This window comes from Neolamprologus brichardi, chromosome 5 (assembly GCF_056152115.1).
Source record: "Neolamprologus brichardi isolate AB-2024 chromosome 5, ASM5615211v1, whole genome shotgun sequence".
Taxonomy (NCBI): domain Eukaryota; kingdom Metazoa; phylum Chordata; class Actinopteri; order Cichliformes; family Cichlidae; genus Neolamprologus; species Neolamprologus brichardi.
Window position 1 is genome coordinate 20,025,813 of NC_142108.1, and position 144,179 is coordinate 20,169,991.

A 144,179-nucleotide genomic window follows, 5' to 3' on the forward strand; every position below is an offset into this window, starting at 1 on the left:
TTGTGTCTTGCTTTTTTAATCACAAGCTCAGACTTTTCAGCTACACAACAGAATAGAATTTCCCCCCTTTTGGATTGCTGCATTTTTACTTTATAAAGCATAGAAATACTGAGTGATGACAAATCCTGTGGTCTTCATGTGTCATGGACGCAGTGCGGAGTGGCAGTGACATTCAGGTCCAAGACCATAGAATGATAATGTGACAGATAGCCGTGCTCCTGTCATACTGAGACCAACTAAGCCAGGTCAGTGGAGCATTCTGGCCACAGCGGGAGCTTCTTCGGTCCATTAATTCCCAACTCAACCACCCACTATCTCCCACACCCTCATACCAGTTCTGTCTCAGTGACTGATCAGCCCCCAGCTTCAGCACACATGGCTCCTCTCTATGTGGGACAGCAGTCTCAAAAAATCATTGTATCACTCTTTTGACTGCTATGTATGCTATGTGGTAGTATTATCACCATCAATATTATTATTTAATCAACAGTGCATAAATACTTTCATCACTGAGACCAGCGCACATTGCTGAAATTTTGACATTGTATCTACCACTGTGAGAAACTTGTAGGGGAAAAGACAAGCAACCAGTCACAGTTCAGGAAGTCCCCAAGTATTATCTCCACACCCTGCATGTGTAATTAGATTACAGTTCTTTAAAAAATAAATGCGCTCCTTTCCTGAGTTTGTTGGATATTTGTCACACTCGTGATACAGATCATTGAACAAAATTTAGTATTAGATAAAGATAACCCAATGAAATACAAAATACAGGTTTTACATGGTAATTTTATTTATTAAGGGAAAAAAAAACTTTCCAGACATACCTGGTTGCATTCAATTTGATTAACCACTCCCAGGCATGATTATTGCCCTGTTTGACAAAGTGAAATAGGCTAAAAGATAGATAGATGAATAGGCTAAAACAAAGTCATTGACATCTGTTAGTATAAAATGGGTTACAAAGCAATTTCTAAGGCTCTGGGACTCCAGTGAGAGCCAGCATCCACAAATGGAGAAAACTTGGAACAGAGGTGAACCTTCCCTACCAAAATTATTTCAAGAGCGCTTCAACAACACACTGACAAAAGAACCCAGAACATCATCTAAAGAACTGTAGGCCTCACTTATCCTCAAGGTCAGTGTTCATGAGAGACAATAAGAAAGAGACTGGGAAAAAATGGAGAGCTCTCAGCCAGCCACTGCTAACCATAAAGAACACTGTGGCGGGCGTGGTCTGCGGTGCTGTGCGGAGCGTGAGAGCTGCAGCCGCGTGTAATAAAATGGCTCAAAACTATGATCCCTGGACCCGCCGTGTCTCATTCACACCACAAACACCAAGGCTTGTCTTACATTTACAGGAAAAACATCTTGAAGATCCCCAAAACTGTTGGGAAAATATTCTGCAGACTGATGAGACAAACGCTGAACTTTTGAAAGGCCTTTGTCCCGTTACAGCTGGCATAAAACTAATGGCAGATTCATAAAACAAACATCATAGTAACATTCAAAGGTTTTATTGGTAGTATGATGGTCTGGGGCTTCTTTGCTGTAATTCATGAGTTCTACTCTCTACCTCTCCTGAAGGAGAATCTCTCTCCATAAATTTGTGCCCCGAAGTTGAAGCACACTTGGAATGTGCAGCAGAACAACAATACAAAACACACCAGCGAGTCCACCTCTGAATCTCTCTGCAAAAGCTAAAACAAAATGATGATTTTGAAGTGGGCAAGTCAAAGTCTAGTCTGAAATCTCACTGAGACCTTAAACAGGCTGTTTATGTCATGGTACCCATTTCCTCCTGCACTGGCCTGCCTTCTCTCACACACTCTTTCTCTCTCTCTGTCTGGCTCGTTCTTTCTCTGTGTCCATGTATTTCTTGTGTGCTTCAGGGCGTGCAGTATTTACCTTTGAGAGATGAGGGTTTCCTCCTCCGGGCTTCCCGTCTGAAGTTTATTGGTATTTTTTGCTGTAAAAAGAAGTTTTCTTCCCACGCAGTGAACAGCGAACGCTAATGTTTTTGTCATTTTTTACGGAATCAAAATCAAAGTAAGGTCAGTACTTCCACGCTTTAAACGCTGCACGCTCATACTCTCTCCCGCACTCCATATATTATCCACTGTTGATCTGCACACAGCTGTTGCCACCAACGTCGCATTCACTTACGTCATTGTCATGAGACACTCTCGCAAAAAAATCACGGTTTTAGTAATGAAGTAACGCAGCGTGCTTACGGGAAAGTGACAGTAATCTAATTACCTTTTTTGCAATAGTAATCCCTTACTTTACTCGTTACTTGAAAAAAGTAATCGGATTACAGTAACGCGTTATTTGTAACGTGTAACGCGTTACTGCCAATCTCTGCATCTCTGCCCATCTCTGCTGACTAGTTAAAGCGAAAGAAAACTCTCAGTTGTCGCCAGATTGTTCTGACTCCTGTCCTGTTCATGCTTTCCTTCAGTTTGTTCCCAGTGCTGTCCTCTGATTCTGTACAGAACTCTCTAGTATTTTGGGACCCCTCGAGTCATTTTGACAGTGTGTGTGTGCGCCCATGGACTTACCTGCAACTCCTCCGACCACTCTCTGAAACCATTGCTTGGTTTTTTCTGTGCTAAGGCAACCTGTAAATAAAACTTTGTTAACTTTTCTCAGTGTCTTGCAAATGAGCCCCATGACAGTTCATGCTCAAAAGCCCTCCATCCTTGTGGACGTAAAACAATTCTGCAGAGAAGAGGTGCCAAAAATTCCTCCACAGTGATGTGGAAGACTCATTGCCAGGTATTTCAATTCCTTAATTGCAGTTCCTGCAGCCAAAGGTGGCACAACTAATTATTAGATTTAAGGGGGGATTAATCATTATTAAAATTTGAATTTTTTTAAATAATAAAATTTCTTTGATTTTCTGAAATGTGAAAAATATGCAAAAAAGGGAAAAAAAAGAAATCAGGAAGGCGGTAAATTGTTTTTCACAGCAGTGTAGGTACAGCATCATCCTTAAGACAGAAAGATAAAGATTCTGCTTCATCTGACTGAGAGCTGTTCAATTCAAAAGATGTGTTTGTACAACACTAATCGAATAGAGTAAGGCATCCGACTTCAGGCTGAAAAATCTAAAGTGTACAGCTTTGGTTTTCGCTCTTTACAAAATATGCTGATCTGCACTGATGCGATTCTGTTACTTAAAGTTTTCCACATTTTTCTTGACCTCATTCTCACAATGGTCAGCTGTCAGTTAGATCATAATCATATACGTGGATACTGATGCCTGAAGTCATCACTAACCACCCACTAAATGCAAATTTCACTTAAAAAAATGAAGTCATTATGCACAATGTGTATCCGCTAATCCATATAGGATTTCTCTTTCCCACAGAGTGATTAGACTTTGTGCCTTGCTTCAGGGGACCAACCAGCACTTGAAAACCAATCCTACTCCTTCGTCAGATCTCATGGTGCATATTTGTAATGTTTTATTTAATTTCTCTCTTTCCTCCATCAATCACAGGCACATGAGTTGGATGTAAATTAATCAGCTTATGCTTCTGGCCACATTTAGATTTTTTAAATTTGAATTTAAAATGCATTTTTTTAAATAAAGATAAATAGGAGTTCATTCTATATTGCATTCTGAGTTTTTCTAGATTTACATCGCATATATACAGCTCCTCTTACTCTGAAATCTTTTGAAATTCATCATAGCTGATTGTATGCAGCATCAGGAATAAATCATTTATCATACAATCAGCTAAGCAGCTTACATTGCAATTAATTTAAATCCTTGTGGTTCCTATTCTTGTTCTTTTCCAATAACGTATTTAGTTAGCATGTTGCACAGCAGAACAAGTCCTTTGTCTTTCATGTCTTGAATAAGTATAGCACAGCACACTCAACAGCAAGCTTAGCTCATATCAATGTGGAGATTTCTTCATATGCTTGTAGAGTCAGGCTTTTCTTAAGAATCATACCATTGCAAAGGTGATAATTATTCAGAGTCTTTCAAATGTTGAAATCTAACCCCATTTCATGCTTTTGTCTTTGTCTTTTACGTTGGAAGTCCTTTTAACTTGAGCTCAGAAGTTTGTTTTCTGTTTTTTTTACCTCTTGAAGTTGAATGAGCAATGAAAAAATCTTGTTTTATCTTTCTTTGGGATTTCAGGATGCTGCAATAGAGTTTCTGCATTAAACCCTCTAGATATTTGGTGTTTTTTCTGTCTTTTAATCATAAAAGAACTTGCAACTTTATATTCTTGCCTTCATGCTTTTTACACATTTTAAATATGCAAAAAGCATCTAGAAGTGCAGACTAACAGCTTGTTGTTCTGTTTAATGCACAAATCTCATCTCCTTTATATAGAACATATGACGTGACAACCTCCATCCTGCTTCTGTCCAATGTGTGTGTGTCATGATCATCATGTCTGTTGTTAATGACAGGCTGGCTTCGGGTTAGCGCATATTGATTTCCACACAAAGACAAAAGGTCAACAGACTGGCACACATAGGTATAAAATTGATCCTATTAACCTGCAAGGAACAAACTGAAAACACTGAGGAGTTGAGTGCTTGAGCTGCGCATATGATCCCATCCAATTAAAGAACAGAGGACCTTTAGCTTGCTGGAGTTTCTAATTAACTGAGCTTCAACTTCCGGTCACAGCAAAATGTGTCGTTGCTGTTATCTCTCCCCCCAAGCAGGGAAATGTGTGACAAGCAAAATATACTACAGCTGATCTGTCAAGTAAAAATGAAAAAGGGGATAATGTTATTACTAGATTAATCACTAATAATAATATATTAATATAAGTTTGTCTCACCAAGCTGAAGAGTGTTTATATTTTTTTAAACACGTAAGACACAACAGTAAAATCAACAAAATCAGATGTCCTGACGTTAAGAAAATGTACTGGGCGCATGCAGACAATAGCTGTGAGAAAATGGAATCCACAGCTATGTAATATGTGGTAATATCAAAGACAGGATGTTAATCTTGTTTCTGTCAATGGCACTTTGTATGGATATCATTTAAAAAGGTATTTCTAAAGCACATGTTTTCTTTTATCTTATTGCATAAACCCTAATAGCATTTGCTTTCACATTGACATTTTTCTCAGAGCATACGATTTAGAAATAGATTTAATAACATGAATAAAAATAAAATTGTCATTCTGGACTGAAATCACAGTATAGCTTAAATGCCATCAAGCAGATTTTGGTTGAATCCCAGGATTTTTGGGCAGTCCTGCTTTTCTCATGTGGTGTTTGTTTATAGAAGTCCTCTCACCATCTGTCCTTCCCCTCCCTTTGTTTTATAACTGCTCTAGGTACAGGCTCTGACAGCGAAGCTTGCTCAGGGAGTGGGGTTCTCCTGTTAGAAAACAGAGAGACGTCACCGGCGGCATGCACGGTCCACTCCCCACATATCCAGGATCAAGGGAATAAACTACAGAGGGAGAGGCTCCAGGGGAACCTCATTTGGAGCAGACTGGTGGAGAGCAGGAAAACAGAGATGAGCGTCACAGTGGAGTCTCCAACCTGAGGAGCCTGGAGGTTCCCACTCAGGAGTGGGAGAGGAATTTAAATTCAGTTAGATGCATTAATCAAGAATGAGAGAATAAAGGATGATGTTTGCAAATTATAAGAGTACATCTATAACAATATTCATTAAATGATAGGACTGGTGATGGTCAACAACTGTCATGAAAACAGCAGAACCAACAATGCATTAGTCTGTTTAAGAATGTGCTCTGAAAGGCCATTCCTTTCATGAAGAGGATGATGAAGGTATAGCTGTGCGCTTTAATTTTGTAGTTTCTGAATAACAAAAGATAGAGCAAATAGTTTCAGAGCAGACAGTATTTTTGGTGTTGATATTTTTGATTAATGATAAAAGCACAAATTCTTCTTATAAGAGTGTTTAAATATAAAACCTCATTTCAAATCAATTTCAGTGGCAGAAAACAATCCAATCTAACTCTATGCAAAGCTAATGTTAAAAAAATCACTGAAGATAATGTATTTAACTCAAAGCATTTCACTTCAGTGTATTCCACTTTTAATATTTTATCTGTGCAGCAAAATCATAGTTTTAGCTTTCAAGAAGCATTTTCTTCTATTTCAGTTAATGAGTCTGGTTCATATATTGCTGTTCTGCTTGATCGTTTGTTAATGATCATTGTTAATGATCAAATTTGAGGACAAGATTTGCTTATTTAGCTGTGAAAATGAACTGAAAAGAAATTAATCCCATCAATAGTGTTTATCAATTACCATAACACTAAATGTTGCAAACAAAAAAGAATAAAATCAGTGTTTGGTGTAAACATAAACTCTCAGGAGAAAACCAGTGCAGACCAGTTCATCACCTCCATAAATCCCAGATGTGTAAAGAACATCTACCTTCATCCTCCTGTTGCTTACAAATACTTGAAGCACTTTCCAGCTCAGGAAAAAAAAAAAAAAAGAAAAGAAAAAAAAAGTGCTTTTGGTCAAAGCACCTGCTGTCACTTTTCTACACCCAGGCCTTGTGTTTTTGAACACACCTGGCTTTGTTCCCATACTGGAGAAATGGCTTGTTGGCTTCAGGCCTAATGCCCAAATCACTTCTGACCAGGATTCTCTGGACTATCAGCGAGTTTCTGTTGCATTTAGTTTTTGTTTGGCCACCGCTTTTTGGACTTCTACGGAAAAGCTGGACAGCACATGAAAACACCTGTCTTCTGCCAAATTTCAGCTTGTGAAAGACATTAATGATTCAGGGTGTCCACTTTGAATTCCTATCCTCATTCAGATTTTCAGTTGAAGCTAAAAGATCAGCCTGACCTTTTTAGAGTGGCTGCTTCTCAGACAGCGTTGTTACCCCAAACAGCTGCTTTTATGTCAGTTAATGAGCTTGGTTCATATATTTCTTTGGTGCATATATTTCTAAGTCTAGGGTTGGTAAAACTATTTAATGGGCTATAAAATCTGTACTTTTATCATTACTTTGTTCCTTTATTTTCCAGCACTGTTGTTGTGATTTGCACTGTATAAATAAAACTGAATTTAGCTTTGTTCAAGCTTTGTTGGTAAGGCACATATTTTGATTATAAAATGTACTTCACTTTCAAATGGTGGTGGCTAATGGTGCAAATGTGCAATTACCTTCTTCCTGTCGTCCTCTCACAACCTCTGAGATTGAGGACATGATTACAGTGAGTGTCCAGCCAAGACAAGTAGGCTGACAAATAAAATTAATTTTACTGTGACTGAATGCTCTTTGACTGAATCTAGCTTCCTGCATCCTCTTTCTCCTTTAACCGTTCCCACCTTTTTTTGTTTTAATTACAAGACACAGGTTACAGTGTTCTCAAAATACCCTGCAAAACTCAGTGTTTAGCTTTTTTGAGCAACTCTCTACCTACCAACCCCCCAACCCCCAACCCCCAACCCCCCCCCCCCCCCCCCCGCCCCCGCCCCCGCTGACAATCCTGGATGAGCCCCGATTTATCGAACGACCAGTCAAGGACACTTGTACTTGACCGATGTTATACAAGAAAATGACACAAACCTTATTTTTCCAGTTTAAAGCAGCAGCTTTTCCAGCTCTGATCTCGAACATGTGCAGGATTCACTAGATTATTATCACTTGCCAAATAAGAGTTCTCTCAGCACAGTTCCTCCATCCTAAGCAAAAGAACACCCTGCAATATCTGCAGATCTTCTACAGAGAAAATAACAGTTAGTATGACAAGAGGGGCACCTCAACTTCAACTTCATCTATATTCAGTTTTATCTAATATATTGGGATATTTATATATTAGAGCTATGTGTAGTTATTAGAGCTATTTTGTGTAATTTTGCAACATATTTTATTATTTAATATCGGTACTTTACCTTGTTAGTTACTGTTCTTGCTGTCTCTGGGATTAATAAAGTGTTCTGATTCTGATACTGTACATGTAAACCAAAATGTGCAGTCTTTTGTCTGCTTCTTACATTGTTTTTTTAATATATAAGGCTAAAGTTATACCACAGAATTTTGCCTTGAACTTGTCTTTTATTATTATTATTATTATTATTATTATTATTATTATTATTATTATTATTATTATTATTAGTAGTAGTAGTAGTAGTAGTAGTAGCAGTAGTAGTAGTAGTAGTAGTAGTAGTAGTAGTTATCTACACAGTAGAATTAGTTCATCACTGAGTTGACTACCTGAAACAGCCATGGTTACCTATACAACTCTTGTCTGAAGGGTTGAGTAGAGTTGTACAGATAAACCTATGCACAGGGGTTTAAGGCAGAGACGCTGCTGCACTCCATCATTTTGGCTGCAGAGTCCAGTGGCACTGTGACACATTTCAACTAGGGACTTAATTGGCTGCTGTGGATGTCCAGGTTGTCTTTTGTTCTCCCAGCTGGTGAGTGCACTGCACTGTGTACTGCTGTACTGCCTTCCTGGCTAGTGAATCTTCATGTTAATTTCTTCTGCCCAGTTAACCAGAGCTGTCTACTACATCACATAGTATGATGACCTGTTGACTATCATGCCGTTGCCACATGCAAACAACTTCTAGGAGCCACAGGTGAGAAATAGGTGTTGATCAATATAGAATGATCCACTCGCAGTACAGTATGACAAGTTCTCCATTAAAACTATTATTCCCAATACACTACTTAAAAAAAGGTTTAACTAAATATATTTAATACTTTGGATTCCTCAAAGTAGCTGTCAGGTGTGCCTTGTCAAAATATAATTGATGAAATTTCTCGATTTCATTATCCTAAATGATTCTGAATTTAACACCTGTTTACAGTTAATGTGACAACACCACCACGTCTTACTGGGTTCAGAGAGGGAGCCATTTCAAGTAGAAAGTTTACCAGGACCAAATCTTGGACTCCAGGTTTTCTTTAATTATCTGGATAATTATCTGGAGTTAATATAGTAATGGAAATTTTAAGTTGTTTATTAGAGTTATTTTGCTGATAAGCCTTCTTTAAGCTGCAGAATGCCCTGGCTTCTCAGGAACAAGGAGGTAGGAAAAAGCAGTCCACCGTGTCCCGTAGATCATTACTCATTCATTAGTTTGCCCTAATGCAAAATAGACTCAGAGGCTTAATTGGCACAATGCTGAGCTCTCACCTGACATGTGTTCTACAAATAAGATGATCTATAGAGTGTGTTTACATTTTTAATCTAAATGCTGATTACTCCAAAGATGGGGTTACATTCCCCAGGGGATAGAGCGTAATGAGATGGATGAGCTGAAAAAGTAAGTCCTGGGAGGTTTCCTCTCTGTCTAAACCTCTCTTCTCATTTTATATATGTACACACACACACACACACACACACACACACACACACACACACACACACACACATATATATATATATATATATATATATATATATATATATATATATATATATATATATATATATATGTATGTATGTATGTATGTATACCACCTAGTTGTTGTAAGGTTACATTTAAATGCATTTAAATGCATTTCTTACATCTTATTTATCATTTTTCAAATTTCCAAGTATTATTTCTTCTGGTGAGAGAAAAAAAATGGACTCACCAGAGGTATTACTAAGATCTGGGAACATGGTGACATCTCTAAAAATACTCACACGGGACAAGAAGCATATGAGGAAATGAGGTTACAGATTTTAAAAAACCCATCTGGGTTAGATAAGCATATTTGGATTACAAAACAAAGGGAAACTACAAATTATAACCTAAACTGTCAGAATTACAGTTTTATTATAGCTGGGCCTCATTCAAATCCAGTATTACAGTACTAAACTGATGTGTTTTTTTTTCACATGTTCTTGGCCTCCTGTTTCTGTGCATAGTTCTCCAGCTACACACTAGCACAGAAGAAAAAGCTCGACAGGATTATACAGGTCACAGCGGTTAGTCAGCTGTCCTCTCACCTCACTTAAAGAACTGCACAGCTCGCATCTCAGGAACATTAATAAAATCCTTCATGACCCATCACACCCTGGTCATGTACTGTTTGAACGTCAACTTTCGGGCAGACGGTTCAGATCCATAAAGATAAAAACTAGCTGACTAAGGAGCAACTTTTATCTCTCAGCCATCACCATGCAGAAAATTGTTAGGTTACTGACAATCAGAACCAACATAATCTTTATGTACAATGTTTACAACCACAGATTAATACTGGTGTTACATCAACACCGGCAAATAGGAACTGCGTTGAGTTTCTATCTATCTATCTATCTATCTATCTATCTATCTATCTATCTATCTATCTATATAAAAAAAACACCCAGCACGCCCCTGCGGGTGGTTTATCCTTCAAGCTCGGGTCCTCTACCAGAGGCCTGGGAGCTTGAGGGTCCTGTGCAGTATCTTAGCTGTTCCCAGGACTGCGCTCTTCTGGACAGAGATCTGCGATGTTATTCCCGGGATCTGCTGGAGCCACTCGCCTAGCTTGGGAGTCACCGCACCTAGTGCTCCGATTACCACGGGGACCACCGTAACCTTCACCCTCCACATCCTCTCGAGCTCTTCTCTGAGCCCTTGGTATTTCTCCAGCTTCTCGTGTCCCTTCTTCCTGATATTGCTGTCATTCGGAACCGCTACATCGATCACTACGGCCGTCTTCTTCTGTTATATATGATATAATATGATATGATATGATATGATATGATATATATATATATATATATATATATATATATATATATTTTTTTTTATTTTTTATTTTTTTTTTTTATTGAGTGACTCTCTTCTTTTGCACTGAGAGAATTGCACCTTCATTTCTTTGTTCAGTGTTTCATTACTACAAAGACAATAGAGATCCCGTAACGCTGATCTTTGTTTGCTATCATATAATCCTACAAAAGCACATGCTAATATTGAGTATGGCCAAAGTTTCAAATAATGGAGTCAGCATGTGTACAAGAAATCCTCGTGAGCCAGAACCTCAAGCTTCAGGCTGCTATAAATAGCTCAGTTTCTGACAGTTTTTTTCTACTCTTGGCTTGAGATGATGCCAGTGAGAGGGGATGTCCTTAGTAGGGTCATCTCAGGCACATAGCTCTTGCTGTGAGCACAGCATCCCCATCCACCTGCTGCTTAAACCTTATGGTTCAAGGGAGGGTGGTCTCAAATATAGAAAAGATAAGATTGCTTCCTCTAGACATTTGATGAACTGGATCTGCACCAAGTATGAGAGATATAAAGGCTGTGAACATGTAAAGCTGCTGTAGTGAAGTCCAAGATTGAGGAGCTGAAAATGGGCATTGTAGGTTCCCTTTAGGCAAAAATAAACACAGAGAATGGGAACTTAAACCTTGACTTTTATTTTACATGAGAGCCTTAGGTCATTGAAACTAAAGCAGTGATATCATGTATCATATAAAAGTCTATATTGTTAAACTAAACAGTGTTGACAATGAGGTCTGCATATTTTCAAAGTACTGTTGTTGCAAAAATGGTTTAACCAGCTTCCTCTTGCCTTCATTATATTGGGTTTGGAAACAGAAGTGAAAGACAGATACCATCTTAATGAGTGGAAGCACAAGCTTTCTGTTTTTGGGTGAACTGAATATTTAAAAGCTACTTCTGTGCAAACTAAGCCTGATTTCCTCTGCTGATAAAAATGTTGTGGAGGGAATGCAGCATAGAGGCCCAAGCTGTGGGTACATAAGAGTGACTGACTCAGCTGAGGTGAAAGTAATTTGATCAGAAGATATTTGTCCATTTCTTATCTGTGACACCTACACCTACGTCTGTCTGTGAGATAGTGTTTTCTTCAAGTAAGATTGCATTTCCATGTGTGTGGACATTAACAAAACACTAAAAGAACCGATGTGGATGTGGACCGATAGTTTTGTCATCGTTACAAAGAGACAAGTGGTCTGATTTTTGTGCAATGGCCAGTGGCTGGGAGCACTTCCCCTCTGTCCTCTGTAATTTTGCTTGGCATTAATTGGCATGTTCCTATATAAACTCTGTATTCCACCCACATGCCCTCAACTATTGTAATGTAAACTACAATTCTATTTCAGGGAGGAAAATTGGTCCCTTTGTGTTAGCTGAGGGAATTATGCAACAAGCTGCACCCGCTCGTCATTTTAATTGCCACTGTACACAGGAAAAGTTCGTCTTTTGCCAACCCCTAACTGCAAAGTAGCTTATTAATCCACAAATTAAAAAAAAATGCAAACAGTAAGATGTGTTTTATATGTGTGGGTAAGTGGCGAATTGCAGTGGAGCTGAATTCATTCAGAATTAATTTCATCTTCCTCCCTGAATATCACCGGATTTAACTGCAATCGGTTGTGCAGCAGGCTGAATTGTGAACACACAATCCAAGCTGGTGCAGCAGATTTTTCCCCCTTGCACTTCTCCCTAATTGTACAACAGGAATGTTGCTGATGTACTATTGTTTTGGTACACATGGAAAAGTGCATAGTTTGTAGCACAGATGTGTGTCTCTAAAAAAATGTTTTGCCATAGAACTGTATGTAAAGCTAGTCTTAATTAGCAGCAGACTTTGAAGTTCCCCACTGCTGGCTGCACAGACCTTAAAGTAGCCAAATTAATAGTGAGAATTAGCGCAGAGAGTCAAGAAAAAGTTTATGTGTAATCACACATGTAACAGCACAGCAAGGTTAGTTATCTGGAGAAAAATAAAATATGCCAACTTTTAAATGATATCTATTGTGTATGTGTATAGTGGAGGGGGGAGGGGGGGTGCTTTATCCAATGAAAAACCAACTGTGCATCCAACCTCTTGAGTTTGTGAAGTGCTGTGGCACTCAACTGGAGTGTGATTCAGTTTTAATGAGATGGAGGTGAACAAGGAGCTGGCCAGCCTTCATAGAGTGGTTAAAAAACAAAAACAAAAAAATAAAAACAACGTTGATGCTTATTTTCTTTTAAAAAAAAATCTTGCTAAATTTAGCAGAAGAGATCCGGTTTATATAATCTATGCGAATCATCTTTTTTTTCTTTTCTTTTCGGTTTATCATTAAAAATGACATTGACACTATACAAGCTCAGCTCCACATGAATAAGTCACTTGACCTGTTTGAGAAGTTGATGCACCTTTTTATCCTTTAGTCCTGCAGAAAGAACAGTGGAAAATATTATCGTTATACATTTATTTATTTATTTTTTTTTTTTTTACAAATAGGAGCGACTCAAAATAATGACACCTCTTTCGCTGCTGTGGCTCCCTTCACTGTCTTGCAAACAAACGCTGTATGAAGCATCGTCAGGTTTCTGAGACGAGCACGGTGTCGACTCTCGCGCTCATTATCTCTGTGGAAGAGCTGAGAGTGGCTGTGCGTCTCTGAGCCGATGGGCTACGGCAGGATTTTCTCAGCGCCGCTTGTTTTGAAGTTAATTTGACGAACTTTCCGAAGAGAAACGACGCTCAATATGAAATGTAACGTTAAAAAAATGCGCGGTTATGATTTAATTTAGACTCACTTGCCTCTTAGTCCTGCTCGCTGTCAGAGACAAAGAGAAGCCCTTCTGCTGCGCTTGTGGATGGATATATGAGCACTTGGGCGGTAGTCTACGGGCTTGTAGTCACTGTGGCTGGCAGGCACAAGTTGGGGGGCACCGAAAGGAGTTTGTAAGACTTACCAATGTGAAGAACACTTCAGAACCAAGGACAGATCCAAACCGGTGCCTGGCAAAGATGCCCAAAGTGAACAACATCTGGAATCTGCTCGTCACATTAAGCTCTTCACGTTTCTAACGTACTGAAGCTCGGCTTGCGCAAAGAAACCCTTCAAATCCATTCGGGAAGAAACACCTAGTGCTACTAACAGGTAAGAAATGGTCCCTTCATAATTTTGATGTTATACTGACGGTGGGTTTAACACAGAAAATACTTTGTGTCTTTCCTATCTGACGTGATTTTGCATTTTTATTTTTATTTTTTTTGTTACAAAGTCGTCGCCCCCCCACCCCCCAGCATGTATCCCACAGCCACAACATTACTCCCAATAGGTCCGTTATTATAATACCTTATCAGCAGTTCATGATTTTCCCAGCATTTATCCCCATTCCCCCTCTCACAAGGCACATCTGATGCACCAAAGTCTATTTGTCAACACAAACCAAAAATAGCAGGAGGAGACTTTCTTTCACTTTATTGTCAGCCATCCCAATACCTGCGTGTTACTGTGGAGGTGCTAGCATTTCCCTGTATGAATATGTGAAGTTGTAATCCTGCTTGACCCGAGTGTATTCACTGTCTCAAATAAAAATTACATAATTGAGTGAGGCAGAGATTCCTCTAAAACCAATCAGGGCTTTTGTTTTTGGACAGTGCCGTAAACAATGTGATGGACCCTAATGTGGAAAGTAATTCAGCTGGTAAACGTATAGAGTCATTGCAAAATATGAAGAAAGTGTTTTTGCTTTGGAATCATCCACGTATCTCACGCATCACATTGTTATGACAGGAGTCAGACAGGAGTGATACGGTAGGATTTACCTCAAAGGTAAGTTATTTATTATGGGAGACACCACCACGGTGTCTTGATGGATGTTATGTATTTTATAATCAGATGGTGTCAGCATGCTCACCAACATGCTCACCAAGAGGAAACAAAGAAAATCTGCTCTAGCACATGTAATTCTTACATCTGCCCTTTGTCTCCCAGTCTAAGTGTGACCTATGAATAAACATACTTATAAGGCATTATTTTATTATTTTATTTTATTTTATAAAAATTAAATAACTGCACTATTTTTTTTCTGAAAAATATGCATTTATTTCACATTCAAAAACAATCAGCTGGCTGCTGGCCACCACAGAGGGATCCTAATTCCTTCAGCTGACAAGTCCAGGTGGAGGGATAAACTGGGTCCCCAGTGGAGATTATATAATGATGGGAATCATAAGATGAGCTATTGAGGTTGCAGTTTTCTCTTCTTTTTGTAGTTCATTTTCATACGTAGAGATCTGATGCTTTGAAGTGGATGATTTGTGTATTGTCTTCTGACTGAAACCTTCAGATTTTGACAGTTTATTATCTGATGTTATATAACACTGTAACCTCTAAACTTTAAACCTAAATCTAGTTTTTAATCAGATAAGCACAGAAAAGTAGTGTTTTAAATGTCATAGGACAAGTACGCTGTTTAGGCTGTCATACTCACCCGGCTTAATGATTCATGTGCAGTGGATCGGGCTCTAAATTAAATGTCATGTCGAGTACTTTTCAATAAAACTGCATGCAGACTGTGTCTACTCTTCAAATTTTGAGTTGTGTCACCATTTTAAACAATTAAAAATATAAATTATTGTTTTATAACAATTATTTTTCAGTCTGTACCTGATGATAACAAAAAAGGAGGTGGGTGCATTCATTTCTTCAGCTCATTCGCCAGACATAAATAACACTGTACTTCTGCGTAGATAATATGATTATACCTGCCAATCACCATCACTGCTGAAAGGAACTGGGTGGTGAGTCATTTTTTACACATTAGTTATACCGGGATAAGGAGTAAGGACAATAAGGAATAGTGTTCTCAAAGCCTCTTTATGCTAATGTTGGAGAAATCCTCTGTGCTGGGCAGGAGCAGTAATGCATTAGCTGATGGTTCAAAGCTGAGTAAAGCACGCCGTCTTTTCTTTTTGAACTTGCCTTTCAGAGGGAATATTGTGCGCAGACAGCTGCGGAGTGTGTGACTCTCTTGGCTGCTCAGTGTGAGTGTGACAGCCGTTTCAGGATAGTTTTAATGATGTGATCGAGGCCTGATAAAAGCTACTTTAGCAGATGTTAATGTTTTAATTCTCATGTAAGCTGATAATACTGCTCCCATTTAAAGAATGTATGCAAATAATTGGAAGAAATTTGATTTTAATAGCTGTCCACTTCAGCCATGCCAGCATTTCTTTGCAGTTCTTAGAGGTTTTAGAAGAGCTTCTGCATCTCTAACCTCACTTTAGCTTAGTTTGTACTGACCAGCCTAATTGGCTGTTCCTTGTTGCACCATTAATTCATACCGGAAAGCCCACATCTGCTCAACAGACAGCACTGAAGACCAATTAGACTCTTAAAGTTGAGCTCTCCAAGTTGATTTCTCACCTTGCTTCTAATAATAGGGCAAATGTGTTGCAGCAGTCCCATACACCTGCACGTAGTGTTCAAGACACACAGCAGACATGAGACAGAGGCTGTAACTTTGTATATTACCACATGTAATTTAGTTTGATGGGTACAGATTCATCAATGCACCATAAGACTTCCCCACCCATAATCTGATGTAATATTTATCTGGTAAGAAATTTGGCATTCATTACACTTTTTGCTCCTCATTTTCACTCAAGATGCTTGTGCTGTCACAGGATATTCCTCACAATATCCTGTGTGATTCACAGTATCCTGTGTATACTGAAGTGTTCAAAAGCATGCACGCACGCATGAACTTATGCTTGTGTCGCTGGTGTTTTTGTAACCAGTCCCTGTGAAACCCACTGTGACGGTTTTCTGCCTCTGTGAGCACAGGAAACAGGACACACTCAGACTTAATGAAACGACTGTTGACAGAACTGCCAATAAAAGAAGTGTAAATGCACGAGCATCTTTTTTTATACAGTATTATAATGTAAGTAACAACACTGTGTGACAGAAGGGGAAAAGTCAGTAATACGCTTCCCACTGTGTCTTAAAGGAGAACGTAGCGGCAGCACATCGCCTAGTCCAAACTGCTGCCAAGCTCTGTGGGTTTACCAGCGTGACTCCTCTGATAGCTCAACTTCTATTTAAAAAAGGAAAAACATACCCACAGACAATTTTTGTTGATATTATGTGCCATTGTTACATCCCTCAGAGCTTTATGTGAGTAATACTGCTGAAATTTAAGCTCTGATAAGAAATTCTGATAATATTTGCAGAAAAAGAAAAGTAAACCACAAGCCTTTAAAAATACAATCCACAGTATGAATCTACTTTAATCTATGTGTTTGTTCTGAACTATGCGTTTGATAAATGTGATTAATAATTGTGTTTGGAATAAATACGATTGGCTCTCTAAGAGCGCTGTGATTGAACCTGCCCACCTAATCAGACAACCCCCGTTGAGATCCAAACCTCTTACTTCAACATGATAGGAATTTATATTAGCATACATGTCTCTCTGCCCACTCCCCTGCAGTCCAACCCTTATTTTTTACCCACCATGTTTCCATGGCAACCACATCCATTGAGGAGAATCACCGTGTATGTGATATCTCCGTTGCCTGGAAATTATGCTTCAGTCAAGAGGTGCCTTAAATATCAATAAATGTTTGATGTGGTCACTTGAAGGTGGTAACACTGAGTCAGTCTTTCAGATAAAATTTTATTTATTTCACACTGGAATTGCTGAGACTCTGACTAAAATATTAAGGTCTTCTGTTTCACTTCAGAAAGTAAATTCTAATAATAATGGCCGTGTTTCAGCCTTCAGATAGAATTCTTAACCATTTCTCTGTAGTAATTCTATAGACTCTAAGTCAAGAAAGTCAAGAAAAAGCCTTGTAGTTCAGGTAAGAATCAGTTAAAAAGATAAGAGAGAAAAAGCATGACTGTTCATATCTTTGAGTAAACCTGTGAGCAAAAAAGTGACCAATAGGCCTCTGACCCATATTTAGTTCAAGAATTTCATTGACATTGGGCAAGGACGTTACATTTTACTCCACAGGAATAGGATACAAATGTAATAGATAGATAGATAGATAGATAGATAGATAGATAGATAGATAGATAGATAGATAGATAGATAGATAGATAGATAGATAGATAGATAGATAGATAGATAGATAGATAACATATATTAATTTTTCCCCTTTTTTTAAGGAAATATTAAAGATGCTGCACTCACTGACAGAGGACTTGAAAGACATCTGCCTCCAAATTGTTTGAACCTCTTCTGCTCTCCACTTCAACCTGCTAAATCAAGCTACCTGGTCCTGCCATGCTGAGTGCAGTGCTCTGCCCCAAGTCGCAGGCCAATTCTGCACATTACTGGCCTCTCCATGTGTTCCTTCTCGAGCTGCTGATACCAGGAGTCCTGCTTAGTATTTCCAGACTGCCCCCTTCAGCCAAACGTGAGATCATCGTCGATGGGGACTTGGTGATTGGAGGCCTGTTCCCGGTGCACGAAAAAGGCGATGGAATGGAAGACTGTGGTAAGATCAATGAGGGGAGAGGGATCCAGAGACTGGAAGCCATGCTGCTGGCACTTGATGAGATTAACTCCAGCGATCGCATCCTTCCTGGTCTCCAGCTGGGGGCTCACATCCTGGACACCTGCTCGAAAGACACTTATGCTCTGGAGCAGTCGCTAGATTTTGTAAGAGCATCCCTCACTAAGGTGCACGACCCAGGTTTCATCTGCCCAGACGGCTCGAGACCAATTCAAAATGAGGTTCCACTGGCCATCTCAGGGGTTATTGGAGGATCTTACAGTGATGTTTCAATTCAGGTGAGTGTGCAAATGTATATTAACCTTTGTTTAGTGCATCAGTTGCACTTGCATGCCTTTACTGAAAACTGTGACACATGCAAAATTGCCATGCCACTCTACTAAGATAAATAGTATACCATATGGTATAGCTATGGTACATCATGTGGGTTTTCTATGTCTTGTACTGACCTCATCTGGGGTGAGGGGTTGAGGTGCTAAGTTATCAGCCTATGCTAGCAAGCATGGTTAGCAAGGTGCATCCATAAACTGCATGGGTCCATTGCAGAAACAGAAATACTTGCTTATTGGTCCCCATCTAATGCATACAATTATATTTTTAGAATTACAGTTAGCAAAATTGGACCACAGACTTCCTGGATGATCAGTCAAAATTAGCTACAGAGCAAGGCATAGCATGTGTCAGTTAACAGCATGAATCCAAAACGCACCCCAAACACAATAAGTGATCTATTTCAGCAATGAGCGGAAGTTTTGCCTCTGGTAATTATCTTCTTTGTCTATGGGGCTCTCACCAAAACAAAGTCCTTCTTTAAGTGTGTAAGTGTATATGTAGTCTTTTCAGTTGATTGCGTTTTGTCTGCGTCTGTAATCAAGTAATTTGTTATTGCAAGAGCAAATATTTTGCAACTTAACACTTGTACGCCTTTAAAAAAAAAACTTGTTAATTCACAATATTATTCCAGTTATTTATTTTGTGAGCATGCATTGTGTTACATGGGGGTGGATGCTCATTCACATGTTGAAGTTGCTAAAAGAAGCCTTGCATGTCCACTTTTCACAAGCTGTAGAATTGAGCCTTCAGTAGAAGAGGCTGGAGTAAGAATTTACTGAGATTATTTTGTCTGAAGCATCAACATTCACAGACACATCAATCACTTTGTCAGCAACTTCATTTCTGCCTTGCAAGGAAAACTGACCTTTCACACATGTATGAAAGGTTGCTAGAGGCAGTGCATCTGACCATAATTAATTAACTCTGATTGCCCTTACATGACATAATTACTGAAGCACTCAGTGTTAGCGAGACAAAGTGCTCAGGAATAATTTGGTTATACACACACACACACACACACACACACACACACACACACACACACACACACACACACACACACACAATATGTGGCGAAGCCTTGGGTAAACTATACACAAGTAAAGATCATGTCTATTAGCCTTAGGGGTGCGGCAACATGATCACATTTGAGTTCAGATAATAACTGAACCAATGTTTTCCAGTTGTTCACTTGTTAGATGATAAGCATCATTAATCCAGCTAATAGTCATTTATTATACACAAATATTTAATTAATACTGACTGAAATGATAAAATAACTCAAGTTCTGCATTTTGATTTTGGGGTTCGTCCTGTTTTGTGCCACCTAAGACTTTGTGTCATGCGGTCTGTTAAGTACAACAGTGGAATCTTTGCCACAGGAACCTTTTCAGTGTGTCACAAAGTATTTGTAGTACATGTTCACCTCTAATGAAAATGCTATTGTGGTTTTCCAGAAATATCACTGCTCTGCCCTCTAACTTGTTTTCAGCAGTTGAAACACTACACTGTGGGGCACTTCAGATTTGTTTGTTCAAACAGTACAGTTCCATCACATTTAATTAAAAGTTGGTGACACAGTGAAGATCACCAGTTTTAACAGCAACTTTCTACAGGCAATGTCTATCCACTTTTTTCCTCAGTCAAAGGACCTCAAAGCATAGCATTCTGGCTGCCGGGATTATCCTGGATATTTGTCTCAGAGAAAACCAGCAATAATAAAATACAATGAAAACACAAACAAACAGAGGCACTGGCTTTTGCCACAACACAAAACCTCTTAGGCATTAGGAGACTCGTTGTACAGGAGTAACAATATCCTTGTCATAATAAAACTGCAATAATCATTTTATGCTTTATAACAAATTGTTTCATTGTCTGCTAAATCTTTTAGGTTTCTCACTACTTATAGCTACCTTACATTGCAGGAACTTGGTGAAGGTGAAAGTTAACTTACTTGAACAGACTCCTTTCCTCCATTCTTCCTACATTCCTGTTTCCATAGGAACCACTAGTTTCACAAGGTGATGTAGTAATTTTGCAACACCGTGGTGTAATTTAAGTTCTGAATAAATATGGATTGCTTCACTACTGATAATTGTGAATGCCTATAACAAATGTTTTTTGATTTGATTGAAATGATTTTTTTACTATTCAGAAATCTACTATTCTTTTTATTGCTTCTGATAAGTTTCTGTTCCAAATTCAGCCAGTAAGCAATGAGTCCATGCTCAGCAGTTTTTTGTGGCTGATGAGAAGAACTTACCATGGAATAGGTACTTTTTCTCCTCTGCAAGGTACTGCAAAGGCAGTTTGCCTAGGCACAAAAGGTTATGGTGGCCTAAAAAACCCGTTAGTTCCTGTGGTGGAAACCAACATTATATTTCACTGGTTCACGGGTTTATGTATGTGACTAATAAAACAGTTTTGTACCTATTACAGGTCCTTCATTCAGTAACATCTCTATTCAGTTATATTGCTGATTCATGTTTTTTGTGTTTAATTTGACCACTGGATGCTGTGGCTTTGCTTTTCAAACAAAAAAGGCTTCTTTCAACTTTTCTAAAGCTAATGAAAACCCTTTCTTGTAACGTGTTTAAGTAGTCTTCAGGAATAGTTCTTCAGGTTTCTTGAAGGGCAGAGCTTTTCATTGGACATTAGTCACAACCTTGATCCCAAACTGCTTGTAATGTTGATATCCAGGCTCTGGGGAGGCCAGTCCATGACTGGTAGTTTTCTGTTGTTTATTTTTCTATCCAGGTATGTTTCTACTCTGTTGGCAGTGTGTTTTGGATCACTGCCATGGTAAAAAATGAAGAAATGTCAATTAGATGCTTTCCAGATGGTATTGTATGGTGGATCAAAATCTGGCAGGACTTTTATGTGTGTTACATCAATTGTGACAAGATCCCCAACACCACTGGCTGAAATGCAGCCCCAAACCACGACAGAGCCTCTGTTGGGCTTTTCAAAAGGTAATAGACACTCATTTTTCTACCTTTCTCCTGACCTCTTCCACACATACTGATGATAACACTGATGATTAGGGTGACTGATGATTAGTATAACTCCATAAGTGTTAACGGTTGATTATCAGTCCAGTTCTTCTCTAATTTGACAAACCCAGCTTTGGGTGTAATGCCTTCTAAACTGACTCGTTACTGTGCTAAATTCTGTAATTGCATTACAGTTCCTGTTGTTACTTGCACTACAAAGTCTCTTCAGTCATCGACACACTGCAAATAGAAAGAAGAAAAATCAAGCACATTTTTCATCCTGTGGGTTTGCTACAATCAGCTTATTTCAGTTTGTGTGCTGGGTGGAGGAAAGTGGTGGAGTGATCTACAGTTTTTAAGAAGTGGCAATATGGACAGTACTTTTATTTTGATTGCATGAAAGGTCAAGAGTTTCATGGTGAAATTCAGACTGCATCCAGGACAGAAACAATTGCACTGTTCTGCTAACAAAACATCCCTCTTGGCAAGCAAAGACAGCGTGCCAAAACAAAGTCAGCCAAGAACCCAGAATTACGTTAAACTTGAGTGATGCCTACCCCAGTGCAGCAGCCAGAACCTGAACCACAACAGATAACAAAGACTGTGATGAGTGATCACCTGTAGCTGCAGGTTTATAGTGTTAACTGGTTATGATATAATCTGTCAAGTCAATTTCTGCAGTAACGTATAACAAATATAGCAAGTAGTGTAACAGATTACTTTCCCCGGTGTGTTATGAGTTAATGTACTGTTTTACATTAATGAAAAGCAACAGCAGTTTTTGCTCCCTGTTTCCCTTCCTTAAGAATGGCTTCTTGAAAGCCATGCTTCAACTGAGACCATTTCTGACGAGGCTTCAGTGAACAGTACATGCTGGATTTTTTCCCCCTATTTGTCACGGACATGACTTTCAGACACTGTTTATTTGCTGTGCATAGTTTTTTGACCTGACAATTCTTCTTTTGTCAGTTCAAGTAAATTCAATTAAAATTTTTTATATAGTGCCAAATCACAACAATAGTCACCCCAGGGTGCTTAATGTTGTAAGATAAAGATCCTACAATAATAGAAACCCCAACAATCAGACAACCGCCTATAAGCAAGCAATTTGGTGACAGTGGGAAGGAAAAACTCCCTTTTAATACAAAGAAATCTTCAGCAGAACCAGGCTCAAGGAGGGGCAGTTATCTGCTGTGACTGTTCGAGGGTGATGGGAATGAGATAAGATAAAAGACATGCTCTACTTGTCCTCTACTTGTCAACTTTCCTCAAATTTATTAATGACAAACTTCACACCATGCTGAGATATGCCCGGTTTTTGGCTAATAGCTCTTTGGGAATCACTTTGTTGAAGCAGAAGTACAGTTTTATGCCGGTCAAACTGTGGTGTCCTTGGTATTTTTATTTTTTTTGTAGATTAAACTAACAAAATGGGAACAAATTATGTGTTTGCGAAAGGCTGCTAGTGCCAAAGTGACTAATGATACAATTTAAAATTGGTTCTTTGCAAGTTGCTTATTATATGTTGATACAACACTGGTCCATCCCTTGAGTTAGGTGCCTTTTTTATGTTTGAATAATTTATTGGTCTGTACTAAGCAACAGACAAAGAAAAACATTAGTCTGAACGTGAGTCAGCTATAAGAAAATGAAAATGAGTGAAAAAGCAACCAATGTCCAAAGTAAAACAAAGATCAAGACTTTTGTGTAGTACTCTAGGTCACTTACAAAGCTTTGTATGTTAACTTATAAATATCACGTGTCAACACTTCAATAGAAAAAGTCATCAGTAATGTTTGCCATAGTGTCAAGCCAATGTTTTAAATAACTGAGTCCTTTATCCTTTATAACTGCAGGCTGTATGGTTTTCACTTTGAAATCTAGTATTTCTTTAAATATAAAGTATGACAGCTGAACTGTCTCATTTTGCATATCACCATGCATTGAGGAGTATAGATAACACTCAGTTGTGCTACAGCCAGAATATGATCCAACCTTAGCAGAGTTCTTGCAGAGATGAATGCTTCGTCAGAGTGTGTTAAGGCTGAATGGAGAGTTAAGAAAGAAAGGGACTGAGGATATCCAGCACCATAATCTTCTAAAGCCTTCATTACACTCAGGGCTTCCTTTCATAGCGAGTAATGTTGCCTTGACAAAAGAACAGCTTGTTTTTTGTCTATTTCCTTGTGAATGAATCTTCAGCAGCCACACAGTCACAAAGGCTAAAAAAGAAACTCTGCTTTTTTGTTTTTGTATAAATTTGAATACATACCTCTACTGTCACGATGCTCAACAGTCTCTTTGTGAGTGCCTTCACTTCCTGGGCACTTTAATGAATCGAGCCATGAGAGTGGCTTGAAGCCCATGGTGGGATTTTTTTGAGAGGTCACTGTCTTCACAGTCCCCATTTATCCCAGAGAAGCACTTTGTGGAGATGAAGGGCATTATAAAACAGAGGAGGATGAGTGCCAGAGACCATCCTGGGGAACTTTGAGAGAAGCTGCTTTTCCCATCTGCGGGATATGTCTCCATTGGCTGGCAGGGATGTGCCCACCTGCGTGTGGAAAAGGCTGATGCTGCCTGTGATAGGGCCAAGGACAAGAGGTGGTAACGATGGTGGGAGATGAGCCAGTTTCTCTTTAGTCTCAAAGGATTTGTTCATAATTAGCCCAGCAACATTTAGAAGGCTTGCATCGCTGCCTTGCTCATCCCAGTGTATTTTGTTGTCTTTGTTATGTCTTCTCACAGTTGAAGTTTTTGAAAATAGTTTGCCGTGCCAAACAGGATGTTAGCCATATAGAAGCATCTATGATTCATAACCAGCAGCCCACACATTTTACACCTATGGATTTAGCTTAGCATCACAGAGAAATCATTTAAGAAAAACAATTAAATAATTTTAATGTGTTCCCATAATGTCTTATGCTTGGGTAGCTGAACAATTAAAAAATGACATTTTCTTAGAGGCATAGCCACAAGTTTATCTTCAACATTAACTTTATGTTGAAGATAAAAAATGCAACACGCAGAGCTCTGAAGCAGATCAATCCACTGCACAGACTATATGCACAGCCCAGCTGCTTGTATCTAATCTGTACCTACATTAACTCATGTATGGATTGGGAAAAAAATTGTTGTAAATCTTGGGTTACTTTTTTGACATTAAAATTTTTTTTTAATCAGAATTTATGGACAAGATGAACCATCCCTGGCATGTAATATGACAATATCAACTTATCTCCCTTCAGTCTCCAGACATCAAGACTGCAGACATCTAACGGTGTAATATTTTGAAATTATACTCAAAAAACACCAACTAAATCCTTCAAGACCGGTAGATAAACTCTATTTTATCATTGCTGAAGCATCTGGGAAGGTCCTCAATAATTTCAGGTTATAACATCTGTCCCGCCACATATCGATGTTTAATACGTTTGGTGTGCAGTGTTTTATTAACTCTGTCTTTATTCTGTTTTCCCCCGCTCACAGAGCAAGTCGGGTAAAACAAAAAACTAAAACCAACCTTGCTTTGGTGTTAACTTCAAAAGACCGGTTATTTTCGGTTATTTTAGAAGTGAAAATTTTAGCACATTCAGAGAACACATTGCAGCTCTCTAATTAGCACATCAGTATGTCATTCAAAGTGAAGGAAAACATTGTAATGACTGGAAAGCTGGTTCGAGTCAAGACCCACACAGTCAATAACAGTGCTAGCCTATTTGTGCCTCGATGCACTTCCCTTCATCTCGCCCGTCTTAGAGCTGTTGTTTTTTAGTATCACATAAATAAAAAATGAGTCTTTACGCAGAACCCGTGGCTGTTATTTAAAATTTAGCGCTGAAGATTGTGTGACAGGAGCACTGCACTTCAGTCTTAATAACAGTAAAAATTGCCAAACCTATCAAGCTGGTTCAGAAGTGCTAGGAGCTAGAAGTGATATATCAAAGCATTATTTTCTAAGGAGGCGATAAAGAGCAGATGTATTCCTGTTCTCAAGTGTGGCTCAAAAGGTTGCTCGTGTGGTGAGTATTGTTTTGCTGGTGGGAGGAAATAATAGGTGTATGTTTAATATGAAGATTTGCCTGTTCCTGAAATAGCTCATGCAAGCAATTCAACAAACAATCCTTTCTGCCTTTGCATCGCCAGCTATATGAGCTGTGATATCAGATTTTGATTACAGCCGGCTGGGATCCACAGACATAAATGCATGCATGACATGGTCTTATATAAAGTACACGTGAATAGGTCTAGCCCTTTGTTTTTGTGGGTTTGTGTGTTTGTATCTGTGGCTTAGTTCAGTTGTTTAAATATGGGTCTGTTTGTGGCCATATATACTTACATTTAGAATCTGAGGTGATAGTGACTTCCTGGAGTGTATTGCCAAATTCAAATCACTTTATCATAAATAAATAGAACATTATTTGAGGTTCTTGTGCAGTGCCCTGTGCCCTTGTTCACACGATCTGTTTGGTGAAATGTGGCACTGCATAAGTGTCTGAAAATTAGTTTACTTTTTGATAGTCCCTTTGGATCCTTTACACGCAAGTAGCTGGAGCTGGAGCTGTTTTGCAAAGAAGAATAGGCAAGAATTTCAGTCGCTAGATGTGCAAAGCTGGTAGAGACATACCCTAAAAGACTGGTAACTGTATATATATATATATATATATATATATATATATATATATATATATATATATATATATATATATATATATATATAGATATAGATATAGATATATATAGATATATGTATGTGTGTGTGTGTGTGTTATGTGTGTGTGTGTATAGCTCCAAGTGGAAAGAATAGCAAGCAGAAGGATGTTGATTCATCTGAATTGGAGTTTTCAGTTTTGAAGAAGGTTTGGAGAACTGCAGAGAGACTCTGCAGCTGAACATGAGGTTCACACTTGGTGTTGGGTTTGCCATAAGAGAAAAACAAACTAGACCGAAGTGAACGAACATTTTTAGTGTAAACTATGTGTCTGTTTGATGTTGCACAGTCAATTAAGTCACCACCGGTGTTCTGCTGTTTCAGCTGTCTCTTCACAGTAGAGCAGAACAACTTAGCCTTAGTGCTGCTCCCTCTCAGTGAGTGTTTTGATCAAAGTTTAAAATGCTGCATACATTAAAATGATGCTAAGCTGTTATTTTCATTAACAACCATTTTCTCATATCTTTCAGTGCACCGATAAATTATCATATTCAAATGATAGATTGAACATTCAAAGAGCTCCATACAAACTGCTTTCCGATTCATTTACAGTTATATCACTTTTAGGTTTATTTTTCTTTTACCTTTGATGTGTTTTTGCATAGCCTACAAAAAACAAGGACTTAGTGGAGCTCAGACTTAGTACATTTATTGTTATTGTTGTTCTTTTTGTTTTTTAAAATGACATGTATCATTAATGTAGCAACAAATCAATTCTTATTAAATTAAATGAACTCTATAGTTTGCCCAAGAATTTAATTACCATGTACTTTTTAGCAGCTTGATTAAAAATATCAGTAATTAACATGTTTAATGATTTACACTGCATATTTATTTTTGCACTCAACCCTTTTCTATCAATTTCAGTATTTGAATTTAACTAATACAATTTAAATGCATTGTACTTAATTCAGCAGCAAAACCATATATGCGCAAATTTAACCTGTGTCATCTGCTGTATCTACTACAGGACTCAGTTCGATCTTTGGGGATTTCCATCCTGAAACATATTATAAGACATATTAGAAAGTCTCTGTCCATGTTCCAGCTGTTTCAGTTTTTTAATGCTTCCTCCAAATGTGGTCTAAACTACATGATGCATATTACTGACTGATGTTGGCCATTGTCTAACTATATTCTTAGATTCCTTTACTTTGGCGACTAACTTTCTTCTTGAAATAGAAACACAGTCCCCCCCCCCCCCCCCCTTTTTTTTTTTTTTTTTTTTTTTACACACAACGCTACTCAGAACATGTGGTCATGGTTTATTTTTCATGCAATATATTTGATGGAATGGAAACTGCTCAGGGAGGGGGCTGTGGTAGACAAAATTTGCGGAATTAAATGTTGTTGTTTTTTTAATTAACATGAAAACCAGTCATTCTGTAATATTTTTACATTGGAAACTGATGGTGCTCTTTTGGATGTTAATGTTTGAAATATAAGTTACATGACCAACTGGGATAGATAGAAATACAATACAAATAACTGATACACTTAAAATATCTATGTAACTGAATTGCTAGGCCAAAAGAACATAAATAATGACCGTAAAAAAAATCTTATACAATCACTAGTCAACAATTTTTTGTATGATAATTTTTCATTATTATGTACAAATTTAAAAATTAGAGAAAGAAAGACTTAATTTGAAACATTAGATCTACATTAGAAATCGTAGCAGGATTGTTTTTCTACATCACACAGTTCAAAAGAAAACTGCACCCAGTTTTAGAGCCCATCTTACAAGGCCAGATCAAAACGTGGAATGGGATGATGTGACATGAAGAAACATCACTTTCTCCAGTACACAATTTCAGAACATTATGATATGTCGATATGTTAGTTTTATCATTCAGCCAAATGTCGGCCTTTGGATGTCTCCACATTCAGATTTATTCAAATTTTTAACAATGTAGCGCACCAGTAGAGAAAAGGTTTATATCTGTTCAACTGTTGCAACTTCTACTCACAGTACTTTCAATATCCTATTCTGAAAGAAAATGAAAATATTACTTGGGGGCTTTTTTTTTTTTTTTTTTTAGTGTTTATTAAAATAGTACAATGAAGAGGTGTCAGGCAAGCCAAGAGAGAGAGAGAGAGAGCTGGGAATATACATAGTAAAAGGCTTCAGGGAGGATTCAAGCTCAGGCTCTGCAATAGCCTTAGGGTATATGCTTTACCTGATCAATGCAGCAAGCGATAACAGCAGCTCACTTGTGGGATGTATGTCTATATGTGTATATGTAACTTTACCTTTAAGCATTATTAGGTTTCCTACTACTTTGAAGGACAATTTCAAGGTCAGATATAATAAAAGAATTAATATTTGACAATTGCATTTCACACTTGATAAAGTTCCAGTTCATTTGAGCATAATTTAATCAAAACTGGACGAAAAGTTTAATAATAATAATAATCATCTAAAAAAGGAGCACATATCCCCATTTGGGCCATGTTTGCCAAAATTTAAGGGTCGAAATGTATTTCAGTCATTTTAAGTTGCAATTAACCAAATATAATTACCAAAACTTACAAAATATATCATGATAACTGAATACAACCAACAATTTTAAGCATCATTTTTACCTTCAGTGACCCGAAAGTTGTAAAGTTTTACAACATTTAAATAATAATTCAAGGTAATGGCATCAGTCAACATAAACATGCCAATGAAATAAATGTTGATTACCAAACAGCTTTCTCTTGACATATAAAGACCTACAGCCTTTTAATAAAAATATTAGTTTATGTATAAATTGGTAGTCATGAAAGCACTTCCTGTGCAGTGTAATAGAGCGTTTTCTCTGTTTTTTTCCTGTTATAGAGATTCTGGCTGGACTAATGAGCCTCCTTAACAACAGACCCAAAACAACCCTTAACTATTTAATGTACTTCCATAATAACTATGATATATTAAAAATAACTTGTAATTCTAATGAGCTCTGTAAACTAATTATGCAAATAATATTGCAGTTATGTAATAATAAACCTGTCCTCAAAAAATAAATGGGCACAGCTCATGTTACTTCTACATCTGAAAAGAGTTTCAATTTAAAGATCGCTCATGATTGGTGGAAAATACCCACCCCTCCCCCAGTTGTAGTTGTGACTGCTGTGTAAATATGCTTTGTGAATGTACAATTTTAATTATGATCAGAACTATGTGTAATTTTGGAAATACTTTTGGGCATTTCCTCCCCTTTTTTTCTGCAGTTGATGCAAACAACCTATATTGGTTTGGTTCATCACTAGAGATCTGATTATGGTTGCTTCATATATGATAATATTTCACCTTTCTTCATTATGCACAAACTTAAAAATAAAAAAAGTTCTATATAGAGAAGACTTAATATGAGTTTGACTGAAGTTAAAAGCCTGAGTTATAAGTTTGTAAAATAAGGAACCAGGTCTTAACTAAATAAAATAAATGAGTGTCAGTGAAAGTGTACAGTCCTCCAAAGCTATGTGACTTAATCACAAAATAAAATACAAGTCTAGAGTTTTTGGTGTCTCTTCCCCTGAGCCGGTGCGGTGGGTGTTTCTATCCGACTGAGAGAACAAGAGGGAAATACCACATGAGGATGAACAGACGGTTACTGTCACACACTCCAGTGCCGTCCTGAAAGGTGCGCTGTCAAGCTTCTCCAAGAATCTATTGATGAAGGCCAACTGCCTGTCTAAAAAAACCCTGCAAGAAGAAACTACCTTATTATCATGCAAGTGTGACTGACTGGCTCATTGTGATTGCTGACATGTTAGCTTGCATAAATGGTGTATACATCCCAGGCAGCATAACCTTAATCAGTGGATTTAATCAGGCTTACCTATGTCTCAACAATAGACATATCTCAGTGTAAATAACTGCATGAGACCACACTAGATCACTGGAAAGAATACTACTGGGTACAGTTTCTATGCCAAAATACATCATATTTACTCCATTTCTCCCCTCAGGAGGTTGTGGTGTATTTTATGCTGCTTCTTAGCTTTTGGGTGTTTTAGCTTAAAAAGTTTAAGCAGATGGCAACTTGCAGATAGGGATTAGTGTGATTTTTTTAGGCTTAACAGCCTACTGTGGATTGCATTCACAATACCAAGTAGTCTCACGTCTGTGTTTTGACCTGATATATACAATCATGAGGCACTTTGTTAGTTACACCATGCTAGCACCATATCAATCCCCTTTAGCCAAAAAAACTGTTTTAATTCTTTGTGACATACAGTTACCAAGGTGCTGGAAATGTTACTCAGACACTTTGGTCCATATTTTCATGATAACATTACACAGTTACTGCAGATTTGTTGGCTGCACATCCATGATGTGAATCTTGAGTTCCACCATTTCCCAAAGCTGCTCTATTGGACTGAGATCTGGTGACTGTGGAGGTCGTGTGAGTACAGTGAATTCATTGCCATGTTTTTGAAACTAGTTTGATTTGAACTTTGTTGGAAGGCATGTTTTCCTGCTAGGAGCAGCCATCAGAAGATGGGAGCACTGTTGTCATAAAGTGGTTGTTATTGGTCATCAACAATACTACTGCTAAAGTATCCTCCACACCATAATACCATCACCACAATGGGGATTCCATACTTTAATGTTGTTTATCTCAACTTCGTGCTTCTGACTTGATTTTTTTCTGGCTCTTGGTTTAAATTTAAGCAGGTTGTCTTTAACATGCCTAAATGCAATGAATTGCTACCATGTGATTAGCTGATTTAATAGGTGCACTATTGAGCAGACAAAGAGGCGTACCTAATAAAAAAGCTGGTAAATTAAATTAATGGTGGTTAGCTCCTGAGTTCTATTCCACCATCAGGCCAGGGTCTTTCTGTGTGGAGTTTGCATGTTTTCCCCGTGTTTGCATAGGTTCTCTCTGGGTTCTCCGGCTTCCTCCCACAATCCAAAGATATGCCGTCAATGGGGTTAGGTAAATTGGAAACACTAAATTACCCATATGTGGGAATAAATGCGAGTGCGAATGGTTGTCTCTGTCTATGTTAGCCCTGCGACAGACTGGCGACCTCTCCAGGGTGTACCCTGCCTCTCGCCCTAAGACAGCTGGGATAAGACAGCTTATCTTGAAAAGGATAAGCGGATTGATGGATGGATGTTTTTATATATAGCACCAAATAATAATAACTTACATCTCAAGGTTAACAAAATATTACTGAGTAACATGATCTGGGAACATGCTACATGCAGAAAACTGTATACTTGGTGTGTATGCAGGATAATAAATATGATTTATATCATCACAGAAAGGACTAATAGCTCTGTTTAGGTTTTTGTGAGCTGGAATGAGAGACATGGGAGACAAAATGGTACTTTAATTGGGGCTTGGAGTTAGTGTAGTAGGTTCCAATTACATACACGGGGATGCCATTGTTTGGAAAGCCTCCAGGCAAATAGTGGTGCTTGAGGGAGGAGGCGGTCACATTGAAGCCCATGGGTATTCACTAATCACCACTGTGTCTCATAGGGAATTCCTGGAAAATGACAAGTTTTTACTGCCTTGCTGCCATAGCACTGTAATACTGTGTGGGAAAATAATTGCCATGAGTTTATGGTATGACTACAACACAGTCGTTTTCTGCAGGCTTGTGTTCAACAAGGATGCCACGCTGAGTTGTCAGTCAAAGATTATCATCTAGCCCTGGTGAACTCAGCAGCACCAGCAATCAGCTCCAGGAGGAAATTAATGTATTATCTGGGTTACATGGGTATCATAAGTCCCAGCAAAATCTTCCCCCAATAACTTGACAGAATGGCTCAAGTGGAGAAAACAGAAAAATCCCACTGATAAAACTCATATCTGTCTGCCATTGTTGCTGTTGTTATCTGCACTATTGTTGAATCGATTTGTGGCACTGGCTGCTGGTGATGTGGATCTCTGACACAATAAGCAGTCTGAGATAGAGAAACACTGAATTGTTGCTGTTTCCACAACCAGTCTCCACCGCTGGGCTGAATCAGACTATCAGACAGATGGCTGATCTGCATTTAATGGCTCCACTTAAACTACAAACAGAATATACAAGTCAAAAAGTAGAATAGCTTAAAAATATATAAATAAATGAATAAATACTTAATGCAGGACTTATAAGTAAATTAATTAATTTCTACACTTTATTATACATTTTACAGCAAAACAATGACCACTTTGCACTCTTCATTATTAATTATTTTGGAACCTATATTTTTGTAATTAAGAATTAAAAAACATCTACGTGTAATGCAAGACAGGTTAAAAAGTACAATTAAAAGAATAGGTTTATTTAATAAATTTAAACAAATGTGACTGTATGTTTAAAAAATCTTGTTCAACTTTGTAGTGTTGGGAGCACATCAGTGTACAGTTCAAGCCTTTTTCTGAAATTCCAGCAAATAATCACTTGGCTTATCTGACATACAAAATACAGTGGAGGCACTGTCATGGTTAGGGTCTGCAATGTCGCTAGTGGTGTTGGGGATCTTGTCAAAATTGATGGACATGAACACAGCAAAGTACCATCAGATTTTGATCCATCATGCAATGTGTCTTTGTGGTAGCATCTTCATTTTCAGCATGAAAATGATCCCAAACACTCTGCCAATGAATTCAATTAAATTCAATTTTATTTATACAGCGCCAAATCACAACAACAGTCGCCTCAACGTGCTTTATATTTTAAGGTAGACCCTAGAATAATACATACAGAGAAAACCCCTACAATCAAATGACCCCCTATGAGCAAGCACTTTGGCGACAGTGGGAAGGAAAAACTCCCTTTTAACAGGAAGAAACCTCTGGCAGAACCAGGCTCAGGGAGGGGCAGCCGTCTGCTGCGACCGGTTGGGGTCAATGCAGTAAAACCATACCTGGCTAAGCACAGAATGCAGCACTATCAGTCATGGATTGGCCTCCCCAGAGCCTGGACCTCAACATTCCTGAAGCAGTGTGGGATCATCACAACAGAGAACAAAACAAAAGGCAGCCAACATCCAAAGAAATGCTTTGGATGTCCTCCAAGAAGCCTGAAGAACTATACCTGTAGACTCATCAAAGATTAGAAAAGAAAGCCTGCCTAAGAGAGCTTAGGCTGTGTTAAAGAATAAAGATGCTCATACCAAATATTGACTTTCAAGCTTTTAGAATTGTACAAACTATTTTCCCCTTATTTGTATTTTTATTTATGTTTAAATATATTTCAATATATCACTGCACCTATTTCCTTTTTTCCCAGCAGTTCCTGTGTATGTATAATATATATATATGAGAGGATGTGATGAGGCTGTTTTGATAGCATTTTCATTTCTTTGCTTTCCTCAGGTGGCTAACCTCCTGCGACTGTTCCAGATCCCTCAGATCAGCTATGCCTCTACTAGTGCAAAGCTCAGTGATAAAACCCGCTATGACTACTTCGCCCGCACCGTGCCCCCTGACTTCTACCAAGCTAAAGCAATGGCTGAGATTCTGCGTTACTTTAACTGGACATACGTGTCAACAGTAGCATCAGAGGGTGACTATGGTGAAACAGGCATTGACGCCTTCCAGCAGGAGGCCCGCTCTCGCCAAATCTGCATTGCCACTTCAGCCAAAGTGAGTCGTTCCATGAACCGCCAGGGCTATGAGAATGTGATCCGCTCCTTGCAACAAAAGTCTAACGCAAAGGTTGTCATCCTGTTCACGCGCAGTGAGGACGCTCGCGAGCTCCTTGTGGCTGCTGCCAGAATGAATGTCACTTTCACTTGGGTGGCCAGTGATGGGTGGGGAGCACAGGAGGGTGTGGTGAGGGGCAGCGAGACTGCAGCAGATGGAGCTTTCACCATTGAACTAGCCTCCTATCCTGTCAGAGAGTTTGAAGACTACTTTACCAAACTGAACCCATCGACCAATATGAGGAACCCGTGGTTCAGGGAGTTCTGGGAGCACCGGTTTGACTGCAGCCTACAGGAGCCTGGCTGTGCTGACTACAGCTTACGAGATGGAACTTTCGAACAGGAATCCAAAATCATGTTTGTGGTGAACGCAGTCTATGCGATGGCCTATGCCCTGCACAACATGAGGCAAGCAGTGTGCTCCAACACATCTAAGGTCTGCGATGCTATGAAACCAGGTAATGGCAAAAGGTTCTACAAGGAGTTCATCTTGAAGACCAAATTTGAAGGTATGCACAACATAAGTAAACAACAAACATGAAAAAAAAAAAAGAATTTACCATGTTTTTTAAATGGTTGGAAGTGGTATATATTTCACCATGGACACAAAGGAAATAAGGGTTGCAAAGAGCCATGACACAGGATTAAGCAAACAACTTCTGCTGAGCAGAGAAAGGCTTTGTAATTATTCACTTAGCAAAAAATAATCCATGAATTGGCACTGAAGAAACAGCGGGCAGGGAACATATCTAGAACATACTTTTCCTAAAATAGTACTGAAGGACGAATGAATGAACAAATTCAGAGAACAGCTGTGGCTCAGGAGGTTGAATAGGTGTTGAATAGGTGCATTGATCCCAAGGTCAGTGGTTTGGATCCTTGGATCTTCTAATTTGCTGTCAAAGTGCCTTGCCCTCCTGAACTCTAACAACATATGCGTGAAACTGTTTTATGTTAAAAATGTGACTTGTAGTATAAAGGGCTTAGAGGTGTTGATAGGAAAAGCTGTATATAACGCAGTGCATTTGCATTTCCTGTTACATGAAATAGCAGAAAAAAAAAATAATTTATGAAGTAATTTAAATTATACAAAAACATAGCACTGTTCTTCAGAATTATTATTATTATTATTATTATTATTAGTAGTAGTAGTAGTAGTAGTAGTATATTCCTGACTTTGAATTTTTAAATCCTTTATATTTCCTTTAAGTCTTCATTGCTGTATTTTATGCTTCCCACCAGCACCATTCAAACCTGCAGACACAGAGAACATGGTGCGCTTTGATTCAGTTGGTGATGGCATAAGCCGCTACAACATCTTTCATTACCACAAAGAAGAGGGGAAGTTCGTCTACAAGAAAGTTGGTTACTGGGACCAGAACCTGACCTTGAATACCACCATGGTGCCCTGGCGTGGTGATGTGCCACCAACCTCCCAATGTAGTGACCCTTGCAGGAAGAATGAAGTGAAGAGCATGCAGCCTGGTGATGTGTGCTGCTGGATCTGTATTCCCTGTCAGTCCTACCAGTACCTGCAGGATGAGTTCACCTGTGCTGACTGTAGTTTCGGTCAGTGGCCTCTGGCTAACTTGACTGGCTGCTATGATCTGCCTGAAGAATACATCCGGTGGGAGGATGCCTGGGCTATTGGGCCTGTTACCATTTCTTGCCTTGGCATACTGTGTACCCTGTCAGTAGTAGGCGTATTCTTCAAGCACAATGAAACACCGGTGGTTAAAGCAAGTGGACGTGAGCTCTCCTACATCCTGTTGTTGGGAGTGCTGATGTGCTACAGCATGACCTTTATCTACATCACCAAGCCTTCCACAGCTGTTTGCACCCTACGCCGTCTAGGCCTGGGGACCTCCTTCGCAGTATGTTACTCAGCTCTCCTAACCAAGACGAACCGCATCGCTCGCATCTTCAGTGGGGTAAAGGATGGAGCGCAGCGGCCACGTTTCATCAGCCCGGCCTCCCAGGTAGCAATCTGTGGTGCTCTTATCTCCTGCCAGCTTCTAGTGGCTGTTATCTGGCTGCTTGTGGAGGTGCCAGGGGTTCGAAAGGAGGTGAGCCCAGAGAGGAGAAACATTGTTACGCTCAAGTGCAACAGTAGGGACACCAGCATGCTCATCTCTCTCACCTACAATTGCATTCTCATCATCCTCTGCACCGTCTACGCTTTCAAGACAAGAAAGTGTCCCGAAAACTTCAACGAGGCCAAGTTCATTGGGTTTACCATGTACACCACCTGCATCATCTGGCTTGCCTTTCAGCCTATCTTCTACGTCACAGCCAGTGACTACAGGGTAACTATCCAGGATTTTTTTTCTGATAAATAGCAAATTGAGTATTTATAATTCATTTTTCTATAAACCTCTAAAGCCAATTTATGTGGAGTAGTGCAAACAAAGTCTATAAATGACTGTCCCCTGTGTTTTTACCATCCCTGAAGAAGGTGTCACTTTCACATTCCATTTGATCACCTTCACCAAGACTCATGAAAGCTTTCTTTTCATGTGAGTTGAAGGATCTTTCAAGAAAACAACAAAGACTGGAGGCAGATCAGGTCTGAATATACCCATGGAAATAGTTAAAGACAGTCAGATTGATTCATTAAACCGTGGCATTACTAAATGCTCTTTGACCCATTTTTTCAGCTAAGAGATGGATTCTAGAGATTTACAATAGGTTTTGTTTTTAAAAAACTAGGCTAAATCCCAGTGGGAACCCATACAGGGAACACAATAAGCAACATTATGGTCTGTATTAATAATCATTTTGAGCGGCCTACTGTTGCCCATTTTGTGGCACTACCTCCCTAATAGGAAATTTGACAAATCTGCTACAGAATTGTCGCATGGGGATAATGTTTTTGCAGCATTTAGCCTTTAAAAAAACATTATGCTTGATGCACTACAGGCTAAATTTAGTCTCAAACTACACTGAATAAACATGCTCAATATGCATTGTGACTTTAGCCATATAGCAAGCCATAAATGAGAATATTTGTCTTATTAATAGCTGCATATATAAATGCATTTATTTATTTGTGCAATGTGACATAGGATAAATAAGACAAAACATTAAGCATAAAACTGACAGACCATGTAAGTTATGAGTGCTGATGCCTTAGGCAGTCCCAAGGCTACTGTCACAGCATTTTGGTCGAAGTGTGCAACAAGGCCTTTGTTGTGCAAACAGATAGGGGGGAGGTCTAGGGTCACACAAGGTTTGTATCATGAGAAACCTCTGGCTTTTCATGTCTGTTGTAAGCAGCCTTTTGGGTACTCGATCCATGAACCAAAAGCCAACTTTCCTGATCCTTAGTGGCCCTTAAGAGACCAGATACATTTTGTAGGAAATAAGGCTTCATACTAAAATTGCAACTGAGAGATTAACTGAAGGAATGAGGGGTTTCACACTGCACTGGAGATCTTGATGATTTGGTTCTGTGTGACAACAATAACAATGGCTGTGGGTTCAGCTGCCACATTTCAAATTAGAGTTGGATAACACGGTAATATCGTAATGAGGGTAGCCTAGTGAATCATGATGAGCCCAAGGTTTTACTGTTATGTAGACACATTTTCTTTCATGTTCAAAACCTTTAATTTTTTTCCGTCTCCTTTCTACAGTACAGTTTCTGTAGTATGAACTTTACTCACTGGGTAATAAAACAGTGAGTAAACAACCTATAAAGGCTAAATTAAAGCACATTAAATTGTGCTTCATAAAAGGGAAGGAAATTTAAGAAAGAGTAATAAGCTAAAACAACATTAAATGCAAATGTCTAACAATTACATACATCATACAAATACAGCTCATGTTGTGCTCTTGCAAACACTGGTGGTTTCTAATTACTTGTGTAATCTGTTTAAAGGGAATAGCTGCTAGAAAGTTATCTTTATGTCTGAAAAGGATTAGGAGCTGCAGAGAGAAGGCAAAGTTATGTTACCAGGAGTCCTGGTGGTGCGTTTCACTACTTATTTTTGAAGTTGAAATGCATGATGACTTCTCATATTTCTGCAGTGCTGTTATTGTGCAGTATGTTTGGGAGAGATTTCACTTCATGCTGTGGTTCTGCAAATAGAAGTTCCTGGACTGCAGGGGTAACCAGTGGGGTGGGAAGAGACGGAGCTCAGGAAGATGACCCCAGCAGTCAGCTCACATTAGCAGCTGAAATATGACTAACAAGGCTCCGACTTTCCAGGACGGCCAGCTGTGCTTATCTCTCTTTCGACTTCTTGCCCTCATATTCATGTGCATACAAATGGACAATTAGAATTGCTAACAAACGCAGCTGAAAACCACACACTGTTTAAAATGCAAAATATGGCTCATAATGTGAGAATAATAACTATAAGAAACCTGAAAGGGACAAATTTGATTTCTGTTTTTCATTTTGATTCCATCCAGGTAACGTTTTCTTTTGCTTGTTGTTTCTTAAACAAAAAGTTGATTATCAGTTGTTAACCTTCTGTTAAACATCTAATTTATTATATCACTATTTATTAGTAAAGCTTATATCCATGTGTAAGTGAATATTTGTTACAGGGCTGTGTTTGGTTTTTGATTGACTTTTAGAAAAGACGTTAATGTAAAGATTGATTAATGGATGTTTGAAAGGAACCACACATTAAGGTTAAGATTAAAGGTTTGTAAATAACCAGAAAAGGGAATAAATGAAAATACGAGTGATTTTATCAAAGGCTGTGTGAGAGAGAAGAACTGGGACCAGGTGGCCTTTGAATTAACTTCATTAGTCTTTTTGAAGACCAAATAAAAAAAAAAAATCCAAGACCAGACTGATGTAGCCATCATTACACACATGCTCTCTTTCATCCCAGGTACAGACCACCACCATGTGCATCTCTGTCAGTCTGAGTGGCTCCGTGGTTCTCGGGTGCCTCTTCGCCCCAAAGGTCCACATCATCCTTTTTCAGCCCCAGAAAAATGTGGCCACACTAAGAGTCACAACCAACCGCTTCAGTACCACAGTTTCTACGTCTGCCTCTGCCCCCAGCTCCAGCTTCTCAAAAGGTACAAATACAGAGTATACAGAATATGGTTCTTTACTTGTAAAAGAAACTATTAACACAACATAAAGACAAAGGACTACCAGATGGTCTTTAGCTCAACATGCTAACATACACACTTTATATGGTAAATATGAATATACAGCCAGGAGATTTAACATAACTTATCAGCTAACATGGCTTTCTCCAATATTAAACAATCAGTCTACGTAAAACTTACTAATGTTGGAGATTATTTAATTTGTAGATGAGCACAAATGGGCTGCAAGCTGAAAAACCTGTTGTTTCAGGATTTGCCCATTATTTTAATTGGACTTTTTATTTTTAATTTTATTTATTTATGATATTTTTGTCACACTTCACAAGAAATAAAAAGCCCAGTCAAACCAACTTGGCCCTGTGTGAAAGAGTAATGCTTTATCACATTGTTCTTGCTGCCAGGGGTGCCAACACCAGTTATTAGGTTTAGGGAGCAATTACTTTTTCACAGCACTGTAAGTGAAATATACAGTAGTGTTTAAATTTGTGAGGTGCTGGCAAGCAAATAAGAATATGCCTGTCTGTGTTCTTTCTAAGCTGAGATACCCTTTTCCATACCGATAGGGCATCTTACATAATTAAAAAATTAAGTAAGTATTACAAAAAAGTAAGTAATTAAAATGTGTAAGAATCACAAAAGTGCTTCACAATAAAATCAGAAATAAAACTGGGTAACAGTTGACAGTTTCACTGTGAAACTCAGATCAAAATGACGGCATTTTTAAAAAAAAAAATATTATTCTTATTTAGTGGAACATGGGTAAGAGTGAAGAAATTTCTATATAATACTGAAAGGTTTTTCCTGCTTGTTTCTGTAGTTTTGCATCAGCATAGCTCTACAATTAATAACCATGCCATTATGTTTTTCTTTTCATTTTGGGTAAGAGAAAGTCTTATCTGAAACCAATTAATAGACTGACTATGTTCACAGACAAAAAACACATTAAATATATATGAGACGTTTACATGGTTCTATAGTGAGCGTGCCATTTACTCTTTTATAGCTGGGAGACCTCACACTGCTTTTAGTCCAAAAGAAAAGCTGCGCATTAAAAGGCCTCTGACACTTTATGCTTTATCTCGTCTCTTAGACTACAGTGATTTCTGTTGTCAGAAAAAAAATGATGTAAGGAATAAAAAGTATTTAATTGCTACAATTAAAAGTAGGAATTCAACAATGTAAGGATACTGTCTGGAAAATAGCACTGTAAGCTGTGATGGATTTCTGGTTGCAGTATTTCACATTGTTCAATTATAGCTAGTGATGAAGCAACCGGACAGAAACTGTATTGTTTTGTAACATTTTATGTGCAAGTCTGTATAATCGTGATCAGCCAAATAAACTTTACAATAAAAATCATGCACAAAAAGGATACCTCAAAATTGTACTTAAAGACAGGCTGCCTAATGTATTTGGACCACTTGCTCCTTGCAGTTTTTATCTCTGGTTTGCAGGAAACTTTAACATCACTGCTTTTATTCCCTCAGGATCAGCCTCCAACTATGTGCCAGCAGTTTGCAACGGGCGAGAAGTGGTGGACTCCACAACATCCTCTTTGTGAAAAACATTCCTCTCTAAGCAGAAGCAACCATCCTGTCATCAATCATCCTTCCATCCAACAGAGCTGTGTATGACAGAGCCCCCATGGCATCTAACATGTTGCAGAGAGATAACTAGACTGACAGTGGCAATGGTAACTCTAACTGTGAAAGCGTAACGATGTTCTTACAGTGAGCAGTATGTATCAACTGTAAAGCCTTTTTTTTTGTATAGATTTAATATGCTGTGATCTCCTTGGTTTACAGATAGATGTGATTAAATGCACCGTGCCTTGTCCTAAAGAGTCTTGTTGTCAAATGGGTGGTTGTGAAGCAATAGTGTTATACAAAAACAAAAGGCTGTTCTTATTGTGTTCTTACAGTGCTGTGAATATATCCAGATGTTTAGACATTGACAAAATAATGCTTTGAGATAAAGTTAGCCCTTCTGTTAAGCAAAATGTGTGACTAACTATAGTGAACGTGATGAAAACTAGGCAACTAGACAACGTAAAGGACGTGTGTTAATGTAGACTGGTATAGCAGTGTGTGCTTACTTGTAATTTATGTAAATAAAATGTTCTTTTTTAATATTAAAAGGTCAAATTCCACTTTGTTTGGGTTCCCACATTCAGTTTTTCGCTGTCAAATTCAGAAGAGCTATGCACAAGAACCGCAATCGAGATCTGGATGCAGGATTAGCCGATTTCTGCCATTTCAGTAAATTTTCAGTTAACAAACTAGTGCAGGATAGCTGTTGTTTTAATAGTTGACTACCTGCAATTGTACATGGGGGGAAAAAAAAGTTCACACGAATCCTACATTTACACATTTTATGCGGACTGGCGTTTTAGCTGTGAAACTGTACCCACTGTCTGCCTGCAGCATAAATAGAAGTGACTTTATTAAAAATTTAAATGTCATTGTCTGCATGTTTAACTGTGAAAGAAGATGATACTGGTTTTTCCCCCCTATATGGCATACAAAATTAAGAGATGGGTAATAAAAACGATTCCTAATGAAAATGGCATCAACATGTCCACCAGGGTCTCAGAGGACACCTGCAGGATGACTGAAGATGGTGCAAATACCAATTCTTGGTAATTCTTGGTTATTATATAACAATAACTGTCACTGACATAATGTCACTAGTCAACAGCTTGCAGTCCCTGAGGCTGGTCTGACAAATCACTTGTATAATTAAAAGATTTTGTGCACTTTCCCTCCTGTAAATACCAAGTAAATGTCAAGTAAAGCAAAAGTAGAAATAAGCTGTAAACTTTTTTTTTTAATTATTACTAAAAGATGCCAATATACTTTCAATTACATTTTTATGAGATTCACATATGCTGGTCTTCTACCACCATATCTATGATTCACAACTTTTGACCTGACTCCTCCAATACCCTACACACAGAAGCAGTCATCACTTTGCCAGACACACTTACAGCCTAACTTTCATAGAACATGACGACACTTCAGAACTTTATGATCACAAAATAGAACCAGCAGTCTTTTTTCCTCTCTCCTACAATTCAGCCTCTTCACACTTTATTTTTTATGCAGGGATGCCTTACCAACAATGCTCTGACTTCTTCACTAAACCAAAAGCTGTTATTGCCTTTTAATAACAAGAGGAATCCACAGACAACAACTGTATAAACAGATACTTTAAAAAATAAAATCAGTAAGTAAAAAAAAAAAAAACAAAAAAAACCCCCTGAGATTTTATTTTTAGATCTTTAATTTACAAAAGGAAAAGCATTTAACAGTTTTCTATTCAGCGATTTTAGTTTCATCTGGATCAGAGGGTTTCCTTTTAAGAGGAATAACATAAATTCCATTCTTGGCTTCCTTTAGTCTCCACCATCGTCCCAATCTGTAAACAAAACAAAGATTTGTTTACAAATCATTATTTTAACACAAACAGTTCACTGAAGATTAATGATTAACACCATATGGATTGTTAATTAAAAAACAAATAAGGAGGACGGATGGAGTAATAAAACACTGGAGAAATGGTTTAAATCTGATATCTGGTAACAGGTCATAAACATTTTGTATTAAACGATCACCACAGTGAGCTTGAGGCTTTCAGAAGAAAAATTGAGGATGGGTCGCCCACTCTCAATATAAGACTGCAAAGAATTTCATCATCTATGGTACATTAAAAATCAGAGATCCAGAGAAATCTCTTTGTGCAAAGGTTGAAAACCAGTAATTAATGTCTGTGATCTGTGGGTCCTCAGGCAACACCGTGCTGGAAACAGACAATTCTGAAGTAGAAATCAATGCACAGGCTCAGGCACACGCCTGAAAACTGTCAGTTCATTAAAACTCTAGCATGCAAAGCAAAAACCTCGAGGGAATAAACAGTGATTGAGAAATGTAGAAGCTGTCTCTGAGCCCGAGCTCATCTAAGATGGATTCAGGTAAGGTTAAAAAAAAAAAGAAGAGAAAAAGAAAAAAAGCACCTCTCCAATGCTCCAATAAAACTTTTTTGGAAAACACGGATATTGCACCTTCGGAAATAAAAAAAGGGTGGGGGACCACCTGACGTGTTATCAGTACACAGTTTAAAAACACTGCTATTGAGCAGTATTAATGCACACAGTATGAGTAACCTGCACATCTTTGGAGGCACAATTAGTCTGACTGACATATCAGCTAGGCCATTTCCTGATCCTGAGGTTTTGGTATTTATAATGACTGATAAACATTTACAAAGTGAAGAAGAGACAAGATCTCTTCAGATAAGTCATAAATTTTGATGTTGCAGATGAAGGCAATCTGTAACTTCCCTATAAGCAACAGATTGATCAGCAACAGCTGATCCCGAGAGCAAACGAGTAATCGGTCAATACTTTGCAATATCAACCATTTACAAAAATCCAAATCAATATTGGTATTAGTCATAAAAATCCTGTATCTGTCAGACAAGGTTTTGGATTAATTAAACTGTACTGTAGAGAACAGTTTGCTCTGTGGTAGCTGGGATAATCCCCCCCCCCGCAACCCTGAAATGGATAAGTGGGAGAGAATGGTAAATGGTAAAATGGGCTGATTCTTATATTACATTTTTCTACTCTCCCCTGAGTACTCAAAGCACTCTATACAACATGTCACATCCACCCCATTCACACAAGCACCGCCTTCTATGCGTCCAAGTGCTTAGTGCCATTCACACACATTCATACACCAATGGATGAGCAACGGATGAGTGAAGACTAGGGGGATCCAGGGATCGAACCACTGACCTTCTGATCAGTAGATGACCTGAGCTACAGCCATGAGTGGGTGGATGGATTTACTATAGAGCAGCTCAAACCCTCCAATACACAAGAAAACATTTTGGATTTCAAATTACAGTAATCACTGTCGGTTCCCCTCAGCAATTTTCACAGTGGTCAAGTTTAACACTGTTTGTTTCATATGTCGCTACAATCAAAGAAAAAAAAACAAACAAAAAAAAAAACAGTTCAGATTTACATGTCATTCTGTAAAATCTGTAACTATGATCGACACACCAAAACAAAATATCCGATCCACAAAGGTTGATTTTGTTCATCTGGACATAGATTTTCAGTGGGAGAAACGTTTCGTCACTCATCCAAGTGACTCCTTCAGTCTCAGCTGACTGCAGGTTTCCCCAACATGAACAGAGTCAGCTTTTGTGGATTTACTTACCTGGATGATTGAGCATGCATCAAGACGAAATATCTGATCCACTTGCACATTTTATTTTACCTTGCATTCAGCTAAACTGATCAAAAATACTACATGACAAGTGTGACATTATCCAACATCATACTTCCTGGTTACCTTCAGTTAGTTACTGCATAACTATATGAATGAGGCCAAGTCAACCTAAAAATTCTAAAATGTTAAAGATGGATTAACACTGCCACCTAGTGGATGTTTTGTCCACTGAACATGAACTTGCGCTGACATTCATTAGTTTTCAGGAACTTTAGTTTCTATGGAAACATGAGTATAAATGTACCTGTGCTCCTGTCCAACTCCTGCCACCAAGAACTGACCAGAGCTTGAAAACTTCAAACTGTTGACGAAACCAGACTAGGCAGGAAAGGAAAGTAGAGAAAGATAATAAACATTTATGCAACTTTATTTATTTATTTTTTTAAATGATAGGAAAGTGTTAACTGCTTACCACTGGTACACTGAACAGAGGCTCAAGCCCACGATAATTCTGGCCACATTTCCACACTTTAACCTCTGAGTTGTGGGAACCTGCAAGGAAGATCCGTTGTTATATAAAGCCAGCTTACTTAAACACCAACCTAGGCTGATGTATTACTTTGATGTCTTTTTCATCAGGAATGAATTTATTACTTGCACTGAATACATCTGCATTCAAACAAATCACCCGTAAAAACTTTATTTACATTATCCTGCGAATAAAAACGGGCCCATGTGTTACTGAAAAGCACATGAAGAGGTTTCTCACAGCTATAGGCACCTGAGGCAATAGTATCAGAGTTCTGAAGTGCCGCCACTGAAGAGACCCAATGAGGCTGCTCAATCCCTGCATCACCATGGCAACCGTGGGCCCGTTTCACTGTGCTGAGAGGTTTCTTCTTGTTGACACTCCAAAGACACACAGAGCTGAGGTTGTCAGGAAATATGAATGAGTTAGTTCACACCATTACACACCGAATAAAATAAAAATGGAGAGAAAGAAACTGATTCAACATAAAAACAGCAGCAAATTCTTACCCATCATCTGCTCCTGTTACCATGTGTTCCTCATTTATGAGTTGGATACAGTCAATTGAACCCCTTAAGAAAAGACAACAAAATCAGAGTTGTCAGTCTCACTGTATGCTTAAAGAAAAATAGAGTATAAATAAATATGCATTTATGAATGTGTACATCTATTAAAAAAAATAAAAAAATAAATAAAAATAAAAATCGAGCTGTGCTGTTAAATTTTCAGAATGAAAATTACTCCATTACATCTAATATCAAAAGATTTTATATAAACCAACCAACAGACATGTTTAATGGTAGAGGGACAGAAAAAACCATGCAGCAGTCAAAAAGGTAGTAACAAACAATACTCTTAATTTGATTTCTTTCATATTTTTTCAAACTTTATATGAGAGTATAGTGCACGCAGCAGAAGAGCTAGATCATCCATGAGAAATTGCGTTGATTTTTGGCCATTTTTGGTTGCTCCCTTATTTTCCTAGGGGTTGCCACAGCAGATGGAATCTGCGTGTATGATTTGGCACAGCCAGCTACTTTCTGACACAACATTTATCCAAGCCTGGGACTGGCTCTCGGAGTAGCATGACTCTGGGTTTGTTTGCTCTCTGTCTTGAACTGAAGATCTTTTGCATGTAAGGTTAATGTGTTAACGACTACACCACCGAGCCACTTCTTTCTTCTAGTGGTTTAGCTGACATTTGCAGTGTCCAAAAATAATTTCCTAGTGGTTTCTAATTTTAGATTTATTAATTTATTTTTTCTGGCCAAAAAAGTAAAATGTGATTGCTTCACAAACAGTGCTTGTGAACAAAACTGCATGTAAACCATGTGTATTAGCACAATATTTCCATATTACGTCTTCTGTTTTGGTCAATATTTACCCTATTCCAAAAGACCATAGGTCAAAAATGCTCAAATTTAGAATTAAATACAACACTATAAAATATTAAATTGCCTATAAAGAACAAAATGAGAATGTGTAGACTTTAACATTTTTCATATATACTAGTTATCTTATTTTAAGTATTTATTGCATATGCTGAAGAATATGGTTTTTTTTCAATATTTGCCATGAATTTCTCATCATTTTTTCCCCCCACACCAACTACAAAGTCAAAAGTTTTAACTTGAGCTAGTTTGTCTTTGGGGAAACAATCTTCAGCATACTTGTCATAATAGGACAATTACCACTTCTGTGGAAACACTCTGGCTTCATTCTCAGGTTCTCTTATTTCAGATGGTAATTTTGCATACATTTTTAATGCAGAATATGAACATTTCTGTGCATTTATTAAATGCTTTTATCTGAATCTTAGAAAACAAGCAAACAGACAAAGCACCTGAATTTGTGCACACTGGTGAGAACAAGCAATGCACAGAAGTCAAGAGACTCACTCATGGCCATGGAACACCAGCTGAGACTCTTCGGCTATCTTCCACACCCGTACGGTACCGTCCCGCCCTCCTGCAGTCACACAGCGCTCACGGCTCAGGCTGTCCAGTCCTGTGATCGAGTCCTGATGGCCAAAGCTACAGGAATTTACAGTCACAGTTAATTTCACACACTAGAGCCAAATGAATGTGAGAAATTATTTTCTAAATGGTCACTCACAGAGTTTCTACATATGCATTCTCATCCACATTCCACACTTTGATTGAGCGGTCATGAGAGGCGCTGTACAGATCATGAGTCCCCTTCCTGAATGAAAGCCCCTGTGAAAGAAAAAGAAGATTGTGTTATAAGAGAACTGCAGGTATCACCTACACACAGCTGAGATGTTAAAATGTCAAAATTGTAGCCAACTAGTGAGGGGGGGAAAAACCCCATCAAGAACATACCGACACAGCACCTTTGTGTCCTGTAAATTTATACAAATGTTTACACGATTCTGCCTCCCAAATCATGATCAGGTTGTTCATGTCTCCAGTGGCCTAAAAATATGTAAACAAAGACGTTATGGTCACACTTTGGTAAGAAAGGTAGAATAAGCTGGATTCCCAAAATTGGTAAAAGCAGGAATTGCTGAGGAAGAACTACTCACCAAGTACTTGCCATCCGAAGATATGGTCATACACAAGATGTGGGCTGTATGTCCAACATGGCGATCCTCTGTACCCTTCCTTCCACCGGGTATTGTATGTATTTTTTTACCACTCTCAACATCCCCTAATGAGAACATTTCCAAACATATTATTATTAAAGTATTAGCCTTCACAAACGTGAAATAATTAGAATTTGTTTTCATGACAGGAGTTTAAAAACTAGGATTAACTATACACTAACATTTAATGATGGAGCAGTCTTTGGCAGCAGAAAAGATGTACTTGTCATCTGGAGTGATGACCAGGCATGTAATTGGAAGTTTGTGTCCTCTGAACATCCTGATCTCTGAAGGATCTGGTGGTATGAGCTAAAAACAAGCAAACAAAAAACACACAGAAATAAATAACATTAAACTTCTTATTAGACGCACAGTGGGATTAAAAGGATGAAAATTCTGATAATTACATCTTTGGCGATGAGCCGCTGGAGCTTTCCTCTCTGTTCAAGCTGATGGGGGAAGGAAAAAATAAAATAAACTCACATCCACAGAAATATCAATATTATAAACACAAGTCCAGCAAATCAAGTACAGTAAATCCAAATAAAAAAACAAAAAAAACAAAACAGTATCGATGAGATGAAGGCTTCAGAGGTCTGAGTGACATGATCAAGTACAACCAAAATATTTCTTGCATCTGATCATAAGATGTAAAGCTGAAAATTATTATAAATTACTGAACTGCAACCCAGAAGACCACATCAGCATTTTTACATCAGTCATTATTTAATTTAGAGAAAATTGTCTTATGAAACTGAAACTAAACTGTGGCCTAACTAAACTTTGAAATATCATGGGAACAAAAAAAACCCAAAAAAACAACCTTATTAAGATTTGACTTAGACATCTGAGTTGAATCTATGCCATAGGAATGTCATAACAGCAAACCCTCTGAAACTCTGAAGTGTAGTCTACCTGTATGTTGATCAACCTGTTCAGTACTGTCAATGCACACATCCAAGTGAAGTCATGTCAGTCTTCAGAGACTGAAGAAGTCACTTTGATGAGAAGAAGTCACTTTGATGAGTGACAAAATGTTTCTCACACTGAAAATACTACGTCCAGATGAACAGAATCAATTTTTTGGAATTGAGAACATAATAATTATCGCCAAAATATAAGGACCCACAGATATCATGACTTCAAAAAAAACAAACCAAAACAAAAACAAAATACTGAGTGCATTTCTGCTACATATTCAGGAGGACTTGTGTGACTGCCCAGCATAGAGTGATCCAATCACACAAAGGAGCAAGTGCAAATCGACCAGAAGTGAAAACTCAATTAATGACAGAATGAACGGCGTTCACGACAGCATGATCTAAGAAACATCTGGCCAACAGGCTCAACAGTTTGTAATGTTAGGTGTAGAGTTGGCAACTAGATATTTTCATTGTGAGGGGACAATCTGAGTAAATGTTAGTACACAGAGACATAGCTTAACACATGCAACTGGCAGTGTAATAACCAAGTCATGTAAGGTACCCTTGTACTACAACTACCATTTAAACGGGCTCACATAGGAAATGTCTTACCACTTCTTCTTGAAGTCTTCCCGCAATTAGATCTGTCTCAAAGGAGGCTTCTTCTGCTTTCTTTTCCTCTGAAGATAAGAAGAATTCATTTCATTTATTCTGGAATAATGAATTTTAATGTTGTGCCTGTGTAAATGACACAAGTTTACCTTCTTCCTTGAGCTGCTCCAGGTAAAGTTTAGCTAATCTCAGCTTCTTCTCCTGTGGAGTCTCCTCATACTCAATCTGCTCGGTGGACTGCCTTTTCTTTGGCGCTGTGGCACTGGAAAAATCAAATTATCACAAAGATCATTAAGACTCGTGCTTTTATTTAGAGGCCAAAGGCTTGTGATTAATGTATAACCCCCACTGAAAACGCACCTCTCCGTCTCTGAGTCGCTGGAAATCTCTTCATTATATTTCGAGCTCGATTTCTTTGCTTGTAATTTGCCTTTTCCGGTAGGATCCACATCACCCTGCGAGGGGGAAAAATATGTTGTATCTACCACAAAAGCGTAAATAAAAGCGTTATAACAACAGTGGAAATCAGTTAAGAAGCCACGAGTGAACCCTACGGTTTAGCTTACACGCTAACAGTTCAATTCACCTACCTTTCGCTTCGTGCCCGCCGTATTTTTCCCCTTCTTGGCAAACTTGGGGTTTTCTTTTGTTTTTATAAAGAATGATGAAGACATGACGAAACGCAACAAGCAGCGTTTCAAAACTGACAACAGTTATGCAGCGTTAACTCTTCAACTTTCTCAAGCCGCAAGTCAACATTGAACCCACATGGGTCGACTGCAACCAAACTAGGAAGCTCAAATGGGCCGCGAGCGCACACTGATTGGCTAATTGTCACGTTCACTCTAACATGTCCCACCCTTTATTAAAAGTCTGGATTTTAATTGGCCCATGTAGGAATTTCGATGAACAGGAAATTGTGCTGGGGCGAAATACTTCCCTCAGGGAATAAGTTTTCGCAGCTTTGTTCCGCACATAATTGTAAAAATATGCATTTGACAAGACGGTAATCCCATAAATGTGCGCGCCACACACAGTGGAAGGTAAACGTAAGATTAGTATTTCACACATATTTAATCGAAAATGTTATGCGCGGCGGTAAAAAAAAATCCCTAATTATATCAGGATCTATGTACTGTACTACTGCAGTAGTATTACTACTTCCTCTACTACGCAGTATTTCCATGTACTGCACTGCCTTTGTCTTCAGTGACTGTGTTTACAGTTTGTCGTTGAGCTCAACCTGAGGTGAGGTTCCTCTAAACTATCGCACAGTAAATATCACGTGTATTTGAACATGTTTTGAAATGCAGTTTGCATCACTCATTGGCTCCAGCAGCTGGAGGCTAGTAGGAGGTAGGAGGAGGGGGGATGAGACAGCGGGAGGGGGATGCAAGGTTGACTGCAAACCTTTTTTTGTCTCTCTGTTTTTGCATGGGGGAGTTTAAAACGAGCAGAGATTGTCGCTGAGTGAGTGAAAAAAAAAAGAAAAAAGTTTGGCTCCAACTTTGAGTTCGTCCTGTGCAGAAAAGCAGCAGCACTTGGTGTGTCAACGTGCTTTTTACTCTTCCCAGATTGTTCACCACCATGCCACCCAAGAGAGACGCAGGTGCGACTCCAGCACAGCCACCCATTAAGATGATAAAGATCGATAACGTTACAGATGCACAAGAGTTTGGCTGTCATTCAGGCGAGGATAAGTTCAGGCTCCATGAAGAGGCCGGCTACTCACCTTATCCCAACAATGACGTGAGAGTTCATTGTTTAATTGTCAGAATAAATAACTTGTGTATAATTTGGATTTTTTTTATGTGTTCTTTTTCGACTCTTGTGGCAGCTTGACACTATTGAATTTGATGAAGACAATGTTGCAAGCCCGGGAATCAGAACTGACACCATCAGCCTTCTCATGAAAATAGAGCAGCTGCAGGCACAACTGAAATACGAACGCAGATGCAGAATTTTGGCTGAGAGAGAGCTGAGGGAACTCAAAGGTGGGTGGGAAAAAATAACTAATCAATCAATCAATCAATCAGTTAATTTATATCCTTTAAAAATACTGTCAGACCACATTAATATTTATTGTAGCACACACATTACTCTAACAACTGGTTTAGATGCTGCAAGGACAAATCCGAATGAGTCATCCTGCATTTCTTTGTATTTTTCTTCCTGGGAGTTAGACCTTCTTGTAATTTTTTAAAAAGTGGAAGAGCAGGAAGCTCTTTCACCAAAGTTTTCTTTGGTCACTGGTTGCTTTTTCACTCATTCTCAGTTGAGGTCTTGTACTTGGCAATTCCAAGGAAATCCTTTGTCTTTGTTAATCCACTTAAGAGTGACCTATGAATCATTCAAGCATAAACAGTCACCCAAGTGAGGAGACGAATCAGTGTTTTGACTACACTTTCCAGACAACTTAGCAAAGAGTTCATTTTAAATTGTATCTTTGTTACTAGCAGCCTGTGGCGAAAAGCATGTAATTTGTTCTCATTTCTTTAGTTAAATGAACTGAATATGCTAAAGATAATTTATGTTGATGGGCATAAAATTGTATTTTTGCACCATCATGGTAATTCTCACAGAACTATTAGCTTAAAGGTTGGTACATCTCAACATGGTGGGAAGTGTGTCCTTATAGCACTTGTGGAGAATTTGTTCTGGATAAGCAGAGGACAAAATAAGTGTTAGTTAGAAAAATATCTACAGTATGTGAAAGTCATGTCCTTAATAATTAGATTTGAGTCAAACTTTTGGGAGCAGAAAAACAGCGAGGTACCATTTGGAAAATTTCTGATTGGCAACAGCTTCATTTTCTATACTGACAATGATTCCAAACACACAGTCATGGATTGGCCTTGACAGAGCAAATATTACTGAAACAGTGCGCGACAGGGAAAACGGAGAAAGGAACAAAAGGCAGCCAACATCCAAAGAAGAGCTTTGAGCTTCCTTCAAGAAGCCATGAGAACTTTTCCTGAAGATTACTTAAATGAGAAGAAAGCTGTTTTTGCCTTATACACTGTATTTCTATGTGTGTTTGCACATTTCAATAATTCATTGCAGCTGTTTTCCATTTTTCTAGCAAAATATAAAGAAATGAAGGGTACCTCAAGAGTTGTTGCTTAAGTACTGTACAGCAATTAACTGCTGCTACACACAGTCAAGTGCACAGTAGTTCAAGTCAAATTGACTAACATGACAGTTTTCTAGAGTGGTACATTCATTTAGCAAACCCAATTGTTACATTTTTTTTTCAACTTAAAACATTAACTTTTTAAACATTTGTCTATGTTTAAATTGAGCTACTTTAACTGCAATTAGTGCAAAACTTTTATAATTCTTTTAAGGGAATTTCTTAACAACAATGACAAGAACAGGACCTTATTAAAATTTAAATGTCAAATGTTGAGTATTCGTCTGTGTAACTGTCTAGTGCATTGATAACATGTGCGGAGGGAAAAATTGGATCCCGTCAGTCTTTTTAATTTTCTGTCTGAGTTTATGCTGTAAACATAAAATGAAATCATTTATCTGATGAATATCTTCACCATGTGTCGGATTTACTTCAGTGGTTTGTAACGTTTTTCAGAGATGAACACTCTCATGATGCAGATGAGGCACACGGCACATGAACTGCGGGTCACCCTGGATCATGTTCTCCACGGAGGCGAAGGAGCAGTTGCGCCACAAAACTCTGATGAGACTATCTCTTTCCTGACTGAGCCTGAGGCAGAAATGAGAGCGCTTCATAATATACCAGAGGTCAACGCTCCTGTGTGCTGTAGACTTTGTACTTTCTTTGTATAACTGAGTTGGCAGATTGATCAGTTCATTAACATTTTGTTATCTTAGAACAAGTTTTATGTCATTGGTGCTCATTTGAAATGTTCATTGTTTTTAAGCTCAGGCAGGCTAGCACTAATTTGTTATTTTATAAGTGGTTAATTTGGGATCAAACGCCAATGAAACGTAAAGTTTTTATAAAATATATTTCTTTTTCTTTGCAGGATGACCACAATTTCATCTATCTCTCAGAGAATCTTCGAGTGCCAAAAAATCTTTATGAGCGCATTGCAGAAATTGCAGACTACAAGAAGTACACTTCAGCCCTGCTCATGATACTTTTTGACAGAGAAACGCTGGCCACCCACTCTCTGCAGGGCCGTAGGAATACCTTTACGGGAGAGGATTGCCACAAGCCACAGCTCCCACCTGAGATTTTGAAAAGTTTAATCGGTAAATCAAGGAACATGAAGGATGCCTTAGAAACGTTAGCCTTTTTTTAAAAATGCTATATATGGTGATGGAAAAAAGCGTTGGCCCCCTTCCCGATTTCCTATTTTTTTGTATGTTTGTCACACTTTAACATTTCAGATCATCGAACAAATTTGAAAATCAGACAAATATAACACAATTAAACACAAAATGGAGTTTCTATATGAAGATTTTTATTATTAAGGGGAAAATAATCCAAAACTACATGGCCCTGTGTGAAAAAGTGATTGCCCCCTAAAACTACTAACTGGTTGATGCCGCCCTTAGCAGCAACAACTACAATCAAGCATTAGCGATAACTGGCAAAGAATCTTAATGAAAATAATAATAATACAAATATTAATATTAATAATGATAACAATAATACCTTTTATTTATAGGTGTCTTTAAATACCCTTATGGCCACCTTACATTAGTGCAGCAAAATAAAAACACAACAAACACCAGACTGAGACCAAGTTATAATGAAGGGTAGCAGTTCTGAAAAGATGGGTTTAAAAGTAGAAAGAGAGTTTTACAGCACTGTGGAGGAATTTTTGGCCCACTCATCTTTGCAGAATTGTTGTAATTTAATCACATTGGAGGGTAAATTTAACTGGGAAAGAAAAAGATAAAGTATATAAATTAAAGTTGAATATAAAAATAACTGTACAACAAAATACACAGTATAGAAATATATAAGAATGTATGAAGAAATATATATATATATATATATATATATATATACACAATAACAGCAGCTGTACAGGTATTAAATGAAAATGAAGAAATATAATGTCCAGTGTTGTGCAATCCACATTTGTAAGTGTCTTGTGCAGTGCAAATATGCTTAAAGTGATTTAGTGATGAAGTGATTCGATTAGATGACCACGCATCTAATCGAATTAGTGTAAACAAAGTCCAGAATGTCCAGTGTGTGTGTAAGAACCATATGTGTGGGTCAGTACTATGTGGTGGTGTGATTGAGAGACCGTATCGCTTGCGGGAAGATATTCAGGATTTTTTGTAGACAGCAGAATTCATGGTTCCATTTATCACAGCAAGTCTTCCAGGTCCTAAAGCAGCAAAACAGCCCCAGACCATCACACTGCCACCACTATATTTTACTGCCAGTATGATCCTTTTCTGAAATGAAAGATGAGATGAAGATGAAATGGGACACACGCTTCTAAAAATGTCAGCATTTGTTCTTGTCAGTCCACAGAGTATTTCCCCCAAATTCTTGAGGAACATCAAGATGTTTTCAGGCAAATATGAGACGAGTCTTTGTGTTTTTTTTGGTCAGCAGTGGTTTTCTCCTTGAACTCTCCCATGGATGGCATTTTTGCCCAGTCTCTTTATTATTGTTGAATCATGAACTCTGACCTTAACTGAGACATGTGAAGCTTGTGGTTCCGTAATGTTGTCCTGGATGAGTTATTGGTGTGCTCTTGAAGTAATCTTGGTAGGCCAGTCACTCCTGGGAAGCTTCACCACTGTTCCAAGTTTGGCTCTCACTCTGGTTCACTGGAGTCCCAAAGCCTTAGAAATGGCTTCGTAACCCTTTCCAGACTGATGAATATCTCTGACTTTGTTTCTCAAGTGATTTCTTGATTCAACAGGTCTGCCAGTGTTCAGGCCTGGGTGTCATTAGTAAAACACTTTCCAAAACAATGATTAACAAAACAATAATCATAGTAAATTTGTGATTTAACAAGAGGGGCCATTACTTTTTCACACAGGACCAGCTAGGTTTGGAGAACTGTTCTCCCTTAATGAATGAAATCATCATTTAAAAACTTGGGTTATCTTTGTCTAATATTAAAATTTGTTTGACGATCTGAAACATAGAGGTGTGACAAATATGCAAAACACTAGAAAATCAGGAAGAAGGCAAACACTTTTTCACACCACTGTACGTACTAATTTGATAACCAGAGGTTTCTGTTTCTTTCCTGCAGATCATGTGGCAGCCAAGTTCAGTGTTGACAGCAGCCAAATAAAAACCGCAATCCGCACAAAGTTGAACAATGAGGATAAATTATTGAAGAAGAGACTGGGGTTGGGTAAAACAGAAAACAGAGCTAATGCTGAGCAAAGCTTTTGCCAAGATGCCTCGCTTCTGCCCGACGACGGAGCAATGACAAGTGACTCTCAGTTATAGTCCTTCACCTCTGTCTTCATCCGTTGGTCACACGTATTTCATGACTGATAGAAATAGGTCACAGATTGCCTTTTTTTATCCACTATAGTTCATTCAGCATTAAAATCTAGTTCTTTATTTTTTAAGAATGATAAGTATTTATATTTTTACGTTGACAGCAGTTAATGTCTGTTAGATTGTTTTCACCTTGAGTGTCACATGGTGTCCACACCCAGACGTTCGATAGCGCTATAAACTGCCACATATGTAATCATTAATACTGTAAACAAGTGTTCTTATTTAGGGTTTCTCACTGTATTTAAGAGAGTGGTTATAAGTTAATAACCTTTTAAGCTAGAATCAGTCAGTCAGCTGACCTTTACACGTGTGAGTAGGACAGGGATCTCATTTTTGCCCTGTTGTTCATTCCAACTTGTGCATTGCAGGTAATTTTAAGGTATACTGTATGTGATAACTGTTTCAAAATGTTTGTCATGTGTTTTCTGTGCTTCACTCTAACAAACAATAAAGTTTTGCAGCTGATATTTTTTCAGTTATTTGAATCTTTCTTCCATCAGCACAGTAACCTACAGTATTGTTTCCTTCTCAGCCAACAGATGTCAGTACTGACCCCTGTTTCCCCTGTTGTAGTATTGATCTACTCCACTGAAAGGTGACTGTTACTTTAGTAAACAAAAAAAGAAAAGAAAGAAACTCAGTTAACTAAATTAAGGAAGTACTGTGTGTTAAATGGTAAATGAGCCATTACATTCAAGTAATACACCAGTGTCCTCGTTCTCTGGAGCTATGAAGAGAATAGAGGAGCAAGTGTAAGAACAAGAACAGGGTGTAACAGTCACAGCCACATACTGACTGACTGATGAAAGACAGTGTGTGTGGGACATGGTTAATGTCAGCGGGAGGCAGTTTGATGCAGTCATCTTCACTTGAAAGATGTGATTTGAACAACCAAAGGCTGGCTCCTCGCCCCCCCCCCCCTTTCCCCTCAGGCTAGCTGGGCTGCCTCAGTGGACTCACAGCACATCACCTCTCTCCGATACCCTCAGTCCTCCCAGGGGTCCTCTTTCAAGCCTCAAAAGCCTTTTTTTCCTGTTGGAAATCAGCTGTTTTCATGAGAAGTTGCAACACAGCAGGATAGTTCCCGGTGGACCATTATGCACCTGCAGCAACACCCGAGTACTGAATTTGATGCTTTTCAAAGTTTCTGAAATATCAGAGTGTTTTGGAAGATTTCTAGTTTACAAGAACTTTTTAAGGACCAAGTTTCAAAATGAAAGTGCTTTGATGTAAGTATATAGCTATTTGATTATATAACACTTTGATGCGAAAGAATATATATTATTCTATTTGTTTGGTTCATTGCTTAAAGTAAAATGCAAAGTAAAGTAAAGCATTTCACTTTCATATTTATTTCATTGATTTATTTTGTTCTATCAGATCAAATGACTGAGACGTTTGTGTAACACTTCCTGAAATTGTTAGAATTTGTTTAGCAGATTTCACTGACACTGCCTTAATGTTTTTTTTTCTTAAAGTTGAGGAAGTTTAACACGAAGTTGAGCCATTCCAGAAATAAAAAAAGTCTCTCAAATTATGTAATTCAGAAAAACTGGATAGATGATGCTAGTTAAGAATATAACTGTGCATCAATTCATAGGGTTAAAACCCACAAAGTCCAAGTACATTACAAGCTGATGAAATGTTGCCTTCTAGTGAATTTATTATATTATTAACCTAAACTTATGAACTTTCAGCATTTCAACATACTGTAGCACATGGATGGAGTTTTGCAGCTGCATGTTGAAGTGTCATTCATTTTGTATCAGAATGAGCTGAGTTAACAGTTATTGGAGACCTCATTTTTAAATCTAATTAAAATTGGTCAACACTTTCAGTTTCTTGCGTTAAGTTTGAACTCTTTAAAACCTCTGCGTATTTGTGCAATTCAAATTCACCAGAAAAGTCAGATAATGGAATAAATGCTCATCACTAACATTATGTAAGCTTAAATACATCAAAAATGGTTTTGGGCTTTTTTGGCTTTTAAAAAAGATTTATTTGAAAAAGCAAGAGGAGCGATAAAATCAGACAGAAGTATTAAACATAAATGTAAAATAACTACAAATGTTTTGGAGAATCAAATAAAGTGGAACTGAGTAGTGGCTAGAAAAGGTAAACCTGTTCAGAAGTCATTTGTGGACTGAAGAACATCACATGCTGGGCTGCAACTGGAACATGATGAGAACGAGGACAGCCTTACATAATGTGTATGAGAATGTACATGTACTAGTCCATCCTGGGGATAAATCTCAGTGCAAACGTGGCATGCCAATAGCTGTCCACCATAGAAGATTACAGCGGCAGAGAGTATCAGTGGATAACCAGTGGATAGAGAGCACATGTATTTAGGACACAGCGTCCTCCACAGCCTGAAACCTGATTATGATTATCAGAACAAGATAGTTAGATACATTTATGGGGAGACACATGAAGGGCAGCACAGACGTGAAAGTAAATGTAAACGCATTAATGTTACATTTGTTACATTGTTTTATATACTATTTCTAGATTGCTCGGTGATTAGGGGTCAGGCGTGTTCTGGTTTAAGGTCTCCTCTTTGATGGTATGGTGAAGGGTGACACTGAACACATACTAATCAATGCAGGCAGTTCACTGCAGCTGGGCTAAAACAAGCGCACTCATTATCTTTCATTTCTAAAGGATGGGGATGGATGGAGGAGAAACACAGTGTCCTCCATGAATTATTCCCATTGATCATGTTTCTCCCTCACTATAGAGACAAAATGTCTTAAACAGCCTAACTAATAAGGTGAACGTCTGTGTGTTTTGATGAAGGTTGTAATGAGTACTCCTGGATGTTTGTATTTATATATCACACTGCAGAGTATGTCAGATACAGTTAGTGTGATGAGTTGTGATCAATTTGACAATAAATGTAATATTGTACGTTAAAAACTGTTGTATGTAATGCCTTCTGTGGCTCTGAATGTGATTTTTTAAATGGCTAATGCCGTTGTTGTGATGTCATTAGGGTTATCTCAACTCATGCCTTGAGACTACATATGACTTTAGGAATGCAGGTTTAAAGTTGGAAATATGTTTAGAATTTATCATTCAGAAATGATCTAATAGGTATTAAATAACCCCCTTAACAGTGCTTTGTGGAACTTATAGCGTGTATTGTTAACATTCTTTGTCCTTACTGTAATCAATATAGCTACTTGTGAAAAGGCCCGTTCCTATCAAAGAACCTGCAAACAATTATCACCCAGCTGCAGGCTATCTGAGCTCTGGAGAGCATTTTAAAGATTTTCAGTCTAAAGCTGTTCTGTTTTAGTTTGCCCTCAATTACCATCGTCATTTTAAGCTAAAGCAGGTAACTGTTTGAGACAAATTACAAAGGGCTCAGTGCAGATAAAATGAGCAACTACTGGGTGAATACAGACGAGGATTTAGCAAAACTTATTGGTAAGTAGCTCTTTATTAGAAATTGTTTCCATTGCGCAAAAGTAAAGCCATCTGATGCAAATGAAAAGATGCAAAATTTGCCATTGATATATTTATCATTTTCTTCATTTTGTCTTTACAGAAGTGAGGTGTATTTCTTTTGATGTCTGAAGAACTTTTTAGCCTCATCGCTTAACAATGGGAGACACTGGAATACAGATCTTAACTCGTTCTTTATTATGAATCATGGAAGAGAACAGTTCATTTGTGACTGAGTACAATGAAAGCACCGCCGCTTGGCCAATAGAGCCTTCTGCACCCAGCAGACACTTAGGAAATGTTGCCAGCCCACAAACACGTCTCAAGGACCTCATGGGATTATTTTTCATGGTGACCCTAAATGTTCTGGCACTTCTGGCCAACACTGCTGTTCTTGTGGTTGTCATCAAAGCCCCTCATCTCAGGAAATTTGTATTTTTGTGCCATCTTTGTGCAGTGGATCTTCTGTGTGCCATCTTGATCATGCCACTTGGCATTGTGTCCAGCTCGGGGTACTTTGCTGGTGTGGTGTTCACTGTGCTGCAGTGCCAGATCTATGTCTTCCTCAATGTAATCCTCATAGCAGCCTCCATCTTCACCATCACAGCTATTAGCGTGGAGCGTTATTACTACATTGTTCACCCCATGCGATATGAGGTCAAGATGACGCTGAAGCTGACTGCAGCTGTGATGGTGATAGTATGGGTCGCTTCTGCAGGGCTGGGATTGTCTACTGTGTTTGGATGGCCATCTTATGGCAGCCTGACCTCCGTCAGTGCAGCACACTGCTCGCTGTACTGGAGCAACAGTGACCACAGGCGTATTTTCTCTGTGCTCTTCAGTGTCACCTGTTTCTGTCTGCCAGCAGTTGTGATTTTTGCTGTCTACTGTAATATCTACAAAGTGGCCCGTGTGGCTGCCCGGCAACATGGACCTCTGCCCTCCTGGACAAACAGTCAACTGAAGCATCGCTCTGACTCAATAAACAGTCAGACTACCATCATTACAACTCGCAATGCCCCACGCAGGATTACCCGAGACCGGCCTTTCGGGGGTGGTAAGGCTGCTCTTACTCTGGTGGTCATTGTTGGGCAGTTTCTAATCTGCTGGCTGCCTTATTTTGCCTTCCACCTTCATTTGATACTTGATGCAACACCCCAGATCCCCGATGACCTGGAGGAAACTGTCACCTGGCTGGCATATTCGTCATTTGCTATTAACCCTTTTTTCTATGGGCTTCTAAATCGACAGATTAGGGAAGAGCTTTGTAAACTAAGGCGCTGCTACTCGACTCGGCCAATGGAATTGCCAGCGTCCAGCCAGGAGGGCTCAGGTCATGAGAACTTCTTGCAGTTTCTCAACAGGACCAGCTGCAGTTTAGAGACACGTCCAAGCTTTGCTACTCCCAGTTCTGGAGGCACTCTGGATTATACTGGGCAGACTGGTTTCAAGATACCAGGACAGATTCCAGAGGAGTTCAGTTAGATTATGCTCTACTGTACCTCAGTGTTATGCCACAAATAATTGAAAGTTTGGGGGATTAAGTTATTTAAAGATCATATGCAATATGACAAGCAAATTTTTGCACACAGTAATAATAAGTGAGAGACAGCATACAGAAAAAAAACTGTTTTTGTCTTTGAATCGTTTCTATAAAAATTCAAAGAAGTACTAAATGGACTTTTAAAAAAAGCATTGTTACTGTGGTAAAACAAGCCTTAACGAGTCCTTAAAGATCACTTTAATTTTATTAGCTAGCCTAAAGAAAAGTTACTCTTCATCTACAATCAATAGTTCTGTTTTATGAAAATTAATCAACACACGTAATTATTACACAATCAAATGTTGTCCTATTGTATTTATGTTCCAGGAATTTATGTAAATGTTATTTATTATACACAAACAGGAAGAAATATTTGTTTTGTTCAAGGATATTTTATTTCTTATCAATTTAAATGTGAAAATAAATTTCTGGCATTTTAATAATGTTGATAAACAATGTTTGTACATTAGAAATAAGTATGAGATTTATATAAAACCTTTTTATAGCATGTTGGTCTAAAATCTGATCTACTTTTTTCTCTGGTGAAAGATGTTCGGATTATATACAGTTATGTCAACTGCATGTCTTCATTTCTTCTTCATCTTTTGTATTCTGTTAACATTAACTAATATACCACATAGTTTATTAATCTTACAGAAACAGCCTTTAAGAGTGCACTGGGGCTGCTAGGCTGTTGTGACCATGATTCAACAGCCAACCCAAGTCCAACCCAATTGTTAAGGTTTGCTTGAGTTTACTTTCTGTAAGAGATAACTAATACGTGCCTAAAGACACTCATTTGCCCAATTTCTGTTCGACATTTTGTCTCAGGACAGACATTGTGGGTTTGAATTTATGGTTTCTGACCTCCGCGCCCTCACTGTGCCCACTTATGAAAGCACTGTAAGTAAAACTGAGCCCAGTTAAAACATCATTATATAAGCAGAAAATGCCATTTCATAATAGATGAAGTGGTTGTCTCTAATACCATGTAATATGAGTACATGAGCAGATTAACAGCAAAGAATTTGTATGTTTCTGTATTTACTTACAATCAGCTTGGCAATTGACTTCTGGTGTATGAAGTTATTCTTATTAAACTTTGATGTTTATTTATTCAGATAAATCATTAGAGACAGTTTAATGTTTCTGATGATTTGTGTGTTGTGAATATTTTGAGGCTATGCACAGCTTTCCCACAGAGATTAGACTTTTGGGATAACATCAGGCAGGCATGCTTATGTGGACAAATGAAAAGATAAACCAGTAAGCCAATAAATTAAATACATGGTGATTTGCAGAGATCTTAAAGAGAGAAATAACAATTGGAAGAGTGACAACTGCATACTGAAGGGCAGCAGAACAGATAAATCCTCAACACACACAATACACAAAATGTAATAAGACACATGCACACACACACATGCACGCACGCACGCATACACACAGTAACTGAAATCCAGTTTATAGACATCTGGATATGTTAAAAATGAGATAACGCTGCCTTTTTATGGTGTCTGGCTATAAACACGCTCAAGTAAGTGCTGCGGAGTGTTAGTCTCTGATAACATTGGTGTTGTTTTCATCATGTGTGTGTTTGTGTATGTGTGTACATGTTTAGACATCTTTGTGAGGACAGAAAATTGGCATGCTACTATACTTGCGGGGACCAACAGTCACTTATGGGAACAAAATGCCCATCCCCACAAGTTTGAAGGCATTTTTGAGGCTCAAATGTGGTTTTAGTTACAATTAGGTTATGGTTACGTTTAGGCTAAGGGTCAGGGCTAGGCAATCGTTTTTGAAGGTTAGAGTTAGGGTAGGCAGCTAGGGAAAGTATTATCTCAATTAGATGTGCTCACTAAGATATGTGTGCGTGTGTGTATAATTAACAAAATGCAATGACTTTCAAAACATTTAGATCCCTACATTTATTGGAAAATACAGTATAAAGATAAAAAGACAAGAGGCAAAGCTGGATGTGGCAGAGTTGCTAAGATTTTTGTGATCAGGATGGACAGCATTAGAAGTGAGTATATCTGAGAGACACCTCAGCTTGAGTCTTTTGGAGATGAAGTTAAAGAGACAAGGCTGAAATGGTTTGGACATGCGCAGAAGAGGGACAGAATATACTGCACAAGGGCTGTTAACTATGGAGGTGTCAGACAAGAAGAAAAGAAGAAGACCACAGAGGAGCTTTATGGGTGCAGTGGAGGAGGGCATGCAGATTGTTGCCCTGACAGAAAACTATGCAAAGAACAGGGTGAGATAGAAGCAGATGATCCAATTTGGTGACCCATGATGTGAGCAACTTAAAGAAGAACGTGAAGAAGCAAAAAGATAAGTGATGATAAAATGCTGCTGATTGATGAAAGAAAAATAAAATACATTTTGAACTTGATACCAGAAACACATTTCAGAATGAAAAAGAGCTTAAAAATGCTTAAAAATCTATTAAAGAGTGTGTGGGATAAATAGTTCAATGTGAAATTGCAAAGGATTTGAGGATTTATAGTTCATCCCATCATTAAAGGATTTACAGAATCCAGAGAAATGAATACACACAGGACAAGCTAGATAACCAATATTGAATGTTTGTGACCTTTGGCCCTTATGTCACACTTCATAAAATCCTATGACGAGACACGTCTGGTCTCAGGAACCGTTGGTAATAAAGGTTGTTCAGGTGAGCTTTCATTGAAAGTCCACAAAGGAAAGAGACGACTGGACAAAGAGGAACAAAGGACTATTGGATCTTAAAAAGCTCCCTTATCCATCAGGAGTTACCACAGCAGATCCACATGTTTGATATAGAATTAGATTTTAGTGTCTTGGGTTTTTTTTTTTTTAATGATGCCCCTCCTGCCACAGCCCGACTTTGTGTACTCTCTCAGAATTGAACAGGCTTCACTTGTTAGGAAAATGTGCAAACCACGACAGTGTTTGTGTGCTACAAAGTAACACATCGCTTTGTATTAGATATAATAATGTTTTAAGTAATAATTTGTAATGTGTTAAATAATACATTACAAAGTATCACATTACATTGTAGTGCATTAGGTCATCACATTACATTTTTCACTAAGACATTACGGTAATGCATTACTGTAATCAATTCAGTAATCACATTACATTTGAAATAAAATTACTTGCATTACAAAGTTGTCTGGCTGGCAGTTATCTGCATGCTGGGTAAATACAGTTCCACCCAGCATGGATTTCTGCACTTGCACTATGCAGGAGGAGGAAAATCACAGAGTGACACTGCCATACTGCTTAACAATTAAATAACATTTAATATGTAATACATTACTGTACTGAATAGTAAGTATGGTGAAAAGACTTAAAATTCTTCCCTGTCTATACCCGGTGCTGTTTGTTTGCTGAAAGGCCTGCTTTGGTGTTTCACAAAAGGATGAATGATGCTCTGACATAATAATGGGAGAATCACTTCAGAAGAATCAAAAGGAGAAGGTTTGATTGATGGTGCTGTCAGATGGTGCGAAACAAATTATTTTGCCAGAACTTCCCCTTATACAGTAACAGCATTTTCCCAGAGTTTCCTCAGAAGTGCATACAAACTAACACAACAGGTATTTAACCTTGTTTGCAGTGCTCACAGAGCATAACCTCCTGCCCAGTTTATTCACAATCGATAGAATAATTACTGTCCAAAAAGCAGGAAAGAATGTAAAACAAACAAAGCTATTGATAAACTTGACTGACTTATAGAAAGCCACATTAAACACTCAATAAATTGTTTTTTTGTTGTTTTTTTGTAATATAATTTAAAAAGAGAAAAAAGTAAATGGATTCAAAATTCAGATTATTCTGACATTTAAAATGGCAATTTCTTTCCTTCATTTCATTTCCATTTCTGCTCTGCATTTCCTTTTTGAACTGGCTTTAATGAGTCATTTCACTTTTTGCTTTTACCCTCTCCATTTAGCCTCTCAAACCAAAGGAACACAGATTAGCTGTGTGATAGGATGTAAGGAGTTCTGCAAATTGGCTGCAAATTGACACATCTGGTCAAATTATGCAAAATAAAATAATTCACTCAGATAATCCTGCTTAGAGAGCAGCAGCAAGAGAAACAGTGCTTCACTGACATGAAGTCCTCTTGGCATAATGTAGATGGTTAGGAACCAGCTGTTTTTCATGGAACTAGTTCTGTCTAATCTACTATATTTGAACCAGTGTTGCCAAATGCTTTATCTTCATATATATATATATATATATATATATATATATATATATATATATATATATATATATATATACCGTGCTGCCTTATATATATATATATATATATATATATATATATATATATATATATATTTATATATTTGTTTATATATATATATATATATATATATATATATATATATATATATATATATATATATATATATATATATATATATATATATATATATATATATATATATATATATATATATATATATATATATATATATATATATATATATATATATATATATATATATATATATATATATATATATATATATATATATATATAAGGCAGCACGGTGGCACGGTGGTTAGCACTGTTGCCGCACAGCAAGAAGGTCCTGAGTTCAATTCCAACATCAGGCCGGGGTCTTTCTGTGTGGAGTTTGCATGTTCTCCCCGTGTTTGCGTGGGTTCCCTCCGGGTACTCCGGCTTCCTCCCACCGTCCAAAGACATGCAGCTTGTGGGGATAGGTTAATTGGATAATCCAAATTGCCACTAGGTGTGAATGTGCAAATGAATGTGAGTGTGAATGGTTGTCTGTCCCTGTGTGTTAGCCCTGCGACAGACTGGCGACCTGTCCAGGGTGTACCCTGCCTCTCGCCCTATGACAGCTGGGATAGGCTCCAGTGCCCCCCGCGACCCTGAAAAGGATAAGCGGAAGCGAATGGATGGATGGATGGATGGATATATATATATATATATATATATATATATAGATAGATAGATATATATAGCCCCCCTGGGACCCCAAACTGAATAAACAGAAAAGAACTGGATGGATGGATATTTTAAGCTTTTCTGTTATATAGTCATGCCAAGTGTTGGGGATGCCGGTGCTTTGTATCAGAGCTGCTTTGCTGACCTGCAGATGTTCATACATGATACTGTGGGAATCATGACATAACGGTCAGTCTGACCTATTGTGCTGAAAACAGCTGGACCGGCAGGTGCTGAGGAGAAACACTGTCTGACATCTCTTGCGCCCCACATGCTACTGCTGGCAGAAAAGGATCTGAGCTTTATCTGGCATTAAAATATTAGATTATTTAAAGCAAACATAGTATTTCTCCACTCAGTGACATGAATTTCTTTATTGTGTGTTTTCCTCTATTTTAGTCTATAAGGGAAAATGTGATAATGCAGCATTCTTCCACATTATATTTGCTTTTACAAGTTCTTGGACACAACATGCATGATCACATTTGATATAAGTTGTGACAAAATAGTACTGGCTGTCTTTGTTTTTCCTACTAGTCTGAAGTAGGTGGACATCAGTTAAAAAGAGGATTTCACGTAATTCCACATGCCAGCTGGGATTTAGCAAAATTTGACTCAGAATGTAATGACAGTTGCCTGGCTGTGTGAGTATGTTCCTGGGTCACTCTGGACCAAATCTGATCAAACCATGTCTACACAGTCCTCATAAACAGGAAACAGGAAGCTAAAAAATCAACACCATCAGAGATGAGGTGATGGTTCACGTGGTCCTCTGCAGTGAAGTCTTCATGAAATCTGCACCTGACTATGGGGGCTGGGCCCTCTGACGCTTCACTTCATTTAGAAAGATGAATAAAAGAAAGTCCAAAAGAGCATTTGATTTGCTGCTCTGTATCAGAGCTGTGACTGCCATTATGCCCCACTATGAACGAATGAACTCATAAATGGAGGCTAGTGTGCTGCTCTACGTGTGTTGCAAAGCAATATTATCGTCCTTGAACCCTTAAACCCTCATAATAATAAAATCTGAAAATAACCTTTTCTCCCAAAACTTTCTTTCTCTTTTTTTAGCTTTAAATTTACCTATTTGAAAATACCTAAACTGTGACACCATTTCTTTACAGTGTTTTGTACTCCATGCAATTTATATAAAAAGAAAGTAAGTAGTGTAATTTGTTATATAAAAAGTATAAATCATGTTCCAACTATTACATACAAGTTTATTAAAAAATATGTTTCAGTAAACATGACAAAGACAGTACTGCTCCCAATTATTTGTTTATTAGCTGAAGCTTATCTTATCTTGCAAGCCCTCAGAATTGTAGTCTTGGGGTAAGAATAGCATTATTCAGTGAGTTGGGATATTCGTGTTTCTTTTTCTATCTTTCCCTCATGGTTGCTTCTCCCCTCTCTCCCTATCTGGCTGCTCCACACATGCACTCACCGTCTGACCTCACCTGTGAAGCCGGAAACAAACAAACCCCATCTGGTGAAGTGTGCAGTCCATTAGCATACCATTGTCTCCTGCACCAACACAGGAAATTCACTGTCATCCATACACTGTGTTCTCTCTCTATCTCCATCCAGCAGGCAGAAATTATCATTACCATGGAGACCGTCCAGTGCTCATCACAGAGTAGAGCACTTATCCCCAACTCTGAACAAATGTACAGTTTGTTACATACTCAATAGCAGGTTGCTACGTAGCGCCATGTTCATTCAGTCTTTCAGATCAGGCTTGGCTTTGTTTTTTCCATTTTATTTGTTTCTTTAAACTGTTTTTCAGGATTAAAAAGAGCAAAACTTTTTAATGCATTACTCTTAATATTGATCAAGATATGATTACTCAATTTTTGTGTGCTTTTTTTTTTTTTGTTTGGACATAAAGGTAAAGGGTGATAAAAGTTACAAAAGCCATCATCCATTTACAGCCATTAGAGACAATCTACCATTTCATACTGCAAACGTTTAATTCATTCAACCACATATTTACATTTAGAATATTGTGCAACCGCTTGGTCAGAACACCATCTACAACCGTCAAGCCACTTATATACAATTGTCTAATTAAACTTTGGATAGGAAGTCAGAAAGACCACTGCTATGTTCTTAAGAAATTAAATATGTTAAGTTTTGGTCCTTATATTTAATTTGCTCATCTTAAAGTCATTTAGTTTTGAGCCAGGGAACCCATGGAATGTCTGGTTGGAACTGTGGGCTGCCATTATGTAAATCCTGATGTATGCACTGTGATAGCCCCTGTTAGAGTTAATGAATGCAACTGGAAGCTCCTCGCCCATCTCTAAAAGCTGGCTGCCTCAGTTTTTGCTCTCTCTCCATCCACCCAGCACCATGCTATTTGCCTGGCTGATATAAGCTTTTTTTTATTTTAGGTTTTACATTGTACAACATCATACACCAATATTTACTGTATAGATTTTGTTTCTTAGTATCTCTTCTGTATGTGTTGCTTAGTTTTGTATATGGTCTGATTGGATGAGTATTTGACCTACTGATAGCAGTGACACACGATGTAAATATTAATTGTACAGAACTGGATAGCATTTCAGTGTTTAGATTAGGAACAGGCAAAGATAAGTAGTTAATTTCCATAAAAGGCCAGATAGGGGCAGTGTTGTCTCGTAGTTAAAGGCTTTTTAGATGCAGAAGTAATGAAGCCTATGAATAACATTTTAGAATCAGCATGACAGGAATTCCAGTATCACTGCATATGTTCGGTAGAAATCCTTTTTAGTTCTGCATCTTTGCCTTGTTGTATTACAAACAACTAAAGTAAAAGATGAAGGAATCATTTCGTTTCACTCTATGATATTGTAAGGTCATTGCAATGCACGGCTTCCTGAATTGATTTTTTTATTGTTTACAGTTGCCAGTTAAATAAAGCTGAATTGACCTTTATACTTTAGTGTCTGTCTGTCCCACTTGGCGTATCAGTGTATACAGAGCTATCTCTGTTCATGCCCATAGTATTTATATCCTCCACCCATATCTTCCCACAGAAGAGGAAAATGATCTTCACTTGAAAGACCATCTGCAAATACCACCCAGGGCACTGTAACGTTCCCAATATAACCTCCCGGCACAGCCGGCTGGGCTGTTCCAGTCAATGGCCTCACACAGTCTGGAGTGTTACTAAAGTAACAATTTCCCACTCTGTTTTTCTTTGGTTGTGCTTTTTTTTTTTTGCATTTAATTAACACCATGATGAAAGGGGACGATTCAGAGGAAGTGGATATAGATTTGGGGGACTCCAGTGACCCTGAAGACTTTGAAAATGGGGAGCAACGTGAGACACTGTGGAAGGCCTCTCCTGCTATGGAAGAAGAGGAAAACATTCACACGTCTACACTAGTGGAAATCAGTGATACCAAGCCTCTGATTAATGCAAGAGACCCCCGAGGTATCAATGACTGCCTCAAGGTATTGCATTCTCTCTGCAGTAGCTCTATTAAACTTTATCTCGCTGTCTATCTGTACATTTGTCATGCTGCACATTAGCTGGAAAAAACAGAAAGCACTTAAATATTGACACAGGGGACCGAAAAGCTGCTTTACTGATTGCACCGCTCTCTAGTGGACATCATTTATCTGCAAAAATTGAATCAAGACCCCAAAGAACACTAGCTATTGGTTTACCTCGGTAGCACTAGCATCAGTCTCTCTTTGTTTCTTTAGGTGACGTTTGAGGATGTTATAGCTGAGCCGGTATCAGTGCGGAGCGGTGACAGAGTGTGGATCTGGAGCCATGCCCTGTTCGAGGTGTCTAGGATTTGGATTTACCGGATAGTCACAGTATTTTTGGCCATTCCTGTGTCAATAATCTCTGGACTCCTGTTCGCCATCCTCAGCTGTCTTCATATCTGGTAGGTTTAGATTTGGACCTCTAGGTTTGTAATTAAGATTTTTGTTTTCAATTAAAGTAATGTACAGGTGACCTTTTGTGACCGCTTATTGAGCCTGCACACACAACAGTGAAAGAATGCATTACTATACCTTTTAATCTTTCCCCAGTACACATCATACTGTGGTATAGTAGCAGGAACTAGACAAATTTTTCTTCAGCTTAATTTTTTTTTCTAACCATCATAAAAGACTAAGTCTTCCTAAGACTGACACATACAGCTGCGGTCAGAGAATATAACATCCTCCTCCTTAATGGTTGTTATAATTATAAACTGACATTGAAATGAACCATGCCAACATAAGTGCATTTTGCCTCTGTTGGGTGGCTCCCTAAACTGGCACATGGTCATCAAAACATATCCGAACCTCCGGCCTCGAGGCTAAATAGCCACCTGATCCCTCTGGAGATGAGACAAGAATCGGAGAAATATTGATAGGGAAAGATTTTCTATAATGCTATTAAAGTGTCACTCCATGGGCGATAGCTTCTGTGGCCTGGAGGGAGCTTTCAAATCGCTCAAAGAAATGACCTCAATGATGTCAATTAAAACCTTGTGGTTATGTGAAGTCTGAAAAACATGACTGCTGAAAGGTAGGATGGGTTTGATTCAAGCCCCCCTCCAATTTTGTTTTGGGAAGCCAGGTGCTTTCAGGGCTTTTCTGCATTAGGATAACTTTAAGATGCCATATAAGCACTAATCTCTTCACTTCATTGTTGAGAAACAAAGTGTTATAGCAGAGTGTTATATATTAATTCAACATGAGAAATTAGAAATAGGAAATTATTACTGTTACATATTAAAACAAACAAAAAAACATTTTTTCCTGTGATTTAAATGATTTTCTTTGTCATTTTTGTGTCTCTTCTATGACAGGTTGGTTAGTCCCTGTATCCAGTGTCTCCTTATTGGCACTCGCTGGCTGCAGAGCCTATGGACCATTGTCCTTGGTGTCATTGTACAGCCTTTTCTCACAAGTGCTGGAAAATGTTGTGGTGGCTTCAGCATTCACCTGGCCAAAGAATGAGACTCACATGTGAGAAGCACTTCAAGACTGCAAATGCTCATTGACATGGACAAGTGCACTTACTGTTGTGTGGTCACGTGGACCCAAACCGAGCAGGCAATTTAAAAAATACTTTATCCAAAATGTAACACTCATTATTTATAGCTGTTATTAAAGTCTGATAGTATCTGCTGAGGCTTGAAGTAAAAAAATCAATGGTGACGCAATTCTTCGTTTCACATTCAGGATGTGAAGCCATTTTAGTGACTCTTTTTGCTCAGCATGTACTGTAGTTCTTTTTTTTCACTCTGAGGGATTATAGTTTAAGAAATGCATGCAGAAATCATTTTTTGCAATTTGAATATTACATAATATGTAATAGTGTTTGGGCTTTTCAAGAAGTTTGAGGATGTATGAAAAGGGGCTTTAACAATACGTTGTCTAGTCAGAAAAAAAAGAGTTCAGTTACCTTGTACCAAGTGTTGAAATAAGTTCTACTTTGTCAATGAAAAAATATTTGAATGTGCAAATATCTTTCATTTCACAATTTTAATTACTGGACATGAGCTTCTCCTCTATCACCGAAAGACCCCTCACACTATCTTCACAGCTCAGTTGTGGTCATAGAGAAAGAAACTTTATTATTGTTTAAGATTTAGCATTGAACAGAATATCAAGAATATATATCTGAATAATAATAATTAATAATTGATGTAATGTCCTGGAAGGAGATGAAAGTAAAAGACATGGTTTAATATGGTTTTTAAACTAATACACTTTTAGACTTATTATTGATATTAAAAAGACATTATTAAAGCATTTTTCAAATACAACGATGATATGCTCTTTTGTTGCAACATCCCTAATATAAGGTTAAGTTTTCCTGTGTCATCTCTTTATCTTCTTGCTTGAAGACAAATGACCATGCAGGGAGATACTGTACATCCAGTTAGTTGGCAATGGTAAATGGCCTGCATTTGTATAGCGCTTTTCTAGTCCTTAAGGACCCCAAAGCGCTTTACACTACATTCAGTCATTCACCCATTCACACACACATTCACACACTGGCGATGGCAAGCTACATTGTAGCCACAGCTGCCCTGGGGCGCACTGACAGAGGCGAGGCTGCCGAACACAGGCGCCACCGGGCCCTCTGACCACCACCAGTAGGCAAACATGGGGTTAGTATCTTGCCCAAGGATATTTGGCATGCAGCCAGGAGGCAGCCTGGGATTGAACCACCGACCTTCTGATTAGTGGTTGACCTGCTCTGCCACCTGAGCTACAGCCATAATACAGTTATTGTGATGTGTCAAGATTGCCTACAGTACATTTAGCAATTTGAGGCAGCAAACACTTGATTGAAAAAGGTGTTTCTGATGTCACTCTTCCACTCCCACAGCTGTCAGTAACAACAGGCAGGAACAGATGTGCAGTGGCATCCACATTCACACGACAGAGATCGACTTCACTGGCACACTTTATTGTTGCAGAAATCCATGCACATCAGGATTTACTGTAGCATATACTATGTCTAAGAGAAATCTCTGTTAGATATAATACAGGATGGCAGAAAGTGGACAGATAACTATCATTCATGACTTATGAAATTTACTGTGTGATGGTATTGGACCAATTACGTATTTGCAGATTTATTTCCACACTGATTTGAGCTTTTGAGAAAAAAGAAGAAGTCTTTGTGTCTTATAAGTGTGAATTATGAAATTTTGGTTGGTTTGGAGGGTTCAATCTTCAGGTCAAAATTAGTATAACTTCACCCAAATCACAAATCAGAGCACTTTCCCTCTCGCAGGCAGACTGTTTTTTATTTGACAGCTCTACTGCTGACACTAATGCCCCAACCCTTTTATATAATCCCCTCCTCCACCTTAAAGCTTCTCCCTGTGGAGGCTATACACTACAATGTTTTCTTTGACAATTCACAACAAATATATATGAATAAACGTAGCTAATCTTTCACATCACACGTTACATATTACATATTACTTTACCTTTACACATATTTTTTGTTGCAAAGAAAGATGAAAATGATAACAAAATCTTTTTGAATTTTACATCACATTTTGTTCAAATTCTGTACACGATATATATAAAACACCCTTTGTACTATTTTCTGTCACCAGTGGGTGCAGGGTGTTATCTGGACAGGAAGTTTACATTGTCAGTTTAGCTCGGTTCAAAATGTTACAGAGAAAATGTGCAGCAATAGCCAGCACACTGCTTCTGTATTCAGTTAAATGGGTGAAATGGGTAGCTGCATGATTGCTAGATTACTTGATTGCACGAAGCTTGCATGCCATTTAGCTGGCTTTTCAGTGTACCGTACTGGATGTGCGTGAGAGGCTCCTCTGACTGTTGGTGTTCTTGTTAACGTAAGTAGAGGAGCCCCTTTTGTGTCTGCACTGTTGACCACAGCTGCACGAGCACTCTGTCAGGTACCGTCGACAGCAGCAGAAGAAACACTGCATCAGGTCATGGAATAGGTGACCCGCGAAGAACATGTAAATCCACGGGTTACAGCAGCTATTGAGACTGGCTAGCAACATTACAATGATGAAGGCCATGTCTAGGAAGACGGAGAGAAACAAGAACATGTAAGAGGTTATTTTGAAAGACTTTTTTTTTCTCTTCATACATTCTTCTTTTAGTCTGTTAATCCCCAGAAAAGCCACAACCACCATTGAACTGACTCTACTAACAAATATCAGCTGTGTAGCTTGACTGATCTTATCCAGATGATATTAAAAACATGTGAGTGACATGCAGCGTTAAACTGGATAACATGTTTTGTCATAAACATGTTATCCAGTTTGGATAACCACATTGGCGTTCAGTCCTACAGATATATTTACCAAATAACACATCTGAGATAGACAAATACATACCCCCAACAAATACACCGTCTTCCTGTTTTAAATTGTGTATTTTTGAAACTTTCTTCTAATATTTTGGTAGCAAACTACATTTTTTTTAAAGATTTTGATCATCTGTACAAACCACCAGATGTGAGAATTATAGCTACAAACAGTGAGGAGAAGCGTTAAGAGACAAACTAACACATATCTAGTTGTCAGCTTTTCACTGCATTTGCTGACAGTGATGAAAATAAAGATGGGAAAAATACCAGACCTTGCCACCATGAATAAAATGAACAGTTTAGAAAGAAGAAGTGGGTTGATCTTTAAAAAGACTCTAAATTAGCAAGTCTTTCCCCATCACAGTAAGATGTAATCACTCGATGCTTAGGTTTGAAAGTTTGTTTATTCATAAGTTGTTCAAGCTGCAATTTATTACTTGAGCCAACACTTTTAGTTTGTATTTAAATATCTGAACAACTACTTTATAGTCTAACAAATTAAACACCCTGCTTTTTCATCAAGCCCCATCATCTGATGTAATATTTTAGGATAGCATATCTAATAGTGTGGTTGATAATCTTTTAAGTCACTAAAAGTACTGGGTTGGGGTCATAAAACCTAGTAAAACCACTGGGGCCCTTTTTAATGCTTAATTTCATGTATGTATTGTAAATCTGTCAATCTGTTGTACTTACTGTATACCCACATTATTCATACAGAATTATATTAGCTGACAAGCTAATGCAATTCAGACTTCCTCCTCCAAAAAACATTTTGGATCATAAAAATGAAACATGGTAGGCTGCTGGATGCCTCACAGATAGAACTTTAGGTTGCTTGACACAAATATGACGAACAGCTTCGATTAAAAGAACCTGTCCCTGGTGGAAAAAATACAGCTTTTTTTCTCATTCACTCAATTGATTACATTCCAATTATTAGAGCCTTGGAGCACACTGAATAAGCACATAATCTGAAAAGTGGAAAGTGGACAACTTCCAAGTCCCCCCTCTTTATCCTTAGTAGGGTGAGAGATTTAGAGCTTGCTGGCATCGCTCCTCAAGCACTGATCCATTCTCTTCCTTGTGCTCTGACTCCCCACAGTACTTTGCTTTATTGTGAGAGGTGTGCCAACCAAATGGCCCATCAAAATTCTGAAAAGTGTTTAACAGCCTGCCCAGAGTTGTAAAATCATTTGGTGCAAGAAATCCTAGCCACTGGAAACACAGAGGGAAAAAAACTGAAAATGACAGCATTCAACTTTTCCTTTTTATACCGGCACAATGCGTTCATCACTTTCTGAAATGAAAGAAAAACATTTATCTTAACTCCTTTTCAGCATTGTGATTTACTGCTCTTTTCAGGAGAAATATAAAGGATGAGATGTCAACTTCAAAAACAGAGCTGCTGTCACTTTGTGGAAGAACAGGCTCTATATCAAAGATAAGTTTGAGGATAAAAAGTTAAGAAAACATTGCAAGAGTGCAAGAAGCCACATTCTCCTCCAGTATCAGTGAATCCTTTGGAAGTTTTACAGTGTGATGTTATGACTGAAGTGCAGGTCCTGGAAAAAAGTTCACAGGTTTCATGCTGGATCAAATGCCCTGATAAACATGACCTTCATGGAGTCTTAACCCATGTGGTATTACTTCAAAGAGACTGCAATGAGTCAGAATATATAGAGAATCTAAATTATCTTTACTTTTGCATATAGATTTGCACAGAGACTTTCCTTGGAAAAGTATTTTTTGAAATCTAAAAGAATTTGATGTGCACTAAAACCACAAAGCCTGATTTAAATTCAATCTGTTGTCTACCTCTCATAAAACTTCTCCAGTTCCACAAATTATACTGATGTATTAAGCCCCACTGTATTTTTATTATGCCCTGTAAATAGTACCAGAGGCAGACCAGTCACTCACTCTTATGATTTACTTATGCAAGCATGACTATATGTCAAAGTAATTTTTTGTAACCCTCTACTGATTTATAAAATTTTTGAGCTCCTTAAGCAATGCTTTCTTACTTGCTTAAAGTTAAAAAGTATAATTACAATTAAAAAGGCTTTTTAAAATTTACCAGAGTGGGAACGGTAGAGAAATTATTCTACAATAACAGTCTGCTGATAAGATAATAATGTGTGCAACACCGAAAGAGGCTTCCCCGCTGCTTGCATGACAGACAGAGACGTGGCAAAGATTTAGTCAGTGGTAGGTTTGGCAACCCTTCTCCAGTCCTTGGCTTGGCTGTGTTCGTAATAAAAAAAGACTGATCAATTTAAAGTGATTGCACTGTTCGTTCCCCCATTCTTCATTATTATTTGGATTTACAAATATTAAATATATGCTTAATATTAGAGTGTTAAATCCAGTAACATTGCTATCCCACTGAGTTATAAAGAAGGAAACAAGTTTTTATTGTGGCTGCTTAATGGCAAAATATATGTGTAACTTTTTTTCAATTATTGTTCAGGTGTATTTATTGAGAAACAGATGATACTACTTGACCTGAGTAAACCAAGAAGAGGAAGACAGCAAAATTTTTGAAAGTTGATATAACATATGAATGTGAGACCAATATAAATTTTCTTTATTTCTAAAGTTTTTTTCTTTATCTCTAAGCCACTAAACATACTTTTTGTGTCCACAGATAATGGTTATATTGCTAAATGCTCTCTGACAAAAAAATACTTACATTTTTTTAATTACACATAAAGCAATCTGGGGTCCCTAATATAACACAGCCTTCTGGGATTTTTTTTTTCTTTTTAGATATATTTTAAATGTAATTTGTGCTTGTTTGACACATTTTTGGCCTTGGTATTTCTTTCTTTCTTTTTTTTTTTTTTTAATGAGAGCAACAGGAAAAGGATTATTCTGGAGGAAAAGTCTGGCCACCAAAACATTGATTAGAATCTCTGAAAGCTCTGAATGGACATTTGTGGATGTTTTTAAGATAATGCAGCTTGAATGTCTACTTTAATGGCAAACTGACAAGATTTGAGGAGTATATCTGAACAAACAGTTCAATTAAATGGATATTAGACAAACTAGCACTGGGAATTGAGACAGAAAGGCTTTGATGTTCTGGTACATTTACTTCCCTAGAGGCTCTGAGGTCTTTCTTCAAACTGATAACCACTGTAAATGTTACTCCCATCCATTTCTGTTTACTCTGGGGAAGTCTGATTTTTAAACACCATTGTGTTGCCTTGAAAGCGGATTGCTTGTGCATTCCTAAAGATATGTTGTGAGGTGGAAGAATGATTTTTGTTTGTGTGGGACACTTGTGGAACAGACATTTTTTTCCCTATTAAGTGCTTTTGGCAAGAAAAAAAAATCAACACCATTAATCTTGGACAAAGACGACGCATTAGTCATTGTGTCACTAAGCACTTTGCCCACAATAGGAGGAAGAAAACGGCGTCACAAACCAGTAAATATTGCCATTAATCAAAATGTCTAAATGCTTTAAAAAGAAAAACTGTTATGGTAAAACGAAGGCCGTTGGGTGTGCTTTTACCTTCTCTTGGTGCAGCAGGATCCCATGCCGACCACATCTGGACAAAGAAAAAAGGAGTCCAGCACACAATATAAGCAAGTACCACCACAAATGTCATTTTTACTGTGCGGATCTTAGCCTTCGAAATGAGTCTCACGCTGCTCACACGAGAAAAGGGTTGGGCGCCTTTGGAGGGCCTTGGAGTGAGAGCCAAAAAGTGCTCCCTTCTGGTTTTTAGATTGAAATTCTCCCATATTTTAAAACATATCAAACCATAGCAGATGCTTAAAATGGCCACTGGGAAAATGTAAATGCTGAAACTCATCCAAGTGATGTATGCTTTGGCACCCCAAGGCTGCACGAAGTCCCCCCAGCAGTCATACACACCATTACCGACCTCCCTAAGAGAAAATATGTAAGCTTGAGGACTGCTGAATATCAGGCTGAGCATCCAAGAGGCGATCACACAGAAGCGGTCTTTTTTCTTGTGCACGGAGCGAAGTGGCTGGCAGACTGCCAAGCACCTGTCTATCGACATTAGAACCAGCATGTACGTAGACGCAAACATACCCACGACCTGGAGGTATTTCACCAACCTGCACAGCAAATCGGGTCCATAGAAGCGAAAAGTGATATCCCAGATGAGCTGAGGTAAAACCTGAAAGATTGCAACTACAAGGTCTGCGATGCTCAGGTGCTTCATGAAGTAATACATCCGAGACTGACTGTGCTTGGTGGTGTGAATAGCCCACAGGACGCACAGATTGCCTGTCAGCGCGAGAAGCAGCACAAGGACCAGAACGGTAACTTCCACTTTAGCCACTTCTTCATTTCGTTTCAGAGGGTTCACCGTGGTGTTTCCTACGTAGCTTTCATTTTCACGACTTGAGCTGCTCCATGTAAGATTGTGAGACCAACTGTACTGCTCGCGTAAAAGGTCTTCCATCGTGCGTAAAAGCGCCACTTAGGCGCAGCCAGCAGTCACATCACAAACCCAGGTTCGGGACCTCTATCAGCTGTGTTAGCTTAGTTTCCCTACGTAATTTTCTGCCAGCACACCCCGTTATTATTATTTTTTTCCCTTTCTGTTTAATAATCCGAACTCAGGACTGCAGTCTGCAGAGAGAAGGGAAAAAACATTATTATTGAAAACTCTTGGTCATTGCACTTTAATCTTTAAACTAATAAACATTAAATTAACGAAATAACAGTATTTAAGTGATTATGTTCAAAAGGCGCTCACCCACTAAATCATCCTATCTTCTCTTAGGGATTTTGGAGCACCATTGTCCTCATCACTCGCTGCCTCCAGTTTGATGTCTGATCTACCGAAGCTCTGCTTGCTACCAGTGTAAGTAACCCCCTCCCCTTGTTTCATTTTCCTTCGAAGGAAACTGCTTACTTGGGTATGGACCTCATAGTTCTTTCTGTCTCGCTGTTCCTCCCCCATACGTTCACTTAGTGTAAGCTTTGACAATGTGAAATACTTTGAGCCAAATCATCCCAATAGCCTAAAAGCAGTGTCATTTTTGTTTCACAGTTTCACAGTTAGTGCTTTCAGCATCTACATTATTTAAAGCGAGCTGTTGTTGGAGTCCAAGAATTCCAGTCTGGAATATAAAGGTCAATATTTTCCCAAAGATACTGTATATGGAAAAGGATGTTATCTGGATGAATGCCATTATATATGGGATTGTGATGTGGTGCTGTAATTTGGCACTTTATGCTAAGGCTCCGTCAGGTAATAGCAAAAAGCATAATAACTGTGCAAGGAAAGTGACTCACTGAATCCAATTGCACATAAAGAATGTGGGTTGGTGTCATTAATACCATCAAAAGTGCCCTTCACTCTCATGCAACAGTCAAAATGAATGTAGTCATTTTGTTTAAATGTCAGATATCCTACTTTTGATTCAGACTCCATGAAATCACTCTCATCCATTTTAAAGCAGTAATTTAAGGTTTTATCATTTCTTTAAAGAACAACCTTGTAGCAATTCAATTCTGGAAAAAAACATTATGTATTTCTGACATATATTAGTTACCAAAAACAATAACCGTGATGTCAGTGTATGAAGGTAATCTTATTTCATTAATATCTTTACTTTCTTTATTAAATCCAGTGTTTTTTATTTGCTTCACAGCAAACGGGTCTCTTTTATTTTGACTCGATAAGAAATATTTATTGTTCTTAATGAACATGAACATGGGAACATCAGGTGTACAGTATGAAAGAATTTGTTCCTTTCAGTTTATCTTAGAATAGGTGCAGATGAACACTTGCAGGTGTTCTATTGTCTGTTATCACTCAGCTGAACTGGCCTGTCTAAATTGCCTTGTCTGTTAAACTTAATCTAACCAGACATGTTGGCAGATTTCTGTGTCTCGCTCTTTTTTTCCCATTTAAGTATCAGTACATGTGACCTACATGTTTTTGCTTTTGGCTCAACCAGTAGTTGACCTAAGGCAATGATGCATAGCAACAAGAATGAGCTATAACATCCTCTATTTTCAGTGCCTGTAAATTGATACCTTGGCATAAAGCATGGAGCGCTCACACAGAGTACATGAAACATAAAAAAGAACATAAATAACTATTTCAAAATATGTAAGAAATTTACATTGCTCATTATATCAAGTACATGAACTCAATATAGGAGGCACTTAGTTCATTTATGTCTCAGAACACCTCTGAATGTATTGACCAAACTACTGTCCACGTTTAATTATTTATCCAAATAAATCTCAAGACATCTTTATTACTAACTGCTTAATACGCAATGCAGTATAGCTTTGAGTCATTGTAAGTAATGCACTGTACTACAAAGTACTGTTCTTAACCTCTTTTTGTGGAATAAAAGTCACTCACTGCACCAGACATTAGCATTTGGGCACATCCCCAAGCACTGGCACTCTACACTGTGGTGTGCCAGTGCTGCTCATAAAGCCGTCATAAAAACCGCAATACAAGCACCCACCAACATGTTGTTGGAAAATCTCTCAATAATAATAATACTAATAATGATGTATCTGTTTTGGTTCCTGGCTCCTCTTTGCATAATAGGCAAAATTTAATTAGTGAGAAGGAAGCTGTAGATTAGAGGTCAAATAAGTTTTCATAATACTTGAAATGGTTTCAAATAACAAACTCCCAGCAGTGCATGAAGTCTAATCCATTTCTTGAAGCAATAGCCTCAAGAAATAATTCCTGGCAGATTTAACTGCTAAAAAACTTTCCACCTCCTTCAGTAATTTTTAAATATTTATGTGAGGACATAAAAACGACATTAACCGGGTTCTGTCATCTCTGAACTAGTGGTCTCCACTGGTTGGGTGAGATATCTGTTAAATGGTTCTCAGGGACTTTTAGATTTTAATGTCTTGTTGTCAGATAAAAAAAAAAGCATCTGTGACATTAGAGCAAACAAATGGTTGATTATACTGACCTTAGGTCAACAACAGGGACTAAGATATAAGCAGTTAATAAGAGAACACAGAACAGATCAAAGTTTCCATTGGGGTATAAACTTAAACCCCAGACCAAACCATACTGACGTCAGACCCAAGAGGCTCACTTATTGTGACAGAAAGCTATAATTTACTTACAAGAAAATATGCCAGACCGACACAGAAGTAACTGTGTGTGCTCTTAGAGCAAAGGACTTTATCAGAAAAATAGTCTGCCAGTCAGTACTGAGTCAGCTTTTGCTTTTTTCCCCCAAAAAAATATGGCCAAGAGATTAATGCTAATAAAGTCAGCTTTGAACACAAGTTTAAATGCTTTTGAACAGAACAGATCTATGACCCCTCATCAGATAAGGTTATACCGTTCCCACGATGAGGACATCTGGACCCTAATCATTTGAGATTCTGAGGAGCAAATGTACTCTTTATTTCATTAATTACAGTCTGACAGGAAAATTCTAACACTCTCTTCCTTTCCAGTTTGTAGAAAAGTACTAAGTGACACATGCCAGCTAATTAAACCTGAACACACCAAACCCAGCTCTTTGTCTCAACTTGGATATGTAAGATAAGTGTATTTATTAACAGCTTTTACACAAAAAGAAAAAACTAAATAAGAGCATTAAATGCCGCAATAGCCATTAAAAAAAACCCAACAAAAAAACAACCAAATATTCAACAGTCACAATAAAATAAACAGGTAGTTTCATAAACAATAATTCAATAAAATTTCTCAACAGAAAGCTTGTTTAAATAAAAACATTTTTAACTGCTTAACTCCTCAGTGTCACGGACCGAAAGGCTTTGAGACACATCGGACCAGGCAACCTTTTTCCCATCTTCTGCGGTCCAATTTTGGTGAGCCTGAATCAACTGTAGCCTCAGTTTCTTGTCCTTTGCTGATATGAATGGCACCTGGTGGGGTCTTATGCTGTAGGCCATCTGCATCAAGCTTCAATGTGTTCTGCATTCAGAAATGCTCTTCTGCATACCTTAGGTTGCAGCAAGTGGTTACTTTTAGTTTGATTCTTATCACGTTCATGCAGTCTGGCTATTCTCCACTGGTCTCTGAAATTAATCAGGCAAAGAGAACTGCTGCTCACTGAATATTCAGCCCCCAACCACAACATATTTAAAGTCACTTAAATCACTTTTCTTTTTCATTTTGATCCTTGATTTGAACTCTGGCCTGTCATCTTGACTATGTCTACATGCCCTAATGCATTGAGTTGTGCCATGTGAATCACTGATTAGATATTTACACTCACAAGCAGTTGAACAGGTGTACCCAATGAAGCGGCAGGGGGATCTATATTTTTTTTAAATAAAAAGCTTATGGGTTAAAAAGTAACTGGACAGAAACATAAAGTCAAATATAATCGACACACCCACAGACACAAGCCTACGCTCTGTATATTCCCTGTTAATGGTCTCTGAGGCTTTCATTGCAGCCACCTTTGGCTCATTTTTATTTTGCAGTTTTCTTGCCATTAGTCTGATTCTCTTCAAATAAAATGCAGCTCACTTGAATTGGGACCAAGAGAGTCACTTAACTAACCAAGGGTATACATACCTCTTCTTCCCTGGTTGCTTTGGTTGTGTATTAAGGATTGCTGACTTGTTGATGCTTTTGACCTAATGGAGCAAAATGCTGCTATTTCATTCAGTCACTTCATTCAGCAATGAAATACTTAAAAACTACCAGTGTGCCATAATGAAACTATGCCAACTGTAGATGATGCATGTTGGCTTTTGAGTGGGTCATTTTTACTCCACCCACTCATCTCCATCTTTTCCAGCCTTTCACTGCAGGTTATGAAGTCTCCTTTTCATTGTTGATAAGGAAACACAGGTGTCTACATCATGAAAAAAAATGTTGTTGAACTCAATTGCTAATTTTTGGCATATCAGATGTTGTTGATTTATAATTTTTTCCATGTTTTTACAATCATTATCATTCTTTTTTTCTTGCATCATCCATTTTTCTAATATTGACAAGCCATTTGACCTCAATCCAAAAGACAACCCTTAAAACTCAATCAAGTGTCACTGTATTAATTTAGATGCTACTGTTGGTACACTTCCATCTCGCTGTTTACAATATGCACACTATGTACCTAGGTAGTGTATAAATATCAACTGGGTAATCTTGTTTCATGGAAAGTTGTGCACTTGTTCAAGTTGTGCAAGTGGGGGTTGTTGGAACTTAGGTGGTAAAAGAGGTCTTATATCAATCTGAAGGTTGAGAAATTGATTCCCAATTCCTCCAATCTGTATGTCAAAACATCCTTGGGCAATATTCTGAACTCAGACTTTTCTCTGATGTGTTCATAATCAAAGATAAGGTCTTGAATAATCAGGCTACATCTTCTAAGACAGCCTCTCTAGTTTTAAGATAAACTTAAACCTTTTCTTTTTGATAAAGCATAGATTTGGACTGGATCAGGTAACCCTGAACCCTAGCGTAGTTACATCGCCATTTTAAACTTGAATTTTTGACCATTAGGGATATAGGTACTTGTACCTTGCACTTATGGAAACAAAATACTTTGTAGTACATGATTTGGGACATTGCATATGGCCTGCATTTGTATAGCGCTTTTCTAGTCCCTAAGGACCCCAAAGCGCTTTACACTACATTCAGTCATTCACACTGACATTCACACACTGGCGATGGCAAGCTACATTGTAGCCACAGCTGCCCTGGGGCACACTGACAGAAGCGAGGCTGCCGGACACTGGCGCCACCGGGCCCTCTGACCAGTAGGCAAACATGGGGTTAGTATCTTGCCCAAGGATATTTGGCATGCAGCCAGGAGGCAGCCTGGGATCGAACCACCAACCTTCTGATTAGTAGTTCTGACCTGCTCTGCCACCTGAGCTACAGCCACCCCGCATATGTTTTAAGGGCTTCATATCCCACTCTGGTCATTCTGACAGTACTGTGCAAAAGTCTTGAATCACTCCTCTTTCTTAATATTTTGCTTTCAGTGAGCCAGATTTTCTTGTACTATTTAAAGTGGTTCTTTAAACAGTAATTGTTCTCTGGGTGAAGATCTCTCAAAGTGTTTTTTTGAAGATTGACTGCTTTTTTACTCATTTTCTGTCTAGTCATTGTACCTGGCCATTTTTAGTTTGTTTAACTCAAATAACATTATGTTATGAATCATTCAAGCACAAAAAGGCACCAAACTCAAAGGATGAGCCAGTGTTGTGTCTGCACATAGCAGATCACTTACAGAAAAGGGGTTACTAACAGGCTGTCGCTAGCAGTGTGCCACTGTCAAGCTTTGGCAGTGTGGCAGGCAGGATTTGGTCCCAAATGCTGGAATCAGAAGACAAAATATGAACTCAAAAGGCAGCTTTAATGCTTAACTCAAAAATACACAAAACTACAGACTGTAGCTGACAAAGTGTAGCTGGCAAACAATCCAAAAACTAGGAATTTCCGGAAAATATGGAACAAGGAAACACACTACCAAGAGAGAGGACATAACAAAGAACAGAGGGGAAACTTCGAAAATAAATACTTACAAAATGATGAGGGGGGGAGGAAACAGGTGGGAACATTAGCTGTCTGAAACTAACATGATGACTCAAAAGGAGGTCAAACTGAACACAAAGCAAAGTACAAGAGACAAAATATTGCCAACATAACATGGAATTAGCCTAACACAGAGACAGATGGTGCACTCCAATAGTCCATTTTGCTCAGGATGTTCCTAATTTAGAGAGGTGACCTTAAAGTATCTGTGTGATGGTCATAATAAGAGCTGTGTCAGTTCTCCAAATACTGAGCAAAGGAGCTTCAATACTTCCTCTATTGCTTCCTTTAATATCTGGGTAAACTGGACCGGATAAAAGGGGAGGAGAAAATGCCATCCCATAATTCACAGCAACAGAACATCTGACCATCATTGAAAACAATCGATATAATAAACAAAGCAGTGCAAATGTTAGTAAATCAGGCCCTAAATATTCCCTTTTCTTTAAAATTTCAGCCTGTAATGATGGATATTTTCACAGGCTGCCCTGTGTAAAAGCACATTTTGCAGATTGTCTTCGGCACAATGTGGTTTCAACATAAAACAAATGACCCAAACATTAAGCATGAACTAGAAGAGGACTATCTGTGAAATGAATGCCCCAGAATCTAAACATTAAGAACCCAAACAGAAAATTCTGATATAACAAAAATGCAAAACAACACAAAATAATACTCAAAACCTAAAGGAGTCGTGAAACCACAAAAGTCAAGACCCGGAGTCTCTTAGACCCGGAATAGTTGAATTTATCGAACAATTCAAACCATAACAAAGTCAGAAAGGCATATAGTGTACAGTGTTTTTAAAAAAACATTGGAGCACAAAGGATGAAGCGACAGGTCTAGAAAAATATCTACAATAGATTAACAATATGTGAAAGTCATGTTCAAGTCAAAATCATTATCTGTCGTGGACTGGCCTCTGTAGAGCCCAGACCTCAATACTCCTGAAGACACCTCACAGAAGTTACCCAAATGTTTGCCTGATAGCATTCAAGCTGTGTTAAAGAATAAGGTGGCCACACCAGATATTGACTTTCAAGCTTGCTAGAATTGCACAAACTGTTTTTTCATTGCATCCTTTATTGTATTTCCATTTGTGTGTGCACCTGTTTCAATAAATAACTTCATTTTCCATTTTCCTAGCAAAGAATATTTAAATAAATAAGGGTGACTCCAGACTTTTGCACAGTACTGATAAAAAGAGAGAAAAAAAATCCAGTGCACTCTTGATTACACAAACATTGATCTGACATCTTTATGCATCATCAGTCATCAGTATACGTTACTGAGAGTTGGTTGAGCTAATGTAAATACTGAGACATCTTGCTGTGGTGGTGTCTGAGCACATGAGGGTCACTGCAGCAAAGGATAATAAACCAGTGTGCTGGTACAGCTGTCCTGTGGTTTCCGTGCACTCCAGCAGGTATAAACCAGCAGTCACTCTCTTGCTCCTAACCTTAAGCATGTGCGGGGTGGTGGAAGGGTCAGAAATCTCATGCAGAACTTAGTGTGACTAACACAAGGTTTGTGTGAACACTGCCAACCAAAACAAACACTGTCTGATGTGTCCTTCACTTAAATGCCTGGAATGTGTGCATTGTGGGGGGAGTATTTTTTCACTGCTGTAAGATTTTTTTTTTTAATTTACAAAAGAAATACAATATGCAGAGCTACCTTGTCAAAGAGTGAGTAATTTTAAAGTGACACAGAAAGATCAGTTGCTGTGGATTGTGAAATATGCATACATGGCTGAATGGATTGTTTATTAAACGACTTATTAATTCCTTTTAAATTTTCTATATGAAAAAGCAGGTCTACACAGTTTTTAAGCAAAACTGTTTTGTGTTTTTCTGAACGTGAGCAAAAGCTGAGCACTAACACATATATGACATCACTGTTTAACAATGCAAAACTGCCTGATACACAGGCCAGCACTGATAAAAGAAAATAGTAAACTTGGAGGCACATGATTCCATTAGATTAGACAATTTGGAACAGTTCTCAACATCCCTATATACACATATGGTAACACAAATAGCCCACTGATTACAGATACTTGACACATATTTGCTTTTTTGTTTTGTTATTTAGAAATGAGTAATTATATTAACTAATCCATAATCACAAAGTAGAGCGAGAGCATGTACAGTAACTAGCAAACAACCAATAGAATTTATTAGTCGATTAATCAATTTTCTTCAGATACAAAAATCCCTTTGCTTATTGAATTGTGTTGTTCAAGGCAGGAGATGTTAGTGTGGAGCACTGTAACAGTGATGTGTGCTGTCGCTCTGTTAGCTCTATGTGCAAACTGAAGTGGGTCAAACTTGGGTGGGAAGCAGAACACAATGTTGCATATAACCAAAACATTCGAAAGCATTCATTAAAATATGGGTCAGAGCAAAGGGTCAGTAGATGTTGAGGCTCTCGGTTGTTGGTCTTTGTGGGTAGAGGGACGATTGTGGCCGGCTTCAGCCATAGTGGCATGAATGCCTGAGACAGTGATGATGGTGATGAAGATCTTAGTGAAGAACAAGGGCAACTGGTCTGCACACTCTCTGAGGACCCTCCCTGTCACGCCATCTGATCGAGTTGCTTTCCTGGGGTTCACTGTTCTGAGTGTACACCTCACATAGTGCTTCCGCCCCATGACACTTGAGCTGCAGCTTCCTTGGGTCTTTCCAACTCAATGCCTCATATATCTCTGGATTGTGGGAAGCCAGAGCCCCCAGACAAAACCCATGCAGGCCGAGGGAGGTCAGACTCCACACTGACAGGACCCAGCTGGCTAGTGGTTTTGAACTGCTGTGAAGCAAAAGTGCTAACCATCACACCACATTGCACTGGAATTTAGCCATAAGAAATCACATTAATTGCAGTTGTGCTTTGCCTGCTACGATCTGTTAAAACATGTATCAAAAGGATATTTTTCAAAAGGTTACAAAATCCTTGTTATTGATTTACCAGTGTGGATTCACTTCACCAAATGACTATTCCTTATTTAATTCTGACCCTAATGAAAAGTTCTGCGGTTATCTGCTGCTGTAATTGTTTCCAAGGAATCTGTCTGACTGTGCGAGGCAAAGGAAGGACATGAACATTCGCAGTATGACTTCAATAATTAAACTGATATAATTGTTGTTCTCTAGCAGAGCTAGCAACAGAGTTTAACAAAAGGTAGCTGTGTGAAGGAAAATAATAATCACTTTGTTTTAGAGCCAACTGTTTCGAAAACTACTCCAGCATGTGGACACAATTTAAAGCAGCAGGGATAAAAGCCAATAGCCCGGAGAATCCATATAATACGAGTAGACTGAATACAGCCCCTGGCATTATTCTTTTAGGATCACGCAGAACTCGCAGCTTGTGCAGCTGAGCTCAATCAATGGAAAGTCAGTGACATGCATTCAAGTGGAGGGTTTGCATGCAAGCTGCAACCTTTTGATGCTGTTCCTTTTGATTAAGTGTACCTTTTTCTACAAGCTCTTACTTCTTTGATATAATTTATAAGTACAATGATTTCTTAAACAGGTAAAGGAAAGGGGGATTTCAAATGTCTGGATGGTTTACAGAATATTGTAATTAACAGTTTCCTGTGCTGGCTTGCTTTAGTGGAGGATGCAGCCCAGATCACGTCTGTTTGTTTATTCCAGGACAGTTGGATATTGTGCTCTCTTCTTTGTTTTTGGCCCACTTTACACCAGAAAGAGGAAACCAGCAGCTGAACAACAGCAGCACGTTTAGCCTTGATAAGCTGTTGTTAGAATTTATTTAATATTTCTTTCTACACCAGGATCCCTTTCTACGTAGCTGACGGCTGGTAACTGTGCAGGGGCGGATCTAGCAAAGTTTAGCCAGGGGGGCCGATAGGGCATGAACAGGGAAAAGGGGGCACAAAGACATACTTTTCTTTCTTATTCTCATTTAAAATGTCTAGCTTTTAATAAATAATTATCTGAATCTTACAACCAAAGTTTTAATCTTATGTAAAATATATAGAAGTCCATTACTGTATATAGTAACTGTTAAGCCAAATATACCCTAGTAAGCTATACTACTATACTAGTATACCCTATTAGTTAGGTTGCTTAATATTTCTGCTAAGTACTCTTTAAAATACCAGAATAGGAAGGACTGGGTAGGTTTAAGTTTATTAGATTGATCAGTATTGCTGAACTATGAAATATTTTGGGTGCAGTGTATTTTTAACATACAGGTATAACAGAATAGCTTTAGTGTTGTTGTTTATTTAAACTTGAGTATGAACTTATACAAAATGCAGCAAGATATTAAAAAAACAGTTTTATTGATTAAAAAACACACTATATCGGATTCATATCGGTATCGGCAGATATCCAAATTTATGATATCCGATTGGTATCGGACATAAAAAAGTGGTATCGTGTCATCTCTAGTTATTATACATATGATGGCAAAAGCTATTCACAGATATGTGCCACTGATCTTTAGCCATCTTCTTCTTGACTTGTTTTATTGTGTACTGAATTCATACTTTGCTTTTCTTGCTACAGTATTAGATAAGATCAAATCACAAGACTACTCTTTCAGTCCTGTTTCACTCATTTTTTTGTGTGTTATAGTTGCTTTTGGCTATAGATTCAGGCACCACAAGTCCTTGGTTATGTTCAGGAAAAATTCTTGGTTTGATTACAGTTTTTCTCATTCAGTTTGGTGCAGTTCTCACAGCAGAAAAAGTCATTCTCAACCTTCTTAATGTAGTTCTCAAAACAGTTAATTGGCAATAAAGTATCCAAATTTCAGGAGCGGGACCATGCCTCCAAACACACTCCTTCTGGTTCTTATCTATATATGATCCCCCAGTTCTACAAGATGTTAATTCTCGTTTTTGTGCCCCAGCCTCCCTCCCCTTTTAAATTCTTTCACTTCTTTCACTTTTTCACTTCCACGTGGGGATCTGCCAGGCCCTGGAGCCGCCACCAGTCCCCTTGGAGGCCTTCCCCAAACCGCAGCTCAATTTATGTTTAAGCCATTCATCTACTAAAATGCTGTCAAACCTAAATGAGGACGTGGGCCCAGCGACTGAAAGGATTTCTCATAACACAGAGTCACCTGTGCAAAGGTCACTACAACAATTGACTATTTGATGTACTGGGATTTTCCCGCAAAACCATTTAAAGGTTTACAGGGAAAGTTTATTTAAATGAGAAAATATGCAGTAAGCAGCAATTCTCTGGATGAAAATGCCTTGTTGATATCACAGGGGAATGGCCAGATTTCTTCAAGCTGATAGTAAGGCAACAATAACTCAAAAAAACACTTGTTACAAACAAGCTGTGTAGAAGAGCGTCTCTGAAAACACAATACATCTGACCTTTAAGCAGATGGGCTACAGCAACAGAAGAGACTCACCAAAATTAGACAACAGAAGATTGAGAAACACTGTATGGCAATGGCGACCATAGTCACCTAATCTCAGTGCAGTGGAGCACCTTGGGATGTTCTTGAAAGGGAAATTTGGATGAGCAGCTGTGACGCAAGACTGAAATTATGAATCTCTTTTTTTAAATAGAAAAAGAAAACCTCTAACAGTGTGTTACTCTATTTTCTGTTTCACTCTTTCAAAAGTAATTAGATTACCATGCATATCTTTTATATATATATTTTATTTTATTGTATTTTACTACCAATGTTTTTTTATTAACAGTAAAACTGATCGGTTTATACTGTATTATTGACAATGTTTACCAAATTGTTTGCTTAGTGCATGAGAAGGGTGAGTTTGCAGACATTAAGAGTACATGACACACTTTAGTGCACCTGAACTTAACCTTATATCAAATTATTCCCAACAATTATGCTGCATTTACTGATTAAAACATGTATGAACTTTAAATTATTTACATAAAGCAGTAGTAGCAGTGTTGTGTTGTGTAATAGCCAGCTTTCTCACAGAGACCTTACATTGTGATGACATCTTGAAAATATAACTAATTTTACCACAGACTACAAACATCAGATTTTGTTCCCATTGGGGTTTTTTTCCAGTCAACAAATGTATTATTTTGGTGTACTGGAAAAAGTGGTAGCAATGATGACTGGCAATGTTTTTAATAACTACCATCTACTGAGGGAAAACTCTGATTGGTGTACTTCACTCAACTATGTTCATCAGATTTTTGCTTATTGTAGGTTTTAGTTTTGAGTAGATGGTAAACATGGGGTTTTAAACTTAAGATATGCTGAAGTTACCTACGTAGCTCAATGAACCCGAGGCAAGCTGCAGATTTAGATAACAATACACTGAATTAAATTAAAGGGATAGTCATTATAGCTGCTGTAAGAATTGAGTGACAAGATAATATGAATGGAGACAGATCCAATCTATATATACAAAAAAGCAGCAACAGAATGAGAACTGGTATCTTTTGCAAAGTTTAAAAAAAATGTCTTCTTTGCACTTTTTAAGTTATACCAGATGGTCCTGAGCCAGGTCAAGATGTGCTTAAGGTGCAAAGACACACAGTTTTGTATTCTTTTCCATAAAATGTAGAAAGGTTTTTACACAACCAGTGTGAGGAATGGGCTTAGAGCACATGCCATGGCCTTGGGCACAGCAGGAACCGCAAGAGTAGACATGTAATGTGAAAGATTCTGAAATGAAACTGAATTAGGTTGAAAATGATGTGAAGGTTCTGGATGAGTGATACAATTTATTATCTTTCCCTGACCTCATCATGGGATTTCTTGCTAGAGGCTTGGATGGGTTTTTATTTGGAAAAATCTTAAGAATAACAACTATAAAAGAAACATGTTTATACTGTTGGTTTCCAGTTAATTTATTTTTGTGGCAGTGGATGTGGTTTAGGGCAGCGGTCTCCAACGTTTTTTGCGCCACGGACTGGTTTATGCCCGACATTATTTTCATGGACCGGCCTTTAAGGTGTCCCGGATAAATACAACAAAATAAAACTAGTACCGGTACCAAAAAAAAGAAAGTTTATTCATAACACACGTGAAAACAACAAGGAAAACCGAGTAAAGGATAAAAACGATAACAAAATAACGCTGAAAACCGATAAAAACCCTGAAAACTATACATTTCACACCTGAGCCTCAACTCTCGCGGCCCGGTACCAAACGACTCATGGACCGGTACCGATCCGAGGCCCGGGGGTTGGGGACCGCTGGGTTAGGGTGTACCAGTACCAAGGGGGATAATTTTGAGGTTGCGCAATCAATAGGGACACTGACCTTCTGATATACTGTTTCTTCCTGAGTTGTTCAACAATGCAAGAAAACTTTAACAAACAACTGGATTTCTTCAAGCAAAAGTGTACATTTTCCCATTGAGCCCACACATATTATAACCACTCCAGATTGCAGTTCAGGGACAGTAATGGCACTTACTAGCAGCAACAGTAAATTTACCAAGCTACATTTTTTAAACTTGAAAAGGAAGGAAGGGATATGTTGAATGGAAGAAATCAAGGAAAGATTTCTACCTGTTATAAGACAAGGAATTCATTTTGAGGAAAGAAATGCAAGCACACATCACAAAAGGAGACCAGTTCATCATTCTAGTCATATTCAATATGCTGTTGTTTTCTAGGGCGTAATACAGTGTTACTGTATCACCAGATAAATTTATCATTGCCAGGCAATAAGATAAGAATAAATGAAATAAATCACATTTTTGGGGGGTCAACATGTCTTTATTTCCTGTATAGCGAGTGTACTGGTGTTCCTCAGAGTGCTTTTAATAATAAGACCAAAACAAATAGCAGAGGTCAGGCATAAAAGCATGAAGAGAAGCACAAGGGACCCATCAATGGTCTGACTCATAACACAAATACGTCCTATCTGGTGAACTAACGGGGCTGGTTTAAATTTTTCTTCTCATTTTCAGCATGATCAAAGTTTTTCTGTGAGTTTTGATTGTTTTCTCAAATAGTTTAAATACCTGATAAAACATTGCTCCAATGGTGGTATTTACTGGTAATTTGCAGTTTTAAAAACACAAGAAGTTACACTAGATTTAATTTTGCTAAACAATATCTTAACACAGAACATGTTTTGGCTGTTTTGTTATACATCCTTCCAGCTTCTGGAGGTATAGAAAAACTAAAGGAACCTCAGGCTGGAGCTGGCAGACATTTCAAAGCAACAACTTTAGAGTGTTCACCAGCTGTGAACTCATAATGAGCAAGCTTTCTTCCCTCCAGATTCTTATTTTGTCATTACGAGGTGAAAATTGGGGAAAAATGTGAGATACAGCCTCAAAAGTCCACATTTTCCTACACCCTCATTAGTGAGTATGGATGTCATTATGATCAGAGAAATAAAAAAGCAATACAGGAACGGTGGAAAACACAAAATATGTATGTTGTCAACTGTGCTGTGGTGTAACACCATTGTATAGATGCACATATGGACATCCGCAAAACCTTCAGTTAGTTTGATGAAAGATATTTATAAACTGAGCAACTTGTGAACTCGAAAAGAGACAGTGCTGCACATGTGCACCTTTCTAAACACCTATTCTAGTAACGGGAGAAGCCGCCAACAACTGAAGAAGAACTAACTTTACTTTTAATGTATCTGCCTATCTTTGTAAGTAAATCGACCTGAGAATTAGCTGATAAAACCAGCTGTACTGACAACAGAACCTCTATTCTTTTTCTTTCAGTGCTTCCCAGTGCTGAACCTAGTCTATTTTTGCCTTGCAATGGGATATTATGAGAGGGTTTACTCCGAATAACACCATATCTGAAATGGAAACAGTGAGGCCACACACTGTAAAATTAATCACCGCGATCTGTCACATAATGTGATGACAGCGCATGTAGCATAGCAGAGGAAACGTGCCTATTGTTAGAACATGTTTTCAAGATCTTAAGAACTGATTTCCCCCTAAAAATTTCCCTCTCTCATATTCAGCACTTTCCCATGTATGACAAAATGACATGATATGTGTGTGCCTGTTCTAAAAGCATGCAGTTTATTTGTTTATTTATTGCTGATCCATCACTTTAAACTGATTTTTTGCATGTATATATGTAAAATTATTATAAAACTCTCAATATGTAGTTATAAAGCAGTTGACATAGCACAAGTACATCAGTAAGAATGTATATGATATGAAGCACTATTTAACATGCGAAAACCTAGCAATGACTAGTCATTATAGTTCTTTTTCCTTTGTTTTTTTTAACATAATTTTTTTTTTTCTGTTAGAGGTAGAAATAAAATTTGCCCAGGAAACTGTCAAGATATGTGAATACACATGATTTTTTTTTTAAATCGCATATTTAACCATCCTTAATGGTAAACTTGGTTTTCATAGAAAAGCAGGAATTCATTAATAAGAAAGACTTTACAATGTGCAGAAATGCTGTATTCAAATGATTATTCTAATGATCTTTGTTGCTCTGTGATCTCATGTACTGGTTAGTGATTTTCTGCTTTGTTGCATGTGTAAGTATGATACGAGTAATTGTTCATTCATGTAAAACTATGTTACAACTTTGACTTTATTTTTCTCTGTCAAATATTACTGTTTATTTAAATTAATTCCTTTTGTCTTTTTCCAAAAAAGCCTGACAGTGGGCCCTGCGACAGCTTGGCAACCTGTCCAGGGTGGACCATGCCTCTCGTCCTGTGGCAACTGGGGTGAGCTTCATCCCCCCGGTGACTCTGAATTTAGAAAATTGATGGATGGATTATCTCACAGTGGCCGACTGCAACAAACCAGATATGTGAATAAAAATAAACCCATGTGTGTATTTTAAAAGATAAAAATATTCATGAACAACCATCTGTTTCCTCTGTTTGTGTCTGTGCTTGTTTGCTTTCACGTAGGTGAAAACTCAATTAACAGTTCCTATTTTGAGATTAATTGGTCGAACTTATTACATTTGCTGCACACTATGCTCCTCATTAAAGGCCTGCATCATATCATTGTTATCTGTTTCAGGGAACACTAGTCAATAATTTTGTTTCACCACTGCTTGTTCAAATTTTTTTGTCTGTGCCCAAATACACTTGAGTGTAACTGTCATATTCTGAATTGAGTTGAATTTATGTTGGCTATTGAAAAAAGGGAGACAGAGAACAGACATAATATTGCCAGGTGGACGAACAGTTCACTTCAGTTTATATTGCTCACAATGGACATGCTGTTCTATCGCTGTCTGCTGGCTTAAAGTATGAATCATGGTTTCCATCTTGTTAGCTTGGCTAGTATGAGCAATGCTAACACTGTTCTGACTGAAAATCATCATAATTTAATTTCAAGTTATTCTCATCAAATCTTGCTTTAATTTTATGCCTGTAATTTATCGTTGCATCACACAAGACTGCAGGAAATGAGAGTTAGTCACAGACTGTGGTTTTGTTTGAATAAATAAACAAGACAGCAACAAAATCAACCACCACAGAGGAAATTACAATTTATGTTTTCACTGGGACAGGCTGATTTATCAAACTCTTCTAACTGTTTTCTCACTTGTCCAGAGTCCCACAATCATGCTGTGTTCAGTAATTTAACATTTGCAAAACATAAAGATTTTTGACACAAACCGTTTAAACACAGTTCTTATTAAGGTGAATCCATTTGCATGAAACTGAAGGTAAAAGTTTAATTGGCTATTATATTATATTGCATTTATTATATGAAGCTTGGTTCTTGCACATACATGTCAACGTACAGAATAAATTAAGATGAACAACACACCCGCTTATCAGCTCTGTTTTTGATGAAAGGCTGTTGACAGTTGATCTTTCTTTGTGTTTTTCTTTTTAGCTGCATTATGTCAAAGTCAGATATGATTTGATGCAGGAGATAATCAAGGCCACTGAGACATTCCCACCAAGGCAACTCAGACAGTTAACTCCAAAACTATTTGCTGAAGTAATGAAAGTCTCGTGTGTTATTTGTTCATGCCTGTCAAACCTCTGAGAACCACATAACAATCACCATGTCTCAAGAGATTTTATCAGTAATATCTGCTTGGCATTAGGATACAGGGTGTTTTTCTCTTGTAATTCTGTCACGACTCTTAGTTTGACATCGTAGTAGCGTCTAAATGAAGAAATACTTAATGATAGAATTGACCTTTTAAAGTCTGAACCATGAAATAATTGCCAAATAATTTTTAATGTGTCTTCTGACAAATTTATATAAAAAAGAATTTTTTTTAACAAATATTAAATAAATATTACATTAAAAAAGAATAAATTTGTATATATGGGATATGGAATTTGATACATGTAATAGTCTTGGTGTTGGTCGTATTCATGGATGAATCAATATTTATAATGAACTTGTAGCATTCTCTTAGGCACACTTTGGTAGTACCAGGTTATGTTTTATTTTTTGGTTTCCTCATGGCATTGATGCAATAAGGTGCTGCAAATCTTCCTCCCAAATTTTAGAGATTTTGCTCCCTACTGGCATGATAGCATCACACAGCTGCTGCAGATTTGTCTGCTGCACCTACATGACTCAGTGTCTGTGAAGGTTCTCAGTCAACCATGTCATTGTAGTCTAAGGAGCTTGGAAAGAAAAGCGTCTAGACTTTGTTAAGTTTCCTTGAAGATGTTTCACCTCTCATCCGAGAAGCTTCTTGACTTGTAAGAGCAATTGGTGGAGAGTCCCAGATTTTAAGCCCCATGGGAGTGTCCCCAAGAGGGTCACGGACCCCATATTGATCCTCTACCTCATAGGTGTCAAACTCTGGCCCGCGGGCCAAATTTGGCCCGCAGCCTAATTACATTTGGCCCGCAAAGCCATACCAAATTACTATTAGAGCTGGCCTACTGGTATTATACAGCTAATATATATATTGTTTAGTATTAAGCTTTGCTTGTTCCATATTCAGTTTTTCAGCAAAACATGTTTGAGTCCATAAGAAAAGATTCATTCTTATATCTGGAGGAATAAATATATTTCAATAAATATTAACGTTAGCCTGCAACTTTGTTCCAGTTTTGAATTTTGGCCCACTGTGTATTTGAGTTTGACACCCCTGCTCTACCTAATCACACGAGCCAAGGTGTGAAAATGGGTGTGGGTCACATTCAGCCAAGGTTTCAGGTGAGCTCATCACCCTATCATGTGATTTCCTGAGGTCAGATGGCCCAGGGTGTGAGTGGGCATTAAGGCGTCTGAGAATGGATCTCAAAACTGGATTATAGATGGCAGACAGTTGGTGTCGTAAACCACCGCCTCTGTTCAAAGATGGTCGTTCACAGTGGACATAGATGGCTTCTTTCACTCCTCTTTCAAACCATCTGTCTTCTCTGTCCAAGATGTTAACATTGGTGTCCTCAAAAGAGTGGCCTTTGTCCTTTAGATGCAGATGGACAGCCAAGTTTTGTCCCGTCGACTCTTTAGACTACATCATTCATGTCATGGTCCTGAGTCTGAGGACTCGGTGTTTTGTATTTCTTTATATTCTTCTATATTCTTGTTTATTCTGCCTTGTCTTTTGTTTAGGTTTGCTATGTGTCAGTGTGTTTGTTGCATGCCTGTCTGTGTTCCCTCTGTCTGTCCATGCTTCTCTGTGTCTGTTAGTTTCCTGTTTTATTCTGAAAGTTCATGTCTCATGTCAATGTGTTCAGTTTTACCTTTCTCCTGTCTCGTTAGCCTAATTTCTCCCAGCTGTGTCTCCCTCCTGTTGTCCATTTCCTAATTACTCCCCTGTGTATTTAAGCCCTGTGTTTTCCTGTGCTCCCTGTTGTGTCATACCCGCAACTTGATGTGTGTTCATGATTTCCAGTCCTCCAGCACCTCCCTTTAGAGTTTTGTTTGCTTTTGTGAGTTTTATTTTATGTTTAAGTTTTGTTCGAGCAATAAAGCTGCATTTTCAGTTGAAACCTCATTTCCTAAGAGTCCTGCATTTTGGGGTCCACCACTCCTGCCTGCCCGCCACACAGCCAACCATGACAATTCAGTCCCACCACACCGCAGAGCTTCTCTCTTTGACTGAGATCTGGTAACGGTGGAGACCATTTGAGTGCAATAAACTCAGTGTCATGTTCAAGAAACCATTTTAAGATGGCTGGAGCTTTGTGACATGGTATGTTATCCTGCTGAAAGCAGCCATCAGATGATTGCCATACTACAGTCCTAAAGAAATGAACATTGCCCACAACAAAACTCACGTAGGCTGTGGTGTTTGAATATTTTGATTTTGGCACCAATGGGGCTAAAGTGTGTCAAGAAAAACTTTTACACCACCACCAGGCTGAAATATTGATGCAAGGAACAATGAATCCATGATTTCATGTTTCATGCAAATTCTGACCCTACCATCAAAGTCTTAGATATTAGATTGAAAAATGGGTGAGATGTGAGATGGAGCTGCTGGTAGGCAGGGTATGTAAATGCTGCCATGTCAGTCTGAATATGTGTACGAACCCTTATATTCACTCACCAACTGCTTTGTTGAGACTACACAATGACATTAATAAATACACGTGTAAAAAGTTTCATTATGAATTATGAAATAGCATAAGAATAATACATGTTTTTTCTCAAGTCATCTTGTGTTTTTATAATGCATTTTTTGATGTTTTTACAGTATATATTTGTGACTGTCACAAATGCATGCACATGAATGTGGCATGTCAAATTAGTTAAATTGCACACATTTGTAAAAACTAGTTTAAACAGATTTCATCATGCGTTTGCAATATGTTAGACATTTAACTGAACTTTTGGCCAGTTGTTTACACTACATCATTCGTGTACACAGAACATGCAAATAGAAATGATTCCTCAACGTTTTCATATAGTGTTTTGATCAGACACCTTGCCTGAACTTTGTGAATTAGATTAAAGCAAAAACCTTCTTTGATTTATCTAACTTCCCTCAGTTAATATGCAACCTTTCACCAAAAAGCAACTTGCAAGATATTTTTAGTGCTGATATGATGTATTTCACTGAGACTCTCCCCAGCACACTGTTGGTTATTTCATAAACCAAACAAATATAATCAGTTTTTCCAGTTCTTTGTCTTTTGTTCTAAGCACATAAATATGGATACTAAACAGCTCTCCAAAGCCCTTTAGTTAATCACTGCCACGCGGCAAGGAAACATCTAAATATGGCAAGTCTTGTCTCAATACATATTTACTTTTTTTTTCATCCAAAATAAGAGAACATTTCATTTTTAAGTTTATTAATTAACAGTTCTCTTCTGCAGCATTTGGCTCAGCATCAAGCGGTTCATTTTTAAAAGTTAAACAATGCTATATATATTCTACACAAACCTTTAACTATAATGTTTTAAAATTGCTCTTACAGATCAGCACTGAACAACATAAATGGAACTTTAGTTAGGTTTATTCAAATGACATCATCCTGTATTCTGCTGAAGCCACTGTTTACATAATTGGATGTGTTTGGAGAAACAGAAATATAGAAAATTCTGTAACATTTAAGCATTCACAGATTTTAAATATTTACAAATTGAATACGGGCAAATGATTTGCAAGGATTACCATTGTAAGTTATTCAGCTTTGATGCCTCAGATCTCATTATTCCTGTGAAATGCATTGGTATCCTCTTGAACCACATTTCCATTTGACCAGCTTAACAGAGTTCAACGTATTCAGTATTTCTCACCATGATCACAGAAGCTTGAAAAATAAATGTAAATGGCTTTTTACTCCTCTGAAGACATTACTTTATGCTCATTTTAAAAAAGCTATATAAGAGCAAAAGGCTCTCATCTGCTACACTTGATTTAATGCAGCAGACAACAAAGAATTTGGATCAGCATTACAGCAAATTCTTTTCTTTTTATATGGTTAATAAAAAAATAGAATTATAACAGTGTACTGTCAACTTTTCAGAAGCTTGGCTACTGTTCTTTATCCAAACTTACATAAGGACCAAAGTTTTTGAATAATTATTGCTTAACATGTCAGTTTATTCTTAAAGAAATAATGTTAAGATTCTTGGAGTGTATATTCTAAAACTGTGGTACTTAGCAGATATTTTGTTAATGAAAACAAGTTTAGTTAGCATAATTTTATTAGATTATTTATATTATATTAAGTCCGGCTGAGGCTCATGAAAATGCTATTGCATGTGCAGATACTTAGTCACAGATGATAAATTTTATTGTTTACTTCATGGTGGTACAATTTGCAGTTCAAAGTATCACAACTCCATAAGATTTACCCTAATATAACAGCCATTTAAATATGAGGATTCATCCCTTAAAGGATGTTGTTGACCCCAACATAACATTGTCAACCAATGAAAAAGAAGACAAGAAAAAATGGGTGGTTTTCCTGTGACGGAATTGAGGTTTTTGTTGGTTTTGTTTTTGCTGGTTTGCTTTTTTGCATTCAGCAAGTGATTACAGGTAGTTTTGGCAACCATCTGGTTTCCCAAATGTTTATCGTGCAATACCCTTAACCTCCAGGTAACCTATTATACTCACAAGGTGATCAAAAGTGGTTGATTGTTTGGAGATCCCACTGTATCCAGGAACCTGTTTCCATACAGACTTTCTGGCTTGGACTGACTACAAAAACTGTCAGACAGATTGGCGAAGGTTTGCAAGTAATTGCAATCTAATTTGTCAATTCAGACAGATTGCCAACCCTTTGCAATTAAATTGCAGTGAGTGCAAGTAATCTGCCATGTGTCTTTTTAATGGTTCAAATATAGAGAAGGAGAGTAAAAACAACCATGGTCCAGAAGAGCTTGGTCAAACAATTGATTTTAATGACCACACACAGCGTGGGGAGATGTACACTGCAAACCATCAGCTGTAGATCTCCACCCAAAAAGACACTTCAGATTGCTTTTGATTCATCGGGGTTAACGCCCCCTTGTGTGTCATCAGATACAATACATGCATACGTCAAATCAAAACCAATGACTTTTAACACAGTTTGAAAAGAACATTGTCTCCATCTCCACGGCAGGTGCTTCCTGTCTATCTTCTGACTCTCACTTCTCCAAAACCTCGGGCCATGCTCTGCAACAAACTAGCAATTCTGCACGCACAAAAATGCAGTTGCAAGCAAATATATCTGAACTCTCACCTAGAACATAAGCCTACCTGCAGTGTGTGCAGGTGTGTGTGTGTGTGTGTGTATGTGTGTGTGTGTCTCGACCTCACATGAACTTTGTCTTATAGGAAGAGAGGCCAATTCTCATGTGCATAATAACCTAACTGAAACTATATCTGTAATATGTTGAATAAATGTTTTAATCAAGAACCTCTACTAAAAGCTTAATCAAAAAATATAAAAGTATAAAAGACAATAATGAATAACCTGGTTATTCAAATAGCATCATTCAAACAGCTCCTCAAAGTAACTTTTGCTTCCTGTCTACTTTGGCACAGAGTGTACTCAGAGTTAGGCCCTTCTTTTATAATGCAATATAATCTCCATATAAACATTTAAGATTATGAAAAGCATTCAAAAGCATTTAAGATTATAGATTTAACTCAATAGTTTAACGTGGTTATAACTGCACCTGTAATAAGGGCTAATTGGGTGCCAATATGTTTAAACATCTGAATACAATATCAATACTGTAAACTGTATTATTAATGCAATGGTAATGATGATGATTATGAACCATAGCAGTAAAATATTTCTCTAATCTCCACAGTCTCTTTGCAATGTGGGACTCAATACAACTAGTTGACAATTGGATGTCTTCTACTTACATTCCTATATCACAGCAAGGTTGCTGAATGCCTGAGTGCCTTTGCAGTTACATTTACAGAAACTATGTCATTGTTTTGCCAACTTGACACCATTCAGTTTTAAACTAATGGCAGACTGACTCATATTATTTTTAATATTATAATCTTATTTCCATTTTATCACAAAAGCCAACAAAGACAGAAACTGACTGTGAGTGGTTGCAGACCTGGTCCCTATCTTCAAAGCGACCCTTTCAAAGGCAGCAAAACTGTAAGTACATTAAACATGGTCGCAGCAATGTTGTTCATGCTGTTGTTTATTGTTTTCCCTCGTGTTAATGTACTTGTTAGAACTGTAAATTTCAATTTCCCACATTATACATTATTTTGTAAAATAAGATTAATTTAAAGGAAAAAACAACTGCCTGTGACTCTGAGAAGTTCAATGTCACAAACACTTATTTTTATTATATTATGCTCTTTCAATACCCTTGGGCGAGGTCAGGAATCCAGAGCACACTGGGGTGGTGCATGCGGATGTCTAAACACTGAGTATTTCATCCCTATGCACTTCTTTACCCATGAGACTCTTGCAGTCTGATGCCCCGGTCCACTGTGGCTGCCTACTTGTTTTCCACAGGAAACAAACAATGTCCTGTAACTTTTTTCACATGTAACACATTGCACTTCAAATATGGGAAAGATATTCTACATCTGCATCTCATAGTAAACAGAGACAGATGATATCCATGAAATTGACCCTGGGGAGGCTCTCATCAATGTATGTAGTAACAAGGCTTCAAGCTACTCGTGAGAATTGGAGAACTATCCATATCAAATCGCAGACTGCTACTTCTGGTCATTGACATTTTAAACTCACTAAACTGTATACTTGAAGGACAGGAATTCAAGTTAAATGTTCAACAGATGGAGGTAAGTGAGTTCCCAAGCTGTGAGGTAATCATAATTTGAAACTATTTCAAAACATGCTAACAGTGAAACTATTTGCATGCATGTATAACTGAAGACTGACTTCTATTCTTGGCTACAATAGTTCAGGAAGGAAGTAACACCTTAAAAGACACTTGGCTTCAAAGGAAGTAAAAATGAATGGGGAGTGTAACTGTTTTGCAATAACAATGAGTGTTAAAATGTCTTATCTTACTCCTGAAAGAAAATCAAAAAACTGTTATTCACATTTTCAGTTGCGTTCAAAAGTTTACATACACACATCATAGGCATGAGTGTCATGGTAATTTGGGGCTTATTTATTACTTTTCCATCCATCCATCCATGCAGTTTCTTCCACTTGTCTGGACCACAGCTCAGTACCTCTTTCAGCTCATCTGGGACAACAATAGGGTGTTCCCAAGTCGGCCAAGAGATGTAAGACCCATTTTTTGGGTCTTATTCCGTGACCTCTTCCTGGTAGGATATACCTGGTAGCATCGTGACCATTGGTGAGCGTAGAGACCTAAAGCAATCAGCAAATCAATAGCTTTGCTTTAACACTCAGCTTTCTCTTCACCACAATGTCTGGTGTCATTCGTGACATCCGTGTCACTGCAGATGCAGCCCCAATCCATCTGTCAAGCTGCCATTTTCCTCTCCCCTCTCCAGCACACCACCTACAGACTCCAAGAAGGCTAGGTACTCTGAACAGGCGTTTGGTGCATAAATGCAAATGAGAATCAGGACCCATTCTCTGACCCAAAGGCCTAGGGAAGCACTCGTTTGTCCACTGGTAAAAAAAACAAAAACAAAACCCTGTGCTGTGGTATCCCACGAATACGCACCCCTTCCTGCTGCCTCTCACTGAGGTCAACTCCAGACTAGAACAGAGTCCAGCCTCTCTCTACAACACTGGTTCCAGAGTCTAAGTTGTGTGTTGAGGTGAACCTAACTATATCTAGCTTGTATTTCTCAACCACACACAAAGCTCAGGCACCTTCCTTCCATCGGAGAGCTACCTCCTCTGGCTGCCTCCAGGGTGGGGCTGATCATTTTTTCTCTTTTTCATAGGAGTCGTCTGATTCAGTCTTCATCAGGGTCCTCACCCAGGAACAACTTGCCTTGGGAGGTCCTGCCAACAACAGAGCCCCTGTGATAAGCGCCAGAGAAAGTTGGCGATTCACAGAGGGACTCTGTAAATAAAGTCCTTAATTAAGTTAAAAATCCTCTGATGGACCCATAAATACTACTTAAAGTTTAAAGAAACAACAGAGGTGATCCTCATCTCTAGGTTTGTCACGGAGAGTGATTTGTGCAGATTTAAAAATTAAGAACTAGTAAATGTTTGGACTCATGGAAAATATGAACTATTGGCTAGAATATCCTGCGGTGTCCTCTACATCATGAAATCATCATTTCTTAAGCCCAAGGCATGTTAAGCTGGAAAAAAAGATAGAAAAAAAAGGTTTAATTTGAGATTGAGAGGAGAATTTTCTCTTTATATCCAGGTCCATTCCTCCCAGCACCAGGAAACAGAAAACCTGCATTTTTCCGTAAGCATATTAGTTCCAGTGATAGATCTTGATTCTCACTGAATGAGAAATTAAACGCTGTGACCTGGCACAAGTGTTTTGGCACATTGACGTCTGCCTCCAGTAAGCAGGTATTATCTGAGTGTTTCTTCATCTTCCTCATGGGCGAGAGTTCCCATTGGATTTTTTTTTTTTATCAGGCTCATATATATCTCCTGACAGTTACCTCAGCATCTTTAACTTATTGAAGTAAAATATAGCAGAGCCAGGGAGCAGATGCCAGAGGGTTACTCACTCCACCATGTCCCAGTGATTGAAAACAGATATCTCTCACACCAGAGGGGGAAGAGGAGACAAAGGCAGTGTAGTAAGACTCATGCTGTTTACATTTGATTTCCAGTTGTATTGGCACAGTTTTACCCGGCTAGTCAGCAGTCACAGATTGTTGCATTCCTGTGCTCTGTAGATATTGTAGATATTTATCAATGGTTTAGTAACAGTGTTAAAGAATAGGCATTTTTTCCCGTTAAATTAAAATGAACATAATTCGAGAGCCATGACATCCTGTTAGCCCTTTTCTATTCACAGTGAAGTGCTTTTCGCCCAGAGCTGTGTACACAAGTCTTAATGCTCAATGCTCAAAAGACAGTTCTTCTCCAATTAGTCTGAACAGTAGATTTTGCTTTCACAAAATTTTCTATTTTGCGCTAGCTAATTTGAAGTCAAAGCACCGCTTACGCACACATCTAACCTCAAAAAGTTTTACCTTTTCTAGTAATCCCAAAGATCTATACCTATTCCCTACTTCTACAGTAAATTATAGCGTTAGGGAATAACTTGTAAAGCACATAAATGAACTGGAACGCTGAGGTAGTAGCTTCTGGTCTGCTGCTTTATCCCCATATCCCTCTGGAAAATGTATATGCTGAAAATTATGGCTAATTTATAAATGCAAATGTCTTTTAAAGTGAGAGAAAATACTGGTACATATAAAATTAAAATTAAATGGGCAGTGCATAAAATGTCGATTCCTTGATTTTTTCTGTCAGTAATGAAAGTATTATATTGGTGTGCAACAACAGTGCAATACTACCGTTTATCATTTTGTAAAGCTTGTGCTGACCTTTAAAAAACTTGAATTGTGGTGATCCTCTGCCGTAACCTCACTCTAATAATTGTCTTAACAAAACATAACTGAAGCCATAATTAAGGACGCAAAGCTTCTAATTCTAAAGTCCTCTACTGAAGACTGACTATAGCCCAGCATGTAATGTAGGTTAAGGCTTCAATGCACTAATTAAAAGATTACATACATCTTATAATATATCTTTTATTCATATACAATTATTGTACATGCTTGGACATTTTTTTTGTTTTAACCATATAACAGTGATCTCATCACAATGAGGTTTCTAGGCAAAAAATCACCCATTGTCATTGTAATTAACTGCCTTCTCACTGCTATAACAGCTTTAGATCACTTCCCACTCTCCAGAGTCTTCTTGACTTATTCCAATCCATAAAAACAAAAGTGGATGGCATATAAAGGGCTTTAGTTGTTTGAAAAGATCAAAAATCAAAGAGGAAATACGGTATACATTCATATACTGCAGAAAGTGGACACGCAGAGTACAAAGATACAGAAATATATGTATATATAGTGGGCATCCAGCATTTATCAACTCTCCCTCCAAGTTGGAAAATGCTGTCGTGCTCTTTTGGGTTACAGGGGTCTCAAGAGGAAAACGTATTTGCATCGTTGTACTTTTTTCTGTATTCGTTTTACTGTATTTCATGTTTCCCATTAAAATTACACACAATAACACAAACATTTTTGCCACTTTGTATGAAGAGGAATTTTTTTTTTCTTTCAATGAATGTTGATAATTCCACAACCCTTCAGATGCATCATCCTCAAATTATACTAGTTTCCTGATTACTATTATAGGAGTATTATTAGTACTTTAGTCTCTGACCGTAGTGCAGCTTCTGTTGGTAAAGTTTATTTTGAATACAAGACATTCCTTTGCAAGCATTTCTACTTCTATTGCTAATTTTAAGGTAGATGAAACAGAGTGAATACAGCAGCTGACTGATGATTGGTTAAATTATGAGGTAAATTATATGGTTGCCTGGTTTGTCTGTAGTCAGCCATTAATTTAATTTAGTTTAAACTATAGACTAAGGAAATTTTATTGGTGTGGAAGTTGGAAAGTGTGAACCTGTCATGAGAGACTGGTACAGCTAATGTAACAATTCATGCAATTAAAAGAAAAAAGTTAAAGAGCTGTCTGTTTTATTTAGTATGTGCTGCTGTTCTTTGTTCTCTAGTCAGATGTGTGACATTAAAGGACACACGGAAAACAGTCTTTTCTGGCGATTTAGTTTCGAAGCTACCTTCATTATTTCCTTCAGTTTCCACCCACGTGTATGAATAAAAAACATTTCCCTGTCACTTAGAGCTTGTTAAAAATGCACTGATCAAATAGAGATGTGGATTTTATCATATGACACTGGTATTTGCACTGCTCTGCACTGCTCTCCCATGGAAGAGAACAGAAAAGTAGCATCACTACACATTTTCAGGGGTGTGTGTGTTTCCATTTTCAAAGTTTCCTTCTTACATTTAGAGGTGCGTAGAGAAGAATAAAGCTTTACTGTGCCCCAGGGGCAGTTTGCTTTGCAGAGTGGTCCAACAATATATATATATATATATATATTATACAATGTGATGTACAAAAGCAAATGTGCTACACTATCACCATGAGGGAAAGGATTCAAAACGTGTTTAAAGAAAGGAACTGGAACTTAATATGTAAAGGATGCTGAAGGTCCAAAATGATTTGTATCCTTTAAAGGACCATAACGTCATATAGATGCTAAAGCTGATAAAGTGTGGCCCAAGACATCTTAAAGCATACCTTTACAGTTTTATCCAGTGTGTTCCAGTTTTTTAAGGTTAAGAAAGCCATAGAAGATGAAAGCACTGACTCAATAAGGGGAAGATAAAAGATTTTCTTTAGTGTCCTGATACATTAATAACTTTGCAACATTTACTTCCTTTCTGCACAGAAAATATTTTTTTTACTTGTTTCCAGGGATGGAAAGTGTAGGAAATATTTAACTAGGTTACAATCTGCTTCATGCTGAAGCACCTTTTAGTTAAAGTTTGCTATATGCATTAGATTGTAAATTTAATATAGCTGTTTTCAGTGTTGTTACCTTGGCATACTCACTGAATAAGAAAATACCTCCACATTGTAAAGTTTTTATTAACTTTATTTTACTACCAATAAAAAGGGATCCATGATGAAATTAAGATTTGCACAATATGATCAGCAAACATTTTATTTTCACTATATATTTAACCAATTACTTACACACAGTCCATATTTTTCTCTTGGTAGCCCACACAACTTCTACCGTAGGAACTACTATAAAAACAATAGACTTCTAACACTCTTGCTTTATATAGTCAATCAGTTATTGTTTTATTTCTTGAAAACAAAGACTTTAAGCAAGATATGTGCACCTTACAAGTCTGGTGCCTTACAGCTGCTTATTCACTTTGGATAGAAATATGTTTTAACTTCAAGTTGGATCGCCATAATGAATGAAGTGTCAGATTAACTTAAGGAAACAGCAACTGAGATTCCTTCTTGGGTCAAAGAAACATTACCTCACAAAAATGGAAGGAAATAATTTTCAGTTATCAAAAACTACTCAAAATACCAGTGTTCGCAAGTTACATGGATAAATATTTCCAGAAATCATGCTTGTTTTGTACAAAAAACTTACTATATCTCATTAAGGACAGCGGAGGTGTCATGGAAGGGGTCTCAAGACAGCTTTAAGTGGCTGTGAGGTAATTAGTGGTGTAGTAAGCTGAAAATCTGCTACAGACGACTCCTTATTTTTTACTTTTGCTTCCAATTGTTCATTATTAAACTCCTGCATAGTTTTAATTGACCATACTTTAAAAACTTAGTAAAATTAAGCAGTCTAATGAAGCGAAATCAAATTTTAAAATAAATCACTTACCTCAGAAATGCACTGTGTAACATCATGCTTCCTTTCCTTGTAAGTGCAAGGAATAAAAGGCTGAGCATCTTTTAAAGAATAATCTTATGCAGGCAGAATATACCTATACGAAACATTACTTAACTGTCATGATTAGGCTGTGTGCAGGCAGGATGAGGACCCAAACGCAAGCTCACGGAGGCAGGAATGAACTCAAAACAGTTTTATTGCTGACGGAAGTTAAGGTGATACAAAATAATATGAAACTAAACTGGGAAGTCATAAAGGAGCTGAGTCACGAGGAAACACACGGAGGGGCACATAGTCATGAGGGAGAACGCGACACTGAACTGAGGGAGACGTGGACATAAATACACAGAGGGTTAGCGAGGGAAGTGGGACACACGGGGAACACAGCTGACACAGATAATCGTAATGAGACAGGGCAGGAGCGAACACAACATGACGCATACTGACGAGAGACTGTCAAAGTAAAACAGGAAGTACACAGAGGTTCAGACAGGAGGAGAGAGAGCACGGGGAGAACACAGACATAACGGACTGGGGAAAACATGGAATAAAACACAAGGAGGGGAAACGAGGGTCTCACAGATACACAGAGGGGCACACAGGGGGTAATCAAATAAGGAACATCTTAACAGAACAACCTAGGAACCACGGCATAAATAAAGAACAAAATACAAAACACACGAAAACTAAGAATACTGGGCCAACATGGCAACAAAAGGTTACTGTAACTGAGAGCAAAAACAGAAACGTTTATTTAACATTGAAAATTAAAAACACCTTCGAACTAAAAATGTGTTCTAACATTGGAAATTGAATTTTCATGTTTTAGGCAGAGCATCATCAAGTCTAAATAATCAAAATATGGACTGTAAAATATCATGTGATGCTCCAACGTCTCCCTTCTTCACTCAAGTTTCATACTGTTTCATTCATACTGTTACACTTGTAAATGGGGGGCCTGAATACTGTATTGCCAGGAAATACTTTACTTTGTGCTTGGTTCAACTCTGGTGGCCTTACTAATCATATAACAACATCAATGAAAAGGCCTTTTGAAATAAGAACCCATAGCCGGAAAGCTGGGTGTTAGTCTACAGGTTGTTCATTCGCTCTTGGCAGGCATTCAAGCCTCAGTTAAGGCCACAATCTGATTATATTCCCACTTTTAATCTCAATAAACACACCTAAGTGAATTAAACTTGACACTGAGTGCTGGTTATGGAAGAAGCAAAACAGACTCATCTTGATCAGGATATGGGGAAAAAAGAGAGTTTTTGCTTTTGAAAAGGTGGAAAGCTAGTATGCTTGCTTCTTTTTTGTTTTTTCACTTTTTTATGGTTGTCACCCCTTTGCATTATTTACAAATTTGTCTCGCAACTCTTTGGATGAAAATAAGTTGTGTGTTTCCCACAGTGAAGATGACTTCCATGTACTGGGCTGGCCTCCGAGTACACATGCATATCAATAAAATGAGACTCTTTGAACCTTTTCAATTCGGCAGAGCATTTCAGTCTCCTTTCAAGGACCCAAGAAGCACAATGTCTCCATCCACAGGACAAATGTGGTCATTGAATGGCTTCTTAAACATTAACCGTGAACCATTACTAATATGTTATATTTATGAGACATTAATCCAGTGAGAAGATTGTTGCTAGTGCAAAAAGGAACATTCATTATGAAAAATAAAAAAAACCCCAAAACATACTGAGATATCATGGCAGGGATCTGACCCTGTGGATCTGACCATCAAATGACTGAAGATAAAATAAAAAGAAGGAAAATACATTTGACACTAATTGACTGTCAGCGCATGTTGCATTATGTCTTTCATGTATGTTTGCAGTTTCAAATGTTTTCTTTCAGTGATTATATAGCCTTTCAGGATGGCACTATAATCCATGCCAGCCAGTAGATGGCCCTGCAACACAACTATAGTTACAGCATTCCCACTGTACATGCATTAAATCAAAGTGATTATACATTATGTTGATTTTCATTTCTTACAAAGAAGTAAAGTCACTGCATTACTTACATTTTGTGAGGTGCATTTGCAGTACAGCTACTGTTCAATATCGATCATCTACATTGTTTTGTTTTTAACTCAAAATCACCACAGAGACATTAAAGACATTTCTGGGAGGTTTCATTGATTTATTGTTTTACCAATTTCTGTGCAAGGGTAAGAATTACAAAAATCTACACACTAGAGATGATAATATATCCTGTTTCTATCATACAATGTTACTTTTACAAGCGTCCTTTAACAATATGTATATATTCATTCCGATGTACCTATTACACATTAAAGATATACTGATCATCCTCATAAGACGGACCACAAATATCACCAACAGTAAACAAGTTTGGCTAAACGTACGCACAGCCTGCAGTGACCATGTGTAATCTAGACGAGGCTTGACAAGCTTCAATGATGATGTGCTATATCATGTTTCTAGTACAAGTTCATCAAAATGAAGACACAAAACTTACAAATGCAGCACAGTTCCCTGTAGTGTTTTTTTGTATAAGTGCATTAGTCATTTGAAGTGTACGAGAGTCTGTTGAGGTAACACAGCTAATCCTTTAATATAGAGAGTTGACAATAATATAAGCTCTTTTTTTATGTTTGTCTTTATTTCATTGTTTTAATTATAGGCACAGCATATCTATAATGGTCACAACAACTTTCGGTATTATTTGTATCACTGTACTTCAGGTTATTTTGCTACTCTCTGGCCCATTCTGACATTAACAGATGAAGAAAAAAGAGAAAGTAGTTTTGGCTAAGGAAATCACTTACTTTTCTTTTGATATATAAGAATTAAGAAGTAACTTTAGAAACAGATTCCCAGTCCTGACACGGAGTGGACACTATCAAATATTAGAATCACAGTGGGTATATAACAGTCCTGGTCCACTGCTGAGGAAATGTAACAAATGGAGGGAGAAGAGGAGCTGCACTGCTGCCGCCTGACACAACTTTGCCTGACACAGGCTATTGGACAATGAGACTACCATTGCAGTGGCCGTAAACTTGCCAGACTGAAGCAGCAGCACAAGCTGGCAAACTGGTGCCAACTAGGCCCATTTGTGCTTTAGTTGCCAATCAGTCTGCTGCCAGGAGTTTCACCAACACTTTTTTCTTAGCTTTACCCAGCTCCTTAAGCTCAAGGTAACATTTGGAGGATTTCATTTAAAGCCACCGTGCATAGAGGTTTTGTATAGAATCTTTTAACGGCTTGGGGCCGAAACCCATGATAACATTACACAGCTGCAATTTCCTTGGAGCCAGCATCTAGTGGTCATTAGAAGAACTGCAGTTTGAGACAGGTCCACTGTGTTTTCCCCATCCAGCCATGTTGTCTGTCTGTCTGCTTATGCTGTGATGCTGTGGGACAGGCTTGCTAAGACAACTTCTTTCAATATAAATGGTATATAAAAGGAATATTATGAACCACCGCCACAGACTAGATGTCTACATGATTAGTGGTGAAATATTCCCTTAAGTATCCCCTTTATAATGGAGCAGGAAACCACTCACAAAGAACACGCTCATGGCATCTTTGTAACCTAATAACATTTCATTGAGATACTTCACTGTTGTGTTTCAGTAAACAGAAGCATTTTCCAGTGCATCCCTTTACCCAGCATGGCTATTCTGCATGACAGCATTACTATAAAATAATTCTCATAGATTTAAATCCTATTTTTGCGTAACATATCACTGCAGTACAGTACATTGAATTGTTCCCAACACACGTGGAAACAGAGTGGATGTTGTGGGCAGAAACAAGCACCTATCCTACACTACACGAGATTAGTGGTAAATATTCATCGGGTGTCAATGTTTGTTTTGCCGTCCAAAAAAAGGGGAAGGGACATGATGATAATCTGAATCACTCTGTATCCACAGCATTCTTCAACCACTTGTCTGACTGGAGCTACATGTTACCTTGTTTGTCCGAGGAAGAAGAGGAGGTGGATGGTGACGGAGACGGTGCTTTGGGGAAGACCCTGTCAGTGGGAGTAATGCTCGGGCTGCCCAAACCAGACGAACTGGAGCTGCTGGAGCGGTGAGGTCCTTGGCCCTGTCCAATCACAGGAGCCGGTCGAACAGGTCTGACAGGCGGGGGCCTTAAAGGAGCACTTGGTCTACGGACTGAGAGAGCGGGCTTAAAAGTGGTCATAGTCTCAGATGAGGAGCTACTACTGCTGCGTCGCTGGGCTGCATCTGGATCCCTGATCACCATGGTATGGAGAGGGCTGGCAGACACCTCCTGCGCTCCACCAGGGTGCTTAAGCGGCTCCAATGTGTCGAGCACAACGTCAGGCGCGTGCTTGGCTACATTCTGCCTCTCCAACTCACGCAACTCATGCAGGGCTGTATTCATTGTTTTCTCTATATCCTGAGAAGCATAAGTAGAGGAAAAAACAAAAGACACTGATGTCAAGCAACCAAGCAGAGAGTAGCTAAATCTATTGTTGAGGCAAAAGAAATTTGTTTTATTCCTCAGAGCTCGAGCCTTTTTATGTGATGGTGGAAAAACTAAACCCAAAATTTTATTTGCCAACTGTGTAATGTTTTGGTACCCATCAAAGAGCTAATGATGCACATAATATTTAGGAATGGTAGCGAGAATTGAGATTTTTTTCCTCCTTAATTTTGCCTCGATACAGTTATGATTTTTCAGATGAAGCTATAAAAGGAAGCTCCCTTTTTAGAGAAGCCATACATATAGGATAGTTGTATATGTACATGTTCGTTATACAATAAAATAAGAAAAGTCTATATTAATAAAAACTGCATGTGCTTTTAAGGATTTTAATCACCTCAGCGAGTGCCTCGGTCTCAAGAGCCTTGTGGTCTCCTAAACTTGCATGCCTGGTGGTGCTTGGTGATGATCTTTGAGAGTGGCTGTCGACAAACGCCTTTCTATCAGGGTGGCTGATGCAGCCAGCACTGCCAAATGTGGTGAGACGGCGTTTCTCGGGACTGTCAGTTAGACCCCTGCTGACAGCTATTTTGTGTGGACTCTGGGGGCGAGGCATAACCCTGGGGGGTAGATCAGCAGCTCTGGTGGGGCTCAGGCTGTCAGCGCCGTTCCTATGGCGTGGAGCTGCAGCGCCATCTGATCGCACTCGTACCCTAAAAAGAGGCGATGAAATTGATATTTAATTCGTGAATAGTTTCAGTTTCTTTGCACTGGATAAATGTTCAATGTCCTCCCTCTCTCAAGTCCATCCCAAATATCAAACTGTTACTACCTTCCCAATGCTGGTCCAAAGCGGTTCTCAGGTGTGTGTTCACAAGGAGACTGACGCTCATTCCTTGATGAGGTTCTGTCATCGTGGTGCGGCCCACTGCTGGTCTCACTGTCAGTCCGATGAATGCTCTCTGAGAACGCGTCGTCCCTGATACAGATGCATATCGATGACGCTTTTTTATTCATGTTTAACATAGAAAATAATTAACAGTAGTCTGCTAGATAAACTAAAAAAGGAGTTCTGCAGTGTTTGAACTGTTAATTCATTTCTGTGTTAAATTTTTTTAAAGATTTTTTTCTTGATGAATGAATCATTGATAAGTACATTCCCATTTCATTTAAAGCAACTGTTCATTGAGTTTTTGTACAAAGTATACAATCTGTTAAAGCCAGAACTGTAAGTGCTTGATTCTGAAGCCAAAGCCGACGTAACAGAGTTGTAATTTCCTTGGAGTCAGTGTCTAGAAGTCAATAGGGAACTGCAGTTTCAGGCAGTTTCACTGTCTTCAACTTCTTTCATTATAGTTGTTGAAAATCAAATGAGAATCCTTAATAATCACATCCCTGCACAAAAACACCACAGCATTGTACCTACCAAGCCCATTCTTTTAAAGGGAAACATTAACCACTAATTACTCTGTCCTTTTGGTCCTTTTCTGCATAAATCACTACTCTTCCTAATTTAGCTTTAATTTTGTTACCTGCCTACTAGTTATCAGAAAAGAAGCTATTAAGAAATTAAAGGACTCCATTCAATACATGACCTGAGTGAATGTCCATTCGAAGAAAATCTTTCTCTTTAGCAAATTGTGGATCAGAGGGTAATTGCTTCGACCACAAAGGTTATGTTTTTGTTACCCTTTGTCTGTTAGCAGAATTATAGAATAACTACCACTTGAATCTGAATCATGAAAAGATGGATTGTAGCCAAATAAAGATCTCAACACATTTTGGAATAAATCCACATCACTTAAGGCTGTAAGAGTGATTAATGTCCTTAGTTGAGGTCTGCCCTCTCTGAGTGTCTGTTGCTCCAATAAGAATGCAATAAAATGAAAGTGTAGCATTTTATTCATAGTGATCCTTTCATTAGGAAGATTTCATTAAGGCCAAGCTTTCTAAAAATGCAACACACCTGACAAGCCTTTTTTTTTTTTTTTTACTTTTTATGGGCTTCACAGCCTAAATAAATCTAACTTACATGTCTTGTACCACAATGTATTGATGTGGGATCAGCCCATCCACACCATTATGTCGCCCTTCCCACCAGTCCTGAGAAGCTCGCAGGTAGAGCAGCAGAGAGGCTCCCTTCTTAAAGGACAGCTCTCTTGGACTTCGGCCCACGTAGTCAAATTTGGCTATGGCTTCGATTTGCTCCAATTCTGCCATATGAAAAAAGATCAGAGGAAATCTCATTATTTTCTCTGTCAGCTTCTCAACATTGTTGTCTTCACAATGGATTGATGTGTTTGCTGACTCACCTTCATCACTTGTGTTAGGCCCGGTACCATTGTCAATCTCATCCAGAGCTCCTGGTTCACTGTGGGGGCTTTCACTGGAGAGAGGAGATGCAGAAAAGGAAATGAAAAAAATTAGAGCCATTTACGCACTCTTATTCTTTAATCATTACCTTTTATAACAAAGGAATCCTTAATTACCAGACCAATATTATATTTATCATTTGGCAGCAACCTCAATAGACCGAGGCATGCAGACAGTCAAGACAACCTGCTGACATTCAAACCAACCATCAGAACATGAAAGAAAGATGATTTAGGTGATTTATCAGCTGGTCTTTTCGGAAACTGCTGAGGAAGGCAACAGCATCCTAAATAAGTACTTGTTACAATCAAGGTATGCAAAAAAATATCAGTGATTGCACACCTAGTGCCATTCCTGTCAGTAAGTCTACAAGTCATGTGGACTTACCAAAGTTGGACAACAAAAGACTGGATAAATATTTCCTGGCCTTTCTTCCTTTATATTCAGGTAGTAGTGTCATAATTTGGCACCAGGAACATGAAAGCATTGGTCCATTGTGCCTTGTATCAACAGGTGGTGTAATAGCATAAGGGATGGGTCTTGCGATACTCTGGGCCTGTCAGTACCAAATCAGCATATTTTAATCAGCACAGGTTCAATGTTTTTTGTGACATTCAGATGGTAGGGTCAGAATCAGAGCATTGTGTCAGCGGTTAAGGCTGCTGGTGGTGTAATGGTGTAGGGGACATTTTCTTGGGACACTCAGGACTAACTAAGCATTATTTAGATGCCACAGCCTACCTAAGTACTGTTGTTGACCATATTCAGCCTTCACAGCGTACTTCTGATGGTTGCTTTCGGGACAATAACATGCCATGTCACAAAGCTCAAATCATCTCAAACTGTTATGTTGCAAATGACAATGAATTCACTGTAGTCAAACGGCCTCCACGGTCACCTGGTCCTAATCTGATAGTCTTTGAGACGGAGCGGAATGGGAGATTCGCATCGTGGATGTGCAACAAACAGATCTGCAGCAACTGCGTGATGCTATCATGTCAGCTTGGACCAAAATCGTCCAGGACCTTAATGAAGCTATGCCATGAATAATAAAACAGCTCGGAAGGCAAAAGGGACTCCAACCCTGTATGAGCAAACTGTGCCTAATAAAGTGTCAGTTTTTATTGCAAATGTTGTTCATGCAAATGAAAAGCTAAAAAAGATCCTGGCATTTTTAGTTTTTCTATATGCATATTTTTTTCATGTATTTTTTTGAAACCTCTAAAACATACACTTTATACACCAAATTAAAGCAAAATCCAAACTACTTATTAAATTAAATGTGAGATTCATATTATCCAATAAAATGACTGATCAGGATAAATCCTTTTAACAAGGAACTGAACAGCTACTCTTCATTCTTTAATTCTAGCAGTTGGATCATTTAAGAAAGGCATTATTAATGTTATTCAATAATCATATTGCTGGTGCATACAGTCTTTAAATAAACAACACTTGTTGCTAGCGTTGCTATAGAAAAGAAGTCTTGTGTTTATGAGAAAAAAGCCAATACCCTTTATTAGGTTTCTGTCTAAGAAGATAATTCAGTATTGAGTGTAAAATCTACAGCCTTGTACAAAATGGCTTAAAGCCAAGGTAGGAAGTGGAAAATGTTACATGGCGCTATTTTTCCAAGGCCAAGTTGTTAATGGCTCAGAAAACACAGCACATTTTGGACACCTAGCTTTGAACCTACCAGTATTCGTCCCCTCCAGCCATGCACTTCTCATACACAGGTCCCTCCAGTTCTCGCTGGGTAGGAAAGATGACCTCATGGTGGATGATGATTGTCTTAATGATCTCATTAACGTGTGCTTGGCAGGCCACAGGATCTTGGTCATCTGGTATGGGCATCAGCGTGGGGCCAAAGCAAATAGCGAGATTGTAGGGGTCCATCATGTTCTCATCGCTGTACTGGGAAAGACTGTGGAAAACAGAACCAGTAAGTATCATTATTTTAATTTTGCACACCGGAAAATTTGTAGTGACGAGACTTACTGGTTTAGAAATGCAAACAGGTATCTCATGACGATGATCACAGGCCGCGGAAGAGTCACGATTATCTGCTGAAGGTGATGAGCTCTTTCTGCACCAGAGTCAAGCTCTAAAAGTAATAAACAACAACAATCACAGAGTGCTACACTAAATAAAACATATTCCACATGTTTTCCTGGAATGTTACTCACTGGTAGTGGATATGAGGTCGACGAAACGCTCTTTAGGGAACAGCGGGTTTTCCAACCCCCGGAAGTAAAGCTTAAGAACTCCCGCCACAGAGTTGATATCATGATCTGTCTGATCATCCATCAGTGGATCTTCTCCTGTAGATGTAGCATACTTTCAGACTACTCAGTATTCATCCATTGCACTCACTTTCATGTAAGATAGCAGTGATTCTTAATATGCATTTCAAATTCGGAAGTTAATGTATGCATTAAGAGTGCAGTTATGATTGTTCATTTAGGATGCTGATCTCATGTATTATGCATTAAATGGTTTACATGTCCATTACAGGGTTACATATGACACACAGGCTCATTATTTGCACTTTAGAGTCCTTTGAGAGTAACTGCGGTTTCTGAGGTGGGCAAAACGAAATTTAAAATCAATCAAGAGTAGATGGCTAAGTGACCTGGGACTAACCTCTTTCAAATGCATTTTTAATATCATTGACTTCGACCTGGGATCCTGGAACTCGAAATATACCTTGCTGCTGAAGACCTGTGGACATATAAAGCTGTTAGTCTAAAATGGAAAAAAGGTATTAATATAAATGGCACACCCCCTTAAAAATAAACCAGATTTATTTCTGTTGAATGTCTCTGTGAAGGAGTTTCTTCTGTTTTTTTGTATCTAAGTATAAAAACAAGCTTAAAGATAGGAGACTTCAAACATATTTAAAAAAAACAAAGGAAATCCACAGAAGTTACCCATACTACATCATGAGAGTATGGGTAAGTCTATGGCAATCGGTGTGAAAGCAAAACAGACAAAAGACTCAAGAATTATTTTGCAGTAGCAACTCACAAAGGATGAAAGTGTGATGGATTAAGATGCCACATCTTACCTTTTTCACATACACTATATGGTCAAAAGTACTGGGCCTCCTACTACATATAAGAACTGCTTGGCCATAGAAACCTAGCACATGCCAAGCTTACTCAGTAACTCTATGTGGTCGGCCATGTTGTGGCTGTGTTGCTGTGGTTCCTCAATGACTGCACTTTGCAATAACACCACTTAAAGTTGATGATGGAATAGGGGGAAAGAAATTGCATGAACTTACTAGTTGCAGTGATTGCAATTATTACAATACCGCAATAACAGTGGTGAGAAGAACTCATTTTTTCACACATTTGTGACAGGCAGACAGCATGGCTGCTATAGCTTGATTTTATACCACTGTGGCAATTAGAAGACCCCTATGAAAAGACCATCGAGGGAACAGTTCACCCTGCCCGGGATAGGGTTACCGGGGCCCCATCCTGGAGCCAGGCCCGGGAAGGGTGTCTGAGGGCGAGCGTCTGGTGGCCAGGCCTTAGTCCATGGGGCCCGGCCGGGCACAGCCCAAAAAAGGGCAATGGGCCCATCTTCCTGCAAGCCCACCACCCGCAGGAGGCACCGTAGGGGTCGGGTGCAATGTGAGTCAGGCGGCAGCCAGGAGCGGAGGCCCTGGCGGACCAATCCCCGGCTAACAAGATTGGCAATTAGAATAGAATAGAATAGAATAATCCTTTAATTGTCCCAAGAGGGGAAATTTGGTTGTAACAGCAGCCAAAAAGACAAATATACTACAAACAGTACACAGGACACGGAACAGAAACATACACAATTTTTCTTACATATTTACATTAAGGACAATGGTTACTATAAACAGAGAGTACTGTACAGTTATTAAATTAAATAAAAATAATTACAGGTAAGAGGCAAACCAGGTTGTAGTGCGAATTGGTTAATTAACTAACTTATTGCAGTTACAGCATTGATGTAAACATCTATGTTTGTTGGGAGCAGTTCAGATTGTACAGTCTGACAGCTGCAGGGAGGAAGGACCTGCGGAAACGCTCCTTCATGCATCTAGGATGCAGCAGTCTGTCACTGAAGGAGCTCTGCAGTTCAGCAACATCTACATGCATGGGGTGGGAGACTCTGTCCATCAGAGATGTTATTTTGGCCAGAGTCCTTCTGTCTCCCACCAATTGGGACATGGAATGTCACCTCTCTGGTGGGGAGGGAGCCTGAGCTAGTGCGTGAGGTTGAGAGGTACCGGCTAGATATAGTCAGGCTCACCTCAACGCATGGCCTCGGCTCTGGAACCAGTCTCCTGGAGAGGGGCTGGACTCAGTCTGGAGTTGCCCCTGGTGAGAGGCGTCGGGCTGGGGTGGGTATCTTGGTATCCCCTCGGCTTGCTGCTAGTATGTTGGGGTTTCTCCCAGTGGATGAGAGGGTTTGTTCCCTTCGCCTTTCAGGTCAGGGAACAGGTCCTGACTGTCGTCTGTGCTTATGCGCCGAGCAGCAGTTCAGAGTTCCCAGCCTTCTTGGAGTCCCTGAGTGGGGCACTGGAGGGTGCTCCTCCTGGGGACTCTGTTGTCCTACTGGGAGACTTCAATGCTCACATGGGCAATGACAGTGAGACCTGGAAGGGCGTGATTGGGAGGAACGGCCTCCCGGATCTAAACCCAAGCTGTATTTTGTTATTTGTGCAAACCTTCTGTGCAAACCACAGTTTGGCCATAACGAACACCATGTTCGAACATAAGAGTATCCATAAGTGCACGTGGCACCAGGACACTCTAGGCCACAGGTCGATGTGGTATGTAATCGTATCACCAGACCTGAGGCCATATGTTTTGGACACTCGGGTAAAGGGAGGGGCTGAGCTGTCAACTGATCACCACCTGGTGGTGAGTTGGATCAGGTGGCGAGGGATCAGGTGGCGAGGGAGGACCCTGGACAGACCTGGCGCACCCAAACATACAGTGAGGGTGTGCTGGGAACGTCTAGCAGAGGCCCCAGTCCGCAAGATCTTCAACGCACACCTCCAGCAAAGCTTCAACAGCATTCCGATGGAGACTGGGGACATTGAGTCCGAATGGACCATGTTCAGCACCTCCATTGCCGAAGCCGCTGCACGGAGCTGCGGCTGCAGGGTAGTTGGTGCCTGTCATGGTGATAACTCCCGAACCAAATGGTGGACACCTGAGGTGAGCCACCAAGCTTAAGAAGGAGTCCTACCGGGCTTGGTTAGCTTGTGGGACTCCAGAGGCAGCTGATAGGTACTGACAGGCTAAGCTGAATGCGGCATGGGCGGTGGTGGAAGCAAAAACTTGGGTGTGGGAGGAGTTTTGTAGAGGCCATGGAAAAAGACTTTCGGACTGCCTCGAAGAGATTCTGGAAACCGTCAGGCAACTCAGTTCTACCTGCACTGTGTATAGTGCGGGTGGAGTGTTGCTGACTTCGACAGAGAAAATCATCAGGCGGTGGAAGGAATACTTTGAGGACCTCCTCAATCCCACTGGCACATCTTCCGTGGCGGAAGCTGGGGACGAAGGGGATGACCCGTCAATCTCTGGGGGCGAGGTCACTGAGGCAGTTAAACATCTCCTTGGTGGCAGAGCCCCTGGGGTGGACAAGGTCTGCCCCAGGGGCTACATGTGTTTTGTGGACTTGGAGAAGGCACTCGACCATGTCCCTCGGGGGGTCCTGTGGGGGATGCTCCGGGAGTATGGGGTGTCTGGCCCATTGCTACGGGCCATTCAGTCCTTATATAACCGTTGCAAGAGCTTGGTCCGCATTGCATTAAGTTGGACTCGTTCCTGGTGGGTGATGGGCTCCGACAGGGCTGCCCTTTATCACTGATTCTGTTCATAATTTTTATGGACAGAATTTCTAGGCGTGGCCAAGTGGCGGAAGGCTTTCACTTTGGTGGTCTCAGGATCTCATCTCTGCTTTTCACAGATGATGTGGTCCTGTTGGCTTCATCAGGTGATGGCCTCCAGCTCGCCTTGGAACGGTTCGCAGCCGAGTGTGAAGCGGTGGGAATGAGAATCAGCACCTCCAAATCTGAGGCTATGGTCCTCAGTCGGAAAAGGATGGAGTGCCCACTCCGGGTTGGGTACGAGACCCTGCCACAAGTGGAAGAGTTTAAGTATCTTGGGGTCTTGTTCACGAGTGATGGGAGAAGGGAGCGGGAGATTGACAGATGGATTGGTGCAGCGGCTGCAGTGATGCGGACGCTGCACCGGTCTGTTATGGTGAAGAGAGAGCTGAGTGTAAAAGCGAAGCTCTCAATTTACCGGGCGATCAACGCCCCTAGCCTCACCTATGGTCATGAGCTGTGGGTAGTGACCGAACGAACGAGATCGCGAATACAAGCGGTGGAAATGGGTTTCCTCCGAAGGGTGGCTGGCCTCTCCCTTAGAGATAGAGTCAGAAGTTCGGCCATTTGGGAGGGGCTCAGAGTAGAGCCGCTGCTCCTCCGCATTGAAAGGAGCCAGTTGAGGTGGTTCGGGCATCTGACAAGGATGCCCCCTGGGCGCCTCCTGGGCGAGGTTTTCCGGGTATGTCTCACCAGGAGGAGGCCCTGGGACACGCTGGAGAGATTATATCTCTCGGCTGGCCTGGGAACGCCTTGGTGTTCCCCCGGATAAGCTGGAGGAGGTGGCCGGGGAGAGGGAGGTTTGGGCTTCTCTGCTTGGGCTGTTGCCCCTGCGACCTGGCCATAAGCGGAAGAAAATGGATGGATGGATGTGGCAATTAGACTATAAACACCTTAATTCAAAAATTGAGGAGTGCGGCCCAAAGCTTCTGCTTTTTCAGTCATAACTGGTGGAAATCAAAATTACATTGTTTTTCTTATTATAACAATCTTCACAAGACAGACGTTACTATTAGTTAGTAAGAGATTCATTAGCATCTCTTAGCGAGTAGAAGTCCTGTTTATCACTGACACCCCATCTTCTTTCTTATATATAAGGATTAATGTAAGCTGAGCATCATGAATATTACAATGCAACCCATTTTGAGAAATAAATGAATCATAGAAATTAATATTTCACCTCACTCTCTCATCCAGGCTTGTACATATGAAATGCCCCAGTTTAAGATTTTCCAAACGATCCAGTTGGAGCAGTTATATTATCTCACATTGTATGCTATTTCACTGCTAATAACTTCTAAAATACCAAAAATATTTGAATGGCTACTATTAACAATATTAAAGTTTTATTTTATTTATATAGGACCGAATCCCAACAACAGTCACCTCAGGGCACTTTATATTAGGTAAAGACCCTACAAAAACAGAGAGAAAACCCTAACAATCAGTTGTGTTTTGATTATACAGACTGAAAACTACATGTAAGCAAGAAAATGAAAAGGGAAACTCTGTCTGCTCTGTCTACTTGCTGTAGCGAATAACTGTCTGTTGGTCTGTTTGTTAGCGCTCTATTGCAGTTTTTAACCCTTTCATGCATGAATTATGACAACCTCAATCAGAATTTTTTTTTAATTTTTATTCATCTTTAGGCATGAAAAAAAGATTTTTGAACTTAATTTTTTTACACATGTACTTTTAAAAGTTTTTTTTTTCATGTCCACTTAGGTGGACAACATATGTTTTTGGCTTATGAAGTTGACTAACGAATAAATAATATACACTGTGTGTTGTGATCATGTGCAAGTATACCATCAACCCTGACACAAATACAAGAAAACAGCCTTTGAATATCTCTCCACTGTAGTGACGACTATACGTGAAAGGGTTAAGATATAATTTTCAAATTTTGTGTGATAATAGACACCAATAAAAGCTCGAGTTGATTAATTTAGGTGAAAACTTTATATTGAGAGTCTGGAGAGACATAAGCACCTAGGTTAGGTAACCATTTGACTTTGATCTGAAATGTTAGCACCCAAGGTCAAAGTTGATGAATGAAAAGAGATGACAACATGCTTTTTTTTTCTTTTCTTTTTTTTCTTTTTTTTTGCAATATTAGGCCCTACATAGTCACATTGACACCATAACATGCTGATGTCATCATACTGTATTGAAATTTTTTTTTTTTACCCCTTTGACCTTTGGGGAGAGTTCGCTCTCTTAGTGCTCTTATTGTTGCCGTTTCTATCTAAAATTGCAGGGTCCCTACTTTGCAATATAAGAATCCTTAATGTGACCCGATGCATTTTTGTTTTGTTAAATTTGAATTTGTTGAATTTTGTTGTAAATTTGCACTACACAAATAAAACATCAGCGTTTGTGGAAAGATAACTTATGAATAGAACTGGAACATACCATACAGGTTGATGTATCGAATACAGCTCTCAACCACCGCCGGTATAGGCTGGCCTGAATCCTATAGACACAATCAAATTATTACTAGAGAAACCACTAAATCAGAAATTAATAACCATAAGAGACAGTCACACTAGCAAGCCGTTATGATGAGAAGGCTGAGATGATATCATTTATCACTTAACGTTAACTTTCTGAGTCACAATATGCAAAACAAAAATAAATTAATGCATCACGATAACAGTATTTTCACAGGAATCCCAATGGGACAGAGGCACAGAAATGTTGGTTAGCATACTAAACAGTGTAATGATCCCACCCAGCTATAAGACAGAGTACCTGACTCCTCGCACGGACATTCCGTCTTCCCCTGGGCAGAGAGCAGTAAGGCACGTAGACAGAGGAAGAGAAGCAACAACAACCACAACAGGTTAGTGAGAGAGACAGATCTTACAAAGAGAGACAGACAGACAGACAGACAGAGAGAGAGAGAGAGAGAGAGAGAGAGAGAGAGAGAGAGAGAAGGACGAGGCATGGCCTGAGAAAAGCATCAGTCAAAGCATCAGTGCCATGTGGCGTGTGAGACATGAGGGCATGGTTTGGGGGGGAGTGGGAGGGAAGGGCCTACTACAGAGCATGGTGGGTGGGGGGAAGACACATATTTTTCCAGCCAAAAACAGCTTCTTGATCTGGAGGGAAATTAGAATCAATTTATCAGTCGATCTGCTAATTACGACATCTCCTCAACTAACTGATTCTTTATTTGATCTGTGAGAAAAAAGCCCATTGAAGAACTACTAAGATATAAATAATGATAATATTCAAAACATACAACACTATACAAAAAATCAATAAAGCAAAAAAAATATTTTTTTTTCCTTTTGTTTTTTTGTCAGTTGATTCATTGGTTAATCGTTTTATCTCTGTACTTTTGTCGGTGCATGCCCTGCTTGTCTGCTGAGTTTGATTAGCATTAGAGTGGAAGTGGCCATCTGTTTATTTACATAGCTGCTGTGTGGCCAACTGACATACAGCCAAATTAATTCAGTGTACGGAGGCTGGGGGCTCACAAGAACAAACCTTACAATGGTGCTTTTGAAAATACACCATCTTCACATCAAGCTGCTGGACCAGCTTTCACCTTATCCAGTGTTTTCGTCAAATGTGAAGACAAGCATTGAGCAAGAGGAAAGTCAGTGCATGAGTGAGGCAATGTTTGGATAAAAGAGTGGTCACAGGCAAGAGAACCCCCAAGGACTGCTAGCGAGAAAGCTGAGCTCATGAGAGACAGAGGGCACAGATGGGCTTATACCTGAATGAAGGCCTCCATATTGCCGTTAAACAGCCTACGGTTAAAAATGGAGCGAGGTCTACACTTCCGCATTCTCTGGGGTTTAGGGGGAAGAGTTGGGGGCCTGGGGAGATGGTGGGGTTTGTAGGGTTGGTACAATGCAAACATGAAAAATAATGCAATATGCAACAGTAAAACTGATTTTGCTTAAGATGTTTTTCTTTTCAGATCTTTACCAAAACAATAGGCTGCTCCAAATCATAAAGAATATGGTAGTCATATATTGACCGTTTCTGAGATAGGCTACAGTCATTTGCTTTCTTGCTGAGAGCTAGATGAGACAGCCGATACTCTTTTCATTTCTTTATGATAAATATGAAGAGACAGAGTGCAATTAGTCAAACTCTCGCTCAGACAGGAAGGGAAAATAATTCATGGCACTCCATTAATTTTGAATAGCATAAAGGTGTATCCTTTACAGTTCTGTCACCTGTCAAAAAACTACAAACCTGATATGACAGAAGAAAAGATAAAGATGGGCAACTTAACAAAAAAAACAAATTAATAGAGAATGTGAAATATGTCAATGTATGTAAATTAAGCGAAAAACCTGCTACATACATTTTTAATACTTTCTATAGACAGTACAAAGTACTGCACTACAAAGTACAGTGGAATATGTTTCATTTAGTGGGCAATCAATGAGTGAGTGTATAATGTATTACGCTGTCTCTATAAAGCCATAATCATATTATCTAGCTTAGCACAACGTTCTAAAACCAAAAATAAATAAGTACCTTGAAATTGCTTAGCTAGTGGCTTTAAATGTATAATATTTTGTGTTGCTTATTTCATCTATCTAAAATCCAAATTATACAAATGATACATTGTGCTTGCACTAGCTATTTGCTACTAAATGCTAACTTAAATTAGCAAACCCTTTGCTTTAGCCTCAATCTGAGCATACAATCATCTGAGTGGGACCAACACACCATCAGGATGAACAGAATCAGCTTTCTGGGATCAACTTTCTCATTTAACACTTGGCAAGAAAGCAAATTTGTGTATCAACCTAAAAGTAAAAGTAATACAAGGATGGAGCTCCTGTAACTTTCTCAAAGTAATAATGACTGAAAGGTAATACATCACAAAATACTCAATACAGGTATAATTAAATATAAAATTTAATTGATCAAAATAAAAGTCAAGCATTTGTATTTGTCACATGCCCTTCTAGTCAATATTTTTTAATTTTCTCCTCATTGAAATGTTTTTATTAATCAAATCATTATCCATCTCACTGGCATTTCAGTCCCTGGTCTTAAAATATATCTATAGATTAAAGCATCTCTAATTTGGATCCAAACCATTCAACATGGTGAGGTAACGATATTCCTACACTGTGACTTTATTTGTGCCACATCCAGGGACACAGGAAGGATTTTACACATCATTGCCGACTTTATTCACCCTCTTGTCACTGAAAACCTTACCTTGTTGTTCCATATTCAGCCCTCTCCCCTAAAAGGAATAAGCACACACAGAGAGAGGCTAAATTAGAACACACTAGTTTTACAATCACAGAAGTTAGCAGCACGGTTGAGTGCTGGCTGACTATACATGGCTGGCAGATGGAGAAGGAAAGGGGTGTTATGAGAAAACGGGCATCTATTCAGTCAGGCTGAATGGGGTGAACGCCATGGTTGAATCTGACTCACCGCCAGGCAGCGGTCATTCAACGGTCGCCCTAGAAACAGCACAAGAGCCCCAGAAGGGGACTAGCCTGCAGACTAGCTCTGTGAAAGTGAAAATGTATCCAGAGGCAACAAGAGTGGGAGCTGATTTGTACAGTATTATGATTTCATGATATGTGCACCACATTAGCACACTCACACGCACGTTTCAGAATAGCAAACAAATTAAGGCCTCGCTTTGATCAGTCAGTCAGAAATGTTTGTTCAAGGATCATGTCATGTGTAAAGCAGCTTCCAGCACAATCCTTCTTTATGTCAAACACATAATTCCAACCTTAAAGCATACGCTAGCAAGAGTCTGGTGATCGCCATGACATCATGGCATCAAATATACTTTTCTTCTCTCTTCTGGATGAGTTTAACACATATTTAATATCAGGAATATGTAAGGAAAGCATGGGAAGAAATATCCTTTCAATGCTATACTAGTAATCCATGGCTTGAGATGACCTGCTTTTAGGTCGTGCAGTTTTCAGGATGCCATGAGAACTACAACTTTACTACATAATATCATTTATAATAATATAATTAATATAATAAGTAATATAATTTGGTGTTTTGTTTTGATCAATATTTAATTATCTGATTTCTAAAAGAATCTGTGTAGAGAAGACACAACTGTGATATATGGGAGTCTGAAAACTTTTAATATTCCCAACAAAACAAAATTATTTAACACATCTTTGTGATTCCAAAGTAGCAACATTGTGACATTAAAAGACAGACTCTTACTGACCCTTTGGCTTCATTATTTTAACAGCTCTCGGGTCTTAAATTTGTATAACAGTGCTTGTTATCATGGACTGCAGGGTTTTTGTTCTCTCTAGCTTTGAATGATATAATTTTGTATCGTATTTTCATTTTCAAGCATGGGGTAGGCTACATACAAAACTGAAGATATTATGTATTTTTAAAAATGACTTCCTTTGGCTAAATTGGCTGTATAGTGTTGTTACATATTTGCCTAACAAGTGAAAGAGCTCTGGTTCAATCCCAGGAGGAGACACAAATTCCTTTGGGGTTGCATCAGGATGGGCATCTGGTGTAAAAAATGTGCCAAATCAAACATGCAGCGTTACCTGCTATGGTGACACCTTGTAAATAAGGGAGCTGCTGAAAGTAGCTCTACTTCCTTTGGATAAAAACAGCTATAATAGATATAATAGATTTGCTAGATGTGCTTCTATATATCAAGGTACTAATATACTCTAGAGATACTTTCTTTCTTGGCAGCTTAGCAGTTACTTTAATATAGAACTTTCTACACCGCTAAACACAGTGCGACAACGTTTTAATAAGTCTCACCTTCTCCTAGCGTCTGCTTCAGAAGGTCATGCTTAGCCTGCAGTTTGACAATGAGATTGCTGCCATTCAAGTACTCCTTGTATTTCTATTGATAAGAAAGACAAAAAGACAATTAGTGCTATTTCTAGACATTCTTTGTGTTGTACTGTGCACATTTACACCACGCTGCAATTTCTTTGTTCATTTGTCCGACTACTCACAGTAAAGTAGAAGCCCTCAGTCTCTTGTTGATTGGCTCGTCTTTTGGCGATGTTTGCCTTGCTCATGTAAGAGTCAGATGAGGCTGATTTCACAGACTCTGTGGATTGGCTGTGCTGGAAAGCCTCTGAAACATCAAAGTCCTCCACAGTAAGCATATCATGGAGGGTCTGCAAGGTGGCGTCAAGAGTCTTCCTCACCTGAAACACATATAGATGTAAACTTTAGTTGTCATTTCAGCATTAATCACAACATGAATATATTTGTTTAAATACAATTATATTAAAAAAAGATAGCAAACTGGTCATTTGTACACATAAAATAATAAAAGAATATTTGTACCACTGGGCATATTTTCATTAGTCTTCTCAGTGTCTCGAACACACTGTGGTGTAAACACGGCAGCTCAGATTATACTGCTGCAGGCTATTTGCACCGTAGTTAGACTGACAGAGTGAACAATAGAGTAATTAGCTTGCTAGCTTGATGCATCACGACATGAAAGATTAACTATGTGCCTTCCATGTGAGGCAGACAGGAAGGGAGCGTGGATTTCCTTATTCATGACAGCCACTGACACATACACACACCCTGGTGACCTTTAAACATGTCTGTGTGAGTCACAGTGGCTTTGGTGACCATGCTGGGGGTGGCCCCCATTGGAAGCAGGAGACTGGATGAGATACGACCCCACATATCAGTGTCAGATTTAATGAATGAATATGAATGCATAGTGACAGCTCTGGAGAGTGGCTGGCTGTTGTTACATGTTTGTAGTGGAGGGTGTTGGTGGCCCGCATTATTAAACACAACACAGTAAATGAAGGTATGAAAGTGCCTCCTGTGCCATGATGATGAGTGATAGACTAATCGGAGGGATGGGTTCTTTTTTTTTACTAAAGGAATAGTTTTGTGAAAAATCATTTTGTTTGCTAAAAAAGATGAATGAAAACACAGATATATTACTTTCATGCCTGCTATGCAGATTTTATGGATTGGGCATCATTGACCACTTGCAAAAAACAGTATTGGTATTTCTTTCTCTATAACTTTTAGTTTCACCTTACCCTTCTCTGTCCCAGCACAAACATTTACCAGCTACACTTCTGTAAATGGTTGCTTTTTAATGTGCCTAGAGTTCTAACAGGCTGGGGAAAAAAGTTTTTTCTTACTATTCACTTGGACATGGAATAATTTACAGAAAGATCAGACGAGGTCTCCCTTGGAAAAGAGATTTGATCTAAATGGGGTTTTCCTGGTTGAATAAAGGTAAAAGAAACAATAATAAGAGATCGATTTCAGTGATTTCAGTATTCAGTGGATGACATTGATCAACGCTAGCTAAACTAAGCTAACTACCTAATGACTGATTAGTAGCTGGTTAGCTTATAGCTTCAGATGTAAGGGAAAGTGTGAGAGTGTTTGCAAAAATTATGAAGTATGAAACTAAATGTAACACATCAATCTAACAGCAATAAAGACTCTTTCTCAAGGACTCTTGTGTGTTAGCATGTTGTTTTAAAGACTCTTACATTTAGAGGAGCAGATATGTGTTTGTTTCCCCTGTTCTTCTACATTTAGTCGATGGTTTGAATGATAACAACTTCACTTCCTTGCACAGTATTTTGCATTAATACACTGATGGTGCAACCTCTATATTCAAACTCAGCAACTCAGACTACTATGTTAACAGCTTCCCCTATGAGACCCTATACAGGATTCAGGATATAACTTCACTATCACTGATAATCACTTGCATACATTTCTCATTTGTATTTATGTACACCTTTGTACATAAAGACTCTTTCTCAAAAGACTCTGGTATCTGTGTAACATTATCTCGATGAAACATCAGGATATACTACAGGAAAATATTGACCTTAGAGAATAGAGAAAAGAATACAGATGCTGCTTCACATATCAAAGGCCAAATATGAACTGAGCGTGAGTATGGATAAGGCCATCTAAAACGTATACCTAAGCACATCAGTGAACTTGTTTTGCTTTAAAATGAGCCGCTCACCTCTTCATTTTCTATTTTTAGTGTGGCCAGACGTGATTGCAGCTGGTGGTAGCGCATCAAGAGTTCTGTCTGGACAGGCTGCTGTGCACTCACTTGACACACCTGGGATTAAGAAATAAAGGGATATTTCCGAAAGTGACTTAACACAGTGCAAAATAAACATAGCAAGAATAAAGACCTTCAAAGAAAGCCTTTTTAAATCATTACCCTCCCTGTTGACTCACCTCATCTCCCATGTGTGGCTGATAGTCAAAGCATGCAGGAGGACAGAAGATCTGGCAATGTGTGTCCATAAACTTCATCTTGTCTCCTCTGGTGTCCATGGCATCCACTGCTCCCTCCAATAAGTCCAACCCTTCGTGGCGAGAAGTTTCTAGACTATATTCTGCAGAAAGGTAGGTTCTCAAGGTGCGTGCTAAGCTTGCATGGTACCCTAAGTCGCAACACTGGGGACAAAAAAAACAAAGCATAGTAATTACAGATCCAAAAACAAACTTAAACTGAAAAAAATGCACTCTGACAAAAAGAGAGTATTTCCATTTCCATCCATATTTCCATTCTTGGCTCTGACTTACATCTATCATGTCTGAGACATCGTGGATGTAGTATTTGGCCACCAGGGCATTAGTAGCTGCCAGATTGAGAAGATAGTCATTCCGGGCCTTTGTGCATTTCATCTTGTTTTCAGAGTACTTGGCTTGTCTCTGGGGGTGTAAAAGGAAGAGCGAGAGTCCCATCAAGGGTGGAAGCAAAATGGTTTCCTAATGTACTCTAAGAATGCATTATACATTAAACAGTTTTATCTTCTCTATAATCTGTCAGTATGCATGTATAAAATAGTTGGATTTACTTGGACACTTCAATTACAAATGCATTTGCAGCTTGTTTGCAATTGAATAGATAGAGTGTATTAGAAGTAATGTGCATGACATAAATCCTCATCATACATGGGCTAAAAACAGACCTTCTCCTTCAGTTTCTCCATCTTCTTTACAGAACTTCGACGCTGTGGACGATCATCGTAGCCATAACGCAGGCCAATGTCATTAGCCTTGCCAATGTGCTTCTCCTCCTGCTTTTCTGCCTCCTTCAGTTTGCTCTCAGCACTGAGACTCTCAGTGTGGTACATGTGGTACGTCTTCATCACCTGCAAGAATACACAGCAAGTATAAAGGACATCACAGTTAAACGAGCAAGGAAACTGATAAGTATGATGAAGAAAAGCAATATCCTCAAATTTTGGTACAGGGTCCTTGTTGATCATCAGATTATTTTACTTTGTAACCTAAAGACTCTGCAACCTTAAAGAAAAAAACTCAAAGATCCGACAGTATGTAGAAAAAACTTCAGTCTGAACCAGGCTAAGTTAAGGAGAAAGAAATAAGAGAAAGAAAAACCGTAGGGAGACACCCTGTGGTTTGTTCTTTAGGACAAAGAATCAACTACAGGACTGAAAACACACTAAGTGGCCAGCAAAAACGGGCCGAAACACCACGTAATCTGAATTTTAAAATCCAATGAGAATGACAAATGTGACTTTGAACTTGACCTTCAACACAAATTTGATGAAGACCTGTGAGATGATCACTGTGTGCAGGCTCCACTAAAATATGACCAATATTCTGTAGTTAGGAGGAAGAAGGATTCTTGTGAATTATTAACGGACAGACAGAAGAGAGACGCCTCGCCACGGCATGAGGTCATCAGCCTTTTGGCTAAATAAGCTAAGAATTGTCAGTATTCTCTTTTTAATGAACCTTTCTTATTAATTTTATAACCAGATCATCATGACATCATGAATAAACACAGCAACTGCTTAGAAAGATACCAATAAGACCCTTAGTACTTTTGTTCATCACACAAGTAAACATTAGTGAGTGTAGCATACTCATCATTCTCATGGGAGTGTCATATTTTCATTGACATTTTCTAACTCAGCTGGAGTGTCCAGTACGTTTGTCTGATGTCTCCACACTGTCTGAATAGCCTAACCACAGAATAGCAAGACAAATTAAATATCCCAGCAAAGTAAAGTAAGACAGTCGTGGTACTTTTACAAAAACAATCTCTGTTTTCGGATAAATGTTTCATGGTTTTATCAAAAAAGCCACATGTAAATGTTTAACTAGTAAACCTGAATCAACAGCACAGTCGCACAACATCTGCTTCACCATCACTGATTCTCAAGTTCTGGTTTCCTAGCAACCCCGTCTGCAACGGACGTGCAAAGGACAGTGAGATCGATCAGCAGGGAAGGAAGGAGGTTACAAAGTGACAGTGAGCAACCTCCTCTGCTACAGATGAAACAAAAAACTCCTCAATTTTTGCAAAAACTCAGCAGCTGACCAATACCAGGGACCTGCTGCCTGACAACATTTGCTTATTTAAGATCCAAATGATAAAATAACCACACAATGATTATATTTTCTCTTAAACTCTACACTTTTCTCAATTATAAAGTTGAGCAGACTCCTGCTATTCCTTATGCTGTGTGTGGGAGCTGCAGACAGGCATTTAATAATGCATGAATCAGAGGGAGGAAAAATCAATATCAGTATAGCAGTAATATAACATGCACAGTACAATGTTACATGTGAGAACTATTCTCGTGTGGTTTATACGATTTCAGTAATCCAGATTCAAATCCATTTGCGATGTGCTGCATACACATCATTTTGCAATGTGTACATGTGCTTAGCTTTCTTACTAGGTCATTTTTTTTCCTTTTGCTACCAACTCTTTTTTTAAATTTAGTAATTTTGTAAATTTTGTTTTAAAAAACAATTTGCAAAACTAACTGTAGAAAACAAAATCCACAATTGACCTACTTTCTGCTCATCTTCGCTTTCTGCTCCTTTATCATAAATGAATCAAATCACAGGGTTGTCAAACTTTGCTGCAATTATGTTTAGCCAGTTTTACAGGACCACGATAAAGGATTAATCACCTGCACAATTAAGCTGACAACAACTAGGATGCCAAGAGAAAGGATTGAACGTGCAAGCAGCCAAGAGTGGAGTTTTATACATCCTGCAAAAGAAATGACGCTCGGTCATGAAATAAATCAAATTTACAGTGATAAGTAGTGCAAATCTATAAGAGCATGTTGTTGTTTCTCATCTTATTTGCAATGGAATGTTTTAAGACCTTTAAAACACAATTTGATGACTGCTCTGTTTAATCACTGAAATGAAAAACAATGAATTGTGGATGTGACGAGGGAAAAAATAATAGTTGATCCTTCGATCCTAATAGTTGAATCCACGAGGGTATTCTGTTTCACAGCATGCTATTGTCCTGCTTGCCAAAATACACTTTCATTGTAGTCTTAATTACATCTAGTCCGTTTACACTTGTAAATTGTTTTTTCGTTTACGCTATGAATCATATTAGCCATTGAACAGTAAGTAAAGATAAGGATATCACCGAGCAATTAGAGCCAGAAGAATGCATTCTGGCAAGTCTGCTGTACTGTCCCACATGTAGCCAGTGATATGCTTCAGTTCCTTTTCTTTTGCCAAATGAAGATGCAGTGCAGATAAACGCAGATGTTTTGTGTCTGCACCACTGCACAAACCTTTGCTGTGTGTTTACTAGTATGCACACATTTCTATATGCAGTATGTGGTTATAACAGTCCACCGAGAGTAACAACTGTTAACATATGAGGCAAGCAGAGGTGTCAGATTACATGTAACATTAGCTGAAAACATTACAGAAGCTCATTTTGCTGTAAGCACAGTGCACCTCTGTAGCACAGACTGCTGAGTCTGCTTGAAGCACAGCTAGGAGCAGGAACACTGTCTCCTTCAACTCATGTAGCAATTCACAGCAGGAGGAAGAATGCAAATTTTATCCTTTCATGACCTCAGGTGAGGGAAGAAATGACCTGTTACAGGCTGCTCTGCTGAAAAGACACATCTGCTCTGTGTGGTGTCAAACCCACAGGTTTCAGGTTCAGGTATTTAAAAAAAGCCTGGCTTTAAGTTTGACATCCCATATTCTTTCAACACAAGCAACAGCAACTCACCGTGTACAGTTCATTGGTGACTTTCACTAACTCTTCATGCATCTGTACGCCGATGTCTTTACTCTGTAAAAAAAGAAAAACAGGAGACAGCTTTGTAGAGGAAAATAATACCACATTTAAAGGACAAATGAAGACAAGTATTCAAACATCTAAGAACAAGAACTGGGTTAGTTAACAGAACTGCTTTCCCACATGTGAGACACTTGAAAGCTGTGTGCCAGTTTTATTTTGTATGTGATGGATGTCAGCAGTATTGAAATGCTATCATTACGCTGCACCAGAAAAGATACAATGCCCAAAGTGCAAATGCAGACTAAAATAGAACAGCGCAGTAACTGCAGAGCATTTCCCATTGAGCGGAGTCGCAGTTTCCGTTCGGTTTTAAAGGATAAGAGCCCATGATGAATTGGACATGTCTCACAAAAGGGTTATAACCTAAGACGGGGAATGATGCCAGTGGAGAGTGAGCCTAGAAATCCGTTTGAGGTGATACAGAGTAATGCTCAGCTCAACCAATCCTGTTTTTGTTTTGTTTTTTGTCACCTCTCAGGGACTACTTTGTCAAAACAGCAACCTTGCAATTTCACATGTGACAGGCATTAGACTTTAGCACATTGAGTACATTTAGTCTTTGTTTAAAAAGATGCCAGAGTTGATTCATTTCCTTCCCCCCCCCATGTGTCATTTATTAACATCAAGACTGCAGCTGAACCAGGATACTGGAGTATAACAGGATTATTGTTCAGGAGAACTTTACCAGAATTTGAGCTAACATTTTGAAAAAGAAAAAAATATTTTCTGCAGGCAGTTAGTGTTTTTCTTAGCATGGGTTACAGGCCATCCCATTCTCATCAGGGCTACCATCAAGATACTGCAGAGCCCCCTAGAAGGCATAAATTACTCTAAACTCCTGCTGCTGTCAAATGATATGATACTGATATAAAATCCCTAAGGTGGTTGGGGGTGCTTTTCCACTTGCACTCTGCTACTCTCATGCAAAGCATATGTTATCTATACTCTTATATGTAACAGTATAAAGCATATATAGTATACTAAAGCATATATATAGTATATATAGTTTCAGACACATGTTTGAAAGACAAAAGTTTGGATAAATGAAAGAAAGTTACAGTTGTGGTCAGAAGTTTACATAAAGTTAATATAGCATGAGTGTCAAGCTAAGCTTTGGCTTTAATGATTTCTTTGAACTGTTGTTTTTTCCAGGATGGAATGATTGAACAGCATAAATCTTTACTGACTTTGGGCGGATGAGATTGAAATTTTTTTTGAATATTCTCTAATCCTTCTGGCTTCTGGCACAATTTCGGCTGAATGTTTGATCGCTCTTCTTGGCAGAAGGTGGTGGAGTCCATTCAAATTAGTTGGTTTCCTGGCACCAACCCACAAATTCTCAACGGGGTTGAGGTTGGAGCTTTGGGAAGACCATTCCAGAAGGTTAATGTTAGCCTCCTCTATCCTTTCTAAAAACCTGTCCTGATGTGTTCGGGATCATTGTCCTGATGGAACAACTGTGCCCAAGTTTCAACCATCTGATAGCTGCTGATTTTAGGTGAAGGTGAAGAATTTGTAGAGCTAGTCCTCCTTCATTATTCTAAACATCGTGTGCAATGCACTAGTATCACTGTAGTACACTAAAGTACATTTACTTGGTTACACTAAAAGTAAGAGAAGACAAAGGAATTTTTTTTTTTTTGTTCCTTTGTTTTTTTTTATGGGCTATAATGCAATGGTTTTACTGATCAAACCATTCGAGATCAAAATGGGAAATACATAACCCATACATTAAAATGAGTTTGACATCCCTAACTGATATTTTCATGCCCTTCCCCTAATTAGATTTTTTATATATTTTTTATATATTAATTATATTTTTACATATTACCTGTCATGACATTTGAGCAGATGAAATGTGTGTGTTAGTTACTGTGAGGGGAGCATGACCTCATTCATTTAATTCTGATTCTGACCTTTTTGAAAAGTCTGATGACATCTTCACCCACGTGCGCCAAACGGACAATGACGTTGTTGTTGTAGATGTCGCTGAGTGTGGCGTGGTCTTTGCTCTCGCGTCGGGTTTGATCCAAGACCAAATACCAGCAGTTCACAGTGGAGAGGAGATTTTGATCTTTCCTGAAACAGCGAGAGAAATACTTTGCTAATGAATGAAAGGCCTTCAGGAAATGTATACCAAATGGGATAAAGGCTAACAAGAAAACTTTTAAATGTTCATCTACATGCAAACTAAAGACACCTAAGAGAACGTATATGTATGGTCACGACTTTCTTACACCACCCAACATCCATTGTAATCCTAGCTTATTTACTATTTGGTGCCGCCTGTGGGCTTCACATATCAGAGATCAAGTGGTCACAGCTCATGTGGGGGGAATCAGCAAGTAAAGGCAGCATACGCACTTGTTGACACACAAACTCAGAAGGCATGCTGGCTGCCTCCTTGCTTAAGAGGACATGTGAGTTTAATTATCATCACACCAAAGATTTATTGGAGGTATTTTTCTTCTCATTTTGTCTTTAGAGAACACTTTAGCATGACAGCATATACAAATGCTCTGTGACACTGCTGGATGCACACAGCAAAAATAAAACTTTTTTTGCTATCAGCCAATAGCTGACCTGTGCTGAGAATCAGACCATTTGGGATGAATTAATTTCACAGTTTGCATTTCTTTGGGGATGTGAAAAAAAAATCAGACCACAGAATCCTTTTTGCCACACAACCTGAGCAAAAGGAAGAGTTTGGACATTTAAGCTAAGATCCCCATTTTCATAACTTCTAAAAAAACACATTATCAACTAAGATGGAAAGCATTAGAAAACTCACAGTAAATTTAATGTGAAAAGTTCGTCTTCATTTAATGGGGAACCTAATGCATCATGATTATACCAGCATGCCGCAAAGTGTGTCATTAGTAGAAACCAGCACTAAAACCCCAGGTAGCAAAATAAGTGCTTTAAACAACCATGTCTAATAAGATGATGACCTCAGTTTGTATCAGCAATATGCTGCACTAAAATCTACCCTTTGTAGAGTTATAAAGTCATGCTAGTTACAAGTTTTTATACCTCAAGTCAAGTTTTTTAAATAAGAAACCACTGACACGTCGCCCAAGACTGAGCACTGATAAGTTTACACTTGTGGGTTCCTGCCCAGTACTATTATTTATCAGTCAAACAGCAAGTTAAAAACCATCTCTCTTAAGACTCTAGCTTTTAAGTAGACTGCACAGAAACCACTCATGCTGAATAATAGTCACAAATAGTGACTCAAAAAGTGCTAAACATACACATGTGAAAATGTACAGTCATATCGGATGTGTCACATAATCTCTTCTCGATCTCTTAGTGTTGCATTCTAGATCATTGCTCATTGCTTACTGCGATCACCAAGTAGAGTTAGAAGCCTTACATATCCTTCCATGGCTGAAATCCCATGGCAGTAACATATGCTCTTAATACTGTGCAGCTTCAAAAATAAGATTTTTCTTAAAACGCAATGTCTGGTTCAGTTGTCTGTGCAATTAGTTCCAGTAAATAACCTTCAAATTAAAGATGCTTTTCTTGTGGTGAACCCGCTGCACTTTTTCTGATCCACAACAGCTTCTTCGTTTTCAGTGTGAATCAAAAATACGGAAGTTATTTTTGACTCTAATATTGGTTTTGAAGATCACACTGAAAGAGTAGTCCTGACTTGTTTTCTCTCAACTGCTGCAAAACTTTGATCAGTTTCATCTGTGGAGAATTGTATTTATGCTTTCATTTTCTTTTTGAAGTGAATTATAGCTGTTTTTCTGCCTTGGCGAAGCTCACTCTAATCTTCAGCTAGCGCTCATTTCTGCACTATAACAAAGGAGAAGAAAGGCACTATAGGCCCTCTCCAGCTCCCTCAGTGCATCCAAAACAATGCTGAAATGTAATCTAAGACTGTTCAAAACCTTTTTTGTTGTGCTATTTTTTAAACTCCTAAGAAAAAATTAACTCTGTCATGCACACGAACTGAACATGAACATGTTTCCATTTTATTGTCTTTTTTTGTCCAAGGCATAAACACTGCATTGTTTCAGTCCCATTCATAATCAGTATTATACACTGACCGGCCATTTTATAAGGTACACCTTGCTAGTACTGTGTTGAGTGTGTCTTTGTGTCTTTGTAACTTCCTTGATTCTTCAAGGCATAGATTCAATGTAGTGCTATAAAAATTCCTCTGAAATCTTTGGTCCATATTGACATGATATGGAAAAGTGTGATATCCTGGTGGAAGCAGCCATCAGAAAATTGTAAATGGACTGGTTGTTACATAGCGCTCTTCTACTCTGAACACTCAAGATGCTTTCCCCACCTGCCTCATTCACCCATTCACACAAGCACTTTTTTTTATGCAAGTTCTTCCTATGCACTGAAAAGCAACTTGGGGTTAGTATCTTGCCCAAGGATATTTGGCATGTAGACTGGAGCAGCCAGGGACCGATTAGTAGATGACCCGCACTTCCTCCTGAGCGACAGCTACCCCACATGGGCATAAAGGGTGCTAAAGGGATATGCCAAAAACCTGACCTTACTATCCCAGTGCCAAAGCCACAATCAAGACTCACTGGTTCATTAGACCAGGCAAGGTTTTTTTTACAAAATTATTATTATTATTATTGAAATATGCGCAATCATATATAAAAATACTAAGCCTGAGGTCCAAGCTCTGTATAAATCCACAGTGTTTCACTGCATTTATAGATATGCAGATATCTATAAATGCATTTACTGCATTGGCAGTGTGTTTGAGATCATTTTCATCCTGAAAAATGAAGGTGTTGGCACTTTCCAAAATCCGACTGTACATTTCTGCATTAATAATTCCATCAATATTAACAAGCTGAAATGCATGACAGAGTCCATCATGCTTTACTTGTGTTTTTGATGAATGTAGTCACTCACTGTTTACCTCTCTGCTGATCTCTTCTGTGCATACTTACTATGATTTGAACTACTATTCCATATGATCTGTTGCTACTGATGTTCAGTCCAGTACTTATGTGATTAGGCATATATCAGCTGCTCCTACCTGTTTCCCTTTCTTAAGAATGGCATCTTGACAGCCACAAATCCACTGAGAATATTTCTGATGAGGATTCAGTGAACACTAGATGTGTGGTTCTAAAGGTAATTTTGAGTACTGGTCATCAGCTTTTTCTTTTTGCTTTTCTTTTCATCCTGTAACTCTTTGAAAAGAACATGAACAAGCTATCCTTTCCCTATAGGCACTCCTTTCAAGCAGAGCAGTTGTTTGATCCAGGACATGGGATGGTGCTGACCTGACTGCCAATGTTTGGCTGTTGGCTGCTCGTCAAGTTTTCAGGACAGTTTATGTGCCATTGTTGTACAACTATAACAAGTACAACAACACTTGTTTCAAGAAACCTTTAGGAGAATGCCACCCTCATATGAATTACAATTTAGTGACAGTGAAACACACAGCGCACCTACTAACTGCTACAAACGACACCAAACATGTTCTTGAAACATAGAACGATTTGAATTTTCTCACAGGTAGCACTTTGGTATAGGAGGTTTTGAAAATGTTCCCAGATGTTCTCCTGATAGCCCTTTTAGTAGCTGCAAATTAAAATATGAAAGAACGACTGATAAGAAAAAAGTGGGCAATAAGTTTTTGCTGTTTGAAATAAACTATCACAGTGAGAGTGCAGAGCTTGTTCTAAGACTCCAACAGAGAGGACCACACAGTATTAATAATGGCTGAGACTTCATCCAGTCATTTCAATGGAGTCTTCAAGTAAGGAATCCAGCTTTTGACAGACGGATATAGTGATAACAATATATTATGACAGGGGGAAATCTGGGACAGTGGGATGAGAGAAGCCATGAGAGGGTTTTTCCTAATAGGGGTCTCCCTTTGAGGGTATGCTCCATTTATCAATGTGTCAGTGGAGGAGCTCTCCACCATGATTACGCTTCCTGTCCAATTGGCTGGAGAGGCTGAAAGAGAGCTGGAAAGACCTCTCCTGAATAAACCAACGAGTTAGTTATGCCTGACTTACACAGCTAGGTCACATGAATGGATGCCTATGCTGTAATTTTCTATATTGCTAATCATTGCTATGACAGATAGTCTTTCATTTGTCAAAATAAGTAAAGGCACGTTTTTCTGTATTTTTAACTGTTATTCTTAAAATCTAATTTGATTGTTTATTTTTGTTTTTAATTAATTGCTGAATTGCTAAACAAACAAACAATTATAACTGTGATTTTAAGAAAACATAAGTATTCTTTTTTTTTGGCTAGGGCTTCTATAGGAATAAATGGCAATGGGCAGCATACACAACAGAACTACAGATCTTGATCTGAAAGTCAAGAGTCTGTTGCAGGCTGGTTTTAACAGAGAGGAAGTGGCTTCTCAGCACACTGCAGGGTATGCTTGTTTCATCACCAGTAATCTCCCACATACAAACAGCTTAAGCCATTTAAGTAAACCCAAGTAAAATAACCCCTATTGTCTGGTTCTTTAGATTTCTAAATGAAGCTGTGATTTATTTTCTGCATCCATTGAGAAAATATGAGTATCTGAGTAGCACCCTGGCATGAAGAAGCTGTTTGAGAATGGAAATAAAATGACAGCCACAGAGAAAAGAAAGGGGGGTGGTGGTAAAGAGTCTGACCTAGTTGGAAAAAACACAGCAGCCTGAGGCCACAAGCTTCCTTGGCCCTGGCTTCATTTCAGGTCATTTCTTCTGCTTTCATCTCCCCTCTGTTTCTTTTTTAAATTTTTCTGTTTATCCCTCCTCTCTTTTTCCTTTGTCTCTGTTTTAACTGTCTGTGTAGCAATCAGCATCAAATATATGGGGGTTGTTTAGCAGTCAGACACATAGGATACAAATGTTCCACTGTGTAAAAGTCTTTGGCTGGACTCACTTGAAGTGCTGGTGCTCTCTGGAGGAGCGGATCTTGGAGGAGTAGCGCTCAGCCAGTTTGTCCAGGCCTCTGGAGTACTCAAGCTGGAGCTCGGCCTTTCTGCGGAAGAACTCCTGCAGGTCCTGCAGCAGCTGCAGCCGGGACTCAGACTGCTGCTCCAGACAGCGGAACTGCTCCACCAGCTGGTTACGGATCTCTGCATATCAAAAAGGGAGACTATGTTCAGAATAAATACCGCCTCTCTGGGGGATCAGGCTTGCATGCTGGGCCTTACTTCTGTCTGCCAAACAGGGCTGCAGGTCAAAATTAAACCCACAATCTTTCCACAGTGGATTGAGCAAAGCATGTAAACACGATCAAGCTAGCGCAGGCACTAATAAAAGAGCAAAGTCGTCACAATTGGATAAAACCGGACGTCAAACTGTATTTGTCTGCTGTCTGAGTTTGTGCGTGTGGTGAATGAGGTGGTGGTGTGCATGTGGGGTGGGGGGACCAAATGCTGGGGTAGCACACGTGTATATGAGATGCAAGTCTGATGATTACAGCCGACAGCAGAGAAAATATAAAATAGGTCAGCTTCTCAAAATGCATTGTGCTGAGCGAGCCTTAAGAGAAGTTTGACTTGAGAAAACAAATCAAAGGCATTCTTACAATTATAAGATTACTGTGGTTTCTTTTCATAACATCTGGAAAGTCTGATGCTGTTCATTGAAAATGACAATTAGGGATAAATGTGTTTCAGTCCTTTTTTATAAATACAGCTGGGACAATATTGGATGTTTGATAGAGAAGCAATATTAGTACAAGCTTTAGATTTTTATATTGAGTATGCCGGTCAATTTTCAGGAGATATTCAGACATGTTTTTCTACTCTAAAGCTAATATAATTATTTACCTTCCTGAACTTCTTCTCTGTGGCCATATTTTAATGACTTACCCCCACCACGACCAGACAGTCCCTACTGGTATTCCTGAATACCTCTGGGATTTCAGGTAATAAAAACATCAAATAAAACAGTAAAATCCCCTTTACAGTCTTACATTAACACTAAAAAGGAAAACAAATCACATTCAATGTCTTCCACGTACAGTTTATGGCAAGGCTGTCATAAATCCGAAGGTTAAGAGGCTGCTGGCTGTGAACCATATATCATGTCAGGACTGAGGGCTGTGTTTAAATACCCTGCTACTGCCAATGTGCATACAAAAAAGCAGCAAGCATCCATAGGAGTTGGCTAGAACGGATGCTAAAAACAGTAAACAGCTCTTATGTAGCACTTTTATGTTTCGTTAAATCTTAATCATAGCCTCCTTGTAACTATCACTCTGTATTGCAGAATTTTGCTGAGGAAATTTTTCGTGCTGCGTAATTTTGCTGAAAGCAGATAAACAACCATCTTAACTTCCTGCCCAGCCTTCTCCTGCATTATCACAGATCTCTGAGAGAGCAGTAGTTATTTTACCATACACCACGCTGAACTGAATCACTGGTAAATTTACATCTCTGGATTAATCAGTCATAGAACCACAAAGGGGGCGGGGTAAACAACGCTTCTCTTTGTACAAGACAACAAGATACAGCTGAGATGGCTGAAGATTCCACTATGACAGACTGTTACAACCATGCATAAGATCCTGAGCACTGAAAGACACTTTGTATAAATGTATCAATGGAAAAGATTGCTCAGCAGAAGAAAAGGCCATTTGTTAGCATCTAAATGGTGCTCCTGTATCTAGAATAAAAGGTTTTTCTTTTTCTTTTTAATCTTCCCCCAAACGACTGTGTGCGAAAAATGTGAATGAGTGAGAGAGAGCGAGAAAATCTGTGTAAATATGTAGTCCCTTGCTATCTGGAGATGTACCCCTCATGGTCCCCACAGTTGCCCAGTTGCCTGGTTACATGCCTCTGGAGGCATTTCAATGAGAGCAGGCCAGTTCCCTGTTCTGACAGTCGCAGCAGTCAGTCTGTTTAGCATAATGACCAAGGACAAGGGCAACTTACTCTGCTTCGAAATACTCAACAAACAGCCTATGATGATGAATGAGACAGCAATCGGGTTCAGAACAGAAGGAATGGTTATGTGCTAAAATAGACCACTGAACAGCACAATTTGTGGGCCTCTGTGACTGAAATTATTTTAATCGTATGGGGAGAGTTTAAAAGAGCGAGCAAACAATATAATGAGTTGATGTAAATTGATTTCACTGCACAAATTTATAAAGGAAACATCAAACAGACTTGTGATATTTGCACTTGCTCTCCTGTGAGCATGTTATTTTTAGAACTTAAACTGTTACTAGGGACTGTGCAATACTGCAGTACTTTCGATGAATCATTCAAGCCTTTGCAGTGTAATGCATAATTACACAGAGCTAGCAAGGAGTTCAAGTGAATTATATACATTGAAAAAAGCGTCAAAAGCTCTCTAAATCTGACACTTTTCTATCTTTTCACTGGTGACACAAGAGCCATAAAATACTGAGCCAGACATGCTTCCTCTGCATGTGAACAGTGTGCAGCCAAAGTGAATAAAATGTTCCACACCTAAAGGCTTGTGGAAATTCACTAATAGGACATTTGTAGCTATTCCCCTTCTAAACCATATGGTTAACATCCAGAGACGCAGTGGTAACTTTACCAAGCATTTTCAGCAAAAAATAATTGCTTACAGAGACTTAGATGGTAACCCTGCAGCTTAATTAAATAAAGAGAACTTGTATAATTGCTTGCATCATAGAGGAAGTACAAAGTACGCAGACAGCAAACCCAACCTGAATTTGGGGGCATCTTTGCTTGTTGCCTTGTAGCTCTACAAATGATTTCTAATTTATGGTATCGCAATGGTGTCTAGTTGTGTATGCATTTGCTTTCTGAGATGGGGTTTTTAACCAATGCAGACTTGCTCCCCAGCGGTCCTCCAAATCCCAACTGCACAGTGCTTAATGTGCATGATACTGTGCATCAGTTGAATGGAGAAATTATGGGTTAGTGGTGGTAGGTAGTGGTGGTGGTGGCAGCTTCAGACACCCTGTCTACCTGGCTGTGTTAAAAATATGTAACCTAATCAGTCTGTGGGCTCTTGCTTGAGCTGCTGAGGGCTGAATTGAAACTGAGTGTTACAAACAATTAAAGCTGTCCACTGCAACTGCAGTCTATATTTTTCATACTGTATTTTTTTTGCACAGCTGGTGCAACCAGAGCACAATTGTGGTGTGGTGTGGTAGGAGACAATGTACATGCTTTTTGGCTAACACGTGGGCCAGAACAAGGACCAACATTTGGGGGCAACATCATTCACCGTGAATGGATGAAGAGAGAAAAAAAAGAAAATATATAGTATGGAAATTATAGATGGTGCCTACAGTGGACACTTTGTTTCTAACACTTGTTTTCACTTCAGCTCTTTGTATGTTAAAACTCTGACCTTCTCTGTTGATGACCAACAACAGCACGTGCAGGAGTAGCTCACAGACTGGTTGTAACACATTTTTTGTCACTGCCCCCATCTGACAACAAACACTCTGTGCAGGTAGGTGCGCATTCTGCAGCTGTGGTTGTGCATTGGCATGTCGTGCCAATGCACAACCACAGCTGAACCATAATTTCCCCCTATTTGAGCTCCTGCATCACTGCAGGATAAAGGAACAAATATCACATATCACTGGCACCCACATATCCCATTCAAGCTAGCTTAGTACAGTTACTGCGATGGCCAGCAGCAATCTCTGGGGTTAGTTAGCCATGCATGGCTAGTCATACAAAGTCTAACCCAGAGTGACACGTTGACATAATTTGGTACAAATCAAGGTTGTGTTCTGTGGACACGTGTCTTCTTAATGTAATAATAGCTATGGCATGACTCTGTAATCTATTTGCTTGAGATTTCATTACTTCTCCTCACAGTTTGTGCAGCCAAAGGCCAAAAAACATCAGAATTCCAAGCAATTTTCACTTTAAACTGGGTAAGAACTCAACTGTCAGCACAGCATTTAATACACGATACCAAAAAACAGGCAACAAAGATGTCGTTTCACTGTCGCGATGCAGTGCTGACATTTTGAGACAGCATCATTCTGTGCATTCTTTCAAGCTGATGAATACCCAGAAGGGGGTATGTCTGGATGCATATCTGCAGTGAATATGGGGTCAGAAAGAGAGCTTATTCTAACACCTGTATTGTTACAAATGCATTGTCAGTAAACAAAAATGTCACAAGCGTTTCCACTTCATACTACTCTACTCTGCTTTTCATTCTGTAGTAGCATAGCAACAGCACATCTCGCAAAGGTTTTCTGTTATGGACTATTAGAGCGATTAGTGCATACGACTCCAAACTGATCCAATTGCATTAAAGATAATGGGTTTTAAAACTAGAAGTCCAGAATGACACATGACAGGGGCATCCCCTCATTTAATTGTGCTTTAGTGTCAGATTAGACAGAAGCCTAGAGACACTTCAGGGTGCTCAGCTACACAGTCTAGAACAACAATATTCAGTTGAATAAGGAAATACTATAAACAGTATAAAGAAATATTTAATAATAATTAGAATTTTTTAACACATTTTATGTGATTGGAAACATTAACTCCCACGTAAATTGTAACTGAGACCTGACTGTCTGCTGAAATGTGGCATGTTGAAAAATGCCACAAAGTGCATTAGGCTTGTGTGTTGAACTGCTGTGCAATCAGCAATTCAGCATTA

At 38.6% G+C, this 144,179-nt stretch overlaps 7 protein-coding genes across 11 annotated transcripts in view; 4 read left to right on the forward strand and 3 right to left on the reverse strand.

Annotated features, from left to right (window-relative positions):
- Positions 1–13,215: 13,215 nt before the first annotated feature.
- On the forward strand, positions 13,216–41,091 carry grm2b (glutamate receptor, metabotropic 2b). Its single transcript, XM_006783131.3, has 6 exons — positions 13,216–13,808; positions 17,835–18,462; positions 33,538–34,375; positions 35,109–36,172; positions 38,714–38,906; positions 40,430–41,091. Exons 2-6 carry the CDS (start codon positions 17,953–17,955, stop codon positions 40,501–40,503), a joined length of 2,679 nt encoding a protein of 892 aa, XP_006783194.1. The 5' UTR covers positions 13,216–13,808; positions 17,835–17,952; the 3' UTR covers positions 40,504–41,091.
- On the reverse strand, positions 40,717–49,625 carry rrp9 (ribosomal RNA processing 9, U3 small nucleolar RNA binding protein). 2 transcript variants are annotated; one of them, XM_006783129.3, is made up of 15 exons: positions 49,439–49,625; positions 49,209–49,303; positions 48,998–49,110; positions 48,849–48,916; positions 47,721–47,762; positions 47,496–47,622; positions 47,254–47,378; positions 47,051–47,143; positions 46,824–46,924; positions 46,607–46,741; positions 45,218–45,280; positions 44,949–45,106; positions 44,652–44,731; positions 44,484–44,557; positions 40,717–42,359 (listed from the first exon to the last, which is right to left on the reverse strand). In XM_006783129.3, the coding sequence occupies exons 1-15, from the start codon at positions 49,520–49,522 to the stop codon at positions 42,257–42,259; spliced, it is 1,461 nt and encodes a 486-aa protein (XP_006783192.1). In that variant the 5' UTR covers positions 49,523–49,625; the 3' UTR covers positions 40,717–42,256. The 2 variants fall into 2 exon arrangements, with proteins under 2 accessions (XP_006783192.1, XP_006783193.1); XM_006783130.3 differs by having other exon boundaries at positions 42,179–42,359; positions 44,961–45,106.
- Positions 49,626–49,833: 208 nt separating this feature from the next.
- Positions 49,834–55,782, forward strand: LOC102789169 (uncharacterized). Of its 2 annotated transcripts, none has more exons than XM_006783127.3 (6): positions 49,834–50,096; positions 50,423–50,597; positions 50,686–50,842; positions 52,438–52,610; positions 52,856–53,084; positions 55,064–55,782. In XM_006783127.3, the coding sequence occupies exons 2-6, from the start codon at positions 50,436–50,438 to the stop codon at positions 55,264–55,266; spliced, it is 924 nt and encodes a 307-aa protein (XP_006783190.2). In that variant the 5' UTR covers positions 49,834–50,096; positions 50,423–50,435; the 3' UTR covers positions 55,267–55,782. The 2 variants fall into 2 exon arrangements, with proteins under 2 accessions (XP_006783190.2, XP_006783191.1); XM_006783128.2 differs by having other exon boundaries at positions 50,423–50,538.
- Positions 55,783–58,926: 3,144 nt separating this feature from the next.
- si:ch211-213o11.11 (putative G protein-coupled receptor) lies at positions 58,927–60,258 on the forward strand. Its single transcript, XM_006783126.2, has one exon. It carries the CDS (start codon positions 58,981–58,983, stop codon positions 60,256–60,258), a length of 1,278 nt encoding a protein of 425 aa, XP_006783189.1. The 5' UTR covers positions 58,927–58,980.
- An 8,101-nt stretch (positions 60,259–68,359) lies between these two features.
- Positions 68,360–71,056, forward strand: cav4a (caveolin 4a). The gene is made up of 3 exons (XM_006783125.3): positions 68,360–68,735; positions 68,991–69,178; positions 70,094–71,056. The coding sequence occupies exons 1-3, from the start codon at positions 68,517–68,519 to the stop codon at positions 70,242–70,244; spliced, it is 558 nt and encodes a 185-aa protein (XP_006783188.2). The 5' UTR covers positions 68,360–68,516; the 3' UTR covers positions 70,245–71,056.
- A 610-nt stretch (positions 71,057–71,666) lies between these two features.
- Positions 71,667–77,915, reverse strand: LOC102788292 (oxytocin receptor B-like). Of its 2 annotated transcripts, XM_035904568.1 has the most exons (4): positions 77,847–77,915; positions 77,200–77,719; positions 76,625–76,661; positions 72,719–72,810 (listed from the first exon to the last, which is right to left on the reverse strand). In XM_035904568.1, the coding sequence occupies exons 2-4, from the start codon at positions 77,547–77,549 to the stop codon at positions 72,790–72,792; spliced, it is 408 nt and encodes a 135-aa protein (XP_035760461.1). In that variant the 5' UTR covers positions 77,550–77,719; positions 77,847–77,915; the 3' UTR covers positions 72,719–72,789. The 2 variants fall into 2 exon arrangements, with proteins under 2 accessions (XP_006783187.2, XP_035760461.1); XM_006783124.3 differs by having other exon boundaries at positions 71,667–72,810; positions 76,625–77,719.
- Positions 77,916–108,920: 31,005 nt separating this feature from the next.
- LOC102787814 (SLIT-ROBO Rho GTPase-activating protein 3-like) overlaps positions 108,921–144,179 on the reverse strand; it is a 38,176-nt gene continuing 2,917 nt past the window's right edge. Inside the window, exons 2-22 of one of the 2 annotated variants that reach the window (XM_006783122.3) lie at positions 139,474–139,669; positions 134,499–134,661; positions 132,511–132,573; positions 129,446–129,628; positions 129,057–129,185; positions 128,706–128,927; positions 128,482–128,583; positions 126,461–126,658; positions 126,261–126,345; positions 124,695–124,722; positions 122,250–122,280; positions 121,911–121,971; positions 116,261–116,338; positions 115,804–115,938; positions 115,616–115,721; positions 115,314–115,541; positions 113,557–113,630; positions 113,277–113,457; positions 112,077–112,223; positions 111,642–111,957; positions 108,921–111,217 (exon numbers count right to left, since the gene is read on the reverse strand). In XM_006783122.3, coding sequence (XP_006783185.2) covers positions 110,753–111,217; positions 111,642–111,957; positions 112,077–112,223; positions 113,277–113,457; positions 113,557–113,630; positions 115,314–115,541; positions 115,616–115,721; positions 115,804–115,938; positions 116,261–116,338; positions 121,911–121,971; positions 122,250–122,280; positions 124,695–124,722; positions 126,261–126,345; positions 126,461–126,658; positions 128,482–128,583; positions 128,706–128,927; positions 129,057–129,185; positions 129,446–129,628; positions 132,511–132,573; positions 134,499–134,661; positions 139,474–139,669 — 3,191 coding nt within the window. In that variant the 3' untranslated portion in view covers positions 108,921–110,752. Of the gene's footprint in view, positions 111,218–111,641; positions 111,958–112,076; positions 112,224–113,276; positions 113,458–113,556; positions 113,631–115,313; positions 115,542–115,615; positions 115,722–115,803; positions 115,939–116,260; positions 116,339–121,910; positions 121,972–122,249; positions 122,281–123,222; positions 123,326–124,694; positions 124,723–126,260; positions 126,346–126,460; positions 126,659–128,481; positions 128,584–128,705; positions 128,928–129,056; positions 129,186–129,445; positions 129,629–132,510; positions 132,574–134,498; positions 134,662–139,473; positions 139,670–144,179 lie in introns of both variants that reach the window. The other variant, XM_006783123.3, reaches the window with a different exon arrangement.

Bases quoted from the DNA above. Each gene is read 5' to 3' on its own strand.
- cav4a (XM_006783125.3), top strand. From the start codon at position 68,517: ATGATGAAAGGGGACGATTCAGAGGAAGTGGATATAGATTTGGGGGAC. The intron at 68,736-68,990 runs GTATTGCATTCT...TTGTTTCTTTAG, and splicing joins GTATCAATGACTGCCTCAAG to GTGACGTTTGAGGATGTTAT. The intron at 69,179-70,093 runs GTAGGTTTAGAT...CTTCTATGACAG, and splicing joins CTCAGCTGTCTTCATATCTG to GTTGGTTAGTCCCTGTATCC.
- grm2b (XM_006783131.3), top strand. From the start codon at position 17,953: ATGCTGAGTGCAGTGCTCTGCCCCAAGTCGCAGGCCAATTCTGCACAT. The intron at 18,463-33,537 runs GTGAGTGTGCAA...TGCTTTCCTCAG, and splicing joins ACAGTGATGTTTCAATTCAG to GTGGCTAACCTCCTGCGACT. The intron at 34,376-35,108 runs GTATGCACAACA...GCTTCCCACCAG, and splicing joins CTTGAAGACCAAATTTGAAG to CACCATTCAAACCTGCAGAC.
- si:ch211-213o11.11 (XM_006783126.2), top strand. From the start codon at position 58,981: ATGGAAGAGAACAGTTCATTTGTGACTGAGTACAATGAAAGCACCGCC.
- LOC102789169 (XM_006783127.3), top strand. From the start codon at position 50,436: ATGCCACCCAAGAGAGACGCAGGTGCGACTCCAGCACAGCCACCCATT. The intron at 50,843-52,437 runs GTGGGTGGGAAA...AACGTTTTTCAG, and splicing joins AGAGCTGAGGGAACTCAAAG to AGATGAACACTCTCATGATG. The intron at 53,085-55,063 runs GTAAATCAAGGA...TCTTTCCTGCAG, and splicing joins GATTTTGAAAAGTTTAATCG to ATCATGTGGCAGCCAAGTTC.
- rrp9 (XM_006783129.3), bottom strand. From the start codon at position 49,522: ATGTCTTCATCATTCTTTATAAAAACAAAAGAAAACCCCAAGTTTGCC. The intron at 45,107-45,217 runs GTAAGAATTTGC...TGACAACCTCAG, and splicing joins GTAACAGGAGCAGATGATGG to CTCTGTGTGTCTTTGGAGTG. The intron at 44,558-44,651 runs GTAAGCAGTTAA...TTTCCTGCCTAG, and splicing joins CTCTGTTCAGTGTACCAGTG to TCTGGTTTCGTCAACAGTTT.
- LOC102788292 (XM_006783124.3), bottom strand. From the start codon at position 77,549: ATGGAAGACCTTTTACGCGAGCAGTACAGTTGGTCTCACAATCTTACA. The intron at 72,811-76,624 runs GTAAAAGCACAC...CCGTCTTCCTAG, and splicing joins TCCTGCTGCACCAAGAGAAG to ACATGGCCTTCATCATTGTA.